The 124,792-nt window shown below is 40.3% G+C and overlaps 4 protein-coding genes, 2 non-coding genes and 2 pseudogenes across 24 annotated transcripts; 4 read left to right on the top strand and 4 right to left on the bottom strand.

The window, feature by feature from the left end:
- Positions 1-3,194: 3,194 nt before the first annotated feature.
- On the bottom strand, positions 3,195-3,343 carry LOC116764867. The gene has a single exon (XR_004353070.1). It is a non-coding gene; the product is annotated as a small nucleolar RNA SNORA57 (small nucleolar RNA).
- Positions 3,344-12,486: 9,143 nt separating this feature from the next.
- LOC116764715 lies at positions 12,487-32,923 on the bottom strand (annotated as a pseudogene).
- On the top strand, positions 28,681-34,436 carry FAM136A (family with sequence similarity 136 member A). Its single transcript, XM_032653547.1, has 3 exons — positions 28,681-28,835; positions 29,759-29,899; positions 32,933-34,436. Exons 1-3 carry the CDS (start codon positions 28,749-28,751, stop codon positions 33,119-33,121), a joined length of 417 nt encoding a protein of 138 aa, XP_032509438.1. The 5' UTR covers positions 28,681-28,748; the 3' UTR covers positions 33,122-34,436.
- A 1,483-nt stretch (positions 34,437-35,919) lies between these two features.
- SNRPG (small nuclear ribonucleoprotein polypeptide G) lies at positions 35,920-45,106 on the top strand. 2 transcript variants are annotated; one of them, XM_032653592.1, is made up of 4 exons: positions 35,920-36,036; positions 39,200-39,222; positions 40,115-40,239; positions 44,916-45,106. In XM_032653592.1, exons 1-4 carry the CDS (start codon positions 36,005-36,007, stop codon positions 44,964-44,966), a joined length of 231 nt encoding a protein of 76 aa, XP_032509483.1. In that variant the 5' UTR covers positions 35,920-36,004; the 3' UTR covers positions 44,967-45,106. The 2 variants fall into 2 exon arrangements, with proteins under 2 accessions (XP_032509483.1, XP_032509484.1); XM_032653593.1 differs by lacking the exon at positions 39,200-39,222 and having other exon boundaries at positions 35,933-36,036.
- Positions 45,107-45,963: 857 nt separating this feature from the next.
- On the bottom strand, positions 45,964-68,614 carry PCYOX1 (prenylcysteine oxidase 1). 2 transcript variants are annotated; one of them, XM_032652745.1, is made up of 6 exons: positions 68,423-68,614; positions 67,117-67,323; positions 65,914-66,088; positions 50,305-50,516; positions 49,800-49,952; positions 45,964-49,281 (listed from the first exon to the last, which is right to left on the bottom strand). In XM_032652745.1, exons 1-6 carry the CDS (start codon positions 68,592-68,594, stop codon positions 48,620-48,622), a joined length of 1,581 nt encoding a protein of 526 aa, XP_032508636.1. In that variant the 5' UTR covers positions 68,595-68,614; the 3' UTR covers positions 45,964-48,619. The 2 variants fall into 2 exon arrangements, with proteins under 2 accessions (XP_032508636.1, XP_032508637.1); XM_032652746.1 differs by having other exon boundaries at positions 68,531-68,611.
- Positions 68,615-82,804: 14,190 nt separating this feature from the next.
- On the bottom strand, positions 82,805-83,968 carry LOC116764027 (annotated as a pseudogene).
- A 1,976-nt stretch (positions 83,969-85,944) lies between these two features.
- TRNAG-CCC lies at positions 85,945-86,015 on the top strand. Its single transcript has one exon. It is a non-coding gene; the product is annotated as a tRNA-Gly (tRNA).
- A 233-nt stretch (positions 86,016-86,248) lies between these two features.
- Positions 86,249-121,516, top strand: TIA1 (TIA1 cytotoxic granule associated RNA binding protein). 17 transcript variants are annotated; one of them, XM_032652124.1, is made up of 13 exons: positions 86,249-86,576; positions 94,392-94,488; positions 97,961-98,059; positions 98,704-98,758; positions 98,929-98,961; positions 100,102-100,189; positions 103,381-103,456; positions 108,638-108,746; positions 109,135-109,230; positions 109,342-109,426; positions 109,892-110,015; positions 111,648-111,793; positions 112,731-121,516. In XM_032652124.1, exons 1-13 carry the CDS (start codon positions 86,551-86,553, stop codon positions 112,855-112,857), a joined length of 1,161 nt encoding a protein of 386 aa, XP_032508015.1. In that variant the 5' UTR covers positions 86,249-86,550; the 3' UTR covers positions 112,858-121,516. The 17 variants fall into 17 exon arrangements, 14 of the variants coding, with proteins under 14 accessions (XP_032508015.1, XP_032508022.1, XP_032508016.1 ...); XM_032652131.1 differs by adding an exon at positions 102,601-102,666 and having other exon boundaries at positions 98,929-100,189; XR_004352688.1 differs by having other exon boundaries at positions 86,295-86,576; positions 108,638-108,879; positions 111,651-111,793.
- Positions 121,517-124,792: the final 3,276 nt, after the last annotated feature.

Raw genomic sequence — 124,792 nt, 5'->3', positions numbered from 1 at the left:
GAAGATAGAGGCAAGAGTTGGCATGTTGCAGCCATAAGCCAAGGAATGCTTAGGATTGCCGGCAGCTAGCAGAAGCTAGGAGAGAGGCATGGAACAGATTCTTCCTCGGGGGTTCCAGAGGGAACCAACCCTGTCATGATGTTTTTTGATTTCTAGCCTCTCCATAAGAGAATTAATTTCTTTGTGTTAAGCCAAAAAATAAAATAGAGTCAACAGTGATTGATGATGGTGATGGTTGTACAATTATTCAAACATACTAAAAAATATCAAATTGTATACTTCAGATTGGGTGAATTGTTTGGTATGTGAATTATATCTCAATAATGCTGGGGTTTTTGTTTGTTTGTTTTGTTGTTGTTGTTTTGTCCTCACCACACAGTATGCAGAACTTCCCCAACCAGGGATCGAACCCATACCCCCTGCATTGGAAGCACAGTCTTAACCACTGGACCACCGGGAACTCAAAAGCTGTTATTTTTTTAAAATTTTGTCCTATAGAGAATGGACTTGAGGACATGGGGAGAGGGAAGGGTAAGCTGGGATGAAGTGAAAGAGTGGCATGGACTTATATATACTACCAAATGTAAAATAGATAGCTAGTGGGAAGCAGCCGCGTAGCAAAGGGAGATCAGCTCGGTGCTTTGTGTCCACCTAGAGGGGTGGGATAGGGAGGGTGGGAGGGAGATGCAAGAGGGAGGAGATATGGGAACATATGTATATGTATAGCTGATTCACTTTGTTATAAAGCAGAAACTAATACACCATTGTAAAGCAATTATACTCCAATAAAGATGTTTAAAAAAAAATGTGTCCTGACCTGCCAGCGGCCTTGTTTCCTCCCCCTTTTAGCACCAGCTTCAGAGGCTTCTGTACACGCTCCTCATAGAGGCATTTCCCCTACTTGTGCTTCTTGCTCACATTGATCCCACTCCTGGGGCCCCTACCACACTCGCCCCACCAGTTCCAGGCAGAGAGAGAGAGATTAAAAACAAAACAAAAACCGTAGCATGGACCTACTGAAGGACATTTAGATTGTTTCCACTTTTCACCTCAGCAAAGGAACCACAGTGGCCATTCTTACTCACATTGAATTGTGCACTAGTGTGAGAGTTTCTCTAGGGGATAAGCGAGAGTGGAATTCTTGAGTCATAAGGTATATATTCAACTCCCCTAGACATTGACAAATTATTCTTCAAAACAGTTGAAACAATTTACTTCCTACCAGCATTCCCATTTACCAGCTCCTCACCAACCCTTGACATACCAGACTTGAATGTTTTTCAGCATGATTATTATAAAATGCTGTTTTAGTGGGCATTTCTCTGACTACCAGTGAAGTTCAGCATCTGTCCGTTCGTTTATGAATATTCAGGTTCTTTCTCTACTAATCACCCATTCCTATCCAAACAACAATTTTTACTGGGTTATTTGTCTCTTATTTCTTGACGTGTATTCTGGGTACTAATTATTTGTCAGTTATATATATGGCAGATATCTTTGCTCTGTCTACAGCTTGTCTTTTTGAAACTGTGCACCTCAGATTGGGACTTGAACCCATGTGCCAGGACTCAAACCCAACCTAAACCCATGCAGCTGGGACTCAAACCCAGACAAAACCAGCAGTCTTCCAACTGAGATCACACACCTGGTTTCAGGACTTAATGAAGCTCAGGTTCTTGATGTCTCATCACAGAAACAATTCAGTGAGACACAAAGTGATAGGTAAGAAGTGGCTTTATTTAGAGAGAAACACACTCCACAAACAGAGTGTGGGCCACCTCAGAAGGCGAGAGTGGCCTTGGGAGAAACACACTCCACAGGCAGAGTGTGGGCCATCTCAGAAGGTGAGAAGACCACCAGGGTATGGGGTTGTCAGTTTTTATAGGAGTGGGTAATTTCATAGGCTAATGAGTGGGAGGAGTATTCCAGCTATTTTAGTAAGGGGCGGGGATTTCCAGGAACTGGGCCACCGCCCACTTTTTGATGCTTCTGGTTGGTCTTGGAACTGTCATGGCGCCTGTGAGTGTGTCATTTAGCTTGCTGATGTGAGTGTATACTGAGGCTCAAGGTCTAGTAGAAGTTGACTTGTCTGCCATGTTGGACCCATTTGGTTCTAATCAGTTTCTGTCATGTCCTCGGGCTATGTCATTCTTTCAAAGGTTGTGCCTTTGGTTATGATGTGTTTTAGTATTTGCAGTGTTTTAATTTTAATGTTGTCAAATTTTCCTTTATAGTTCATGGGAGTTTTTTGTTTTATTTGAGAAATCTATCTCTACCCCTAAAAATACTCTTCCTTTTCAACTTTTATGCTTTTCTTCCACATTTGGGCTTTAATCCGTGTGATATTTATTTTGTGTGTGATGTGAGGTAGGGATTTATTTTTATATTCTCCATAGAGAGCCACTGGTTCCAGAACATTTATTGAATAGTTCATTATTCCCTATACTCCGTAGCACTTCTGCCATTAAATTCAAGTTCCTCTGCCATTAAATTCAAGCTCCCATATACATTGGATACCTCAGAAATTCATCCCTTAAAATTCAGTTTTAAGTTCTACATGTTATGATGTCTTTTTTTCTTTTGGCCATGCCACGCAGCTTGTGGGATCTTAGCTCTCCAACCAGGGATCAAGCCCAGCCCCTCAGCAGTGAAAGCACTGAATCTTCACACTGGACTCCCAGGGAATTCCCTATGATGTCTTAATAACTTAAAGAAGAATATCTTCACCACATTCTTCTTCAAAATTGTCTTAGCAATTCTTGATCCTTTACACTTTATTTTCTTTTATCCTTTACACTTTAATATTAGTTTTGTCAAATTCCATGAAAATCCTTCTCAAAGTTTGACTTTGTCAGGGAGGAAAACACTTTTCTGTACCTTTCTAGGTTATTCTGGCTGGTCTAAGAATTAAATTGACATGAGACAGATTAACAGGAGATAATCCCATAAACGTTTAATAACATGTATACATGGAAGAAACCCAGAAAAACTGAATAACAAGCCAAAATGGCTGAAACTCTCACTTTAAATGCCATCTTCAGTCAAAGACAAAAGAGAATATTGAAGGTAGTGGTTTGGGACTTCAAAGGGGAGGAAGACAGTTGACATGGAGATGGAAAAGCAAATATTTGGTAAATAAATATTGCTGGGCCATGCAGAGACAATGGGACACAGAGTGGATTTTTTTTTTCCCCCTGTGTCCCAGCGCTTGAGGATAGAACCCGCGGAATGGAAGCCGCCGGTACCGAAGACATGACCCGGAGGGGGCCGAAGCCCTTTCCCTCTACCTCCGTACATTACTCGGACCGAGACCGCATGCCCAATCCCCGCCAAGAAAAGGAGGGTTACCGAGTGGAATTTTAACAAAGAGACTTTGCTAGGCTCCTCCCTGTCTACACACCTAATTCACTCTATAGTTATCTACGGTGATAACGTCTTTCCTGGAACACATCCTCTATCTACATTCTTTTAGGCAGTTAGGAGGAAGGTCAAAGCTTTTTCCTGAATCTTTTGGAAGATTCGAAATCTTCCAAATCTTTCAATTCTTTCGAATCTTTCCAGTTCGAAATAGTCTGCATGCCAAAGAGACATTTTGGGGTAGCAAGTATGGCTCCCCTACAACTTGAATTACATTCGTTTATAATTTTTTTATTTGGGAACTGGCATGGCCAGTTTCTAACAAAAGGGAGAGCCAGTGGCCATGCTAAGGAGTGAGTGGGCAAGGCTCAGACCTTCATCAACACCCTCTCCTCACTACCACACCCCACAAGCCTCCTCATAAAACACTGAATCTCCAGCAAAACCCTGCAATTGCAGTTTCAAGACAAGTTTCCTAAGTCTTCTCAACCCTCTTCCAACCAGATCACTGCCCCTATACCCTGTGGTATAAGAATTCTGGAGGAGAGAGCAGCGGGGCTGTGAGCAGTGGGTAAAAGTGTCACCAAATTGGTTAACCAGGGTTCCGAGCCTGGGCTGAGACCCCTTGTCTCAGTCAGGGAAGTTCTTTTTCCAGTCGGATTCGCAGCCAATAACGAAACCAATGACTGGACTAGCACAAGCTTTATTCAATGGCCAAAGAACGGAGAATTGGGAACCTAGTTCACAAATCAACTTCTCAACCCAATTTGGGTGGAGACACCAAATATATCGAAGGGTCAAGGTAAAAGGGAGAGATTTGGAAAGACTGAGAGGAATGAATATTCATGGGTTATCCGAGAACAGGGGTGTGGTTTGGTCCTGGAACTAACGCAGCTCTCCTTTTCAGTCCTTGTATGAGCTTTTCCAGTTGTTGTCATGGCAATCGTCAACTGTCATGGCACCGGTGGCTGTGTCATTTAGCATGCTAATGTATTACAATGAGCGTATAATGAGGCTCAAGGTCCAGCTGAAGTCGAATCTTCTGCCACCTTGGGTCTAATTGGTTCTAACCAGTTCTTGGTTTCTTTTGCTCTTTGCAGCTCCCTCCTGAAACTTAGATAAGAGTAATTGATTTCTTTTTTTTTTTTTTTTTTTTTGGCTGTGCTAGGTCTTCGTTGCAGCATGTGGGCTTCTTAGGGGCAGTATGCAGGCTTCTTAGTTGTAGCATGTGGACTCCTTAGTTGCAGCATATGAACTCTTAGTTGTAGCATGCATGTGGGGTCTAGTTCCACGATCAGGGATCGAAGCCAGGCCCCCTGCATTGGGAGCAGGGAGTCTTACCCACCGGACCACCAGGGAAGTCCCCAAGAGTAACTGGTTTTTTTTTTTTTTTCGAGAGAGGGGCTGGGGTATGACTCTGGGGCAACAGCCTTGATAACAAAATAACAGGTCCCAGGCATTGTCCTATTCTGATTCTTGTTCTAAAGGCACTTGGGCCCTCCAAACAGTCTACAAAACCTATTTATCACCTTTTCATTCCAGAGCATACCGCTGGGCTTCTTGAGCATTTTAGGGCCTCTGGGGGGAATGAAGGGGCTGCATGATTGCTTACAAAACCTTATTCTACCCTCACAACCCCAGGGCCAGGAAGGGCCTCAGGGAAGCAACCCCTGAAAGGCCCAGTGGGACTCCTCAAGCTGGGCAAGACTTTTATAAAACTAGGACCAGGGCACAAAGGACTCAAAGGAAGTGTGAGTTGAAAAGAGAGGGTTCGCCCAGCAGTCAGCTAGTTGAGGAGAGTGAGATAAAGAGATCAATTACAGTGAACGAGGGCAGGATTAAGGCAAAGCAACAATCCTGCACTGTACCACAGGCGAGCAATCTGGGGAGCTGTTACTATCTCTAGACCTAGAGGGGACAAACTGGGAAAGGTCACTGTAACCCAGAGAGACCCACAGCTATGAAAGAGAACTATTCAACAGAGCATGGCCTTCAGTAGAGAGAGGCAGCCACTGCCAACCTATGGCCCAGGCAGTCCCACTGAGCATTTAGCACCCTGCTTCTTAAAGCAGAGGCCCATTGATTGGGGTAAGCAAAGCAGAAATCACTAAGTGGTCCTCTATTTCATGCCCCTATCCCTTGGCCCTAGGGTTGGCTGGGTCCTTCTTACACACAGGGAAATCTACAGGCTTATATTCATTGGCCCACAAACCTATTTCAGCTGTTTGCCCTGAGTAAGGCAAGGAAGAGCTGAGCTGTGTCTGAGCTTGGTGTTCCTAGATCAGATAAGAGAGGCCACCAAAATCTGCCCCCCACACACACACACACACACCACATGTACACATATAGTAATAGCTATAAAGTATTCTACAGTCGTTACTTATTTTATTATCAAGGATGCTCTCAGTAAGTAAATTGGTCTTCAAACTACTGAGAGAAGACTTTGAAGTTCCTGAAAGCAACCTGGAGAGTGAGGAGTGAGGAGAAAAAAAAAAAAAAGGAGGAAAATCAAGGAAAGAGGAGACTATAAAAGTCTTGAGACTAGGGTCCGGTCTCTGAGCTCCAGGACGGACTTGGAACAAGCACAACCCTCTTTTCCTCACAGCCATGCTCTTTTCGTGTTTAGATGAAGCAAGGAAAACGTTAGAACCTGCAAATGGGGATACTTTCTATTTCACATATTGTTAGAAGAATAAAGTAATTTCAATGAAAATACTTGATACAGAGTAGATCCTAAATATGTGTGAGTTAAAACTAAACAGTCTTTTCATTCCTCTCTAGAGGGCTGGTGAGTTCTTCTCAAGCCACTTACCCTTCCTCACTGCTCACTCTGGAAACAGAAGCAACTTGAACTAGCTCAGCCGACCACCCCTTCTCCCTGAACCTCGACCTCTTCCCTGTTTCATCAGTTGCACTCTCTCTCAGAAGGAATGGCCACCTTCCAAGGCTAAGTCCTCCATCTGGACCTTGGACCCCACTCCTCTCTGGGCCAGGATATACCAATTACTCCTCTTTAGCCTGGTTTCTCTTCCTCTGTCTCCTTCCCCTGCCTATACACCTGCTTAGTCTTAGTCAAGAATTTTTTTTTTTTTCGGTACGCGGGCCTCTCACTGCTGTGGCCTCCCCTGTTGCAGAGCACAGGCTCCGGCCGCGCAGGCTCAGGTGGCCATGGCTCACGGGCCCAGCCGCTCCGCGGCATGTGGGATCTTCCCAGACCGGGGCACGAACCCGTGTACCCTGCATCGGCAGGCGGACTCCCAACCACTGCGCCACCAGGGAAGCCCGTGTGTCTGTTTTATATGTATATATAAATTATATTACCTAATTTTCTGTATATTATTATGTTTTTGCATCTTAAAAAACCTTTCCTGCTGAGCAGAGACTGCTATCTCCCATTTCTTAGAGATAGCAAAGGATCTAGCCAGGACACAAACTAAGCGATCCAGAGCCAGGTCACATCTACTTTACCTGACCTGGAAGCAATATTCCTATGCCTTAATCATCCCAGGGTCAGGTATCCCCAAAACTGTCCCCCCAACCCTGAGTAAGAGCAGATTTAGATTGATAAACAACTAAGGGCTCCCTGGCGCTCACCTCTGGACAAATGGGACCTGTGAGTGTGACAGCTTGCTCCAGCGACTAGGACTCACCCCTAAAGCCCAGTGAAACTATTCAAACTGGCCAGTCCTAAACTGCTCACCCTGTCTTGCTTTGTTGTTTCCACAGAAACCCCAAGAAAATCCATGGACTGAGGGCTCCCCTCATTCCTGCTTCCTGGCCACCAGGGTGTCTCTCCCCATAGTCCTGTGTGACGTGCTGTGCCTCCTGTCTCTAGGACCCATGAGTGCAATAAACTTTGTTTTCCTGAGCCCCTCCTCTGTCTCCTCTTGTGGCTTCACCTGACTAACCTTCTTGTAAAAGAATACAAAACAGCGTTTGTGTGTGTGTCTCTGCGCCTCTCTATGTCTAAGTATGTGTGTGTTTCTGTGTGTGTGCGTGAGCCTGTCTGTCTGTCTACCTGTCTGCGTGTGTCCAGGTGGCCTTGGAAGGAGTCCTTAGATAAGGTGTTCCTTGATAAGTTCTGGGAGCAATCCCTATCCATTCAGCCTCCTTGCTTCAAGCCTCCTTGTACCTGAGTGTTTTGCCCTCACACACACTGTGCACCCAGGTGTACACACACTTTGCTTTGATTGGTAGATCCCTAAGTTCCTACTGGATGGGGCCTCCAAACGTTTTTTCTTCTTTCATTCCCTGAATTATATCCAAATGAGTACAGATTCCCTGATGTAAAAGGAAATCTAAAGATCCTACAATCTAGTGCTTTCTTAAGAAATTTGACAATAACTTTTTTTTAAATCATCTTCCATTGATAGAATGTGAGTTGGGCCACTTGGATTCAACTAAGCAGCCCAAACGGTCTCATAGGGGAGTTAAATGCTACACAAAATGATCCCAAGTATATTCATATGTTGGAGTGAAAATATTTTGAAAAATTAAATCATTTTTATTGCAGGACGAACATAAAGCACAAACTATGACAAAATTGTACCATAATTACAAGACAAGAGGCCTAGCATGGACCAGTGATCATCAAGTAGATGGTGGGTCTGGACCCCACCATCATCACTGGTAATCACTGCCCATCCGTGCAGCACGCCCTCTACCTCGTGTGCCTAGGCCTGGCTCACCACCCCTTAAAGATAGTTTATTACACAATAATAATTACAATATATGTGTTTCTATTTTACTACATGTTTTTAAATATATTTAAGAAAAAATACAGTCTGCATTATTTTGAGAGTTTGGTTGGTTTTAGGATTTTTAGAATCACCTCACAGAAGAGAAATTTAGAAACATTGATCTAACCTCATTTTCAATTTGGTAAACTGAGTCCAAGAAGAGGAAATGACCTGACCAAGATGGTAGGGGTTTTGTTTCAGAATCTCAGGAGGAAAAAAAGACTTGGAGAAGATTCACAGGCATGCTAAGTACCTACTGGTCTCTGACCTTGAGGAGATTCTGGGGCCCACGAGGACTGGCAGGCTGCTGGGAGTCATGGGAGAGTCAGAAGAACTGGAGCTATTGCTGGAATTTTCAACATGTTAAGTATTTAAAACAGAGATCTGAACTCAGGAGGACTGTGGGAGCAGGGAGGAGGTCAGTGACCTGCCACCTCTTAGGCTGTAACCTGGCCCAGGGCTGGGCAACCTGCTTGTGGTAAAGGTCTCCACATGGGGCAGAAGCTCAGACCTGAGGACCTCAACTGTCAGCCCAGGGAGGTTTTGGGTTCAGGGCTCTCTTCTTTCTCATGATGTTCACATTTATAAGAGTTGTACATGGTTCTTAAAGAAAATTTGGCAAAATACTGAAATGTAGAAAGAAAAACACAATTTCACCTATTTCTACCTTCAAAACAACTCTGCAAATGTGTTAATATATCTCAAATTGTTATAAAACTTGTAAGTCTGGGGAAATTTTCTTTATTATCATAGTTATTCCATCAAATATGTTTTGTGGTCCTAAAAGTCACAGTGAGGGCAGGCACTATTGCACTTAGGAACCAAAGTGGTTATTAGGGATCCTGGCATATACCAGGCGTCACTTCTCTCCCCAGTACGTGAGTGGTCTCTAAGCAACAAAAAATACAAGGCAGGACCTGTCCCATTGACAGGTCCCATTAAGCTCTGGTCACAAATCTCTCCTTAAGAGGAGAAGCTACTCCAATATCTGTCCTTAATATTTTCTGTTCCACTTCATTGATGTACTCAGAAGAATAGAAGCAAAAACTCAGCCAAAAGCATCCCTGATAATAAAATAACAATTGTACGACACTTTGTAGATCTTAACATGTTTGCGTGTGGCGGCGGTGGGGGGAATATGTATACATACACACACACACACACACACACACACACACACATATATGGAGAGGTTAACAACAGATCTCCATGATTAACTACTGTAAACAAGTTTCCAGGATGCCTTTCTAACAGAAGTAGTTTGCATACTCTGCCAGTCCCATCAGAACAGAAGTCAAAGCTCCAGTATGCACCATCTGTCTTCTGTTCCCCATTCACCTGCACACATCAGCTCACCTGCTTTCCCAAAGCTACAAGCAGAGGAAAGATAATTCTGTTAACCCTTAGAGTGATTTACACGGGCAGGACAGCAGGAGACATGAGTAGGAGAGAGCTGAAGGAGGTGAGAAGAAAAAAAATCTCGTTACAGTAATCAGATTTTTGGTACCAAAGGTAGAGTGACTTAGGGCATCTTTGGCAAGGAGGCACTGAGCGAGGATGGGCCACGTCCTCGAGAATCAGAATAGCATTCTGTGAACCAAGTGGGAAGGAATGCATCGCTCAGGAAGCCAGGTGAGGAGAGGCTGTCATTAAGGCAATCTGGGCAGAGCTGTGATTACAGATGAAATGAAGATGGAAACCCAGTCCACAGCACCAGCTCCCTGCCATGTGCCAGAGCTTTCCCAGGCTGCCTTTTTGTCCACCTAGTATATCTGAGCAGTGACGTGGCCTTAAGGCTTTGTGGGGAAAGCACCTGATAGTAAAAAATAATAATAATTTAAAAGTGTTGCTGTTGAGTGAGCTGCAGTATTACATGAGCTGAGCAATCCTCACTCTCTCGCTCATTAATTATGATGGAATGTTCCAACTTGAAAACATTTTTATATAACAAAGGGAGATATATTTACTGGAGAAAACATAGAAATTCCATGTAACCATTCAGAAGAAAATTATAATCATTTGTAATCTTATCGCCCACACATAACAAACCTTAACATTTTATCATGTAACTCTCCAAACTTTCCTCTATGCATATATACATGTTCCTTATGAATATAAAATCTTTTGCACAGAATCTTTTGTTACTTGACTCTCAAGTAATTCAATCAATCAAATACACATGTTTCCACATCAATAAAAACCACTCTCACAGCATCATTCTTTATGTCTTCAGGATACTCCATGATATAGTACATTCATTAGTTATTTAATCAATTTTCTATGGTTACACGTTTAGTTGCTTCCAAATATGGAATATTATAAATGCTGTGCTAAACATCCTTGTTCACATATCCTTCCAAACATGTCTGATTATTTCCCTAGGTTCTTCCTTTTAGGCAAATTGTTGGGTCAAGAAATTTTCATGTATTTATGATTTTTTTAATATATATTGCCAAATGGCCTTCCTTGTCTTACAGATAAGTTGTACCATTTACAACCACCACCATTGTATAAATGTTCCTCTCATCTTCACCTGCAACTGGTTTTATTCTGCTACCTCACAAGATGAACAGTGGTATAAAGAATAGTGATTTGTTTTCTTCTTGATTTCTTAAATTTCTAGTGAAGCTTAATATTATTTCACATGTTCATTAGTTTCCTAGGGCTACTGTCACAAAGTATGACAAACTGGGTGGATTAAAACCACAGAAATGTACTCTCACAGTTCTAGAGACTGGAAGCCCAAAGTCAAGGTGTTGGTAGCCATGGTGCTGCCCCCTCTGAAGGTTCTAGGGGCTGATCTCTTCCAGGCCTCTCTCCCAGCTTCTGGTAGCCTTAAAGGTTCCTTGGTTTGTAGATGGTTGCCTTCTCCCTGTGTCTCTTCACATGACCTTCCCTCCGTGCATGTCTGTCTCTGTGTCCAAATTTCTCCTTTTTATAAGGATACCAGTCATATTGAATTAGGACCCACCCTAATGACCTGTGTCAGCTTGATTACTTCTGTAAAGATCCTATTTCCAGATAAGGTCGAATTCCAAGGTGCTAGGGGTTGGGACTTCAACATATCTTTTTGGGGAGACACAATTCAAATCATAACATGTGTACTAGCCATGCGTATTTCTTTTTCTTGTGATGAATTGTTCACTTTTCTATTAAGTGGTTTGTCTTTTTCTTTGATTGGTAGGAGCACTTTATATTATCTATCACAGGGGTCCCCAACCCCCTGTCCGCGGCCTGTTAGGAACCCGGCCCCACAGCAGGTGGTGAGCGGTGGGTGAGAAAGGGAAGCTTCATATAATGCTCCCCATTGCTCGCATTACTGCCTGAACCTTCCCCACCCCTACCCCTACAACCACCCCCGTCCGTGGAAAGATTGTCTTCCACGAAACTTGTCCCTGTGCCAAAAAGGTTGGGGACCACTGATCTATCACATAGGTTCCTAATGTTTTCCTAGGTTATAGGAAACAAGAGTTTAAACTTTTTTATGTATTCATCTTTTTCTATTTCTTGTTTTTATATCCATATGAGGAAGCATTCTACCTCAAGGTTATAAAAATAATTTGCCTGTGTTTCTTCTAGTACTTTTTGGTTTTATTTTTAAAATTTAAATCTGGGGTTTTTTTTGTTTTGTTTTGGCTGCTTTGGGTCTTCGTTGCTGCACGCGGGCTTTCTCTACTTGCGGCGAGTGGGGGCTACTCTTCGTTGCGGTGCGCAGTTCTCACTGCGGTGGCTTCTCTTGTTGCAGAGAACAGGCTCTATGTGCACAGGCTCAGTAGTTGTGGCTCCCAGGCTCAGTAGTTGTGGTACATAGGCTTAGATGCTCTGCGTCATGTGGGGTCTTCCCGGACCAGGGATCGAACCTGCAACCCCGGCATCAGCAGGCAGATTCTTATCCACTGCGCCACTAGGGAAGCCCTTAAATCTGGAGTTTATTTTGTGATCTACGTCATTTTTTTCCCCACATGGCTAGTCAATTGTTCCAATATGTTTATTGAATGACTCCTCTTTTTCCCCAGTGATTTGAAGCCATCTTATCTTTTATTAAATTTATATATATATACTTGGATCTATTCCTGAACTCTTTATTTTGTTAAATTTTTCTGTCTGTCTTTAATAATATATTTATTAAGTTATTATTACTTAAGTTATAACTTTATAGTTTTAAATAACTGTACTATAACTTTGTATAAAGTTATAACTTTATAATACATTTAATATTTAAGGTAAATATTCTCATCATACTCAAAGAGAACTTTCTATCCTTAATTTACTAGGCAATCTTATTAAAAACTATTTTTATCAAATGCCTTTGTAATAAATATATCCCTAGATAATGATATCATTTTTCTCATTGGTTCATTATTCAGCAAATACCTTTTGAACACCTGCTATGTGACAGGACTGTGCTGTGTGCTGGATACATGGTAAGCGAAACACACATGGTCCCTGCCCCCATGAAGCTTACTTAGAGTCTAGTAGAGAACACAGATATTAATCAAATAATCATATAATGAATGTAAAAGTACAACCACAGCAGGTGCGAGGAAGAAAAGTCTTACAATACTCAATGTGTGATCCATGGACCAGCAGCAAGGGCTTTACCTAGGAGCTTGTTAGAAACACAGAATCTCCAGTCCTTCCACGCCTCCCCAGTCAGAATCTGTATTTTAACAGAATCTCAAACCCTACAGTTTGAAAAGCGCAGGAGTAAGGGGGATTTGACAGATTAGCGAGGTAGGAAAGATTTCTTGCAGAAGCAATGAGTTAACTTAGATCTGAGAGGCATTAAATAAGTCTAAAAGGGAGGGAAGAATGATGTGAGTGGAGGGAACAGCATGTGCAAATGTGATGTGATAGACGTGTGGTGCATATGAAGAATGAAACAGGCCAGTGGGGCTGGAACACAGCACTCCAGGGAGGGGCGGGGTGGGGGGCGGGATGAGCCTGTAGAGAGAGGAGCGGACCTTGTGTACTGAGGAGTTTCTGTCTTCACATTAAACGTGTTAGGAAGCTATGGCTGATTTTAGTTATCTTTATTGGACTAGCTGTGGTGTGTATATTATTGTCGTTTTGTTTTTAATAACAATGTGTTGAATTTGTATGTCTATTTATGTTAGTGGCTATTTTTGAAAACTCTATCCAGCAACCCCTCCCCCACCCCTTTTCTGGTGAGAGACCCTGCAGCCTTGACCACCAGGGACACATGTGTGAAGCTAAGCCCATCCTAGGGCCTCAGTCACCTCATGACGGCAACTGGACCAGGGTTTACTTGGTACCCAAACCAAGCCAATCAGAGCTCCTTCCCAGGATTTTTCTTATAAGAGCTAGGAGGTCTGCCTCCCTTTCTTTTCTGGTCACATCTGGAAGGATATAACCCTCCCACGTTCTCCTCCATGCAGCAAATAAAATGGAGCCAGCATACAGAGAGATGCAGAAGCAAGAAACAGAAAGCGCTTGGACTTCTCGGGAGTCCTTAGATTCAGGTGAAGCCAGCTGTGTCTCTGTTCTTTCTTTGATTTGATGACATAAACTGAGAAATTCCTTTGTTAACTTCAGCTGAGTTGGGCTCATTAAACATGGCATTAAACATTTCCTCAAAGGTCTAAAAGAACTTTGGTATGTTTTTATCTTGGATCCAGTTTCACTGGTATTAATATTGCAATCCCTGAATTTGTTTTTGTTTGCCTTCACCAGGAGGCCTTTTTATTTGTAGCCTTTCTGAGTTGCTTTGTTTTCGGGGCATCTCTTGACCATGGCTGCTCTTTGCTGCATGCACACCACCAGAAGGGCCTCACACCAGGAAGTGCTCCCGGTGAAAGGTGAATGTGGATCTCCAGGACTTTTGTTGACTTGTGTCCTGCCCTCAGTGCCCAGCTAAACTCACTCTGCCTCATTCACACAACTGCAGAATATATAAGCTCTCTAGCCATCTATTTTCATCACCACATCACTGAGGGTTTCCACACCCTGACTCTGTTTCTTTCAATTCCTCTTTCCCAAATTTTCCACTGTGCCCACCAGAACTCGTTTTGTGTAAAGTAAATCCCCCCATACTGTCAACCTCTCTACTGATGTTTCTTTCATCTTCTTACCTTAACTGAAACCTAGATTTTCCTCCAGTGTCCCTACTTCTAAAATACTTTTAACGTCTACAATCCCCCTCATTTTGTTTCAAAGCACTTTTTTTCCTCATTTCTTCTGCTTTCCTTTTATTTATGTACTCATGAGGCAGCTTCATTTTCATTTGTCTACTATCCTCTTATCTCATTGTTTTCATCCATTTCCTGGAAAACACATTTTCTTGACTTTCCCCTAAAGAACAGTGTAGATGATAATCTTCTCTTGTTTCCTGCCTTAAATCTTTTTCAAAGGTATTTTTCCTCCACTTACTCTGTTTTACAGTGTCTTTCATATGGAGATAAGGTATTGCACATGGATGACCACACAAGTATGGGATGTGTGTAGGAGGTGTGGCCTCAAATTTTTGGTCAAAAACTGCCATCCACACACATTCCACTGTGTCCATATTACTGAGAAGGAGTGTAGGAATTTAGGAAGGATTCTAGTGTAGCACGACAGGGTTTGGAAAAGGGTAGCACACATGAGAGTTGAGATGTCGTGGGGGAGAAAATGCCACCGAGCAGGGAAATCCAACTAGGATTAAATGAAAGAAACGTAAGCCCCTTACAATCCTCCGAGAAATTGGGGAAAGGATTTTAAGTTTCCCAACAGATGTGGATGAGGGGTCAAGACAATTTTATTTAAATCCTAAAGGACAGGTGATCCCAGCAGGGAGGAGGACTTTGCAGACGTTCAATGGCCATTAGTGACATTGCACACATTTATGTATCTTTGCCAAAGTGGTAAGAAACCACAGCGTCAGCCTCCAATGCAGGGTCTTTCTTCAGAAAATGCAAGAAACCTTAGTGTTTCCTCCTAAATCTCTGCCTAGTGAATTTGACCATCTCAGTTCAGGCGAGAGTCTGGCAACTTCTGGTTGCAGTGCATTTTTGATGCTCTGAAGTCTTCATACTCTCACCGAGCCATCATTTTCTTACCACAAGACTACCACTCCCCCACTCAGTTAGCAAGCCCACTATGTGCAGGGTTTTCCTAGGTTGCAATCTAGATTGAAAATAAGATGTGATTTCTGCCCCCCAGGTTCACAGTCAGGTAGCCATGTAAAGCTGAGTGGGATGAAGAGCCGGAAGAAATCATTCCGACAAGGGCTACAGAAATTCAGAGAAGTGGGAAAGTTTGTTGTGCGTGGGAGCATTCGAGGAAGTCCCACCTCTCTCTGGAGAGGTGGGACTTAGTCTGGGCTTCGGAGGACAGGTGGGATTGAATAGGAGGAGAGATGCTCCGTGTTGACTTGTGCCACTGTCTCCTGGGCATAGTCCCTTCTTTAGCCCGAGAGCCCCACTTCCAGAAGCAAAAGTTCAGGAGTCTCATTTGATTTCACCTAATGTTTAGCAAAACAAGGAAATTACTACCACTGTTGAACATCAAAGCATGGATAAAGCACCATCTCCTTTAAAAAGCTTGAACAAAGCCAATTAGGCTTTATTTTGCCATGCTCCTTTCTTCCAGGCAGTCTTCCCAGCCTCCTTCTTCACATCACACAAGCTGAGCAGAGAATGCTGCCACGGGCCCAGAAAACTCAACCACTCTCTTCTCCAGAGGGAAAAACTGACTTGGGGAAAGAGGCCTACCCTGCAGCTCCTTCTCTGCCCTGTCAGAATAGTTCTGAGAGACTGAACCTATCAATGGACTATTGCCAAGATTTTAATAAAGTAAAATTTAGAATCTAAAATGAATGGACAATTGTCAGACCTAAGAATAGGACTCTGACCCACAACCTGCCACAACCTGTCCAGGAAACCAGCCCCCTTATCATCAATAAACAGCCCAGGAAGCCAGCCTGCTAGAAGTCAGACTTGTGGAAAACCATATTGCTATCTCTAGTGACAATCGTGGAAGCTAAGCAATAACTTCTCTCACAATCAGCCCGAAATGAGCAGGACTTGATCAATTTCTAAGCCTTTGCTTTTCTCATTCAGTTGTTATTCATTTATTTCCACAGAAGGGATGACCACTCCACTTGATGTCCACAACCCCAGGTTACAGGGGGCCCAAGATGCCATCAGGATATGGCTACTCCAGTAGAGTAGTGATGCGAGACAAAAAAGGTATGAGAAATCTGTTGCTAAAATACACTCAAAGCACATGTACAGACAACCTGCCTGTATTCCAGGTTACTCTTTGAATACCTACTGGCCAGTTCCTTCTTTTTCCCTTTCCCACTGCACACCCCACATACACAGCCCACCCTTGTGTGGTCGTCCAGGTGTAATATCTTATCTCCCTCAAGTCTGCCTGTCAAACACATTTTAGCTTTTTTATCCCTGTGTAGAGTCTTGATCATGCCCCACACTTCATTCCAGAGAGGGATGCACAGTTCGGCTCTGGGTAGCTTGAGGTCCTCTCAGGCTAGCACAGGTGAGCCAAGGGCATTCTTCCCATCTCTTGCCCTTCCAGTTAATAATGTGCTCATCTGACCCCTTGCTAAGCAATTCTCTATGCTTCTAACAGGGAGGAGAGAAAGTCCTGCTGATTATCTTTCTCATTATTACCAACATGACTTCAGGTCGGGAGAATAAATGTATCCCACCTCTCTGGTATTCAGATGGGGCAAGTCTGCTGAGAGTTTAGCTGGAATCCGAGGGTACTGTCTGCCAGCCTTGGGTCCTTGGCCAGAAGCCACAGGCTGCAGCTGGAAGCCCCAAAGCCCAGCGGAGCTGCTGGTAAGATGACAGCTCCTCCCTTCCTTCTTTCAGCCTCTCCCACACACCTCAGCACTGACCTCCTGAATGGCAACCCCCCTTCCCACCGTCACTCTACTGCACCCCCTGAGTTATGTTGATGTAATGACACAAGTAAGCATGAGGATTTTGTTTTTAAAAGCTGAAGACAACCTTTCTTTCTTTTTTTTTTTTTTAACGTCTTTATTGGAGTATAATTGCTTTACAATGGTGTGTTAGTTTCTGCTTTATGACAAAGTGAATCAGCTATACATACACATATATCCCCATATCTCCTCCCTCTTGCATCTCCCTCCCACCCTCCCTATCCCACCCCTCTAGGTGGTCATAAAGCACCGAGCTGATCTCCTTGTGCTCTGCGGCTGCTTCCCACTAGCTATCTACCTTACGTTTGGTAGTGTATATGTGTCCACACAACCTTTCCATTTCTCCAGAATTCAGTGACTCACGGTGGTCCGGGGTCAGATGAAGAATGAGCTTCTTGTGCTTGCCCTGCCCTCCGACCTGAGATGCCTAGACTTTTTTGTGAGGTTCACTGACATTCTAATATCCCCAAGAGAAACTGTATCTAGCCTACTTGCATCACTCTTCTTGTTGAACTCAGGTATATTTTTAATATTTGCACTACATGGTGTTTACAGTAGCTAAAGCATTCAGTGTTTAGAGTAGATGAAGTCAATCTTTGGTAACTCCCTGAATTCTCTCTCACAACTTCTATCCCTGGTCTTCTTGGGAGCTTAGTGCCATCATTCTGCCCTCTAACTGCCCACTGTTGGCACCGCCTGTCTCCGCCCAGTACTGACAAGGCCTCAGAACGGATCTCTCCTCCACCCTTACTCTTCAAAATTTGGCTGCCAGGTATGTTTCCCAGTTAGCAAGAGACTCTTTGCCGCTTGGTAAAGGGTATCCCAGCGGGTAAAGTTGATGAGAACCATAGAGATGGTCTAATCCAATCCTGATCATTTTATAGATCAAGCAACTGAGTCCTAGAGAACGGAAGGCGTAAGACCGGCACAGACCCAAAGTTTTCAACCAAAGTTCCCTTCATTGTCATGAGAACCAGAGCTCGTTGGGTTAAGGACATGTGTGACCGGCCTCAGGTCTCCTCCTTCAGGCTATGCCGAACACTGCCCCACAACAGGTCTTCTTAGGGGGGCTCCTAGCACTTCTGCCCCCAAAGCCTGGCCCACAGCAGGCTCCACAAATGATCATTATTCTTGTTTTTGCTATGACAACCGCAGTAATGAGTGGGAGAGAGGGAAATACAACATGCCCAACAACAGTAATAATTATTTACCTCAGACCTCAAAGACACGAAACCATGGCCTGCTACCCCTGAGAGGTAGCAGTACTGTCCACAACTTTTAGAAAGGAGAAGGAAGGAAGAGAAGAGGGGAGTGCTCTGTCAGTGGATTAATCAAAAGATAGATTGTCAGAGATAAGTGGAGAATACAGAAGACATTGATGCTCGGCCCAAGATTGGATCTGTAGACCCATGTCTTCAACAGAACCTAGATCTGTGCCCTACACAACACCTCAACGCAGCGGTTTCCAAGCTCTTTTGACCATTACCCTGGTAAATAATATGATTTTTATCTTTACACCCATGCATATATGTACATAACAGAAATAAAAGTGTTCATAAAACAGTCCTGTTCACGGGGAGGGGGAAGGGTAAGCTGGAACGAAGTGAGAGAGTGGCATGGACATATATATACTAGCAAATATAAGATAGATAGCTAGTGGGAAGCAGCCGCATAGCACAGGGAGATCAGCTCAGTGCTTTGTGACCGCCTGGAGGGGTGGGATAGGGAGGGTGGGAGGGAGGGAGATGCAAGAGGGAGGAGATATGGGGATATATGTATATGTATAGCTGATTCACTTTGTTATAAAGCAGAAACTAACATACCATTGTAAAGCAATTATACTCCAATAAAGGTGTTAAAAAAATAATAAAATAAATTAAATAAAACAGTCCTGTGAACCCTTACCACGTGCCATGCATTTGGATATTTTCTCTTTCATTCTAAGTCTATTCTGTTTTGTTCTTTAAAGTGCTAGTTACAACCCCCTAAATGTATTTCACTACACACTGGTGAGTTATGACCCACAGGTTGAAAAATATATCTTCAGAGGGAAGATGAAAGAGCAGTCCTAAAGGAGAAGGGCTGGATGAGCCTCTTCTCCAAGAAAGAAGAAAGAAAAGCCGTTAGGGATAAAAATAGAAGAAAATGAGTATAGAGTCACGTTTGTAAGATTAAGGTATAGTAGCAGAAGTACACAGCATCACCTATATAGAATTTTTGCCCAAAATGTTTAACCTGAATCTAATCATGCAGGCACAATCAGACAAATCCTGCACATTCTACAAGACAACAAACCTGGAAGTCTTCAAAAATCTCATTGTCATAAAAAGCAAGAAAAGGTAAGAGACTGTTTTAGATCACAGGATACCGAAGAGACATGACACATGCAATATGTGATCCTTAATTGGATTCTGGTTGGAGAAAGGGAAAACAACAACAACCCAGCCACAAAGTACAGTATGAGGGCAATGAGGGAAATTTGAATGTGATCTCATGTTAGATGATACCATTGGGTCACGTCAAGTGTCTTAGGTGTGATAATGGCATCGTGTTATGTAAGACAAGGCCCTTGTTCTTGGAGGTACATCCTGAAGGATTTAAGGGGGAAAGAATTGTACCCTCTGAAATGTACTTCAAATGCTTCAAAAGACAGAATATGTGTAGAGAAAGAGAAAGCAATTGTAGAGGAATATTAACAATTAGTGAATCTAGGAGAAGGATATATAGGTAGGTGCTCATCAACCTATTCTTTCAACTTTATCTGTAAGTTTATAAGTTTTTGCTTTGACCTTTGAATATATTTATAATAACTACTTTACAGTCTTTGCTAAATCTAACGTTTTTTAGTATATGGACCGTATTTTTCTGGGGTGGGTTTTGGGTTTTTTTTGTTTTGCATGTCTGGTAATTCTTGAATACTGTGGATTATGATGGAATAGTATAGATGCTGTACTGTAGATGCTCTGGATTCTGTTTGAAAATGTTTTGGAAATAAAATTTTAGGGGGAAAGGGAAAGAAATAAAGACTTTAATAAAAGAAGTTAAATTCTAACATTGCAATGAATATTAAAATGGTGTTTCATAAACCTTTTCTGTGATTATTTTTTTAAATTGAGGTATAGTAGGTTTACAAAGTTTCAGGTGTACAGCAAAATGATTCAGTTTTATATATGTACATATGTACATGTATATATGTATATATATACACACACATATATATGTATACATATGTATATTCTTTTTCAGATTCTTTTCCATTATAATTTATTATAAGATATTGAACTTAGTTCCCTGTGCTATACAGTAGGTCCTCATTGTTTATCTATTTTATATATAGTAGTGTGTATATGATAATCCCATATTCCCAATTTATCCCTCCCCATTTCCCTTTTGATAACTGTAAGTTTGTTTTTCTATGTCTGTGAAAACATTTAGAAATATTTTCTAAATAAGTTCATTTGTATCATTTTTTTAGATTCCACATGTAAGTGATATCATATGATATTTGTCTTTGTCTGACTTACTTCACTTAGTATGATAATCTCTAGGTCCATCCATGTTGCTGCAAATAGCATTATTTCATTCTTTTTTATGACTGAGTAATATTCCATTGCATATATGTACCACATCTTTATCCATTCATCTGTCAATGGACATTTAGGTTGCTTCCATGTCTTGGCTATTGTAAACAGTGCTGCAATGAACATTGGGGTGCATGTATCTTTTTGAATTAGAGTTTTCGTCTTTCCTGGGTATATGCACAAGAGTGGGATTGCTGGATCATATGGTAACACTATTTTTAGTTTTTTAAGGACCCTTCATACTGTTCTCCATAGTGGCTGCACCAATTTACATTCCTAACAGGGTAGGAGGGTTCCCTTTTCTCCACACCCTCTCCAGAATTTATTATTTAGAGATATTTGGATGATGGCCATTCTGACCAGTGTGTGGTGGTACCTCATTGTAGCTTTGATTTGCATTTCTCTAATAATTAGTGATGTTGAGCATCTTTCCCTGTGCCTGTTGCCCATCTGTATGTCTTTTTTGGAGAAAAGTCTATTTAGATCTTCTGCCCATTTTCTGATTGGGTTGTTTGTTTTCTTGATATTGAGCTGTATAAACTGTTTATATATTTTGGAAATTAAGCCCTTGTCAGTCACATCATTTGCAAATATTTTCTCCCATTCTGTAGGTTGTCTTTTTGTTTCGTTTATGGTTTCCTTTGCTGTGCAAAAGCTTTTAAGTTTAATTAGGTCCCTTTTATTTATTTTTGCTTTTGTTTCCATTACTCTAGGAGATGGATCCAAAAAACTATTGCTGCAATTTATGTCAAAGAGTGTTCTGCCTATGTCCAGTTTTCCCGGTGCCACTTGTTAAAGAGCCTCTCTTTTCTCCATTGTATATTCTTGCTTCCTTTGTCATAGATTAATTGACCATAGGTGTGTGGGTTTATCTCTGGGCTTTCTATCCAGTTCTATTGATCTATATTTCTGTTTTTGTGCCAGTATCATACTGTTTTCATTACTGTGGCTTTGTAATACAGTGTCCCCTACATATGAACAAGTTCTGTTCCAATTTGTTCGTAAGTCCAACAAAGTTAGCCTAGGTACCCAACTAACACAATTGTCTATTTAGTACTGTACTATGATAGGTTTATAATACTTTTCACACAAATAATACATAAGAAACAAACACAAAAATAAAGAAAACATTTTTAATCTCACAGTACAGCACCTTGAAAAATACAGTAGTGCAGTACAACAGCTGGCACACAGGGGCTGGCATCGAGAGAACAGGAAAGAAGAGTTACTGACTGGTGGAGGGAGAGGGGGTGGGAGATGGTAGAGCTGAGGGATCGTCAGCAATAGGAGATGGAGGGCAAGGTGCAATTTCACTCATGCCTGACGTTGATGGCACAGGTTCTGGTTCCTTGCTGGACCAGATGCATGTTCGCATCTTTGAAAGTTCGCAACTGGAAGTTTCGTATGTAGGGGACTTACTGTGTAGTCTGAAGTCAGGGAGCGTGATTCCTCCAGCTTCATTCTTCTTTCTCAAAATTTTTTTTTGCTACTCCAGGTCTTTTGTGTTTCCATACAAATTTAAAATTTTTGTTCCAGTTCTATGAAAAATGCCATTGGTAATTTGATAGGAATTGCATCGAATCTGTAGATTGCCTTGGGTACTATGGTCATTTTAACAATATTGATTCTTCCAACCCAAGAAAACCATATATCTTTCCATCTGTTTGTGCGGTCTTCAATTTCTTTCATTAGCGTCTTACAGTTTTCTGAGTACACATTTTTTAAAAATAAATTTATTTCTTTCTTTATTTATTTTTGGCTGCGTTGGGTCTTTGTTGCTGTGCGCGGGCTTTCTCTAGTTGCAGCAAGCAGGGGCTACTCTTTGTTGCAGTGCGTGGGCTTCTCATTGCAGTGGCTTCTCTTGTTGCAGAGCACGGGATCTAGGCGTGCGGGCTCAGTAGTTGCGGCGCATGGGCTTAGCTGCTCCACGGCATGTGGAATCTTCCCGGACCAGGGCTCAAACCCGTGTCCCCTGCACTGGCAGGTGGATTCTTAACCCCTGCGCCACCAGGGGAGCCCCCGCATTTTGTAAAAGATGTAATAGCAGTGAATCCACACTTACTGCAGCTGTCACGCCACACCCCCACCACCCCTGGCAGATGGGACAGCTAATAAGCCCACTTTTACAATTTTAGACTAGAGAGGCCAATAGGAGTAGAATAAAATGTGTAGGTTTCGGAGTCTATCAGATCTTATTTGAGTCTCCTTTCCACTGTTTTAGCTGTGTGACCTTAGGCAATTTACTTGACTTTTAAACCTGCTTCCTGGACAATGTGGATTTTAACCTGAGCCCAGTGATCCCAGAAAACAGTGAAGTTTAAGATATCCTCACACCCTTTTTGTTCCAAAACAGCACACTGCAAGGAACCACCCTTCCCTATGAGACTTTTGTAAGATTTGCAGATGTCTTCCTTGTTTACTTATGACAGGACACACACGGCCTCCAAATTCCCATTCTTTGCTTTATAAACTGTTAGCTGAACTGTTTGTCCCTACTGATCAGTCAGAATAAGACGCTTGTTAACCAAACTTTTTGTTAAGCTTTTCTGATGTCTCCAGCTCCCTGAACTTTCATCCACCCTCAGCCTGAACCAGCATACAGCTCCCTTAAAGGATCCCTCCCAGAAATTAAGCTAGCCTCAGGGTAAAACAATCTCTGATCTACTATCTAATCTCACCATCCCTTCATCCCACTTTCTCACACCTGGTTCTTTCTAGCTTTGTTTTCTGCTCTGTAGAAGAAAAACCCTTTTTACCTAACTCTGGAGAGGTTTGCACATCTTTAAAGTAGTCCCCCTCCCCCATTACAATAATCATTTTGAAATAAGGTTTCTCCTTACTAAGTCTGGATTTGTTTTTTACTTGACACTCCTTTGTTGAATGAGGATAACAGTATGTTTGGCGCACAGTACGTGCTCAATAAATGGAAGCTGCTATTATTATTGCTGAAGATAACATCTCAAATGAGAAAGATGAGGCCCCACTCAGCTCCCAGCTTGGGTCCAGCTCCAGAGCCCACACTTCCCACCACTAAGGCTCAGGAGAGCATGGCCCAGACAATGGGGGAAGCCATGTTTGGACCCTGTCATTTCAAAAGTATATGGAAAACACTGGACTGAGTCAGAAAAATCTATTTCTACTCTTTTCTGACAGTCACCTACTGTGTGACCATGTGAAACCCCTTTGTCTTTTGAGGACCCAGTTTCATGAGAGCTTTGGTTTGGATCAAGAGTTTTCAAACTGTACCCCACAGCACCCTAGGGCTCCACAGAGAGGCCCTGGTATTCCACATGTTGTGTGAGAATTCTAATTTTTAAAATGTGTTTAAATACTTTCTCAGCTATTCTTCAAAAAAACACCTGCTCAAGTATATTCTATGTCCTATTTTAACCCACAAGACATGACAAGGGCATTATCTCGTGCTACCAGGTTAACTAGCTTTAGTCCGGGCTCAAGTTAAAGCTTTTCCTGACACCTCCCCTTAATGCAAGACCATCCTGAGTTTGAAAAAAGAGCTGTTGGAAAGGACCACCGTGTGTAACTACTATCTAGTAAAATCAAAGTTGCCTTGATTCTGTACAAGTAAAGCAAAACCAAAAGTCACACTGCATGCTGAGACTGCTATAAGGATGGAATATCATTCATAACCTTGAGCAAAACCACCTCATTGTTCTAAAGCTGTGCTGTCCAATAGAACTTTCTGCGATGATAGAAACACTCTATGCCTATATACTCTAGTCACATTTGCCTCGTGAACACTTGAACTGTGGCTAATGTGACCAAGAAGCTGAATTTTAAACATTTATTTTAATTTAAATTCAAATAACCACACGTGGCCAGTGGTTATCTAGATAGCCTATTTACAATAAACAAATCTTTGAGGGACTTCCCTGGTGGCACAGTGGCTAAGAATCCACCTACTAATGCAGGGGACATGGGTTCGATCCCTGGTCCTGGAAGATCCCACATGCTGCAGAGCAACTAAGCCCGTGCGCCACAACTACTGAGCCTGCACTCTAGAGCCTGCGAGCCACAGCTGCTGAGCCCACGTGCCACAACTACTGAAGCCTGTGTGCCTAGAGTCCGTGCTCCTCAACAAGAGAAGCCACCGCAATAAAAAGCCTGCACACCACAAAGAAGAGTATTCCTGAAGACAGGAATAAAAACACAGACCTACTAGAGAATGGACTTGAGGATATGGGGAGGGGGAAGGGTAAGCTGTGACAAAGCGAGAGAGAGGCATGGACATATATACACTACCAAACGTAAGGTAGATAGCTAGTGGGAAGCAACCACATAGCACAGGGAGATCAGCTCAGTGCTTTGTGACCGCCTGGAGGGGTGGGATAGGGAAGGTGGGAGGGAGGGAGATGCAAGAGGGAAGAGATATGGGAACATATGTATATGTGTAACTGATTCACTTTATTATAAAGCAGAAACTAACACACCAAAAAAAAAAAAGAGTGAAGTTTTTTGTTTTTTTTTTTAAAGAACACCTTCATGATCTTGGAGTTGAGAAAAAAATTTTAAAGACGACACAAAAGAAATTAACTATAAAGGGAAAAATTATAAATAAGACTAAATTCAAGTTAAGGACTTCTTCCAATTTTAAAGTGAAAAGGCAAGTCACCAAATAGGAGAAAATATTTATAACACCTATAACTGACAAAGATCCCATTACAAAAATATATAAATATATTCTACAAACCAAGAAGTAAAAGGCCACTCAATCGGAAGATGTGCAAAAGATTTAAACAGGGTCAACTGTAGTAGCCCAGGCAAATAATAATAATATTAATAATGATGGTGGCTTTATCTAGGGTGATAACAGTAGGCTAGAGAGATGTGAATAGATTCAAGAGATATTTACATGGTAGAATATTTATAATCATAAGACATTTGCTTTATTTTATGTTTAATTTTATATATATATATATATATATATATATAAAACTGTTCAATCAAAGCTTCAAATGTATTTTAATAAAAATTTCTGTGACTTCCCAAACGTTAAATTCCTCATTCTACAGAAGGTGGTATTCTTTGTGTGAGAGTTTTCTTTTCCTCAGCAGACTTCCTAACCTACCAAGGAATAGAATATCATGACTAGAAAGTGATAACATAAGAATTGTTTTTTGAATTATCAGTTTGATGCATAGAGGTTCATCTAGAGCTCTTTTTTTTTTTTTGCGGTACGCGGGCCTCTCACTGTTGTGGCCTCTCCCGTTGCGGAGCACAGGCTCCAGACACGCAGGCTCGGCGGCCATGGCTCACGGGCCCAGCCGCTCCGCGGCATGTGGGATCTTCCCGGACCGGGGCACAAACCCATGTCCCCTGCATCGGCAGGCGGACTCTCAACCACTGCGTCACCAGGGAAGCCTCCGGAGCTCTTTAACCTAGGTTGGCCAAAGGGCTTTCTGGCTGTCACCCATTGCTAACGTGAAGTTCAGTCAAGGTGACAGCAATGAGCAAATTTCACTTCCTCCTATCATCCCAAGGTCCCAGGGCCCCCTTTATCCCACCCATACCTGAATATAAGAAAGAGTCTTGGCCTATGTATTGCCACTGTTTTTCTCTGGCAGAGTGGCTAGGAGTATTTCGGACGCTGTTGGGCCACAACCAGGGTCTGAGAGCAGAGCCTCACGTGCAGGGGAGGTAGAAAGGGAATCAAGATTATACAACTGACCATCCAGGACCCTGAAGGGGCTCAGACTTGTTTCCAGTGAGTCAACCAAGGCTGGGCCACACAAGATCTCGAATCCTGAAACCTCGTTTCCTACTCCCAAAGCACCAGGAAAATAACACAAACAAGGTATCTGAGCTTCCTAAAATGAGATTAAACTGCTTCCACCATGTAGGTTTCCAAAGCCAAATGAAGTCAGGAATCATTTTTCATAAATATACTAAAGAACCATTCATTTCATATAAACAAACTAGTAAGGCTGCATTACTCAAGGACTTTTAAATTCATTTCAGTGTGATTAACTGGGCTCCTAAAAGTAGGACTTGTTGGAGAGATTCAATCTGACATTTTAGAAATAAGGGGGAAAGGTGAGACATTTCAGATTGTTCTATAACAAAGAAAGTAAGAACTCTCCATGGAATATGGAAACATAAGTATAAACATTGTCGGTCATAACAGAGATTTCCTACTTCACAGTTTGGAGTTAGCTTATGCAGGTTGGAAGTCTAGCTCCACCGATTCTAGCTTCTAAATATGCAACCTTTGGCAAATGGCTTCACCTCCCTAGACCTCAGTTTTCTGCCATAAGCAGGAGAAAAGTGGGTAATAAAGTTCTCACCTCATAGGATTGCTGTGGGTATTAAATGAGATAACCCATATAAAGAACTTAAAACAAACCCTGGCACATTCAGTAATAGCCGGGGTCATTCTAATTCCAGAGGCTGCTGGTAGCCGCCTCTAGACTGGCTTGAAGTGTAAACGATGTTTCAGATGCTGAACAGTGGTTTCCTGGAAGTTACCAGCCCCTGGGCTAGAGAAGGACCTTGAGGCTTGAAGTCTGGGGTGAGTCAAGCGGCCCACTGCCCTCAAACCAGAGTTCTGCTGCCATCTAGTGTCCGGTGGCAGCAAATGCCTAAATTCCAAAGTCAAGGTCCCTTTCCTTGTGTCCCTCACTCATTATTCTCCTTTTCTACTCCAGGTTCCAAGTCAGCAAAACCACTTGGCTTCCCCAAAGCTTCACGCTGTTTCACACTCTGTTTTGTTCAGGCAGCTCCCCGTGCCTGGTATGGCATTCTCTTCACCGTCTCGTGTGCCAGGCAAAAACACCCACTTGTCGTATCCTCTAAGGAAGCGTTCCTGAGACACTTGGACTGCTCACTTCCTTCTTGCCAGCCGCGGTCACCCCGTATTAGCACATCTCTTCCAACACTACCTGTCTGCCCCCTTCACCCTCACCAAGGCTCCCCTGTGGACCCTCGTCCCTACCACAGTGCCTTGTGCCTAGCACGCACCAGCTACAGTTGTCCCTTGGTATCCGCGGGGGGTTGGTTACAGGACCCACTAAAAGTCCTGACACCGACACTCAAGTATCATAGTCGGCCCTCCATATCTGCGGATGCGGAACCCAGGGATACCGAGGGACGACTGCATGTGTTTAATCAATGAATACATAGGACAGTAAAGTTGAAGGTGGGGTTGGGCATTCCTGATAGAACTGCCAGGAGCTCAGAAACAGCCCACTGTTACTGGCGTATACATGCTTCATTGTCGATTGAATATCTGTAGCCCCTGCGTTGCTCCTTTGAGGTTAATAATTTCTCATTAGAAATAAATTCATAAACATACGTCTACCAACAATCCAACAGTTCCACTTCTAGATATTTACCCAAGAGAAATGGACATCTATGTCTACAAAAGACTTGCTCAAGGATGTTCATAGTCACCACTTTATTCAGAATAGCTAATAACTGGGAAAGACCCAAATGTCCATCAACAGAGGAATGGAAAAACAAATTGCTGTATGTCCATTCAATGGAATACTATTCAGCAGCAAAAAGGAACTGAAGATAAGGCTCAATCTCAAAAGCGTTATGTTAGGTGAAGAAGCCAAACCCCCCAAAAAAGTACATAGGAATGATTTATAAATTCTAGAAAGGGAACGTGTAATCTGTCGTGATAGAAAGCGGATCAGTGGTTGCCTGGGGTCTGGAGTGGGAAGATAGGGAGGGAATGGGCGGGGATTGACTGGGAAAGGGCAAGGTTTGTTAAAACACATCAAGGTGTTTACATCTAAGATCTGCGCACTTATCTTTTATGTTAATTATATTAAATATTTTTTCACTTTTTTTCAGCAGAGATTGGCACAACATTGTAAATACTTCAATTTTAAAAAATAAATACATAAGAAGGACGGAGGGAGGTAGAGGGGAAAATGCAGTCTCGGCGCTTACACTGCCGGCGGAGGTGGGCGAACCAGGTGAAGGAGGCCTAGAGGTGGGCGGGGACTCCGGGTGGGGAGGCCAGGGAGCGCGGGCAGAAGCTAGCCGCCGTACGTGCAGTTGCTCATCTCGGACGCTAGGCGGCGGCGTGGACCCGGAAAGGGCTCACCGCGGTGACCCGGGAAGAGACGGCGAGGGGGCGGGCTCGTGCCCGGGAGTCCATGTGGGCGCCGGCGCGGCAAGGAGCTGCGCCGTGTCGCCATGGCGGAGCTGCAGCAGCTCCGGGTGCAGGAGGCGGTGGACTCTATGGTGAAGAGTCTGGAGAGAGAGAACATCCGGAAGATGCAGGTAGCGGGTCGGGGGCCGAGCCGGGAGGAGCCAAGGCGGTCCGGGATTCCTGGCCCCTTCCCGCAGCCGTCGCACGATCCCCAGTGCCACTGCCTCCCTCCCCGCAGACCCGGGTCGGGGTGTCCCTGGGGTCGTCGCGGCGTCCTCTAAAGCTCGGCTCACCCTCAGACAGAACTTCTGGAGCTTCGGCTGAGCGGATGAAATCTGTGCTCCCTCGCCATGCGCAATGCCGTCTGCCCCCAAGGCCAGGCCGGGGGAGGGGGTGTCCCCGGGGCAGGGTTAAGAAGCCCTGGTGTAAGACGTTCAGCCTCCCCGACCTTCCCCACTTGCGCGGCCCCTTCTGCAGGTGATCAGCCAGAGGCCCGGAAAGAGCACAGCCAGGGTGAAAGACCGGAAAGGGGACTGCGCTCGGCCTCCTCAATGGCCAGGTCATGCCCGGTTCTGTTGCACCGAACCTGGCACCACACAGCGCTGGCTTATGTGCTGTTCCGCTTTCATCTCCTAAATGTTTTGTGGCTGCTGGTTCTGCTTCCCTAACCGGATTGTGGGTTTCCCTTGTAAAGGTGCCCCTGGAGTCAGTGGACCAGTTGCTCCCTGGTGGAATGTAGGTTACTAGATTGCTGACCTCTGGACCGTGTGGTTTAGGCACCAGGTTTTCAGAGCTTGGCTTCATCTGACCCTCCACCACCTTCCCTCTCCACCCAGCCTTCGATTCAACAAGTGCCAATGAGCTAGCGGCAAGGAGGCTGTGAAACACTACGCTAGGCACCGAGGATAATGTTCCTCTTCGTGGTTTTAAGGTCCTGGTGTCTATTCTAAGGAGAGGTGCGGGTATGATGCTTCTCCTAGCCTCTGTTGCACTCCGTGGTCATCTCTGTCCCGGAGGCTTTACTACCTAACCTCCCTCTGCCCTCCCCACACAGGGCCTCATGTTCCGGTGCAGCGCCGGCTGTTGTGAGGACAGCCAGGCGTCCATGCAGCAAGTGCACCAGTGCATTGAGCGCTGCCATGCACCTCTGGCTCAAGCCCAGGCCCTGGTGACCAGCGAGTTGGAGAAGTTCCAGGTGAGGGATTCCAAACAGATGACCCTAGCCCTTGATGTTGCTCTTTTGCAGATGACATTTGTTCAAAACTCTTAGCTTTAGTGTCTTGGTTCTGTGTTAACATTTGTGACAGTCCTATGGCCAACTACTCTTTACACAGTTTCAAATTTTGGAAAAAGTCCAGGAGCTTGAGTGCTGTAAAAATTTCCCATAGAAACAATGTAAAAGGGAGTTAACCAAGGGAGTTCATGACCAAGAGCCTTATGTTTTTTTCCCCCATAAATATCAAATACATATGTATACTGTATAGTATAAAGCTTTCTAAAACATATTAATTCATTCTTACAACAGCAGAATCCCCAGGAAAGTGGAATGGGCCAGTCTTTAAAGCGTACAGATTAGAACAAGATCCTGCCGTCATTTTGTGGATATTCCCACCCAGGATGGTCCTACTTGCTACACCCAGGGGGCAGCTCCTGTGTCACTAAAAAGCAGCCATTTATGTGAAGAATTATTATTGTTGACTCACCAATGCCTGACTCACAAGCCTCTTTGAGGTCACTAAGAGCCTCCCTACAGTGTCCCTCTCTGGAGCAAAGGGTATCCACAACTTCCTTTTACTCCCTTCCTCTGGATATACTTTCCTGGAACTTGGGGAAGCAGGGCCCACCTCTGAACCAGTTTTCATAGCCTGGGATTCTGTTCAAATGGAAAAATTCTATCTAATGTGGTACATTTTTACATTCTACATAAAATTCTTCAAAATTACTGACACTCTAAAAGAATAACTTCTCCAAGATCATGGAACTTCAGGGGGTTTCTTTGTGTTTGACACCTTATTTTATAGATAGGGTCTTTCAAAATTTGCTTCTTGAATTACTGTACAACTTTCTTCTTCCATTCACTTTTTTTTTCTATCGTAATTGAGATTTTATTGGTTGTTTTGAGGATCAATACACAGACATTTCAATTTGTACACAATTCTCAACATACGTACCAAAAACCTAAAAAATCATGTAGTTGTGATTCTTTTCTGAACAGTTATTCCAGTGACTTTCCAGCTTAAAATTTGGGGGCAAATTTTCCTTCACAGGATATCAAGTACCAATATCTTCAAATATTGATATGCTGTTACATCGTAAGTCCCACTAATTCACAATTTAATATCACATACACTACATACTCAAATTGTCAATCGTTGACAACACATTAACAGTTACTAGAAGAACTGGGCTACCACGACCAAAGATGTTACAGAGTGCACAAAATTCTGCCCAGGAGAGCCAAGATCAAGGGGTGAGTGGTTTGCTTTAGGAAACAATTCTACCAAAAACAACGTGGGAAGAGAAGTAATTTAAAGTGTTTAAGACATTAAATGCACAAGTGACTCCAAACTGCCATTTGGTATGCTTTGTATTATAGGATAGAAAAACTACCCTCCATCTGTGGAATGTTAAACTGACACCCAAGGCAATCAAAGCCTCCCATATTCAATATCCCACTATTTCCTGGTTGTACCAAAAAATAAATAACCAGCAAATGATTTCACCTCTGAAAAAAAAGCATTTACACTTAAAAAATGGGATGAGGTGGGATTCCTTCCTTTTTAAAAATGTTTCTAGAGCTACTAAAAAACCTGCATTTACAAAAGAGTTGATAAAAATATTCCTCTGGATTGTACAAGAAGGGAAACAGGGACCCCTGATAGGACCAGGTGTGTGATATTAATCAGACTTGGTTTCTTTCTCTCCTGCTTCATCAGAAGCTGGGCTCTCCTCATTTTTAGTTTCTCCATTTTCTGCAGGTAAGTCTTCTTTAGCCTCTTGGTGAGCCACTTCAGCCTGTTTTCCCTTTCTCCCCTTTTCCCTTTTGTTTGCACTTTTTTGTCGGAAGATTTATCCTTTCCTGCCGCCTTTTTTGGCTTCGTTTCCACTTTTGCAGGAGCCGGTTTAGCTGACTACCTCGCCGATCTCCTCTTGGGCTCCTCCTTCGCCGCCCCCTCGGCGGAGCTGACCTTCCTCTTAGGCATCGTCGCGGCGGGGCTCCGAGAGCCTTCTCGAAGCTGGGCTGCCTGGCCGCTGCCGCTTCTCCCTCCGCCCGAGCTGCTGGGACCCCTTCCATTCACTTTTCACTCCTCCAATCAGACTGACTTTTCCACTGTGCCAGAACCACTCTTGCCACTCCCTTCCATGGGAGTGGTCATTTCTCATTCTTCATCTTACTCAACCTACCTGCATCATTGACACAGTGGATTACTCTCCCCCTCCTTAAAAATTTGTACTCAGTTGGCCACCAGGATAGGATGACTCACTCTCCTGGTTTTCCACCTCTCTCCCTCTCTCCTTTCTTGTTCTCATTTACTGTTTTTTTCCCTCTCCAACCTCTGAAGAGCACTGGAGTGCCAGGGCTGTCCTTGGATCTTTTTTCTTTTCAATCTAGTTCTCTAGTCTCATAGCAAATATCATCTATATGCTGACAACACCTACATTCATATATTTAGACCAGCTTTACTCCTGATCTCCAGATTCATGTATCCAACTGTTTCCCCCAACATCTCCACTTATTTATTTTGTTTGTCTCTCTCCCCTCACTGGAGTATCAGTTCAATGAAGGCAAGAATTTTATCTGTTTTACTCATTGCTGTATTCCCCAACATTAGAAGAGTCCCTAGCACATAGTAGATGCTCAATAAATATTCGTTGAATTGAGTACTTTTCTGTAGCAAGTACAGACCTTATAAAATCAAGGTGTTTGAAAGTCTATAGTTGATAACATTAGCCTCTAGTTCCTTCTCACCTCCTGGAAGGGGCTTCTGTACAATTTATTCTATTATTCACCTGCTTTCTAGTGATGCTTTCCCTGGGCCCTCGTGGTGCCACCCTCTGTTTCAATCAGGACAATCCTGGTTAATTGCACGATAGTGTCACTTTAATTGATCAAGATAACCCACGTAATATGTAGAAAAATACGTAGCACAGAGCCTGGCACGTGACAAGCATTTGGCAAATAAAGGCCAGCCTTTCAGTTCCTCTACCCTTTTCCCTCTTGCCGCAGGACCGCCTGGCCCGGTGCACTATGCATTGCAACGACAAAGCCAAAGATTCAATTGATGCGGGGAGTAAAGAGCTTCAGGTGAAGCGGCAGCTGGAGAGTTGCGTGACCACGTGTGTGGATGACCACATGAACCTCATCCCAACCATGACCAAGAAGATGAAGGAGTCTCTCTCATCCATTGGGAAATAGATGTCTGCTATTGGCCATCGGGGCTGAAGGCAGGAGTCCATTTAAAAAGAAATGGGGATTTGGGTTTTCTAAGGAAAGTTTATGAATGAGGAAATTAAGGATGGCAGCAAGTTTAAGGCCTATGTCACTTGCCTCTGGACACTGGTTCCTTTGTGTTTGAAACCTAGAAAGTGAAAAACCTGGTGCTAAAATTGGGGTCAGAGATAGCACAGGAGAGTTTTTATGAGCCTGAATTTCACGTGGCAAGTGCTTATCCTGGCAACAGGGAGTCTCCCTTGTACCAAACCACAGCCCTCCAAGGTACCAGATTCTCTTAGTACACAGATACCAACAGGCTGGCAGGTTCATCTGACCTGCTTATGAGCTGGTGGAGTGTGAGGAGAGGTGTTTCTGTTTGTTGCCAACCTCCTGTTTACCAGAAGGATCACTACAACGTTTCCCACAAACTGGAAATAAAACAAAATCCATGAGGTCACTAATTTAGAAGGGGAAAGGGGGCTTCTAGGGATTTGTTTTGCGTGGTTTTGTTTTATATACAAGGGCATGAAGCTACTTTAAGATGTAGAGTTGGGAGAGGTAGTTTCGATAAAAACTTTGAAAGGGTCCTTGCGGATATTCATTTCTGGCCGTCAGGATGTGGATGAGCATTTCTTAAAATTCTCACACATGACATCTTTCAGCCTGGAGACCCTGCAAAAATATAAGAAGCGCTATCACACTGGTAGGGGAAGCAGACCTTCCCTCTGACTGGCAGCCATGATGAGCCCTGAGGCTGTCAGCAGCAGAGTCAGCCGAGTGACAAGACAATCTTGCAGTGACACTCACCCTTGAAGGGAAAGGGGATTTTGATTGTGCTATATGCTAGTATTCAAGAATGAACAGTGAAAGAGGAATTGTTAGCTGCTTAATTAGAGTTATGAAGTACTGGCTTTGGAAAAATCTGGTTTTCATAAAACAAAATAGAATGAAAGCCTACACCCAGTATTGCTTACTTTGCCCCCTGTGATAACAGAGCTCTGTTGAAACAATCCCTTGGCAACACGAAGGTCAAAGGAGAAAAAGTAAGCAACTCGGGCAAGCTGTGACTCCTTTAGAGCAAAAACCGAGACAGCCCTCCGTTACCAAATACTACTTTTGCGACATGCGTTGTTCTTGCCCCAGTTCTGGCACCTTATTGTTTTATTAAGGACCTTGTGTTTTTACCAACTTATTACTTGAAATGATAATATAGCCTGTCTGTTTGCTGTTTCAAGACTGTGATATATTTTCCTAGTGGTTTGGTTTTAAAAATACATAAGACTTAATTTTTCTTCCACTATTGTGTTTCTTTCCTTATATCTGGCCAGTGAATATATAACTTTGTCAGGATGCTTCTCTTTGTAATGTGTGAAATAAATTTAAGAGGTCCAGGGGAGTGAAAATTAGCTATATGTTATGGTTCGGATGCTTGAACTTTGAGGGCATGCTAGGGCACTACAAACTGAAGTCTGTTAATGTAAAAAGACAGAAACTATAAGGCTGAAAAAGAAATTCAATATCCACATCAGGTCTCTAGCTTCAACTAAACACAACAAAAAATGGAAAAGACAGGCAGTTATGACCCCTGTAGAGAAAATGCAATGCCTGGGATTTTGAGTACCAAGAGAGTACAAAATAGATGATGAGTTTAAGTCTTTACTATCACTGGTATTTAAATAGAGTCATTCCTGAACATGAGGAATGAACTGAATCTTGTAGAACCATCCCCTACTTAAAATCACTAATGCTTTTCTATTTTGGCCTAAGTCTTCTATAATCCCAATTGTATCTGATTCGTAAATGTAGATGCACTTATTTTGGATAACTTAAATAGGCAGAGACCACTGTTTACACCTACACTCTTGACTTGAAAATCAATACCTCGTATTAGAGATCATTTGTGTTCGTATTAGAGATCATTTGTGTGCTGCACTCACGTTTTATACAGAGAGACAATGTACGTTAAGTGGGGTTTTGGAGGCATTGTTAACAAGCATTGCAGGCCCGACCATAGGGAATACACTTCTGGGCTCTAGATTCAAAGTCTTGGAAATTGAGGCCCAATCACCCTCTTATGGTGCAGAGGTCACTCACTAACTGAGCTGTTACCAGAACCCTAGACTTAGCATGACATTCTCCTGTGGGAGTATAGGCAAACCTCTGAGATACTGCAGGTTCTGTTGGAGACCACCACAGTGAAGCAAATGTCTCAATAAAGCAAGTCACACATGAATTATTTGGTATGATCACAGATCACCATAATAAATGCGATGAAAAAGTTTGAAATACTGTAAGAATTACCAAAATGACACAGAGACACCAAGTGAACAAATGCTGTTGGAAAAAGAAAAAATGGCACCAAGAGATTTGTTAGACTCAGGGTTGCCACAAACCTTCCTTCTGTTTAAAACAAAAACAAAAACGCTCGATCTGCAAAGCACAACAAAGGGCAGCGCAATACATGGACATATCCCCACACATGCAAAGAAATATTAGGGGCCCACTCCTCTAGAGCTTATTTTCATTTGGTACATATGAATAAGATACATGTTGCAACCCACAAAGACACGGCATGAACCAGGTTCCTTCCGAAGCTAGAGGCGCACCCCGATTTTACAGACGGGAAAGAACGGGGCTCCCGAAGGTCCCATCCCTCCGTCGCTGGCGGCGCAACCGGAAGCTTGGGACTGATCGACACTCTCAGGCCTTCCCTAAGTATCGCGAGGTGAAACGGGAAAGCGGCCGACAATCAATTGGCTAACGGGATGAGTGACGTCAGACGCAAAGCGCCGGGCCTACTGCTGGAGTGAGAGGGACGACACGAGTTCTGTTTGGAGGCGTCTTTGAGCTCCTCGAGTAGACATCATGAGCAAAGCTCACCCTCCCGAGTTGAAGAAGTAAGTATGTGTGAAGGCCGTGCCCAAATGGCAGCTTATTTGTGTGCCTAGGGTTCCTTAGGTCCTCCGCCATTCCCGAGAGTGCGCCTGGCGTGCGTCTTCTGGTCCGTGGCCGACGAGATGCGGGCCGGTGTCCCGCGCTTCGGGGCCTAAGACCCGGTCAGACGTAGCATTTCGGCCCGGTTGGCAAGGTTACCGGAGGCAGCAAGGCGCCTCCGCCCGCCGAGTTGCATCCCAGGCCCGAGCTCCAGGCCCCGTCTCCCGCACGCTCTCGCTCGTTACTTGAACATCTCGAGTGCTACCCTTTGTTGAACATCTTGAGTAGCATCATGTTGTAGATAAGGTGGCTGGAGAGTAATTCTGTAAGGAACTAAGGAGATGGGTGGAATGGAAGTGTTTGATAGTATATGAGGAATCAAAAGCCGCCTTAATCTTAGAGTGTGTTTGTAGTTGTTTCTTTGAGCTTTAACTTAGAAATCACATTCCTTTTTCTTGTTCTCTTGTTCTTAGGTTAAACTTGAGTGTCGTGTAATATCTTGCTCTGTTAACAGAGCTGTGTGAGAATATTCATTTTTTTCTAATTAGAGAAGGCTAGGTTGTTTGGGGGGCAGGGGTGGGGTTTGAACCCAGTAAAGTCAACTCAAAGTAGGATATTCCTACTTTAGATAAGGCCCATTTTAAAGTTTTAGCGTCCTCAAACACTCTTGGTTGAACTTAGCGTGGGCCATGTTTCCTAAGTAACTTCTCTGTTTTGTTTAGTTGGATAGCACAAAGGATGGAAAATGGGTCCAAGGATCAGTTTGTGAGGCAGCCAGCCATCTGGTCTGCCATGTGTACAGTTCATTTATTATCAGCCCCATAAAGAAGTCAGGCTTAAGGAAAAGTTCATATTTAATGATTTTACACTTAAATGCACATTTGTATTGAAGCCATCTTTTGTGCAAAAACTCGTGTGTATTTTAGTTGGATCTGTTATAAATTTAAGACAATTATTAAATAAGCCTAACGTTAAGAAAAAAAATTATTGCTGTGAAAATACTTATCCAATTATCCTTTTATTGGTGAGCTGGTAAAATCTTATGTGTCCTCTGGCTTCATCAGGAACTGGTGAAATGGTAATTATTTTTTAACAGAAGGACCATTCTCTATTTGTAAGGTTTCCTTTTTGATTCTTAAGACATTATTTGAGAATTTAAGAGGATGAAACTAGTTTTAATACCTTTCTCTTCTTATCTCTAGATTTCATGAATTGTGAAATCCTGGCAGGTCTGCCTCCAAAATGACTTAATTTTTTTCTTCCTTTAATTTCTCACAAATAACCATCTTTTACACTTTTATACCATCCTCCTGGTTTAGCATAACTCAGTGGTTCTTAACTGAGGGGATGGGAGTCTGGTTCTATCAGCATCTAGTAGGAAGAGGCCAGGGTTGCTGCTAAAACTTTCTACAATGCACTGGATATCATGCAACAACAGAATTATCGGGCCCCAGATTTCAGTGTGCTGAGGTTGAGATACCCTGGCCTAACCAAATTCTTAGTCCTGCTCTTAAAAGTCAATGCCAGGAACTTCCGTGGTGGCGCAGTGGTTAAGAATCCACCTGCCAATGCAGAGGACACAGGTTCGAGCCCTCGCCCGGGAAGATCCCACATGTCCGGGGCAACTAAGCCTATGTGCCACAACTGCTGAAGCCCACGTGCCTAGAGCTTGTGCTCCACAACAAGAGAAGCCACTGCAATGAGAAGCCCCTGCACCGCAACGAAGAGTAGGCCCCACTCACCCCAACTAGAGAGAGAGCCCGCTCACAGCAACAAAGACCCAATACAGCCAAAAATAATTAATTAATTAAAAAAAAAAAATAAAGTCAATGCCAGAGTAGTCTTTTTTTTTTTTTCTCTTCCAGTTTTTTTGAGATATAATTGACATACAGCACTGTGTAAGTTTAAGGTGTATAGCATAATGATTTGGCTTACACGTGCCACAATAGTCTTGCCATTGGCTGGTTCTGCTGCAATAACTTATTGCTGTATACATAACAAAGTCCAGGTTTCTTGACCCAGCATTCAAGCTCCTCCATCAGAAATCCAGGCACCAGATATTACACACACTAACATTTGAGTGCTGTGTTCTCTAGCCAAACCGAACCATTTGATTTTGCTCAAACTTTTTCACTGCTGTGACTTTGGAAATTTTACTTAACCTTTCTGAGCCTCAGTTCCCCATCTGTTAAACGCTGATACTTATTATTAATTTGTGTGTATGTAATTTATAAAAGCCATCATAGGATTAAATAAGCTCATGTGTGTTATATTTGTTTTATGTAACATATCCTATTAAAATAGATTATTTTCTATATCATACTATATCTTTTTATTTGTAAAAACCTATCTTACACCTTCTGTCAGCCCCTTTCTCTTATTTATCTTTGAATTCTCCCATGATTTATATTAAAATTAAATGAAATTTCATATTTTTTAGCCTATAACTGGAAGAGGTAAAAACTGGTTTGACTACATGTCTTCATATTCTCATACTACCCTGCTGAGATGGACTTTTCTTGTTTAATTCAGATTATTTAAAACTTCAAAATATGCATTTATTTTGCTAAAGCGTAATTATGTGTTGAAGACTATCCTGAACACTTAAGATTGATGTTTAATATTAAATAAAACAACACTACGTATTGTCTCAAATATAAAATATAATAAAATACCTATTGGATTGGGTATAGTTTGATTACCTTCTGGTTTCCTCACAACTTTGTTTGGTTTTGGAAATAACTAAAAATATAACCAAATCTTTGTTTTTCTGTTATGGTTGTAAAATCCTGTCATTGAAAGTTAGGTCAGTATTGAACAACAAGAATGGTTTGTAATTCACATCAGTATAAAGATGCAATTTAATGTACATTAATATATTGTAAATCCATTCCATTTTTGTTTATCTTCCCTTCCCAAATCACATTGCTTGGTTAGAATGAGTACTAACTGAGGTAGCCCATCACTCTCTCATCCTTTACCACAGTACAGTTTTTACTCTTTTAAATTTCATTATTCCTATTATGTATATTTTAACAGATATCCTGACTATACCTACTTTTGTGCTTACTTGTGCTTAAATTTTTTTAATTAGTTACATAATCTTTACCCCTTTTGCTTTTTCAGATTTATGGACAAGAAGTTATCATGTAAGTCTTTTTGGTTTTTTATTTTTGGGCCTTATTTTTAATATTAAATTCCTTTTTACATGTACCTTGGTGGTATATAATGTTTGAAGGAGCAACATTATAAAAATTCAAAGCACACAGAACCTCTAATTCATATCCATTAATTAAGCAGGTTTATCAAAATTCTAACTAGACAGTTTTATTTACTTAATTTCTGATACTTAGGAAGTTTCACAGTACTTCAGACTCTTCATTATTTCATATAAGCCCTCTCTCACTTTGATAAAATTAACAGTATTTTCTATTTTATATTTGAAAACTTAACTTTTTTCCTTTAAACAAAGGACAGACAAGGACTAAAATCTAACCTGTACAGTACTCGAAGTATATAGGGGTTAAGACCACGGCTTTAGGGGTGAGCAGCCTTCAGTTTGAATTCCAGCTGTACCCCACAGTAACTGTATAATCTTGAACCAGTTATTTAAAAATGCTATACTTCAGTTCCTTCATAAAAAGTCAGGATAATTCTACTTCATAGGATTCTTATAAGTTTAAATGTGGAAGTAAATGTAAAATGTTTAGCCCAGTGCTTGGCATATAGTAAAGATAGTAGATTATACATCTCAAATACCTGGGTTTTATCTTACCTAGTTTTTTTAATTTATTTGGTTGCTCTGGGTCTTTAGTTGTGGCGGACGGGCTCCTTAGTTGCTGCAAGTGAACTCTTAGTTGTGGCATGCACGTGGGATCTGGTTTCCTGACCACGGATCAAACCTGGGCCCCCTACATTGGGAGCGCAGAGTCTTAACCACTATGCCACCAGGGAAATCCCGATCTCACCTAATTTTTAATGAATAGTTTAGTTGATAATTAATGGTCAATTTTATTAAAATGTCTTTTTCCCTTTACACAGTGAAATTAAATGGTGGCAGACATGTCCAAGGAATATTGAGGGGATTTGATCCCTTTATGAATCTTGTGATAGATGAATGTGTGGAGATGGCAACTAGTGGGCAACAGAACAATATTGGAATGGTGGTAAGTAAAGACACAAGATTTCTCTTAAGATTTCATTTTTCTTTTGGAATAAGCATTAACGTCCCTTCTATCAAACTCTTGGGTTAGACTGAAGTTAGGCAAATTTCAGGCAAGATTAGACATTCCATCTCCCTTTTAGTTTAATTTAATGACAGTTATTCAATTGTGATAATATCCCAGTTACCTGTAGGTTAGATCCAAATCTTACACAGAACCCACTGAGGTCCTTAGACTTGAAATGGCTGTTAGAAATCATTTTTGAGCTTTATTCTATAATAGAGACACATACTTGTTCTTTCACTAGAACAGTAGTTCTCAATCTTAGTTGTATTTTAGAATCAAATTAGTCTGGGATGCAGCCTAGAGTTTTTTAAAGTTCCCCAGATGAAATGGTACAGATGAACTTATTTGCAAAGCAGAAATAGAGACAAAGATGTAGAGAACAAATTTATGATTACGGGGGCCGGCAGGCAGGGGTGATTTGGGAGATTGGGATTGACATAAAAAAAAGCACTGTGTGTAAAATAGATAACTAATGAGAACCTACTGTATAGCACAGGGAACTCAATACCTGTAATGGCCTCTATGGGAAAAGAATCTAAAAAGAGTGGATATATGTATATGTATAACAGATTCACTTTGCTGTACAGCAGAAACTAACACAACATTGTAAACCAACTATACTCCAATAAAAAAAATTTTTTTTAAAGTTCCCCAGGTGATTCTAATGTAAGGCAAAGATTAACCAGTGATTGAGAGCATTTACAATCAGTCATTGAGGAGTTTTTTTAAAAGCAAGCAAACAAAAATTATGCCTAGAGTCCACCTCAGAGCAATTGAAACTGTATCTCTAAGGGTGCTGCTCTCTTTTTTTGTTAAAAGATATTGTGTAATTTTAACATGTAGTGAGGATTACTGCTTATCAGACTTCAACATGCCATGAATTCCCAGAAAATCTTGTTAAAACGCAGATCCTAATTCAATAGGTATGGGATGGAACCTGAGATTTTGCATTTCTAACAAGTGCCCATTTGATGCAGATCTGCCAGGTCACAGATCACACTTTTGGGATTTAATTGTATATATAATTAACCTAGATTTTCTGGTTTATCACACTCAAAAAGTAGTCAAGGTAAAAGTTGCAAGGGATACAATGACAGCCATTCACATGGAAGAAAACAGGAGGAAAACAGATGATGACTTCTTAATCATAGGAGCAAATGTTTCTGCAGTCAGTAGGCCATAGTGGTATGACTACTGAAGAAGAGTTGTTGATGTTTGTCAACAAGACCCAGACTTTGAATTCCACTCTGCCCAACACAGGACAGTATACCCAGTAAGTGTTAAGTCTGAGTTACCTGGGCAAGGTGAATCAAAACAGACAACTTAGCTTTAGCAAATCATTGAGCATGTAGACCTCTAAGAGGTGGTAAGAGTTCCTAATCATTAGCCATGATTTTGCCTCACTTTTTAAAGTTTGAGCAGTAAAAGGGTATAATTTTTTAATCACCCTTTCCAAGGCTTGTGTTATTGCTTATTTCAAGTGTATTTCCATTACTGCATTTTGAAAAGCAAATCAGTAGTCAGGGTTAGAGAAACAACTTGGAATCTCTAGCTATGAGACTCCCCGCCCACCCCCACACGTTTCATGTAAACCTGCCTTCTTTCCAGGTACAGTCTCCTTGAGCTTCTGTTAAAAATGAATAAAAGTATGGGCAAATCATTAGCAGCAGTTTCTTATAAAACAGCTTTAAAATACCCCAAGATTTCCCCCTAGCCATTCCTTTTAAAGATTAGGAAATCTTCATTCTAATAGAGGGTAGATTAGGATTTTGGTTCATATCTGAACAAATTTGCTAAAAAAGGATTCAAGAAGGAATTGACATCTAAAGTTCTTAACTTGGGAAGATAACTTTTTAGAGAATGTGTGGCACTTCTCAAAATTTTTATCAGAGAAGGAATTGAGCTTAGATCATGGATCTTTCTCATAATTTTCTCCCTAAATTTTGATGGGCTTAATTTTCTTTACACGGAAATTGGTTAAAAGCAGTGTCCTCCCAAGTCATTCAAATAATGAGCACCTACTTACCGTGTTAGACAGTCTGCTCCTCCACCTATGATGGGGGTTGTGTGACTAAAAATTAAAGTCTTGTATTAGTAGGTGCTAATTCTTGTGGCTGAGTTCACTTTGAAAATGAAATAATGATAATATATCAATTGTCTTTAAAAAAAAGTCTAAAGAAAATGGAAGGATGGCTTTTCTAAGGAAAAGAGGGGAAACCAGTTACAGTTTTGTTTTTTCACAAGTTGTTTGGCTAAGGAGACAGTTACGTTGGCGTCATTATTCCCTTGTCCAATCAGTGACCCATTGAGGCCGTTGAAATTACTTAATAGTATTAAATTAAGAATAGTGTTAAGAATGTGTGTATTCTGAAGGGGGTGGGGTAATGTGTTTGGGGAATCTGTCAGGTGGATAATTACATAACAATGTCTCGACTAGCCTCTTATCTTTTGAGACATCCCCAGAGTAGTCAGTAGCATCAACTCTGTCTTATTTCCTAAAGATTCTGCTCCACTCCAAGGTTCCCCTAAGAATGTAGTAAAAATTGTGTCTTTTTTTGATGCTACATATTTCAGGTGATCAGGCTTTGTGCTTCTGTAGCTCCATATTATGTTTGTATTCTTTATTAGGCAGTTGTGCCCTTGTAGGAGACTTTAAAAGCCTGAGCAACACTTTGCCAAAACTTAGTATTGAAGCCCAACAAAGGAGCAATATGGAATTGGGGTTCCAGTTTGATTTGGAGAATGGGGCCTCGAGCACAGTGGGGAAAGAGGTAGAGCACTGCACAACAGAGGTGTTCACGACAAACCTTAACTGTGTACTATGTGAGAAGGCAAAGAAGTGTGTGATACCGTTTTAGAAAATGTTGATGAAAGTAGTGGTTTTGTTTTTTAATGATGGCAAAAAGGAAAAGCCCACAGATCTGAAAATCTTAGTTACCTGAAATAACTTCTCTCCACCACCCTCCACGTCTAGGGAAAGTGTCAGAAAGGGACAAATTTAGGAGGGAGCTAGGAAAGAAGCCTACTTGTTTTTCATGCTTTTGTCAGTGAGATGTGGTGTTCATCATCTGTTGCACATAAGCCAGCAGTTTAAAACTCTTGAGAACTAGGTAATCATGTTGTTTAGCTTTCTTCTTTTCCTAACTTGTAAGAAGAGTAAGAGTCTGTAGTTTCCTTCAATCCCCATTGTCATTTTCAGGGCCTTGTTCTCTTTAATGCAGCTCTTTAATTCTTTGCCACCTTCTCATCATACTCATTGCTGTTTGTCTCTGCCAGGCTCCAGGACACTTGCCCACCTGTCACGTTCCTTTCCAGTCTGTCAGCTGCGGTAATCACGTGGAGGTTCATTTGTTTACTTAACAGTACTTACTGAACCTTTTGTGTGTCTGCCACAGCTTAGGCACTGGGGATGGTGCACCAAGCAAAGTCCCTGCCTCATAGAAATGACACTGGAGTGAGGAAGATAGTAAATAATAGTGTATGTAGTAAATAAAGCAAGTAGAATGAGAGGAGAAAAGAACAAGTTACAGCTATTTTTACACCACCTGCCTACAAGCAGAGCTCCACTTTGATCTTACTCAGAATGCCTCTATTTCTGATAAATCGTTCCACATCCCTCATCCCACTCCTGTCCTTTTCACCTATCCAGCTCTACTTGAACGGATCTGTGATTGCATTGCCTACAGTCCACCAGGCGCTCCTTATTTTCATAGTCCCCTTCCAGTTTGACTTATTTTTCTATCCCTCTTTACCAGCCATTACCAGCCATTTCACCTATGCTGTCATGAGTATCCTGGCTTATCTTTTATAGAATGGCTACTATATCAGGCACTGTGCCCCTGGGGCCTTTTCTTTATAACTTTTCTTCCTGCCTCTAAGTCTCCCCCACCCCCATTCTCTTATATAAGCTTTTGCCAAAACATTCCCCCAGCTCTGAAACTGTCACTGGTTCATTGTTGGTTTCATGATGCTTTCCAAACACTTTTAAGATTGGTGTTTGAGGCCTTTTAAGATTAGGTGCGAACTGTCTTTGTTTACCACTTCCTTCCATAACCGTTTACTTTATTCAGATTAGATTTTTCCTTATCCCCTTACACTTTTTCATCTCAGTTCTGTCTAGAATTTCCTATCTTCCTGTCAAAATTGTACCCAATTTTCAAGACCCAGCTAAAACGTCATCTTCAGAAATCCTACTTTTTCCAACTTTCATCCTGGTTTGTTCCCTCAATGATCTTATACCCCTAAACTGATTGATGTATTCTACTGTACCTATTTTTCCCACTAACTTATGGATCCCTTAGGGGCAGGGATGGGCATGTTCATTTGAGTCCTGCAGTTTAAGTGAAATGGGTCATTGGAGACTGGTCTCAAAAAGGTACTTGTTAGCCTTCAATCTAGATGTGCATCTCATTATGAAGGGCTTAGTGGCTTCATGTCATTATTAAAAGACTGGAATTATTTTGTGTTCCTGTGACCAGGAAAAAAGCCTCACAAACTGACATTTAATAACCGAAAAACCATTAATGATTTGATGAAATCAAATCACTTTAATCATCATTGATATGTCTGTTAAATGAACTGTGTTCTTTTCAAATTCATTTTATCTTTCTTAGGTAATACGAGGCAATAGTATCATCATGTTAGAAGCTTTGGAACGAGTATGAACGATGGCTGTCTTCACCAAAGAAATCAACTGCTTCCACATGTCCCCTCTCCACATTTCACTACGGTGAAAACTGGGTCGTGTACATTTTCTCACTGAACTGTTTTGTTAAATAAACTTCTGTAATAGTCAAAAATGCTTTCTCAGCTGTTCTGAACATTGCTCTTATTCTGATTTTTTTCTATCATGACCTGTTCCTGGTTGTGACTGATTTGTTCACGGGTGTTGTTTTTTGTTTTTTCTGTTTTTTGGCCATGCTGGGTCTTCGTAGTTGCGTGCAGGCTTTCTCTAGTTGCAGTGAGCGGGGGCCATTCTTTGTTGCGGTGCACGGGCTTCTCATTATGGTGGCTTCTCTCGTTGCAGAGCACAGGCTCTTAGACGCTCGGGCTTCAGCAGTTGTGGCGCACGGGCTTAGCTCTACAGCATGTGAGATCTTCCTGGACCAGGGATCAAACCCCCATCCCCTGCATTAGCAGGCGGATACTCATCCACTAGAAGTCCCTGAGGTTTTTAATGCATTAAAATACAAGAATCTTATTAAATATGAAACATTGGCAATGATGCCCATTTTCTGTATCTTTTACCACTGAACAGAGATAAAGAAGCTGCAAGCCTGAGTGGGTTTCTTCTGAAACATTAACTGGAATTTTCAAAGTTCTTGCCATAACTTTGACAAACTCTGACTTTTTCACATACGTTTACATACCAAGTACGGTTTTGCTCCAACAACACAGGTTTGAATTGTGCAGGCCCACTTCTATACAGATTATTTCCAAAATAATTTTGGATTATTAGTAAATAATTTACTAATACTACAGTGCTACGCCATCCATGGTGGTTTGAATCCACGGATTCTGAACTGGATGGAGGAACCACATGTGCAGAGGGCTGACTGTTAAGTTACACGCAGATCTTTGGCTGCTTGGGGGTCGGCGTCCCTACCCCCCACATTGTTGAAGGGTCAACCATATAGTACAGCAGAAGTAAAACACAGGAAGTCATGATATCATGGTTTTATTTTGAACATACGTGGGAAATTTTTTTGAATACAAGAGTAGAAATACAATTCCAGAGAAAAACATTCCAGTGCACTGTGGTTCTTTGTGGAGAAGATAGTGGTAACACTGCCCACGATATATTCACCTAGTTCATAAATTTTATGGTTCACAAACTCAAATGAGAGATATTTTACAGATGGTTGTATCATAAACCTAACTTTAAGAAACCTGTCAAGCAAATGCTTATTTTTGTGATCTGGTAAAAAGCCTACAAATCATGAATTGCTTTAAAACTGGAGAGTGGGGTGTACACTGAGTATGTGAGGTACTTGTAAAGTATAATAAAACGGGTGGCTTATGTGTATGTAAAGTGGTATTTCCTATTTATGGGAAATGTTTACAGCAAAAGAATAGCGAGAGGGATCAAACTAACGAAGGCCAGTACATTTTTATTTTTCCATTCTCTTTTTAATGCTTCACTAATGTCAACAAGCTTGTGTTTTTTGCAGCCACGTAGAGCTGAATTGTTGAACTGGTTTTCTAAGTGTGGTTCCTAGACCAGTAGCATCACCTAGGAACATAACAGAAATGCAGTCTTTTGTATACCACGCCAAACCTACTGAAACAAATTCTGGGGTGAGGCCCAGCAATGTTTTAACAAGGCTTCCAGGTGATCCCGATGCACGCTCAAGTTGGAGAACCACTGGAGCAGAACTTGGCCTTCATTCAGCCCCTGCATAATTTTTACCAGTCTCTTCTGTAAAAAGATGATTTGAGCGGCCTCCTGGAATAATAGGCCCTGATAGGGTTTTCTTCCAATTTAAAAAAAAAAGTTTTTTTAATGCTGTAATTGCATTAATACTAATATGCTTGACATACGGATAACCTGTTTTGCTCTTTGAGGAAACAACTTCAGATGCCTTGTTGGAAAACAGAGTTGGGTTTGATATAACAGCAACCTTTTAAATTGTTGTCCGAAGCACAAATATGTCCTATCGCAAAACAAGTCTATAAGTGATAGAAATTAAATTACCTCACTAGTATTCACCCACTTTTAGCATATACATAATAGTATTACACTCTCTACATAACTCTCTTCATTAAAACCACAAAAGGAAAAACTGAATGTCTCAACATACTTATTAAGAATAAAAATAGTAAAAAGCTGACCCTTTGACAAACTATAAATTTAATTCCTGCCTCTACATCAAATATATCTTGGCAGTTTTATCAGCATATTATTCACAATTGTAATAGAGAAGAAATTGTTTTAAGAATCAGTGTTCTCTTTTTTGCTATAATCTGGAGGGCTTTTTTTTTTTAAAAAAACAATACATGTTAACTTGGTTGCAGTTACTTTTAGAATTCACAAGCTTTTACTTGTCCTGTCCTCCCAGTGACTATAAGGACAGTCACTCATGATCTTTGTACAGATGGAGAACTGGTTCTCAAGTTTGGCTACATATTAGAATCATTCAGGAAGCACTCCTACAGGTGATTCCAATGTACAGCTGAGGCTCAGAACCAGGGCCTCAGAAGATTTCAGCAACCAATTTCTCAACCAAAATGCTACAGTACCTTTAGAAGCGTTTAACAGTTTGAACATACACTGGATCTGATCAAGCAAGGTGTCTTACCGAATAGCCTCCTCTAGTGCCAACTGCTCTGGAGTAATCTAAGTTGCCTCTGCTGTGAGACTGTCACTGCATCTTACTATCAAGATTACTAGAGTTCTCAATGAGAGAAATCATTCTTTGCAACATGGACCCGCTTTGATAATGGATTGGGTTTCTTGGGACTCGTAAGGCACTAAAAACCCTTGGGAAACATAAACCACCACCATCAGTGAATCTCAACCCAGGATGCACGTTAGGAACTTTCAAAAGCTACAAAAAGCTGAGGTCCTGTCCTCAATCAACTAAATCAGAATCTGTTGTGGAGCTCCATCACTATTTTTAAAAGCTCCTCAGGTGAGGGTTTGATAATAGAAGGCCAGTTTCTTAAATCAGTAGCCTGCACTTCTCATTTTACTTAAGATTTTTGTATGACATCTTAAATTTATACTAAACTAAGACTTCTGATTTTCACCCCTAATGAAATAGAGACAGAAGCAATGAAAAGAACATTCTGAAAGTCAAGGCTTCAAGCATGGGCATATGTACTTTGAAAAATATAAATTACTAAAGCCAGGCATAAGATACCAGCTCCCATAGTAGTTGTATCTGACTGAAGATCACATCCAGCTGCGAAGCACAAATGAACTAGTCCCAAACTAAAAGACAGGTCTTCCTCAAGTGCTCTGCTTAAAATGCTTTAAGGTTTGGTTCAAAATTCAGGGCCCCACCCCAGACCTCTTAAATCAGAGGAGCTAGAGAATCCGTACGTTTAACAAACTCCAGATGATTCTTATGATCAGAGAAGTTTGGGAAACACTGCTGATGGATATTAAAGAAAATAAATTTTGGAGATGCAATAGTTATGCCTTCATGCTTAATTAGAACCTTGTATATATCTCATGATTCACTGGGATTACTTTTGTTAAACAATGATAACAGCAAAATATCTGTTTCAAAATCGTCTCTGCTCAGACTGTGTTCTTTTTTGCAGTGATGATTCCATTTGGAACCAGGACGGAAAAAAAAGAAATAGTGGTATTTCATAGTTCAGTTTTAAGTTTCTCATATAAGTCCTCTTGGTCAATCATGTGTGTGTGCCCGTTCCAGCGGTGATAGGCGAGGAGAGCAGCATTGTAGCCTGCAACAGCACTCATTTCCATGGCACTTGCTGCAACCTCCATGCCGTTGAGGTAATAAAGTCGATCGTGGAGTATGATGGAAGGGCATTTCTCTGGAGGCATATAATGAGGGTATGCAAGCCATGACCGCTTCACAGCGTAATCATAGGACACAAAGAGCTTTAAAATTTGTTCTTTAGTAAGAGGTTCTGCTGAAAAGATCTTCCAAACGTGTGACCTGTCTGCTTTTGGTTGAGGATTATTATTACTTTCTTCTACAGAAGACACAAACCCAATGCTGTTAATGAACAAATCTGGATTATCAGTGGTTAAGACTGTACTGAGATCAAACTCATCTAAAGCTCTAGAGGTAAAGACAGTTGAATTCAACTGCCCCTTAATTAAAGTTGTCACTAAAGGTTCGTAGTATTGATGGAATTCCTCAATTGGAGGATCAAAGTTGAGAAAAGTTATATTGGACATTTTTCGATTCAACGGAGTGGCCACCAGGACGATGTCATAGAAGGCTGAATGGGTCTCAGATCCGGTTTGGTAGACCGCTTCATACACCTTTGTGGGATTTCCTAGAGGAAATAGGGAAGCATACATTTTTTTAATGTTTCTAACATACTATATTTTATACCTTCTAAAAATAATTCTATACCTTCTTAATAGTTTCTCTATAATTCTAAGGAATTAAACAAGTTTTATCCCTTAAGATAATTATCCCTTGCATTTGTATTACAATGAGGCCAATTTTCTACTTGGAATGGAAATAAAATCTTGTCAATAAGTACAAAATATGAAATTTTTACTTTTGAGGATGAAATTGTTTTTTAAATCCAAAGAGTCATACTGCTGTACTTGAGCACATCTGTGAATATTTCTACATGATATACAACACCTCCAATTTAAAATTCCATCATTTGGTACTTCCCTGGCTGTCCAGTGCAGGGGGCGCAGGTTCGATCCCTGGTCGGGAAACTAAAATTCCGTTCCATCATTTGGAACTGAGTGAGAGATGGAGAAAGAGGTTTTTCTCCCCGAGCAGTTATTTTCTGCAGGGAAAATTAGGAACAGTAAAATAGAAGTTCAAGTTTACCTGTCTGCTTGGTCCTTGTTTTCTCCTCTATGGACATTACTGAGCCAGATATAAGATTGCTTTTGGAAGCCTGAAGGAGCCGTGAGCAAACAAGTTTATTGCCACCTTTTACTGCCCAAAGGCCAGGATCAGTACAGGACATTGACACTGCCCCTGTCAGCGGTAGGAAGAAAATGTCTTTTAATTCTGACTCTGTAAGAGGCCCTCTACACACTCTCCCTTCCCAATTAGCTAAGCCCTGCTCCAAATGTCTTTAGACATTGCCAAGTGGCTCTGGGAGCAAAATCTCCCCCAGATGAGAAGCATTCAACTAATAAAAGCTAAAGACTCTGTTCCCATAGAAATGCACATTTACATATACACAGTTTTGCCAACATTTTTATTGTGTCTGAGGTTTCACAAAGAAAGGCAGTCTTCTCCAAAACATGGCCTAAAGGAGCCACCATAGCATCAGGTAAACCACTCTGTAAACTAATGTCCATAACTATTGCAAGCCCTGACTTACCTACAAAGCCATTGATGTTCATGGTTTGGCCATAATTGACCCTCATGACAGGAGTAATAATTTCATCGAGGAACTTCTCAGAAAAGCCTGCTTTCTGCAAGGTTTCAATAAGTGATCGGTTAAATAATCCAAGGTAGTCGTCCCCTCCTAGGGAATGTAGTAACTTTTCTACGCTACTGAAGGCATAGTCATGAGATTGGTAGCGGTAGATCCTTTTGAACAGAAAAGAAATGGCCATTAAACACCAAACAAGACAGGGGGAAGGGTACACATAAAAAAGGAAAATAGCATTCTAAGACTCAAAGTGACTTTCATGTGTCCTTCTGATGAGTCCCTACCTATCCTGTGAGATGCACCTCAGTCACCATCTGTCCCAGGTATCCCAGAGGTTCTTGGCCTCCCTCTCCCTCCGCCTCCTCTGGGGGAAGTCCACTGTCCTTTATATACACTCTTCTGCATTAATATGGTCACTGGGAGCACCTTTCAAGAAGTAGGTATGTCTTATTCATCTTATCTTGAGCACACTTAGACATGTCTAAAGTTAAACTTTACCTTTCCACTAGACTTGATCCTCTCTCCTCCCACAACCAAAAATAACAAGTTACTCCCAACATCCTACATGTCATTCTCAGTTCATTTAGTTTCAAATTTAAACATTTCACTTCTCCTCTCTGCTTCTCCCACCTAAGAAGGAAACCTTATCAATCTTTCTAACATCTCTTCTGTTACTTCATTCTCATCTCCCTGATCTTAAGTGAGGATTTATATTCAAACTACTAAAATGAATAACTGATCTACCTGCCTCTAGTTTCTCTTCTTTGAAACATTTATGAATCTCCCAGATGTCCTAAAATACCCTTATTTTGTCATCCATCCATTTACTCAAAAAACATCTTGCGTATTACTGTTACTTACTAAAGTTCTGACATTAAAAAAAAAATCATCAAGTCTAACTAACTCCTTTGCTCAATTGCAGATAAAGAAGCAAAGTAGAAGTTAAAAAACTTGTCTAAAAGTCACATGGCAAGTAGAAGGCTCAAGAACCACTATCCCCCTCTGCCTTCAACCACATACATACACACACACACACACACACACACACACACACACACAATCTTCCACTTGAATACAGCTGACCCATTCATTCACTGCTCTCAAATATGCTCTGAGTATTGCTCCCAAACACTGCACTGCCTCTTCCCTCCATCTGGAATACACTTCCCATCCCTAATCATACAACTAGCTACACTTTCCTTCAGAGCCTGAATCCCAAACCCTTTGCAAAGTCTTACCCAACTTCCCAGCCCACAGTGATGTCATCACCTCCAAAAGTCCCATAAAACTTAGCACTCATGCTCAGCACTTAGAAACTACTTCGACTTATTTAATTTTTAGGAACTATCACCTGACATTCTCTGCACTTTAGAGACTTGAAAAAATGTTCACATAAATTAGTTCATGCAATAATTCAATACATATTTTTTCAGGGTGCAAGTGATACCAAAATGAGGAAGACATGGTTTCTTTCTCTCAAGGAACTTACAGTTAGGAACAGGTACTCAGGTATATGCACAGATAAGTGTATGAAGCAAAGGAAGAAATAAGTGCCAAGGAAAGATCTCTACCAGTGATCATAGAAGAGTTTTTACATCAAATTTCTTCTCTCAAAATAATCTGTAATTTTTTTAAAGAGCAGAGATAATGTCATATCCATTTCAACATTACCTACTGTCTAACGGTGTAGTATACAAAATGTTGAATATATTTTTGTGGAAAAATTCTCTGTGCCAAAACTGAGAAATTAAGATAATTCCTTCCAGCCCATACTGTTTGGCTTGTAGTCCCTAGGAAGTTGGAAAAAGTAAGATGAGAACACTGAGCTCTTCAGAAAAATAATACACTGAATACCTCATAAAATGAAGAGCAATCTTTTGTAATGGTCAGCATGACAAAATAGTAGCCAATTAAATAACTTAAGTATGATGTTATAAAAAAATTATTCCCTGTCCCACCGGAGCCCCAACCCCACTCAAACAAGCCTCCTAAGTAAAGGCCTCATAGAGGGTGACATGAGACAATATATACCGTATAAACACTGAGCACTGTAACTGCTTTACAATACTAGTTGCATTACAGCGGTCCCCAACTTTTTCGGCACCAGGGACCAGTGCCATGGAAGACAATTTTTCCACGGACGGGGCGGGGGTGATGGTTCAGGCGGTAATGCGAGCGATGGGGAGCGGCGGATGACGCTTCGCTCGCTTGCCCAGCCCACCCCCACCCCCCCAACCCCGTCCCCGCTCACCTCCTGCTGTTTGGTCCGGTTCCTAACAGGTCCGAGGCCCAGGGGTTAGAGACCCCTGCATTAGAATGCCTATTTACGGGCTTCCCTGGTGGTGCAGTGGTTGAGAATCCGCCTGCCAATGCAGGCGACACGGGTTCCAGCCCTCATCTGGGAAGATCCCACATGCCGCGGAGCAACTAAGTCCCTGCGCCACAACTACTGAAGCCTGCGCACCTACAGCCTGTGCTCCGCAACAAGAGAAGCCACCGCAATGAGAAGCCTGCGCACCGCAACGAAGAGTAGCCCCCACTCGCCGCAACTAGAGAAAAGCCCGCACACAGCAACGAAGACCCAACACGGCCAAAAATAAATGAAATAAATAAATTAAAGAAAAAAAGAATGCCTATTTACTAAAAAGTGAGACGTAACTAGTAGTTTCTGCTAATCAGATTGCTTACACAAACTTCTTTTCTTTTTAAACTACATTTGTATACCCCCTACCCATTTATTCACTCATTCATTCATTTAATCATTCAACAAATATTTATGGAGCATCAACTTTGAGTCAGACACTGTTCTAGGTGCTAAGGATGCAGAAGTCAGTACAACACAGAAAAAAGTCCCTGCTCTAATGGAGCTTTTGTTCCAAATGGGGAAACAGGCAATAAAATAAAGAAATGCAAGCAAATTATATGACAGTTTAGAGGATGATAATTATCAAGGAGAAAAGTAAATCAAAAATAAGATTGGAGGGCTTCCCTGGTGGCACAGTGGTTAAGAATCCACCTACCAATGCATGGGACACAGGTTCGAGCCCTGGTCTGGGAAGATCCCACATGCCACGGAGCGACTAAGCCCATGCGCCACAACTACTGAAGCCCACGTGCCTAGAGCCCGTGCGCCTCAACAAGAGACGCCACCACGATGAGAAGCCCACGCACCACAACGAAGAGTAGCCGCCCCCACCACCTCAACTAGAGAAAGTCCACATGCAGAAACAAACACCCGATGCAGCCAAAAATAAATTAAATTAAAAATTAAAACTAAAAAAAAATATAGATTGGAAATGCTTGGAGCTGACAGGGTTGCAACTCTAAATAAGATGATACAAAAAAATAAGTAGTCAAGGAAAGCCTCACTGAGAAGGTGATCCGTCAGCAAACACCCGAAGGAGGTGAGGATACAATCCTTGCAGGGACGGGAGTGGGGGGAAATATTTCAGACAGAGGTATGAGCAGTGCAAAGGCCTTAGGACAGCAGCATGCCTGGTATTGCAGCTGAAGCAGAGAGATCCAGGAGAACAGGTAGAGGCACAGACAGAAAAAAGTAGGGAAGGTGGGATGAAGCACTTCTACAATAATTGAGTAAGGACCTTAAAAAATCTGCCCCTACATAAAAGCAATGAGAACACTGACAAATATTGTCAACATCAACTTTTTCAAAACTCTGGAAATAAACAAAATCCCAGGAGAATTTATTCAAGAAAAATGGTTGAATGTCTGTAAGAACAAGTGAGCCTTGTGGTATTTTAACTTCCCCTATTCCCATTCCCCTCTTGCTAGCAACAAGGTAGCCTTCAAAATCAGCAGCCCTGCAACTACAATCCCTGTGAAACCAGCAAGCTGGCAGCCACAGGAGGGAATAAGATAGGCTTGGAGCATCCCAAAATTCCCATTCCCAGAGAAGTGCCACTTTTGCCCTATCTGGCAACTCACTCAAAAGCTCCATCCTCAGGGATTGTCCTTTTGTTTTTTTAAATACAATTTTTAAAGGATATACTCCATTTACAGTTATTACACAATATTGGCTATATTCCCCAAGTTGCACAATACATCCTGTAGCCTATCTTACACCCAATAGTTTGTACCTCCCAGCCCCCACCCCTGTATTCCCCCCTGCCACTGGTAACCATTAGTTTGTTCTCTATATCTGTGAGTCTGTTTCTTTTTGTTATTTTCACTAGTTTGTTGTATTTTTTAGATTAGGGCTTGTCTTTTTTGACCTGATTCAGAGCTCGCTCTGTATAAACAGCCCATCCTGAGTGCATCTGTCAAAAACATCAGTGGCAATTTAACATCAGCTGCCTGAGGCTGTGATACCAATTGGAGCTAATAAGAGGCTTAACAAAAGATTTTTTTTTTAAATATTGGGGAATGAAAAACCCCAATTCATTCCTGGGGACCTAGAAGCTCATGTCCATGTACAAGGCTGTCACATGCCCAGGAAAGACCTGAGAAGGCCCTAACCTGTCACCTCTGGCTGACCTTGAGGCTTTGAGCAAGCCAGAAGTAAAGGCTAAAGTAGAGTTGTAAACCACCCTCCAGAGCACTGCAAACATATCCCAACACACACACTTGAGTAGCCATACATGGCAAAGAATACAGACTTCACAGAATCAGTCCCAGAAAGTCACTAAACAAACAAACAACAACAACAACAAACCTGGGGTGAGGGAAATTGTGATTTCCAGAGCTGCCATTTAATATTATTTTAAATGTCCAGTTTTCAACAAAAATCACGAGATACTCAGAGAAACATGAAAGTATGGCCCATACATGGGGTGGGGTTGCGGGGAGGAAGGAGTCAACAGAAACTTTCCCGGAGAAAACCCAGACATTGGACCTACCAGACAAAGACTAGTAGGCCTCGCTACACGGCACATGGGATCTTAGTGCGCCAACCAGGGACCGAACCCACGCCCCCTGCATTGGAAGCACAGAGTCTTAACCACTGGACCACCAGGAAAGTCCCATAGACAAAGACTTTAAATCAGATATTATAAATATGTTCAAAGAACTAAAGGAATCCATATCTAAAGAACTAGAACAAGTATGAAAACAATGTTGATTAGAACAAATAGACTGTTAATAAAGCAATTATAGAAAAAAATTTTAAATTCTGGAGTTGGAAAGTATAGTCTGAAATTAAAATTCCCTAGAGGGGCTCAACAGCAGATTTGAAACAGCAGAAGAATCAGTGAATTTAAAGGTAAGGTCAGTTGAGGGCTTCCCCGGTGGCACAGTGGTTGAGGGTCCGCCTGCTGATGCAGGGGACATGGGTTCGTGCCACGCACGGTCTGGGAAGACCCCACATGCCGTGGAGCGGCTGGGCCCATGAGTCATGGCCGCTGAGCCTGCACGTCCGGAGCCTGTGCTCTGCGACGGGAGAGGCCACAACAGTGAGAGGCCCGCGTATCACACACACACACAAAAAAGATAAGGTCAGCTGAGATTATACAATCAGGGACAGAAAGAATCAAGAGTTAAGAAAATGATCAGAGCCTCGGAGCCTGTGAGATAACAAAAAGCATACCAAGATACACATAATGGAATCCTAGAAGGAGAGGAGAAAAAAGAAATGGACAAAAAATTTATGAAGAAATAATGGTCAAAAATTTCCCAAATTTGATGGAGGACATTAATCTATACATCCAGGGAGCTCAACAAATCTAAAAAGGATAAACTCAAAAAAATCTACACCTAAACACATAATGGTTAAACTGTGGATAAATAAAGAGAAAATCTTGAAAGCAGCAAGAGAAAAGCAACTCATCCAGCAAAAATGATCCTCGGTAAGATTAGGAGCTGACATCTCTTCAGAAGCCATGATGTCCAGAAGACAGTGGGATGACATATTGAAAATGCTGGGGGAAAAGAAGACTATCAACCAAGAGTTCTATATCCAGCAAATCTATCCTTCAAAAATAAAGAGAAATTAATATAATCCCAGGTAAACAAAAACAGATAATTTAACACTAGCAAACCTTCCCTACAAGAAATACTAAAAGTTGCCCTTCCGGCTGAGATAGCACCAGACAGAAACTCAAATCCACATGAAGAATGGGTAAAGGTAATTAAATAGGTAAATATAAAAGACAGTATAGGGGCTTCCCTGGTGGCGCAGTGGTTGAGAGTCCGCCTGCCGATGCAGCGGACATGGGTTTGTGCCCCGGTCCGGGAGGATCCCACATGCCGCGGAGCGGCTGGGCCGGTGAGCCACGGCCGCTGAGCCTGCGCATCCGGAGCCTGTGCTCCGCAGCGGGAGAGACCACAACAGTGGGAGGCCCGCGTACCGCAAAAAAAAAAAAAAGACAGTATAAAGATATACAGTTTACCCTTAAACAACACAGATTTGAACTGTATGGGTCCACTTATACACAAATTTTTTCTAATAAATATACAGTTGGCACTCCGTTTCCACAAATGCAGAACTCACAGATACAGAGGGCCAACTGTAAGAGATCTGAGCATCTGCAGGTTTTGGTATCTGTGGGGTGGTCCTGCACCCAATCCCCCATGCATACCAAGGGACCACTGTATATGCTTGAAATTCTTTCCCCTTATCTGACTTTTTTAAAACTGCATAAAGCAATAATCATAAAACTAATAAGCTTATAGAACATAAAGACATAATTTGTATGACAATAGCACATAGTATGGTGAGGTAACAAAGCTATATTGGAGTAAAGTTTTTGTGTACTTTTGAAGTTAAGTTGGTATTAATTCAATTAACATTGTTTTAAGCAATTAACATTATTTTAAGTTAAGATAGTAACTGTAATCCCCAGGGAAACTACTAACACAATAACAAAAATATGTATTCTGAAAGAAACAGCAAGAGAATTAAAATGGTACACTCTCTAAAACAAAAGAAGGCAGCACCTAGAGGATGAATAAATTCTGGAGATCTAATGCACAGCATAATGATGATAGCCAACAATACTATTTTATATACTTCCAAGTTTCTAAGAGACTAGGTCTTAAATGTTCTTGCCGCATAAAAGAAATAATAATTATGTGATATGACAGAGGTGTTTAGCTATGGTGGTAATCATAATGTAATACATATTATAAATGTATCAAATCAACATGTTGTACACCTTAAACTTACACAATGTCATATGTCAATTATATCTCAATATTTTTTAAAGGCACTATGCTAACAATGAACAATACGAAAAGGAAATGAAGAAAACAATCCGTTACAATAGCATCAAAAAGAATAAAATATTTAGGAGTAAACTTAACCAATGAGACAAAAAGACTTGTACACTGAAAACTACAAAACACTGCTGAAAGACATTAAAGACATCCTGTGTTCATGGATTGGAAGACTTGAAATTGTTAAAATGTCCATATTACCTAAAGTGATCTACACATTCAGTGCAATCCCTATCAAAATCCCAGTGACATTTTTTTTTTTTTTTGCAGAACTGGAAAAAATTCCTAAAATTCACATGGAATTTCAAAAGATCCCAAATAGCCAAAACAGTATGAAGAAAGAAAAACAAAGCTGGAGGTCTCACACTTCCTAATTTCAAAGCATAATACAAAGCTACTGTAATCAAAACAGTTTAGTGCCAGCATAAAAACAGACATACAGATCACTGGAACAAAACAGAGAATCCAGAAATAAATTCTTATGTACATCATCAAATGTTCATCAAAGGTGCCCAGGCTACACAATGGGGTAAAGAATAGTATCTCCAACAAATGGGGCTGGGAAACTGGATATCCACGTGCAAAAAAAAGAAACTGGACCCTTACCTTAGATGATATACAAAAATTAATTCCAAATGGATTAAAGACAAAAACATGAGACCTGAAACTATAGAACTCCTGGAAGAAAACATAGGGAGAAAGCTTCATGACATTGGATTTGGCAATGACTACCTGGATATGGCAACAAAAGCACAGGCAACGAAAGCAAAAAGATAAATGGGACTACATCAAACTTAAAACCATCTGTGCAGTGAAAGAAACAATCAACAGAGTGAACAGGCAACCTACAAAATGGGAGAAAATATTTGCAAACCATGTATCTGATAAGGGTTTAACATCTAGAATATATAAAGAACTCTTACAACTCAGCAACAACAACAAAAATCCAATTAAAAAATGGGCAAACAATTTAAATAGATATTTCTCCAAAGAAGACATACAAATGGCCAACAAGCATAGAAGATGCTCAAGAGGGACTTCCCTGGTGGCAGAGTGGTTAGGAATCCGCCTGCCAATGCAAAGGACACGGGTTTGAGCCCTGGTCTGGGAGGATTCCACATGCCGCGGAGGAACTGCACCCATGCACCACAACTACTGAGCCTGCGCTCTAGAGCCCACAAGCCACAACTACTGAGCCCGCCTGCCACAACTACTGAAGCCCACGTGCCTAGAGCCCATGCTCCGCAACCACAATGAGAAGTCTGCACACTGCAACAAAGAGTAGCCCCTGCACGCAGCAATGAAGACCCAACACAGCCAAAAATAAATAAATTTACAAAAAAAAAAAAAAACAAAGATGCTCAACACCACTAATCATTAGAGAAATGCAAATCAAAACCACAAAGAGATTATCATCTCACACCCATTAGGATGGCCACTATCTAAAAAACAGAAAATAACAAGTGCTGACAAGGGTGTAGAGAAATTAGAACCCTTGTGCATTGTTGAAGGGAACATGAAATGGTGCAGCTACTATGGAAAACAGTATGGTGTTTCCTCAAAAAATTAAAAGTAGAATTACCAAAAGATACAGCAATCTCACTTCTAGGTATATATCCAAAAAAACTGAAAGCAGGATCAAAGAGATAATTGAACACCCACGTTTACTGCAGCATTATTCACAGTAGCCAAGGGGTGGAAGCAACCCAAATATCCATCAAAAGATAAATGGGTTAAAAAAAACGACAGGAGTAATGGAGAAACAGAGGAACAAAAATGATATAAGACAAATAGAGGGACTTCCCCAGCAGTCCAGTGGTTAAAACTCCGCCTTCCAATGCAGGGGGCACAGGTTCAATCCCTGGTGGGGAACTAAGATCCCACATGCCATGTGGTGCAGCCAAAAAGAAAAAAGACATATAAAAAGCAAATATCAACAGTAATTAAAAATAAATGGACTATACTCTCCAATCACAACACAGAGATTGGCAGACTGGACTTAAAAAAAAATAATAATAATCCAACTTATCTTGTCTACAAGAAATACACTTTAGATTCAAAGACACAAATAGGTTGTAAGTAAAAAGGTGGGAAAAGATATACCATGCAAACAGTAATGAAAAGAGAGCAGGAGTGGCTACACTAATATCAGAGAAAATAGACTTAAGACAAAAATTGTTACTAGACACAAAGGAGGACATTTTATAATGATAAAAGGGTTACTCCATCAGGAAGACATAACAATTATAGACATATATGTACTTAACAGAGCTCCAAAACACATGAAGCAACACTGACAGAACTGAAGGGAGAGACAGACAGTTCAACAATAATAGCCGGATACTCCAATATCCCACTCTCAACAATGGGTGAACGAGTACGCAGAATACCAACTGTGTATTAGTTCACTAGGGCTGCCGTTACAAAGTATCCCAGGCTGGCTGGCTTAAACAACAGAAATTTATTTCCAACAGGTTTGGAGGCTCCAAGTCCAAGATCACGGTGTTGGCAGGTTTGGTTTCTTCTGAGGCCTGTCTCCTTGGCTTGCAGATGGCCACCTTCTTGCTGTGTCCTCACATGGTCTTTCCTCTGTCTGTGCACATCCCTGGTGCCTCTTCTGTGTGTTCTAATCTACTCTTCTTACAAGGACAACAGTCAAATTGGATAGGGCCCAGCCTAACGGTTTCATTTTAACTTAATTACTTCATTACAACCCTATCTGCAAATACAGTCACATTCTGAAGTACAGGAGGTTACGACTTTACCATATAAGTTTGGGGGTGGGGAGGACACACAACTCTGCCCATAACAAACAGGAAATTTAAAAATGATGAATGGGATTATCTACATCCTATCAGGTCTTCCAAGCCATGGCACAGATTTTGGCTGTAACTCTGCATGAAAGAGCCACTGAAAGTTTCTCAGCAGAGGAGTAATGTGATGACTCTTAGATTTTTAGAAAACTACTTTGGCTGCTATGCTGAAAACGGATTGTGATGGCACAAGGGCAAAAGCTGGGAGATGAGTTAAGAGGTGAATTAGTTTCCTATTTCTGCAGTAACAAATTATCACAAACTCAGTGGCTTAAAACAATACAAACTTATTATCTTATGGTTCTGCAGGTTAGAAATCCAAAGTCAATCTCACTGGGCTAAAGTCAAGGTGTCAGCAAGGCTGGTTCCTTCTAGAAGCTCTGAGGGAAGAAACCATTTTCTTGCCTTTTTCAGTTTCTATAAGCCACCTTGGCTCATGGCCCCTCCATGCATCACTCCAACTTCTTTCTTCCATCATCACATCTAATACTCATTCTGATTCTCCTGCCTCCCTCTTATAAAAACTCTTGTGATTACATTGGGCCCACCTAAATAATTAAGAATTATCTCCCCTTTTCAAGATCCTTAATCTTATCTACAAAGTCCCTTTCACCACGTAAGGTAACACATTCACAGGTTCCAGGGATTAGAATGTAGACATCTTGCAGAGGGAGGCAGGCATTATTCAGCCCACCACATGAGGCTATCCCAACAATCCAGACAGGACTTCCCTGGTGGTCTAGCGGTTAACACTCTGTGCTTACAATGCTGGGGATACGGGTTTGATCCTTCATTGGGGAACTAAGATCCCACATGCCACCAGACAAGAGATAATGGTGGTTTGGATCAAAGCGGTAGCACTGATGGTGGTGAGAAGTGGTGAAATTCTGAATATATTTTAAAGACTGATAGGATTCAAGATAGACTGGATTTGGGAAATGAGAAAACGAAAAGAATAAAAAATGACTTGTTAGGTGTAACTTTTTTCCTTTGAGGAATAAAAAAGCGTGTTTATAAAGCCTTTCACTATGAGTCCTATCAGTCTCAGATCAAGAAGTGTTAAGGATCTAACATATCCCCAGAAATGCACTAAGTGCTAGAGACAAGAACGAGCTTGAACCCAGCCTATAAGCCAAGACATCTCAACGGGAAGCCATTCTGTGGACCACAGGATTCAATTCAACAAATACGTGACTGAATATCCGTGACACTCTGGCTACTATGCATACTACAGAACAACACAAGCGTGTGTGTGGTGTGCACCATACAATACTTAAGAGATGTTCGAAAAGAGAGATGAATGGTGACTAGAGTATTAGGAAAGGGGTGAGATAAGACATGAATTCTGGAATAGAGAACGGCATCCAACCAGAAAAACTGCATAAATAAATGCTCAGAACTGGAAGTTGACTTGGCAAGTGTGGATATCAAGGGCACCAGGATCTCCACCCAAATACCTTCAACAGCAAAGAAAGATGCATACTCCCAGGGGTGTGGGGCGTTGCCTACCACAGGCTTGAACCCTCTCTCAAGTATCATGGCTTACTACTGTTACATGGGCTTTTGCTCACACTGTGCCCACTCTGAAATAGAAGCACAAAGATGACAATGCACCTCCCCAAAGCTGGTCAACAAATCTCCCCAAAATGTCTACAGATGATCACACAAGCCACTTTAAAAAGGAGCCAACTGGATCTGTCGTATATATCCAAAAAAGTGAGACTTATAGGCAAGATTCACTTGAGGTGAACACACCAATGCCCAGATGCCTACTACAAACCAATGAAATAAAAATTGTCTAGGAAAAAAAAAAAAAAAAAAATTGTCTAGGAGTAGAGCACAGCATTCTTTTTTTTTTTAATTTATTTTTTGCTGTGTTCAGTCTTCATTGCTATGCGAGGGCTTTCTCTAGTTGTGGCGAGCGGGTGCTACTCTTTATGGCAGTGCACGAGCTTCTCATTGTGGTGGCTTCTCTTGTTGTGGAGCACAGGCTCTAGGCGCGCAGGCTTCAGTAGTTGCAGCACACGGGCTCAGCAGTTGCGGCACACAGGCCCTAGAGCCTGCGGGCTTCAGCATTTGCGGTGCACGGGCGCAGCAGTTGTGGCCCGCGGGCTCTAGAGCGCAGGCTCAGTGGTTGTGGCACACGGGCTTAGTTGCTCCGCAGCATGTGGGATCTTCCCGGACCAGGGACTGAACCTGTGTCCCCTGCATTGGCAGATTCTTAACCACTCTGCCACCAGGGAAGTCCCACATCATTCTTATTTTTAAAACATCTCCATGTTGGGAATTCCCTGGTGGTCCAGTGGTTAGGACTCCACACTTCCACTGACGGGGGCCAGGTTGCATCCCTAGTTGGGAACTAAGATCCTGCAAGCTACGCAGCATGGCCAAAGAAAAAAGAGATCCCATGTGAATATAATGCACAGCCAGGATTAATAACTACTACTTTACTGAAATGTTGGGGATTTCACTGTTCCAGATTCCTCTTTGGCAACCTCTGTGGCTCCCAATCCTGGTTTCTGTAACATGAGTGATTATTACAAATATTTAATAACTGGTACAACATTAAACAGAAAGTAGACTGACTACAGCACTGGAACTGAGTCAAGACTCCCTGCTGGAGCAGTGGAGGAAACTCCCAGGGAAGAGAAAACATGCAGCTAGTAGCTATTTCACAAGTCCGGCAGAATTTCACTACTTTAGCAACTGGCACATGCTGGCTCAATACCTGCCCTTTCTCCAACTGTCTCATAGGGTATGACAAAATTATCAAAATAAGATCTGCATGTTCTTGATTTATTGAAAGAAACAGTAATGTATGATGGATGGCCTTTTAAACAACATAAAGGTCAGTGCTCTATAATCAAGTATCAAAGATACACTGGAGGGGGGCAGTAATTCCATAAAGTTTGGGAATTGTTTTCTAAAATCAAAAATAGTATAATCTACAGGGAACTATATTCAATATCCTGTGATAAACCATAATGGAAAAGAATATGAAAAAGAATGTATATATATGTATAACTGAATCACTTCACTGTACAGCAGAAATTAACACATTGTAAATCAACTATACTTCAATAAAATAAACTTTTTAAAAATAGTATAATTTATGTATCCCCTCACTGGGTCTTTTTCACAGTTCTGTAATACCCTGAATTCACTTGAAAAGTGATTCTTAATTTCTCAAAGGGCAATTCTCTACATGTCAAGAAAACTGATACACACAGGCAAGGCTGTATCTGATGCCATGTGAACTTGATTTTCCTGCTGAGGATGCAGCAATATGCCCCCTTTCTTTAAAAAGTGACTGGCTGTAGGGCTTCCCTGGTGGCGCAGTGGTTGAGAGTCTACCTGCCGATGCAGGGGACATGGGTTCATGCCCCGGTCCAGGAAGATCCCACATGCCGCGGAGCGGCTGGGCCCGTGAGCCATGGCCGCTGAGCCTGCGCGTCCGGAGCCTGTGCTCCACAACAGGAGAGGCCACAACAGTGAGAGGCCCGCGTACCACAAAAAAAAAAAAAAAAAAGTGACTGGCTGTAATGCAGGGGACAAGGGGTCAATCCCTGGTCCGGGAAGATCCCACATGCTGCAGAACAACTAAACCCATGCACCACAACTACTGAGCCTGCGCTCTAGGGCCCGCATGCCACAACTACTGAACCTGCATGCTGCAACTACTGAAGCCCGCGTGCCTAGAACCTGTGCTCTGCAACAAGAGAAGCCACCACAATGAGAAACCCGCGCACTGCAAGGAAGAGTAGCCCCCGCTCACCGCCACTAGAGAAAGTCCACACGCAGCAACGAAGACCCAACATAGCCAAAAAATTAAAAATTAAAAAAAAAAGTGACTGGCTGTCTCTATACAAATTCTATATATTTTCCTAGTAAACTGCTTGTCTCTCTACTAGAATATGTATTCTTTGAGGGCAGGGACAGGCTCTGGGTTCTGCATCTTTAGAACCTAGAATACTGCCTGGCACATAATAAGTACTCAATATTTGGTGAATGAACAAAGGAATGAATGACTACTTTAAAACAACCTGCATTATAGCTGAACTTAACGTACTCGCTGGAAAGGAGTTCAAGAAATTGACCTCAGAATGATGTTTAGAAAGAAAGAAATCCCTAACTACTGTAAGTTACAGAAACTAGAGTACATTTATCCTATTCACCTCTTACATTTGTGCTGGGCAATACTTGGTCATATGACATGTAATTTTACCTTTTTTTTTTTTTTTGACAGATTTAATTTTATTTATTTTTTTTGGCTGCATAGCGTCTTCATTGCTGCATGCAGGCTCTCTCTAGTTGTGGCGAGTGGGGGCTACTCTTTATTGCGGTGCGCAGGCTTCTCCTTGCAATGGCTTCTCTTGTTGCGGAGCATGGGCTCTAGGCACGTGGGCTTCAGCAGTTGCAGCATGCAGGCTCAGTAGTTGTGGCACGCAGGCCCTAGAGAACATGGGTTTTGGTAGTTGCAGCGCACAGGCTCTAGGGCACATGGGCTCAGTAGTAGTGGCTCGCAGGCTCTAGAGCACAGACTCAGCAGTTGTGGCGCGCAGGCTTAGTTGCTCCGCAGCATGTGGGATCTTCCCCGACCAGGGATCGATCCTGGGTCCCCTGCGTCGGCAGGAGGATTCTCATCCACTGCACCACCAGGAGAAGTCCCTAATTTTACCTTTTTAACAATTATTTTATTCCGTTGGCACAGGCACAGTAATGAAACATTATTAGCATTTACAAGCTGAGTTTCTCCAGGACCTAAAACTGTAAACCGGCATAAAAATTAGCACATGCCAATGACCTTAAAAAAAAAAATAGGTTGTATCTTTCAAAGGTAGACTGGTTATCTTATGTTATTTTTCCTACTTACCAAAGCAATGCATATTCATACACAAAGAAATTTTTGAAAATACAGAAAAACATAGAGAAGGAAAAGAGGCACCTGTATTCTCACTACACAAGACAGTGTGGGAATTTAATATCCTAATTTAAATTCCTGGGTCTCAGAACTGATATTTCAGGCTGCTGGCTGACTGAAACATCACGTCACAGTTAAATAAAGCTCATTTAAGTTTTCTGATCCTTTCTACAAGCTCTTGTACACATCAGCTCATTCATCTACACACAACACTAAAACAGTTCCGAGATTAAGAGAGAGGACTCTGGAGCCAGACTGCCTGGGTAAGAACTCCAGCTCCACCAGTTACTAGGCAGGTGGACTTGCACACCTGAAACCTCTCTAAGCGTCCACCTTTCACACCTGTGAAAAGAATCTAATAACAGTACTTACCTCAGAGAGCTGTCACAAGACTTCAAGGAGTTAATATTTGTAGAGCATTTTAAAGTGTCTGGTAACATTAAATAAGCATTTGCAAAATATGTTTTCAGAAGCAAAAATAAACTACCCTTTCAGCTTCGAAGTGGATAAATGGTCTGCGTATTGTATACAAAACATTTTGCCTAACGATCTTAAAAACAGGCTGCAGTTAGGTAGAGAACTGTTCCAAGAAACTATAATTCCTACAGATCATCTAATAAGGCTTAGGTTAAATGGAAGAGAAGAAATTACCTCATAAACTTGTCTAATATATCCTCTACCCACATGTGCATTCGGAGGGACTGAAATCCATAGTGCCAAATTAGTTTAATCATGTTTATTATAAACCAGCTGCTCTCCTCATATACCAGAGTCTCTCCGTTATACACCCCCACTAGGCCACTAGGGCTCTGAACAGCAGAGAGACCTGTAAAAACAAAGAAAGGTAGCTAAGTCAGTGGTTTCTGTACTGCTCAAATGAGAGAAGATAATCTGAAGCTATCGGGGACGTTCTGAAGTGAGTGAATCCGGGCTTCCCCCAGTTCACAGGAGACATGTTAAAGGAGCTCTATCTTTAGAACAGTGGGTGATACACTAGACACCACACTTTGCAAAAGCGGATTCCCTGAAAGATGGGTTGGATGATCATGCAGATATATCAAAATGAGACTGGCTATAGTTAGTCTAAAAAGACTAAAAAGTCAAAAGAAAAAAAACCAAAGGATGAGCTGAATTCAACTTAAAAACAGAAATGTCAGACATGACTCTTGGCAGCATAAATGTCTCCTGGCATACACTCGCCCTCACGGAGGAAAGAGGCCCAGGAGGCGTCCACCGGAGATGTGGCAAGCAGCTAAGGAAAAGAAGTCAGCCCCATTCCTGTGCAAATCCTATTTTGCATAACTGGATTATTTCTGATAACTGGAAGAAGGCCAAAATTACACAATATTCCCTGAGGAAATAGCCTGCAGAGGCTGGCCACGCTTCCCCCACAACTGTCCAGTGCCTCTGCTGGTAGGCAAGCAGTCCGATGTCCCAAGTTCTAGGCACATGTTTGCACCTACAGCTGTGTGAGTGACCTTAAGCCAGACACCTCAAGTCTCTGGGCCTCATTTCCCCAGCTGTAAAATGAGCACGCTAGGGTTTCTGCTAACTCAAACCATTCTTTGATTCTTTAACACGAACCCAGAGGTTTGAGAACCCACAGCAGCAACCATCCCCACCCTGTGCCCCATGGCTGTAATTCCAGATAACTGAAGATACAGATAACTAGTGTCCCATTACAGCAGAGCAGCTCCTGAGGCAGTACCAATTGCTAGCAGGAAAGTGAGGAAAGCAGTTTTACCAGCTTCACTGTAAAAGATGATTAACAAGGCAGGAAAGTTTCACTTCCCTATCTGACAACAACATCCATGCATATTGAAGTCTGCTTGGCTCTAAGACCAAATTACATACCCAGGTCCTTGACAAAACGCTTCATGTGCAGATTTAGAGGATGGATGACGGAACCTCCTGACTCATATTCTTGTCCCTGCATAGTCACGGTGGCCAGACGGCCCCCCACCTCTCCTTTTTCAAACACGTCAATCTTCACATCGTTCCCAAATTTCTGCCGCAGATAATAGGCTGCTGAAGTGCCACCAATGCCAGCTCCAATAATCGCTATGGGGGGAAAAAAAGGAACAGGTTTTTTTCCCTCTTACCAGCTTTGTAGGTTTGCTTTGTTTTTGAAAGGCCGTAAATCAACAACAGACGTTGCTGAAGCCTGTTATCAACAATTTAGGGAAGCCTGGGGAGGGGGTGGCAAGTGACAGCTGCAGTGAATATAGAATTATGAATCTGGCCAGACACTGCCCCCAGACAAAAGTAGTAGTTACACTTTTTTTTTTTTTTTTTTTTGCCAGATGGCCCAAGATTCTCACAGTTCGTTGCGGAAGAACCAAGTGGACCGCCGCACACCCTTCTTTGTGCCCAATGCAAAGGAACAGAGGAGGCGGGGCCTTTCCAGGACGCATTTCAAATAAAGTGGCCGCCATTTTTGCCTTGATTTGTTCCGTCTCGTTAATGTAAACAGGTTAATGATTCCAAAGGACACGGCTTAAAGGGGAATAAAAAAAAAAAAACATAATAAACAGGGGGAAAACAACCAAAACGACTCAAACTAAAAGAGTGACTGTTTCGGCTGTGTAGTCGTCCTAGGCAGAGAACTTGTGCAAGCCAGGGGACTGTGCCAGCCGGCCGACTTCAGCAAAGCGGACGGGGGAAGGGCGCCCCAGCCCCTCACTGGAAGCAGACGCGGCCAGCGCGGTCAGCTTATCTGCGCTGCTTGGTGTGCTGTGCCCGCGTGCGCCTCTCATCTGCAGAGCGGAATTGGCCCGTCGCTCCCGGACCAGCCAGAAGACCGATCTCCCAACAAGTGCAGCAAGGGAAGGCCGCGGGAGGGGCCTCAGCCTCCCCGGAGCCCAAGGCCTCCGACTCAGGGGCTGCAGGGAGGCCTGGCGCCCGCCCGCCAACCCGGGTCGCCCCCCTCCACGGCCCATTGCTCAAGTGGGCAAGTCTCCACGCCCGGGAAAGAGCGGTCCCTGGGGCACGTAAAGCAGTCCTAAGGTGCGAACCGGGAAGAGCTCCACTTGCGCAAGGAGCTCGTTCTGCGCAGCCCGGCGGGAGTCGCGGGTGCCCGGCCTGGAGCATCAGGCAGCGGCCGCCCGGCGTGGGGCGCGCTCCCACCGCCCCCGCCGCGCGCCGCCTCCTTCTCGCCTACCGATATTCTCCGGCGGGGCCCGTGGCTCGGCGCTCCCAGGGAACCCCCAGCTGCACAGCAGCAACAACCCCAGCCACAGCCCCACGGTCGAGCAAGCGAGCCGCCCACCGGTGCGCTCCATGACTCTCGAAGCGCTGTTGTCGGACTGGAAAGCCCAGCTGTCCGCCCGCATTTGAGTCTGCGCTCTCTGCCCGCCCCGCCCCCTGGCTGGCCTCGCCCCTCCAAGCCCCGCCCAGGTCCACCCCCAACCTATCCCGCTCTGCCGCACAGGCCCTTGACACCCCACGGCCGCCCTTGACACCCCAGGGCCACCCTTCCCTCGAAGAGCTGCCAACCCGGTCCTCTCGGTCCCCTAAGCCCGCCCTGCCCCTCCGAAGCCCACGCTGCTTCAGGGAGAGACCAAAGGCCCCAGAGGCGGCTCACTCCAGCTTTTAATTTTTTCAGTCATGCCGCCTTCTGTCCCTTCAGTCGCTCTCGCTCAAACAATGCACACAGCTAATCGCTGCCAGAAACAGACCAGGGGTGCAACACACACTTTACTGAGTGATCACTATGTTCGGGACTGTTGGGTACAGGATGAATGGGTAAATGGTACTAGGTAGAAGGAAAAATGGGGGAGACCAGGGATGGGGTGGTCCAAAGTGAAGGGAGTGGAAAAATAGTGACAAACATGAATGAAAGTAGTGTACTTACCTCATATGCTGGAACATTATGCAAGCATTAAAAAGATTTGTAACATCAGTATCTATTGTCCTAGTATTGTTAGGTGAGAAAATCTGCTGACTGAGTGATGGGTATTATATGATCCTGTTTCTGTAATTAAAATACCGCCCCACCCAGTCAAAAAAAAAAGGAAAAGAAAAAACTAGTACATGAACATGAAGAACAGTATGGATGGAAGGAAAACAAGTTGGATAAAAAGAAAGGTTAGGGACTTCCCTGTGGATAAGACTCCAAGCTCCCAATGCAGGGGTCCTGGGTTTGATCCCTGGTCAGGGAACTAGATCCCACATGCATGCCACAACTAAGACCCAGGGCAACCAAATAAATAAATAAATAAAATTATGGTTTAAAAAAAGGATAAGCTTGGAGAAAGGAAGCAGAAAATCCACTACAAAAAAGGACTCATTTATTGGACAAATATTTATTGAGTTCCTTCCAAGTGGCATGCAGTGTTCCAGGAACTTGAGAAAAATCAGTAGAAAATATTGATTTTTTAAAATATTGATTCTAATGACACAGACATTCTAGTGGAGGGAGACAGATGACAATTAGAGTAAACAAGTAAATCATGTAGGGTGGGGAAAGAGGAAAGGGGAATGGCTTGCAATTTTAAATAGGATGGTCAGATCAAGCCTCATTGAGCAGGATGGCATTTGAGCAAAAGTTTGCAGTAAGTGAGAGAGTGGACCAGGTGAATATCTAGGGAAAGAGCTTTCTAGGCAAGGAAAATGCCTGGCATGTTTGTGGAACAGCCAGTAGAGCACAGTAAGAAAGGGGGAAATGGAGGTGTTAATGGAACAAGATGCAAGTCACACAAGAAATAAACACTTCCATGTAAGAACATAAAAATAGGGACTTTGCTGGTGGTACAGCAGTTAAGAATCCGCCTGCCAATGCAGGGAACACAGATTCAAGCCCTGGTCTAGGAAGATCCCACATGCCACAGAGCAGCTAAGCCCGCGAGCCACAACTACTGAGCCTGTGTGCCACAACTACTGAATCCCACGTACCTAGAGCCCAAGCTCCACAACAAGAGAAGCCACCGCAATGAGAAGCCCACGCACTGCAATGAAAAAAAAGAAATAAAGTCTTTTAAAAAAAAACAGAAAGAACATAAAAATATGAAGATTAAGTCTCCTTTTTCTACAAGTTACAAAGAAAGTACTAAATTATGTGTTTTTTACTTTTCTTTTTCCAGACTACATTATGCCCACAACACCTAAGTACATTAAGCCTAAAAGCCCTTCAATAAATATATGTTGGTTGATTAGAATTTACCATGTCAGTGAAATTCACACACCTGTCCTAAGTGGAAACTTTCATTTCTGCTTCTAAAACATTAGGAAAGATTCTGCTGAAAGGACCCTTGATGAACAGACAGTAAAAAAGACTTGCAAAGTGGAGGTGGATTGAAGGCTTTCTCATTCTGCACTCTTAACTTTTCAAAAGAATAGTGTCACTAAAACTCAAAAAGATTTTTTTTAAGTCATTGGTGGAAAATGTTACCATGTATATAAAGTGTAATAATAAAGTAATATAAGAAATATTTCTTCAAAGAAGTGTTCAAGGAAGCAGTCTCCTTAAGAACCTAGACACTAAGATCCTCTCCTTGACCAAACTCTAGCCAGGTTCTTCTGAGACCTTTTCTCAACAGGGCCTCAGCTTTAGCATATAAAGACTAACATAGTTTACAACAGCTCAAAGCCACATCCTTGGAATGAGCCCAACTTCCCTTAAAGTGCCTATCTGAAAACACTCAAGGCTGCCAAAAAAATTTAGTGTTAGTTCCAGCTAACAAATGAAGATAGAGTCCCTATCTTCTAGTCTTTGTGGAAGGACTGGAGACTAAATTTGATAAGCAGCAGTTAACGAAAGCAGAGGGATTTCACTTGCCTAACAGCTGCTTCTCAATTTTTGTAATCTTTCATTTCCCTGACTTTACTGGTCCCCTACTCATCTCCCCACCCCCATTCTCTCATTCTCCTTTTAAAACATGAGATCACCTATGTACAAATCGAAGTTGATTTGAACATTTCCCTATTGCAACAGTATATCATTGATTAAAACTTAAATGTTGACAGGCGTCCAGCTTTGTATTCACACTGGACTTTTCCCCAGTGAAATACTTAATTACTGATAAAAGTTAAAATTTAACAAGTGTATGGCTTTTTTTGTCTATGACAACACTGAAATCAATAATTCTGCTATGTCTCCAGGTTTTTTTTCTTCATTGGAACTACCTTAAGAAATTCATTTGCATATGCTGTTACTTCCAAACATCTCATTTCTTTCTTATTCTAAATAGTGTAAATGATATTTATTCTGTCCTAGGCAAGATAGGAAATTTAGAGGTAATATGAGAAAAGATAAACATATTTGATTACATAAAACATAAACATTTTCAGATGGCAAGAGATAAAAGTTTAAAAAAACAATGAATATTTGCCACTAAAATGACAGACAGGATGGTGGTTTATATCACAAACATACAAAGAACTCTACAAATGGATAAGACGAGGTAAACAACTCAATATAAATACATACAAAATACATAATTAGGTAAATCACAAAAGAGAAAGCAAGTGCCATTGGTCAAAAAGACAAGATGAAGAAATTCTCAACTCCAGTAGTAGTTTAAATGAATGTAACTGCAAACAAGGAGATACCAGTTTTCATCAATCATATTGGGGGAAACTAATAAGAATAATAACATCTTAATGCAGAAAAAGAGGTGGAGTAGACATAGATCTCAGGTACTGACTTTGTTGGTGGGGGGTGTGAATGACTAAAACCTTTTAAAAACAATTATTTATTAAGATACATAAAAAGATAATATTGGGTTGGCCAAAAAGTTCATTTGCGTTTTTCCATAAGATGGTATGGAAAAAAACTGAATGAACTTTTTGGCCGACCCAATATTTAATTTATAAATCCCATGTTTGGAAATCTACAGAGATAAAATAATTAGTCATAAAGGTATATGTACCAGGATGCTTACTGCAACATTGTTTGTAGTGGTGGGGAGGGGGAACAGGTGTAAAATACTAGAAGACATAAGGGAGACATTCACTGGAACACAAAAATATTGGGGAATTAAACACCAATATCACATCAATGGACAGATCTCCAGACAGAAAATCAATATAGAAACACTGTTCTTAAACAACACAGTAAACTGGTTTGACTTAATAGATATATAAAGAAAATTGCATTCAAAACAGCAGAATACGCATTCTTTTCAAGTACACCAGGAACATTCTCCAGGATAGATCACATAATAGTCCACAAAATAAGTCTCAGTAAAGTTTAAAAGATTGAAATCATGTCAAACATCTTTTCCAACCACAACACTATGAGACTAGAAATCAACTACAAGAAACAAAAAAGTGCAAAAAACACAGTACAAACATGTGGAGGCTAAACAATATGCTACTGAACAACCAATGGGTCACTGAAGAAATCAAAGAGGAAATCAAGAAATACCTGAAGACAAATTAGAAAACAAAAAGGCAATGACCCAAAAGATATGGGACCCAGCAAAAGCCGTTGTAAGAGGGTAAGCCACATTACCCCCTGGTAACTGTAAGTTTGTTTTCTGCATCTGTGACTCTATTTCTGTTTCGTAGATAAGTTCATTTGTACCCTTTTCTTAGATTCCACATATAAGTGATATCATATGATATTTGTCTTTCTCTGACTTACTTCACTCAGTATGACAATCTCTAGGTCCATCCATGTTGCTGCAAATGGCATTATTCCATTCTTTTTTATGGCTGAGTAATATTCCATTGTATATATGTACCATATCTTCTTCATTCATTCCTCTGTTGATGGATGTTTAGCTTGGAAGCATCTTAAGTGCCCATCAATAGATGAATGGATAGAGAGGTATATAAATATACATACATATAGATATATATATTTACTATATATAATGAATATATAAAATAAATATATATAGAAAAAATATATAGAAAGAAATATATTAGATATATATAAAATTATATATTAGATATTCCTTCCTATATATTATGTAGCAAGGAATATATTATACATAATATATATAAAGGAATATTACTGAGCCAGAAAAAAAGAATGTAATCATGACATTTGTGACATCATGGATGGACCCAGAGGGTATTATGCTAACTGAAATAAATCAGACAGTGAAAGATAAACACTGTGCGATTTCACATATATGTGGAATCTAAAAAACAAAACAAATGAACACACATAACAAAACAGAATCATAGTTACAGAGAATGAACAGGTAATTGTCAGAGGAGAGAAGGTCATGGGAAGGAGTGAAATAGGTGAGGGAGATTAAAAGGTACAAAAACAAACAAAAAATAGGTGAAACCTGAATGTATGTCAATGAATGCCATTTATCACTTATTCAATTTGCCACTGAAAAAATTGTGGCATATTCTGTGGACTCTTTGCTGCTTTTAAAATAACAATTAATTAGATCCATATTAGTTGAACTGGAGGATATCTATGATGCAAGTTTAAGCGAGAAAAGAAAGTTGCAAGTAATACCCATGGTGTAACCACATTTTTAAAAATAACAAAACCCCAAAGTACTTACAGACATGTGCATCTGTATGCATGCAAAGTGAGATGTGGAAGCTTACAAACTAATGGGGGGAGGATAAGGTGATTATTAATCATTTCCTTATTTATCTACATTGTTTCACTTGTGGCAGTGAGCATGTGTTACTTTTCTAAAAATAAAATAAGGTCCTTTAAGAAAAAGTAAAAAAATAAGAGGAATCTCCCAAGGAAGAACATAGAAAATGGACCAGTGTGGCTAACGGGGGCCAAAAATAAAATGGGACAGGCAGTCATGACAGACCTGGGGTTCAGTCACATACTCTGTGTTCGTAGAAAAACCACGAACAAAAACTTTAAAGACTTTTATTCTGCTAAGGGTCCTACGTAGAAAAGCCCCAATCAAGAAGCTCCAATGACAGCCAATCATTGATCATGATGGGAGGACTTGTAGTCAGTCTGCAAGGGCCATCCAATCCCCTTACAAGTCTCCCAGCTATGGCTTCTGAGGGTTTCACTTTTAAAAATCCCTCACCCCTTTCCCCCACTGAGAACACAATTTCAGTTTCAGCTGAGGGCTGTGTATCCCCAGTTTGCAAACCTTGTGAACAATAAAGCTGTCTTTTTGCTTCAAGATAACCCTGATTCTTTTCTGGGTGTTATTTCTAATTTAGGACAACACAGTTGTAACTTTAATACTTTATTAAAGTTTTTAATAAAGCTTTAAAAAATATATATAATATATAATAAAATAATAAAGTTTTAACAAAATTTTCAAAGCTTAAAAAATACTTCTGCTGTATCCATTGGAAGGAATTTTATTTGGAACAAAATAAAGGAATGAAGTATTTTCTTTTAATTTTGGTTGCGTTGGGTCTTCGATGTTGCACGCGGGCTTTTTTAGTTGCATCGAGAGAGGGCTACTCTTCGTTGGGTGAGCAGGCTTCTCATTGCAGTGGCTTCCCTTGTTCCGGAGCACGGGCTCTAGGCGTGCGGGCTTCAGTAGTTGTGGCTCGCGGGCTCTAGAGCACAGGCTCAGAAGTTGTGGCTCATGGGCTCAGTAGTTGTGGCACACGGGCTTAGTTGCTCCGCGGTATGTGGGATCTTCCTGGACCAGGGCTCGAATCCGTGTACCCTGCATTGGCAGGCGGATTCTTAACCACTGCGCCACCAGGGAAGCCGAGGAATGAAGTATTGATACATGCTATAACATAGATGAACCATAAAAGCATAATGCTAAGTGAAATAAGCCTGTCACAAAGAACTGCATATTTTATGTTTCTGTTTATACTGATGAAATAATATTATTTTTAAGGCAGGACAAGAAAAATTTTAAACATAAAATTCTCTCTCTGCCTGTTTGGGCTACTACCCTTGTTGCACTGTACATCTGTATGATATATTAACCAGCTCTCTTTAGCAGATGTAGGAATGCCTGCTCAACCATAAAAACAATTTTTTCCTGGTGCCAGCAAGGTAGCTTCTTAGGATATAACATTTACTTTTTAATCTTGTAAGGGGTCACCAATTACCCACTTCTTGCCTTATACAAGGAGATCTGAACTATGTAGACTGTCAATACATCATTTGATATATAACCTTTTGTCTCCAAAATGTATATAACTGTGCTTTAACTTCTAATGGGCAAAACAGTCCTCAGAGCTTTCTGAAAGACTGTCTTCTATTGACTCGAATAAAATTATTTCCTTCTTAGATTGACTACTAATAATTTTTCATAGACATTTGCATAGCATAGCCAGCAGGATATCAGAGATACCCATCAGAGGACACCTGGAGACTACCTGAACTGGTTGTTGTTCAGTACCAGCTCAGGTCCTTTGAGTTCCACTGGCTTCTCAGTACTTTTCAGGTGTTCCTGTAAGTTCTCCAGATCTTATTGTTTTAGGTGATGGTCCTACAAATTTTATTCAAGCTGATTTTACTTAAGACTTGGAGTCTTAAAGAGCACTGGTACATTTCTTAGGGACTTAGGGGGATCTGGGTGGGAGGCTCAGGGAAACCCAGATAGGTGGCCAGGTTTTTGTTAAATTTGGCTTAATTGAAAAACAAGTAGATATATGGTCTGAACAAACGGCTAGTGAAATGAGAGGCTGAATTATTCCACTCCGAAGAAAAGGGACATTTGCTCCCTCTGGCCACAAGGTGTCCTCAGGCAACTGAGAACTTAGTGGAAATGTCTGAGGATTAATCCTTGTGACATGGAGCAGTCTCACAGGAAATCCCAGTACTATTAAGTCATTTCTGCTCTTCCTGAGACACATGATGTAAAGACTGATCATCTAGTGCTCTGAGCACCCAAAGCAGTTTTAGACTATCAGAGGGAAGAACAGAGACATGTAAAAGAGTCAAACCAGTCCAAGGTTAACTCTCTGAGGAGCTAGACTCAGAAGCAGCACACATTCGATACACCACACTGTTCTCAGAAAGTTGTTGAATTAGGCTACCAAATTAATAATGGGAAATTGTTCCTCAAAGGCCAAGCAGCTCCCTGACAGACAGGCACCTATGGGAACCCCAGCTGGGCTTATGTATTACACTTACGGAACTGATACCTGCAAGAGCTTACTTAGTTGGGAACTGTGGAAAGTCACGCCCTGAAAATGACCAAGATGGGTCTCTTTCTGACATTCCCAAACTGGCTTTGCATATGCAGTTATATAATGCCAGCTTGATAAACATCTTTTCAGAATTCAGACCCTAAGGGAACAAGATCTTCTAGGAGGGACTTGCTTTTCTCTCCCTATGCCTTGAGATGTAAGTGTTCTACCAGGACTCTCAGGAACTCTTACCTTACTCTTATCTAAACCATCTCCAATTCCTGAGACCGAGAGGAAAAAAGGTGGAAAAGAGGCTTTTTTAAACTCATGCAGATAAACTTAACTTACTCCAATTGTTATTTACAAACTAGTGAGTTTATATTGTAATACCTGATTCATGACTAGACTTGAAAATGAAGCTATGAGATCTTTGGTTGTGTCTGTCTATACGTGTGTATGTTATAGATACGATATATCTTTACGTTCGGATGGCTTTACCAAAATTAAATGCCAATTAATGTAAATTAGCTCTATTTAATTGGCTTAAATAAAACTAAGCTCTTATGTAAATACTCAGAAATATAAAAGAAACTAACCCAAATGAATTTCAGTTTCACTGGAAAATATTCAATGTTAAATTAATATTTGGTATCAAAATTAGTTTAAATTTTTTGGTTTAACTGATACAGATGTGTCTGTGGAACCATCAACATTAAGTACTAGGTTTACTAGAAGTCAAATAAGATCTTACAATCTCTGTTAAAAAATTTGTCAGCAAGAAAAGAACTTGATTTGATGAGGCCAAGTTTCATTGTCAATTGCAAATTAGATCTTTAACCATACCTTTTAAAGTCTTTTTGTTTTTTTGCGGTGCGCGGGCCTCTCACTGTTGTGGCCTCTCCCGTTGCGGAGCACAGGCTCCGGACGCGCAGGCCCAGCAGCCATGGCCCACGGGCCCAGCCGCTCCGCGGCATGTAGGATCTTCCCGGACCGGGGCACGAACCCGCGTCTCCTGCATCGGCAGGCGGACTCTCAACCACTGTGCCACCAGGGAAGCCCTGAAGTCTTTTTACCATTTACGGACAGCTATTGTTGTACTCCGATGCTTTTGAAAAAAAATGCTTCATCTTCAAGAATATTCATAGAAAGAAACTTTTGACAAGTACAGGTTTCTGATATCTTTCAAATCATACCACAAATCTGGGTAAGAAATTAAAGAGTTCTAATGGAAAACCAAATGGCTTCATAAACTGTTAACAGATGATCAAGATCAACAAGGATTAGCTACATAGGACTGAGTGAACTGATGAATATGGTTATAATTTTTATGGCTTTTTGTCTGAAATATTTTTGGCTTTTAATCTTTGTTTTCCAGTTTTAAGGAAATCTTTCCTCTTAAGCTAATAATGACTTACAGCAACTGGGTAAGTTGTACATTTTTAAGCAGAATTGAAATATTTATCCTTTCTCTCAACTTAATTACTTCAGAATTTGGAAACTCTTAGTAAATATTCTTATTTTTAGGCAATATAGTTATTTGTATAAGTTCAATAAGAATCTGTTCTCCTTATAACAGGACATAATTGGAAACATTGGTTATATTAACATGGCTTTGACTGGAATGTTGTATTACAGAATATGATAGAATCAGATATGACCAAATAACTTTAAAGAACTAAGGTGAACTTTACGGAGCTATAAAGCCCCTTGGAAAACAACCTGGTACCCTGCTTTCAGTGTTCTCAGCAGCCTTACCAGGTAAATAAAGAAGTCCACCTGCTGGCTGGTGCAGGAATCTCAAGATATTTTGGGGACCTTGAGAAGAAAGGAATTCACCCAAATCTATAGATACCACAGGCAGAATCTGATAGCAAGCCCTTGATGTGGCTTGCCCACCCTTGACAGGCCTTTTAAAAGTTTAACCTGAGATTCCTTATGAAAACTTCCAGCAAAGCCAATTTAAAGAGCCTACATAATCAATTACACTTATGTAAATAATTAAGATAAGTTTATTGAAGCCAGGCTTATTTTGCAAACAAATTAGTCTTTTTTTTCTTTCTTTTTCTTTTTTTTTTACAAATTAGTCTTAATTTGGCTATATTTGGTGGAAATGAGGATAATTTTAGAGAGAAAAATTACTTGTGGATATTCAATTCTAGCATTGTTCGTGTCTTTGGGGTTTTATATTTACTACCTAGGACTCATTTCCTGAAGGGCTCCTCATTACTATGTTATATTATTGTAAAGTTTAATTAACTTTTTAAAGGACATTCTAAGTTTCTTTCTGAAGCTGATCCCAGTAGTCTGTCTTTGGGCAAAGATCAGTTGTCCCATGACCTGCAACCAGGCAGGTTATGCATATTGGGAAAGACATTATTTAAAGGGCCATCTCCAACCTAGATAGAAAGACCCTTACCAGGTACACTTGACTAGCTCATACACAGTAAAACTAAAGGAAATTGACTTTTGGATCCTTATTTCCCACTTTAGAAGGGTCCTGCACTGGGCTGGTCTATAGAGAAGACTGCTGACCTTAACTCACTTTAAAACAGTGCTCAAATAGAAGAGAAACTACACCCACACTAGGACAAGAAGACAATGACATCAGAAGTAGACAGCTATCTTGAGATGCTGGACCTGACTTATATGATTATTTATAGTGTTTTATTGATTTCGTGGACTTTTGCATATATCAATTTTTTCTATCATGGGCACAAAACCTAAGTAGGGTTTAAAATTAATTCAATTGTTGGCTTTACAGTGAGTAATCTACGACAGATTCTTCCGGGTGTACCTTGGTGGATTTCTTCTCTCCAAGGCTCTAACTGGATGGTCCTTAGAAATTTTATTTTAGAAGGAAGATACGCTAGGACTGTGCCAGCTACCACTGATATCACTAAGTGAGACCCTCTTATTCAGCCAATGAATGACATTTGTTCAGAACCTGACTATAAATACTCCTTTTCACTAGATATTAAATATATTACTTAGGGCTTCCCTGATGACCCAGTGGCTGGGGGTCCACCTGCCAATGCAGAGGACACGAGGTCGATCCCTGGTCCGGGAAGATCCCACGTGCCGCGGAGCAGCTAAGCCCGTGCACCACAACTACTGAGCCCGCGTGCCACAACTACTGAGGCCTGGGCGCCTGGAGCCTATGCTCCGCAGCGGGAGAGGCCACCACAATGAGAAGCCCGCATACCGCAAAGAAGAGTAGCCCCCGCTCGCCGCAACTAGAGAAAGCCCGTGCGCAGCAACGAAGACCCAATGCAGCCAAAAATATAATAAAAATAATTAATTTTAAAAAGAGATAATGGATATAAATAAATATATGTATATATATTACTTAGCTCCTACCAGGATCCAATGGACTTACTGAACAATTTTATGGCCTTGCCTCTCCCCAGGTTGGTTAGGAAGATGCACGATTGGTTTTACTCACGCGCAAGGTCACCTAGAGGCAGCCTTTGAAACTGTTCCTGCCAATCTGCCTTTAATGTGAACACACTAAGATCAGTCAGTCTTGCATTGGTATGATCGTTTGGTCACAATATTTATTCCTTCACTTGGAATAGAAGTTGTCATTATTCACAGAGACTTTAACAAAATTCACCCAGCAAGCCTTAAATGATAGTAACCAAGCCATTAGCTTGCTCAATTCAGAAGTTTCCATGATGAGAAAAGAGGTCCTATAAAATCACATGGCTTGGGCCTCCCTGGTGGCGCAGTGGTTGGGAGTCCGCCTGCCGATGCAGGGGACACGGGTTCGTGCCCCTGGTCCGGGAAGATCCCACATGCCGTGGAGCGGCTGGGCCCGTTGGCCATGGCTGCTGGGCCTGTGCATCCGGAGCCTGTGCTCTGTGGTGGGAGAGGCCACAACAGTGAGGGGCCCGCGTACCGCCAAAAAAAAATAAAATAAAACATCACATGGCACTAGATATTTTAACTGCTTCCCAAGAGTCTTCTAATATAACCCATATTGTGACACATATGAAAACGCAAATTTCCACTCTAAATGATCTTCTTCCCAGTTTAGGAGAAATACTAGGAAAAAGGTTTGGTTCGGGGTGGGGGGGGTCCTGCTTTAAATCTTTACTAATGGCATTCTTACTCCTGTTGGTAATTTTGATGACAGTTTGTATAACTTACAAAGTGATGGTTTCTTGCATTTCGTGCTATGTGTCACCAACTTCTACTAAAATAATAATATCTAAACTGATTGAAACTATTGATTACATCTATAGTTCTCTATAAAATAATGAACATGTGCAATGCACATGCAATGTAAAATTGACATAAGTCCTACTGGGCAACTTGGAATTCACTGTCAGTGCTTGACAGACATTATACCACTACAGTCCCCCTAAAAGGAAAGAAAGAACCAGGCTTTTAGAACTGGCAATGGAGGGACATGACAGACCCAGGGCAGGTAAGCAACCACAGGTGGCATCAAGGGACCAAATATTTGATCACCTAATGCTTTCTGTCAAAACATTAATGATCAAAAGAGGGAATTGATGAAATAAAACTATTTTTAAGGGAGGACAAAAAAAATTTAAACATAAAACTTTCTCTCTGCTCATTTGGGCCAATACTCCTTTTTAGTGTGCACTGTGCTTCTACAATTATACATAAACCAGATCTCCTTAAAAGACACAGGAATGCCTGCTTGATGGTAAAGAGCAATTCTTCCTGGCACCAGAAAGGTAATTCCTTAGGCTATAACATGAGGGATGAGACATAACATGAGGGATGAGGCAGCATTGAACATGGGGCTGTTTTATTTCTTTTCCTTCTCAACTAAAGAGGGTTTTCATTTCCAGCTCAAGTGTATTTTATTTTATTTTATTTATTGCTATTATTTTTTGGCTGCAGCACACAGCTTGCAGGATCTTAGTTCCCCGACCAGGGATTGAACACAGCCTGGGCAGTGAAAGTGCCGAGTCCTAACCACTGGACCGCCAGGGAATCCCCATATTCCTTTCTTAATCCTTAATCAAGATGACTCACTACTTGCCTTGTACATGCAGATCTGGACTATGTAAACTGTCAATACATCATTTGATGTATAACTCTTTGTCTTCAAAATGTATATAACTGTGTATTCTCTTTTATTTATTTATTTTTTAAGTACAAACATCCCAGCAACAGCACATAGTGAGCTGTTGCTAAGGGCATAGGTCTTTATTGGAGGAGGGGTACAGGCAGGGCATGAGGAAGGTTCCCCCATTCTAAGAGGATGAGAACAGTCCTGGCTGCCCCACAGTGGGTTGTGTGGTGGTGGGGGGGGTCTCTGGCCAGGCCACAGTCCACATGGGAAGACACCAATCAGTCACAAAGTCATGGGAATGCCACACAAGCCTGGCTGTGGGCCCAGGCACTACACAGGAGCCCAAGGCAGGTCCCCTGGGCTAAACTATACAGGATGTTAAACTATACAGGATGAGGCTGTACATGAGTTAATTACAAAAGAGCTATACTTACAAAAATCTGTACACACATTTGAAAAACTCACAAAATTGTCATCTATGTATCACAAGTTGCTAAATGAAAATAATTTAAAATGGAATAAAATTATACATTTCTTTTCTCAATTCTTTTCAAAAGGATTAATATTTTTAAAGCACATATACTACTTTCCTTAGCAAATTCCACAAAGAGACTGAGCAGCCCAGCCCTCCTTGAGCCCCAGAGGACTTGAGCTATGAATGGGCCTGGCCAGGGGACACTGCCCAGAGTCGGGGAAGGGGAGTCAAGCCCACAGTGCAGAGCAGAATGCTGAAACACAAAAAAGGAGGAAGTTGTCTCTGGCTACAACTCTGGCATTAAATTAAAGAGGCAAACAGGATGGAAACATGCAGCCCTGTCAGCCAGGTTGGGGCAGAGTAGGGGAACAGGCGGCCTTGAAGCCTGGCTCCAAGAAAGGTGGGAACCAGGCCTGGGCACGTACCTTGATGGGAGAAAGTTGTGTTTCAACCAGTTGGGTGTGCCTACTGGGCCTGGCAGGGAGCGCACGCATGAAAGAAACAGGGAAGGGCAGGTGGGCCACCTTGCCCACCGCCAGCTCATCCAGTAACTAAAGTGGATGTAGTACAAAAGTTGCAACCAAGTACTATGGACATGCTACCTGCTTGCCTTAAGGGTCATGTGGCAATGTTGGGCCAAAGGCAGGACCTTGTCCTTGTCCTGGGTGCCTGGGTCCTCAGCCACAGAAAGAGCCTCAGGTTTTCCCAATGTGTGTGGGTCAGAGGAGACAGAACACTCTCCCCTTACATGTTAGCCGAGAGCTCCTGGGTCCAGGTATCAAGGCTCAGAGTTTGTGCTTCTCTTTGTAGTCTGTGCCCCCTGTTGGCACCAGCAGGCTGAGAATGGACAGAGGAATATCTGGACCTCTCACCCCATGGCAGAGCACCCAGCCTGAGCTCCAGCTCAAAATATCACAACAGCCCTTCCACCCTGACAAGGTGTCCAAGAAAACCCACAGGGTGGCCTGCCGAATAGGATGCGATGCACAGTTCCACGGGGCAGAGGGGCATGGGTGGTGATGATCCTAGTGGAGCTCCGTGGCCCTCAGGTCTGCATCAGGCCTGGGAGGGCCGTAAATGATCACCGAGGCAATGTGGTTGTTCTGTATGACCTCAAAGACCATCCACTGAAGACCAAAGCAGAATGTGGAGCCAAATGGGTTGGTGTTGTCTGGGGAGCAGGACCTGTGCAGAGCAACAGGCCTCTCCACAGGATGGCCCAGAGCTCTTGGATGTTGTCCCCCTTGCTGTAGGCCATGCACGTTTCTGTCTGACCATCTGTGTTTTCTCTCCTTACAGTTAGTGGATTCTTGAACTCACAGTGGTGATAAATGTTAAACTTATAATGTCCAGGGTAATTGGCGTATAGGACAAAGTTCTTCACTTTGAGTGTATTCGCGTCAAAGAGGATGTCCACTCCAAGAGTGAAGTAGTTAAAAAAGTAGTCATTGCACTTGGATGGAACTTGCTTATCAGAAGGAGAATAAATCTTCATTTTGTCTTCTGACTTGTAGAAGACCTTGTGTGGAGAGGTAAGCATGCTAAGAACATCTTGGCAGGAACTGCCAAAATACACTAAGAATTCAAATACCCACATCTTGGCATCTGTTAATACGCTGGGTCCGCAACCTGCGGCAAGTAGTCGAAGTCATAAACCTGAGGGTCCAGTTCCATCTCAAAGAACATCTATACTCTCAGCACACACATTGCCCAGGAAACAGCTCAGGGCATCATGGGAACCTTGGCATCCTGTAGGCTGTTTCCACTGTAGATGTGCATTCGTTTCACAATTGCTTCGTGGGTTGTCTGGAGAGAAGCCAGACCATGGGCAAAACTGGGTTCGCACTTGGGAGCCTCGGTCCATGAATCTAGCTGAAAAGAGAAAGACAGTCCTCTGAAGCTGAGGTGGAAGAGCTGCTCAGTGGAGTTGTACACTCCAGGATGGGTCGCGTCGAAAGACTGGTCAATCTGCTCAATGGTGGGAGCTATGGCTTGAGAATTGAAATGCATACCACAATATTTTAACTTTACTTTAGTCAAGTCATATATTTCGATCACCTTAAGTCTCTGATAGTTTGATCCCATCCTGAGCCAGGTTAAAGATGAGGTGATGGCTTAGAGGAGACCAGTGCACATTCCCATTGCTCGTTTCCCAGAGAACACTGAGGCACCACCTCCACACCCAGCATTGGTTTGGTTCGCTGATCCCGCGGCCTCCCTGCCGCAGCGCAGACAGACCGGAGCTCACCTGACTGGCAGCAGCCTCGGGAGGCCCTGTGCATTAACTTCTAATGGGTAGAAAAGTCCTCAGAGCTTTCTGAAAGATTGTCTCCCGGGCTATAATCCTCAGGTTGGCTCAAATAAAATTCTCTATTGCTTTCTTAGATTGACTATTAATCAAATTTTTCGTGGACAATATAATGTCCAGAATAGACAAATCTATAGAGACAGAAGATTAGTGGGTTGTGGCAGGGGGTGGAATGGGGAATAGGAAGTGTCTTCTAATTGGTAAGGGTTTCATTTTTCGGCAGTGAATGTTCTAACATTGATTATAGAGATGGTTGCACATCTCTATGATTACACTCAAAAAAAAAAAGCACTGGGGCTTCCCTGGTGGCGCAGTGGTAGAGAGTCTGCCTGCCGATGTAGGGGTCACGGGTTCGTGCCCCGGTTCGGGAAGATCCCACATGCCCCGGAGCGGCTGGGCCCGTGAGCCATGGCCGCTGAGCCTGCAGCGTCTGGAGCCTGTGCTCTGGAACGGGAGAGGCCACAACAGTGAACTGAAAAAACAAAACAAAAACACTGAACTGTGCATTCTATCTTTATACATTTTTTTCCTTTATACATTTTTTTCCTTTTTTTTTTTTCTTTTTGGCTGCCAGCTTGGGGGATTTCAATTCCGCGACCAGGGGTTGACCCCAGGCTGTGGTAATGAAAGCCCGAAATCCTAACCATTAGGCAACCAGGGAACTCCCAAACTGTACATTTTAAATGGAAGAAATGTATGTTATGTGAATTACATCTCAAAACGTTGTTTAAAAATACTATCCACTATTAACATTTGTCTTATTCATCCCCAAAAGACTAATATTTGATATCTTTGAATAAAATCCCAAGAATGTGCACCAGATTCTAAAAACAATTCTAAAAATGGTTATCCAAAAGTATCGAAGTCTAAAGGAACTAGTCCAAACAAAACACCACATTTTGGGGCATGTACATTTCCCAATGTTTAAAAACTTTTACATAACTTATAAAATGCAATGCACAACACATAATGAGTATACTGAAGTACATCTCAGAGCCCTAATTTTTCTGCTTCCCTGGAAGAGGGCTGAAATTTGTATATATTCTGAGTCAGTTGGTTTTAGAATTCTTGGGACCTATTTGCATTAAATAACTATTTCTTAAATATTTTTCAGTATACATTGAATATACCAAGGACATTCAAATATAAAGAAAAATTCCGCTAAGATCTAGAAATACATTCCAGGCTCTCAAAAATTTGGTTAATACCAAGAAGACATTCTTTTTTTTTTTTTAACATCTTTATTGGAGTATAATTGCTTTACAATGGTGTGTACTTTCTGCTTTATAATAAAGTGAATCAGCTATACATATACATATATCCCCATATCTCTTCCCTCTTGCTTCTCCCTCCCTCCCGCCCTCCCCATCCCACCCCTCTAGGTGGTCACAAAAAAGCACCGAGCTGATCTCCCTGTGCTATTCGGCTGCTTCCCACTAGCTATCGGTTTTACATTTGGTAGTGTATATATGAAGAAGACAAATTCTTAATGAAACTTTTTGTTTTTTGGCCGCGCTGTGTGGCTTGCGGGTTTTATTTCCCTGATCAGGGATGAAACCCAAGCCCCCTGCAGTGGAAGCGCCGAGTCCCGCCACTGCACCTCCAGGGAAGTCCCTTGAAACTCTTTTAAGCTAAAAATAAAAACTTTTTTAATGAGATTTTTTCCGTACAGAAAAAGCAGGAACATCCATTCAACTGTATCGGAATGAGAGAAAAGAAATCATTTCTTACATGAAAAGTAACAGATTATATGGACTCTCAATAAACTTTTATTTTAAATAAATAAACAAATCTTCCGGGAATACACGTTTGCTTGTACGTCAATCTAAAGCATTTCAGCAAGGCTAAACGCTACGAGCGCCGCTGGTGTAGTGGTATCATGCAAGATTCCCATTCTTGCGACCCGGGTTCGATTCCCGGGCGGCGCATCTAACTTTTGTCCTTGCCTTAAATAATTTTTATAATCTTTTTTCTTCTGGAAACACAATTTTTCATTTCCATGAAGATTTATATTTCACTATAAATTACTGTTGACACATTCGAATCTGGAGTGGAATTCAAAAAAGTTTCCTCAAGTCATGAACTAGTTAACCTTTACGCCTGCGCAGTCTGAGACATCCCCGCGCGTCGCTGGAAGAGCGGCTGCGCAACGAGTGAATATAAGGACTGAGGTGCAGCCTGGCGGCCAGGAGGTTGAAAGTGCAAGATTCTTCTGCGCCTGCGCGGCCCGGGTCACTTCGCTGGCCGCTTCAAGGCTCCCGGCTCGCCGCCATCTTGTGTTGGGGCTTCATTGTTCGCGCTGGGCCGGGTGGTTTAGTGTAATTGCCGCCGAAGCAGGGGGCGGAGTAACCTCCTGTCGGCCGAGAAACCCAGCTATTTCACAGACAGAGCAGCTCAAAAGATTTGTGAGGTAGTGAAGGGTAGAGAGCTGGACCCGGAGGCGCCGCCGCGACAGCAGCAGCCATGGAGGACGAAATGCCTAAGACTCTGTGAGTCTGGGGCAGCGATGAGGGGGGCGGGATGGTGTTGGTCCCGGAGCGAAGCTTCGGCTCTGCGCCGCTCCCCAGCCTATTGTTCCCCGCGGACGCCGCGTTATCTCCCTAGCGCTCACTGGGATGCCTAGGGACCGAGACCCGGGCTGTGAGGGGACGAGATGGACGGAGACGGGGCTCAGCCCTCTAAATTAGTCCCTGCCGCGTAACTACCCCACAGCGTCGCGTTTGGCTTCGTCCCGGGCGCTCTGTGGTCTTAGGCGTGGAGAAAAGATTTTCATTCAAACCTGTTTTTAGAACTCGGCTAGCCTTTTTGTTCTACGCTTTTCTTCTCTCCCCCCATCCCCCTCCCCCGCGTCTCGATTAACCTCTTTTGATTTTTACAGCCGTCTCCCTTTCATTTTACTTTGATTTTCTCTAGAAACTCTTCCTTTCATTGTCTTTCGTTGATAAGAATTTTTGTCTTGAAAATGCTTATACTGGTTTTCAGGGACTTAAACTTTATTCTCGCAGTTGCCAACTGGAAAAAAGCCAAATGTTTTTTCTTGAACTTCTCTGTGGCTTTCCTTCCGTGGCACCCCCTCCCCTGATCAAAAAGCCCCAAATTGGACCCCTTAAGGATCTTGAAACTGCTTTTTAAAAATGGAACTCTCCCCCGGAGGTATATATCAACTGAGGGGAAGTGAATATAATGCATTTTTATCGTCGCTTGCTACTTTTCTGATTGACATGTCGTTGAAGCAGCGGGGAGTTTTAAATGAAGCAACAATTGATAAGTACCTTAACATATTTAGTCACCTCTGAGAATTTTTAGACTTAGCGTTAAGTGATCTTAGTTTGGGATCTTTTCTTTGTCGTGTTGCTCTCCCCGCCCCCTCTCCTTTGTTTTTTTCGAAATATTATCCGCTGAGGTGATCCTGCCTTTGTTGCTTTTCTCGAAAAGAAGAAAAAGCCCGATGAGTTTTTGACGTAGCTTTTTTGTTTTTATTCTTAGAATACTGGCAGTTTGAGAACTCAAGGCAATAAAAATACGCTCAGGTTTCTTTTTGCAACTCTCTGGATATCACAGTTGTTATGAAGTACAACGTAATCAATTATTTTTTTCGCCAACAAAATAGTTTACGTTTTGTAATCTATATGAGAAATATAGTTACACTTGTTTTCTTAATGAATAGGTAAACTTTTTTGATAGTTTGTCTCATAATCTGTTAGTTACATTATGTGTCTTTTTAATAGGATGCAGCAATTAACCCATGACTTTTGTCTTTTGAAAGATTATATCTGTAGATGAATACTCCCTAAAACATCATTAGCCCCATAGAGTTTATGGAAACCTTTTTTCCCTCTTGCCTCTTCGCTAGAAGTATGATAGCCAGCAGCATATTGGATTAAGAACGGCTCATCTTTTATAATGTCTTTAAGATTCTTATTTTGAAGTTTTTAATTTCAGAAACTGCCAAAAATAATCTGAGAATTTAACCTATTTAGTACGTTGATTTGGGAATATCAAATAATGAAGACAACTTAAGCTTTCCTAGGCCAGTCTACAAAAGCAAGCAGTACTAGCTTGGGGACAGGGGACCAACCATTGCAGGAGAATTAATGAAGTTTTATTTTTTATTTAATTTATTATTTATTTATTGAATACTTATCGTTTGCCATGTGTTCTCTGTTAAGTGCTTTATGAGCTTGTGTAATCCTCATCAGAATTCTGCAGTAAATGGGTCCATTTTACAGCTGAGGAAAAGCTAAGCTTAGAATTAAAGTAACTCATCCCAAGTCATATACCCTTTTGTTCATCATCCTGCAACTCTACTGTCCTCAACTCTTGACACTTACATTTATGACTAATTTTGCCTTGTATGCTTTACTAGAACACCCCATCCAAGAATCTTTTCCCCAAAGTAGTCCATGCTTTAACATTTCCTATTATCCCCTCCCTCGCTTCTGCCTTTCTCAACCAAAACTCCCATTCTTCCAGTCAGACCAGTCTTGATTAAATATGAGTAGGTGCTCATCCCTGATTTTGCCCAGCAATGTTTTTTATTTTTAATATAAAATGTTTGTTTGAATAACCTTGGGAGTCAGAGGCTTTTAATATGTTCTTAGCAATGTCTGGTCCATGGTAAGTGATCAATAAATTTGTTTTAAAAACTGGTACAGTTTCAAGCAGTGAATCAAGATTTTACTCATTCTTGAGGGTAAGATACAGTCTGAATTTCAGTATTGCCTGTGTACCTGAATGGCTCAGAGGAAGTGCCTTCCTTTGCCACAAATGAGTGTTCAGCAGTGCCTTGTTAGAGACTGTTCAATTTCTTGTCAGCAGTACTCTGGAAATGTACAGTTGACCCTTGGGCAATGCAAGGGTTAGGAGCTCCAGCCCTCAAGCAGTCAAAAATCCAGGTATAACTTTTACAGTCAGACCTCAGCTTCTGTGGATTCAACCAACTGTGGATCATGTAGTACATATTTAGTGAAAAAATTCCATGTGTATAAGTGGATCCACACAGTTCAAACACATGTTGTTCAAGGGTCAACCGTATTGTGAGAAGTGGTTTGATTCTGGAAATGTTTTGAAAACAGAGCTGTGGGAATTGCCAGTGGTTTGGATGTTGAATGTGAGAGTGAAGTCAGCAATAACTTTAATTTGCAAACGTGTAATTATCAGCCATCTAGAATGTTAGTTTGTTGTAAAATATAATTTAAAACGAGAACTGTCCTGAGAGCATGGATATCTTATTAATAAGTCTTCTGGGCATAGTGTTAGGTACTTTTGTTCAGACTGGTTTATGTACAGTTGGCCCTCTGTATCCACTGAAGTGGAACCCTCAGATATGGTGGGCCAGTTGTAAGAAACCTGAGCATCCATGGGTTTTGGTAACCATGGGAGGGGCAGGTCCAGGAAACAATCCCCTGGGAGTACCAAGAGATGGCTGGCTGCATATGGTCTGTTCTCCAAGTGAAGGAGGTGCTAGCTGATAAAATATGAGGGTTTCAGCTATCACGCAACAGAGTGTCCTTTGTGAAGACTAGACAGTTGTTAAATAATAGTAAGGTTATGATGCTGGTATATAGTATTTGTATTATGTACAACAAGCATTTACTGTCATACATAATTTCTTTTTTTAAATTGAATATAGTTGATGTACAATATTTTATAAGTTACAGGTGTACAGTATAGTGATTCACAATTCTTAAAGGTTATACTCCATTTATAGTTATTTTATAAATTATTGACTGTATTCCCTGTGACGTATAATATACTCTTGTCATAATTTTGTAATTAGTAGGAGACATATACCTTTCCCCCCTGAACTAGAGTGACTTAGGCAAAATGGGTTAATTCCCTAGCAAATTGCAAATGTTCAAAAGTAATTCTGAGAGAGTACAGTTATCTCTTTGACAAATATTTATAGAGCACTTAAATATTCCAGGCAGGGTTCTAGATAGTAGATATATAGTATGAATGAAAAAAAAATCTCTATTCTTATGAAATTTATCATTAGATTAAAACGTATTCATGTTTTTCACTCAGATTTTCAGAGGCCTCATATCAAGGTCTGCATTTTTATACGATTGTGGCTCATAACAAACCCAATACAGCATTCTGCCTTGTAAATTTTTCTTTGTCGCTTAAATTTTCTAGACCTGTACTAATCAAAATGAATATTTAAAATGTTTTGGATTCCAGTGTTATAACTGTTTGAACTTAATATCAGCTTTAAAAGTATATATTAAGTTGACATGAAATCCTATCCCAGAACGGTCAAGTTTTCACTAGCATTGATGACTTTTTCCATTGAATTTTCTCAGGAGGCTTTTTTTTTTTTAGATTTATTTATTTTTACTGTACACAGGATCTTTGTTGTAGCATGTAGATTTCTTAGTTGCGGATGCACGTGGCATATAGTTCCTCGACCAGGGATTGAACCTGGGGTGCCTGCACTGGGAGCATGGAGTCTTACCCACTGGACCACCAAGGAAGTCCCTCAGGAAGCTTTTTATTTTGAAAAATTTTAAACCTATGGAAAAGTAGCAAAAATAGTACGTTGTAGACTTTGATAACTTTCATGTGGCTTTACCAATTGCTAATAGTTAGCCAAATTTGCTGAACCATTTGAGAAGACATCATGACACTTAGGGGCTAAATACGTCTAAGAATAGGGGCATTCTCTTATGTAACGGCAATATAGTTTTCATATTAAGGAGGCTACATTGAGTCAGCATTGTTAACTAATACACAGTTTATACTCATATTTTATCCAGTTGCCCAAGGAGGGTGTTTACTTTCCAGTTCTGCACAAGATTGGTACATGATCTCAGAGGTGATATAATAAATATCAACATGGGATACTTCAGTCTATGCTGTTAACAAAAAGTTCATGGAACACATAGAAAGGGATATTTTAACGTTCTTGAATAAAAAGCATCTTGAAAAATTAAAACTACATACATGTAAGAAATTTACATTTTTGTTTAGTAGTCCAGTTGACATTGTGACAGGGAATTTGGCTTACAACTGCTCCAGTATCAATTTTTGTATCACTCAGAATTTTCTTAAATGCAAGCTGCAAAAAAATTCAGGCATAAAAGGAATTTGTTTAAAAAGATATTGGACGCTCCCAGAATTTGCATTAAGGTTATGGAACCTGGCTTAGAAAATGTTCAGGAAAGAGAGACAACTGTCAGGCCTACAATCCTAATCAAGCCACAGATCATCCCAGAAAGGATACTACTGCCACACCGACTGAGGACCTGATACTACAGCTTCCACTTTCACTGGGCATGGGACTCTGCAGCTGTTTGCCACCAAAGTGGATTCTCTTCAGTCTCTGCTGCTTTCACCCCTATCTTTGTCTTCTGTGTTCAGGACTGGTATCTGTAATTGAGCTAGCCCAGATCACATGCAAGGGAGACTGTATAACCATATTTAGCCTTTTCATCTTCTGAAGAGGAGTCAGGCTTTGCCACAGGGTGAGGATTTCTCTAAAAACAGGAAGATATTTGGCAGCCTAAAAGAAAAAAATCTGTTACACAGGTAACTTAAATCCATGCTGTTAAGAGGAAATCCTTTCACTTCAGAAACAGAATAGTATGTGACAAAGTATGGGACAACTAAAGAAACATTTTTATATAAAAATGGGAATGAACTACATGTATATATGTTACTTGTAGTTTATTGTATTGGTGTCAAAGGTTGAGAGCAAGTTGTTGTGTAACTTCCTCTGAAGAGACTTTCTCTAAACAGCTGTGTGTGGAGTTAATTGATAAAGCCTCCTGGAACATATAGTATACAGCAGGCCACATTAAATAAACAAATATAAAGGCAATACAGACCTTAGTGCTTTTTAAAGTATGTTTTATTATTATTAACTATCTTCAAACTACGTAAATCACTTAGAAAATATTTCTGAGAAAATCTTAAAGTTTTGCAAAGAGTAAATGATAGACTCCGGGTTCCCTAAATACTGTTCAGCTTGTCACTGGATTATCTACCTTTAGCAAAGCAGATGTTAGAATTAAATTTTCAGAAGAGCCATTTTTTTCATTTAGACATATGCAACCCTTAGGATTTCTTAGGATTTCTTATAGGCATGAGAGTCGGGTAAGAATAGATACAGAAGAGTTGCAGAGATAGTACAGAGTTCTCGTTTGACCTTCACCCAGCTTCCCTTAATGTTAATATCTTACTTATATAACCATGATATAATTATCACAACTAAGAAATTAACAATGGTACAGTACTGTTAACTACAAATTTTATTACCATTTCCCCATGCCACTAATGTCCTTTTTCTATTCCAGGATCTAATCCAAGATACCACATTGTGTTCAGTTGTCATGTCTCTATCCTGTAATATGTAAGGAGATTATCTTTCATTACTGTGGCACTTTTGAAGGGTACTGTTTCTCCACTGTACAATGACTACTGTTTTTCTCGACATACTCTGTCAGTTAGAATTGATTCACTAAGAGTAGCCGACCCTCAAGTAGAGGGAAATTAAGCTTCACTTCAGAGGGAGGTGTATCAAAGAATTCTTGTCAGTAGCGATTATTACTAAGGTGTTTTAATGGTGATTTCTCTCATTTGTTCTACATTTATTAATTAGAATTCTGTAAGGAAAAGCTCTTGCCCCCCCCACCTTAATCTAGAATTCAGTCAAGGATTATTCATTGTATTAGGTTGTCAGTGTCTTTTAAGTCCCTCTTAATCAAACACAGTCTTTTTTAGGACAATAATCTTTTGCAGATAATCAAATAAGTCGCCATATAATAATCAAAAAGTCGCCATAATACACATATATATATGTGTAATTTGTGTAATTGTTTTATATGCCCAATATCCTGTAAACTTAGATCTAAATTTAAGCTTAGCTAGATTCAATTAGATCTTTCTGATTTGAATGCTTCATAGATTGATATTATATAATTCATATTGTACATACAATGTCTCATTGTTTATCCATAAAATGATTTAAAGTTTGAACAGTGGGTCAAAGTGGCCAAAAGCTCTTATTTTTAAGGTGGGTTTTCCCTTTGCAGTTGTTAAGTGATCTTTGTGATAATTTAGGCACCCTGCAAATATCCATTTTCTTACCAACCTTTCACCTAATAGTTTTATATCCATTAATGGTTCATGCCTGAGTCAATTTTTCAGTCAGGCTTACACATTGCTAATTTAATGCTCTCTGTCTACATTTATTGACTAGCATTTTTCTATAAAGGAATTGTTCATTGTTCCTTAAGACTCAGCACTTCTCCCTTTGCCATTTTAACCTATACCTGTGCCGTCACAGTAAGCATTCAATATTCTGTTGAATGGGTAAATGGAAGGAAGGAATTGAATCCACACTTTCTGGCATGTATAGATGTTTATTTTGGGGGGGAGAGAGTCCATACCTTTCATCACATTCCCTGAAGGATTCTTAGCAGAAGAATGAGAAACTACAGTTGTTGGGAGACAACATTCTCTGATTCCAGAAGTAATAAACCTCTAACTCTAACATGTCTGGAGGTAATCTCATTTTAAAATCCCCTTTTGAAAATTAATTTATAAACCCTTTAAATAAGGATCATCCCCCTTCCCCCAGAAAAAGTAAGGATCATCCCAGTCATGTGGTCTTATAATACATTATTTACACTAATCAAGTTTGTTAGCCACCACTTCATATTATCTGTTAAAAGTCTCTCCTAGACTCTTTCTACTCCCTTTCTACTATCACTGATCAGTGGAAGGTTTCCCATTGAAAGGTTTCCGATTCTTTTGTGAGCATGTACATCACCTGATAAGTGATTTATCCATGATTTTTCAAAAATATGTTCACTGTGTAAGCCAAAGTATACCTAAATTGGACAGTTTTAGGGAAATCATGTGAATTAAAAATTGAAGAAAATTTAATGTTCTCAGTAATACTGTAGAAGTAGAAATAATTGCAAAGCTTTCCAGGATTGATTGTATAAAATGTTCTACATATTTAATGATTCATTTGAGAGATTTTAAGCATATCTTCCTAAGGTAAGCCTAGAAACTTAGAAACAAGCAACAGGTTTTATTTGTACAACCTTGAATAAAAACACACACACACTAGCTTCCCCTCTACTAACAGTGTCTCATTAATATATTTGCAAGTAACGTATCTTCCATATGTTTTGAAAGAGATTTTGAAGTTTTCACAAACTTTTAAAAAGTTCCCAAATAGTAGATCCCAAAGATCTACCTATTCCCCATATTCACTCTCCAGTAATCAACTTTAGGAACTGATGCAAAAGAAGCAAATTTAAAATGATGAATTGTTTTTCTTTGTGTTTCAGATATGTCGGTAACCTTTCCCGAGATGTGACAGAAGCTTTAATTCTCCAGCTCTTTAGCCAGATTGGACCTTGTAAAAACTGCAAAATGATTATGGATGTAAGGGTATTTCACTTAGTTAACTTTCTTTTTTTTCTTTTCCCTGAGGTTGTCCATGATACATTATTTAAATCCATTACTTCCAGGAACTCTTAAATTGCTTTATACAGTCTAAATTCATAGGGGTTTTAGTAAATTTGTAATGAATCCATTTTGGCCACGAAGTTTGTTTTAGTAAGTAAAGAAAGAAGAGAATGGTACTAATCATGTCTAAAGCAGGTGACAACTATATGTGGGCTCTTGTTTTAAAGTGTATTGAGGCATCAGAATTGTTTGTTTTATATGTGGTATCAGTTGATTGGCTAAACTAGAAATTCAGTTATTACAATTAAAATGGGAAATTGGGTAAAAAAAAATAATAGACTTTGATATTGTGAAAGTGTTTTTAACTTAATTTTAAAGGTCATGATTCAAGTTTTTCTTGTATTGTGGCAGTGCCCATCCATCAGACCTTAATGTATAGAAAAAACATAGAATTCACTCATCTAATTGGTATTAATCCTGAGTCATAATGTGTGTTAAAAGGCACCTTAAAATTCTTTTGATGAGAAAAACAGTGCTAAAGAGAAATCCTTTTATCCCTGGTCTCACCTACCTTTAAACTTCTGGTTTTCTTTTCTCCAGGAAAGAAAATCATATATGTGTCTATATCTACTACTTTCTCTTCTACTGTATTTCAATTTAACTTTTTTTTACTTGGTATTTTTAAAAATAATTATTTAGGGCTTCCCTGGTGGCGCAGTGGTTGAGAGTCCACCTGCCGATGCAGGGGACACGGGTTCGTGCCCCGGTCCGGGAAGATCCCACATGCCGTGGAGCGGCTGGGCCTGTGAGCCATGGCTGCTGAGCCTGCGCATCCGGAGGCTGTGCTCCGCAACGGGAGAGGCCACGACAGTGAGAGGCCCGCGTACCACAAAAAATAAAAAATAAAAAAAAAATAATTATTTAGCCAGTTGGCTTTGGTTTGCTGTCTCAGATTTTAAAATGTCAAACCTTTCTCCTGGGATTTCCCCAGTGGTCCAGTGGTTAAGACTCTGCCTTCCAATGCCGGTTCGATCCCTGGTCAGGGAATTAAGATCTCATCTGGCACGGGGTGCAGCCAAAAACTAAAAAGAAAAACTTTCTCCTAATGTGGTAGGGTCACCTACATATAATATAGATGGATTCAACAGATGTTTTTTGTCCTTTACACTCTTCTAAAGTGTTGGGTTTTTTGTTTTTTGGGGTTTTTTTGGCGGTACGCGGGCCTCTCACTGTTGTAGCCCCTCCCGTTGCGGAGCACAGGCTCTGGACGCGCAGGCTCAGCCGCCATGGCTCACGGGCTCAGCCGCCATGGCTCACGGGCCCAGCTGCTCTGGGGCATGTGGGATCCTCCCGGACCGGGGCACGAACCTGTGTCCCCTGCATCGGCAGGCGGACCCTCAACCACTGCGCCACCAGGGAAGCCCCTAAAGTGTTTTCTTATCACATTTAATATCTGTATGCCTTTGGATAAAGAAGAAAAGATTTCTGTACCCTTAGAGAAAGATAAGAGGGAGAGATAGGGGACTATGATGGAGAATTTAAAACCAGTCTTTCATCTGGGGCTCCTTCCTTATCTTAGTGATAGTATTTATAGAATGCCTACTGCCTGTTATTTTAATGCTGATGCCTTATCACAAATGCTCAATAGAAACATTACAAAGCAGCTGTTATTCCTTTTTTTTATTATTTTATTTATTTACTTTTGGCTGCTTTGGTTCTTTGTTGATGTGCGTGGCTTTCTCTAGTCAAGGCAAGTGGGGGCTACTCTTCATTGCGGTGCGCGGGCTTCTCATTGCGGTGGCTTCTCTTCTTGCGGAGCATGGGCTCTAGGCACACGGGCTTCAGTAGTTGTGGCTCACGGGCTCTAGAGCGCAGGCTCAGTAGTTGTGGCGCAGGGACTTAGTTACTCCGTGGCATGTGGGATCTTCCCGGACCAGGGCTGGAACCCGTGTCCCCTGCATTGGCAGGCAGATTCTTAACCACTGTGCCACCAGAGAAGCCCTTCCTATTTAATATACACAGAAATGGGGCAAAGCAAGGATGTAAACCCAGATTGATCTATTCTCTCCATAGGTCTGTAGGCTGCTATTCTCTCTGTGTCTGGGTCTTTCTAGATATTTGCCTGTTAAAGATCACTAGGCAAAATGTTAATGACTGCTGGACCTACAGAAAAGGCTAGCTAGGTTACCTCTGCCACTTTGTATAAATTTAGGATTTTCATCACTCAAAGGCTTAGGTTAACTATTCATTCTCCTCCTCCTTATCATTATTTTATTAATATTAAAGTCTAAATTCCAGTCTCTTCACACTGATGCACTGATGTTCATATTTAGGAATTTTATACTCCCTAGAGTATAAAGGCTGATAATGTATATGCTTAGAATTTTTTTTTAATCTAAAAAGTAGTTTGTTTGTTTGTTTTCTGGGTACAAATTAAGTAAAATGAACATTCTTATTTATTTGTTTGTCTTACTCTTAGGTGTAAGCCACTTTTCTAACCATATTCTGATGCCTGTCAACATTGATCTTGGTAATAGAATTCCCATTAAATATAACATTAGTTTGACTATACATTTTTAAAAACATTTTTATATTCTCTAATGTTTTTAAAGTAAAATAATGGATAGTTTCAATGTCATCAATTTTGTGGTTGCCTCCTTGCTCTAAAATTCTTTAAAATCATTGCCAGTGACTTTTTTTAACTGTTAATTGTGCTTGAAACAAAATGGCATATTTCTTTCTTCTGTTATCATTCTAGTCTTTTGAATTAGTTTCTTATTTTAACAGTTCTGCTTAGATTATGGAAAGAATTAAAAAGTCATTTGGTATTTTGTACTGATAGGTGTAAAATATTGGGTGTTTTTTCTGCTTCTTTAATTTATAAGAAAACATCCAGGCTTCACCTGTCATCAGACCTCAACTACTTGGAACACCAGTAGAAAAGAGGAGAGAGGTTTTTTTTTTCTTTTTTGGCCGCATCACGGCTTGTGGGATCTTAGTTCCCTGACCAGGGATTGAACCTGTGTCCCCTGCAGTGGAAGCGTGGAGTCCTAACCATTGGACTGCCAGGGAATTCCCGAGAATTTTTATTTTTAAAAGATTTCTAAGCAGGCAAAAATTTTGATGTCAGAAAGTCCACATTCTAAAACATATTCTAAAACTTTGCTTACCAGAGAACCTCTTCAGTTTTCAGAGCCTGTTTACTTACATTTTAGTAACAGGTTTAAGAAGGTTAATTAGAACACTTAGGCATTAATAAAAGATTAAATTATATATAGTAGTATAGTATAAGCTGTTGAAGAAGATAGCTTTCTATAAAAATAGTTCATTTTTTAGTGTTTACTGCCTTATCGAAACATTTACTTGCAGAAAAGACCCTTCGTTCTCCATGGCCTGTTACTGAGATGTATAAAACTTAAAATTGGCTTTTGTGTTTCTTCTTCAACAGACAGCTGGAAATGATCCATATTGTTTTGTGGAGTTTTATGAGCATCGTCATGCAGCTGCAGCACTAGCTGCTATGAATGGGCGGAAGATAATGGGTAAGGTAAGCTGTCATAATTAAAGAAGGTGACTTGCACTGAAGAATTCTAAGTTGTATACGGTTTTGTTTCCTTTTTAGAAGCATTGTATTCGCTTTACAGAAAATGATCACATTTAATATTAAGAAGCTGGGATAAAGCAAATTAGAGGGTATGTTTATGTTAGTGTTTTTCATGGTGCCTTGCACATGGTAAATACTAAGATATTTGTTGAATTATTCAAGCTTTGATGAAAGAGCTAAGAACATTGGATACTAATGGGGAAGAATAAAAGAAAAAAAATTTATTGGTACTTTAGAAAGGTTAGTTGAATGTTAACAAAGAAATATGTATGGTTAGGATTTGTTAACATTATTTGCGTAAGTGTACGTTAAAAAAATAAGTATTGAGGGCTTCCCTGGTGGCATAGTGGTAGAGAGTCCGCCTGCCGATGCAGGGGACACGGGTTCGTGCCCCAGTCCGGGAAGATCCCACATGCTGCGGAGCGGCTGGGCCCGTGAGCCATGGCTGCTGAGCCTGCACGTCCACAGCCTGTGTTTTTGAATGCTTCATCTCAAACGTATACGTATGTGTTCATAGATGCAAATCTTGTAATATCTGATTATTACCTTTATTTTTATGGAGTATAAATGTAGAAAAATTTTTTTAGGAAGTCAAAGTGAATTGGGCAACAACCCCCAGCAGTCAAAAGAAAGATACAAGCAGTAAGTATATTTTATACTCTTTGAACTTTTGTGTTTATTGTACATAGTAGTTTTATTGTAAAGCATATAAACATCATACATTTGCAGTAATGTTTTGATCGTTATCCTAAGATATGATTGAATGTGTTTGTGTTAATAAATTTAAGAACAAATCTAATCTTTGTCATCAGGTAGTACCGTTGTCAGCACACAGCGTTCACAAGGTAATTGTATCTTCTTAAACATAAAATGAAATCTCTTGAAAGGGTATTCACTAACCACCTGAAGTTTTTTTGTTTGATATTGGGGGGAGCGGGGAGGGAGGGGTCGTATTTCTATTTGTCTCTCTGGCAATATTTTTCCCCCTTTTTCCCACTGTTGACCAGTTGTGGTTTGTCCACTACTTTGGTGGTATTTTAAGTTCTCTGATCCCCATTGGTAGCAGCTGATGCCTTAGAAGTACTTTCACCACTGAAGGGCAAGATACCCTTTTTCCTTGAGGTCATGATCTGTGCTTCATACCAGATCTTCTGATTGCTTGAGTTGCTCCTGAAACTGTGTTTCCCAAATGGCAACCCAATATGTTGCTTAAGGCCTGCCAAATAGGGGTAACTTTTCTTTCCAAATATACTTTGTCAGAATTGATATATATGTACTTTTAAAGTGTTGATCCAACTATTTTGTATTTTTAAAGTGTTTCTTTTTTTTGAGCATTGTCTTTTTAAGAAAACTTCACGTATGGGAACATTTTTTCTCTCCAGTGCTTTTTTAATGGCTCTGATATAAAGTGAAGGGATTACTGTTTTCATTCTGTTGCCTTCAGTCTTAGTTCACTTGCACATGGATTCACATAAACTGAATGGTGTAATGTCTGGGCAACCAAAACTGTTGGCTTTTGAGAAAACTGTCAAATACTTTAACATCAAACTGTTGCAATGCAAGGTATTTCTTTGATTGTTCTTCACAAAATATGGTTAAACCAAGTATATCACATAGGTAAACTGAATAAATGTAAATAAGTACTATTAGAATGGTAATGAAGTCATAAATATATATATATATTTTTGCAAAACTTATTATTATTAGTTTATTTTCTTAGACCAGTATAATAATTGGCTATAAGTAGAACTATAACTGTCAGTTTCCCATTAGATATATCATAGTCCTTAGGAGAATCTGTCCTGTATTGTCACCTTGATTCATTATGTTTAAAACTGATAGGATTTGTCTAGGTATAGGATAGTGTTATACTTTACTATAATCCATAAATTATTTTAAGAATACTTTACTGAATAGATTTTAGCATTTTTTTAAATTCTAAAATTATATTTTTCTTTTCACTTCCCCTTCCTTCCCCTTATAAGATCATTTCCATGTCTTTGTTGGTGATCTCAGTCCAGAAATTACAACTGAAGATATAAAAGCTGCTTTTGCACCATTTGGAAGAATATCGTAAGTAACAGAAGATAAATTTAAAATGCTTTGTATTAGAAACAATCTTACATAGAAGTAATTTGAAAATCTATTGTGAATTTTGGACATTAATTTTAACACTTGAATGTGATGTATTAATATTCACTTGAATAAGTGTATTGTTTAGAGACTATTCAAGCAGTTAACAGCCAAAGATTATTTTCCCATTGATAAATCTTTGGTCTTCAATTATCTTAGAACTCTTTTTCAATTAGCATTAGCTTTTAAGAAACAAATGTGCTGTTGTGCATATTGTTTCTTATATGAGTGTCTTGCTAGCTTGGTCATAATCTTTAGTGAACTTGTGCTATGACTAAGGAATTTAGACCCTTTGGCACTTCTATGATACCATGCATTTTCTGTTAATATATTTTAACAAAAAGAAACCTTAACAATTCAACCCAAAACGCAGTTATTAAATGTTAATTCCCAGGCATCTATCCTTTTGTTGTTGTTGTTGCTATTAACAATAATAATCATGCCTTTTAGTGTTTTGTGAAGCACTGTCTTGCTTGCATTTGTTATTAATTGTATAGTTTAGGCCTTTTATAAAAAGGTCACTCAAGGAGTATTCATCATAAAAGAACTTTATATTTTGAAAAGCATGCCTGTAATAGAGTAAGAATAATAAGTTGATGATTGCACTTTCTTAGAAGTAATCGTTGAATTTAGAAAACAAAATTTTTAGAGTTTCTTGTTGCTTTATTATTGTTATTCCAGCTAGAAGAGTAGGAAAAAGGAAATGTTAGCTTTGGTTTGGTTTGATGAACAGACCAACAGCAGAGATGAGAAGGAGACTGGACAGTAAAAGCTGGTGGTATTGGTGTTGAATTTTGGAAGTTTTCGTTTGAAGAGTTTTAGTTCATTGGTAGGAGGATGAAAATGCATAGTGACCAAGGAGTGACCATAAGTAAGGGGCCAACTTTAAAGGCAGTCACACGATTAGGGTTTACAAGTAGACCCTTCTGTCAGGTGACATTTTTCTTTGTCTCTTAGAACTGACTTTAGGAAAATAAAGTTCTAATTTCTTGACTGTTCCTTTTAATCTGTTTTAGGGCTTTGATTATGGTTAGCTGGCTTTCAAATATCTAGATTGGAAAGGTCTTAACCTTTGGCCTCTCAAAGTTTCTGTAAATCTCTGTATGCAAAATTTTATCCTTGCTTTCATTTTGGTGTGGAGTATCTTTGTAAGTTTTATCCTATTTTCAGATTAGTCACAGGGCCATAAAAGATTAAAGAACTCTGATATAGATCTTTGCTGCTTCTTCCTTAGAGAATCCTTTCAGATATAAGTAAGCATTAAATATATTTCAAGGCTAACATTTCCTGAAACTTACCTTTAAAAAGAAAAGGCTTTTCTAACATTTTAACAGATTAAATGCTATTTTATTAAATGTTTCGATTTTGATTGCAGTAGCTTTTCTGAAAGCATGGGAATTTTAGTTTGGCATTAGATAAAGATTGTTTAACAATTGGTGAGTTTAAGTTAAATGACATTCAAATTTTAGTAATTTCATTACTTTTTAATCAAGGATCAATAATTTCTTTTTGTTAAATATGTTGGTATCATAATTATAGTCTAGATTTTCTTAGAGTCAACTATGATTACTGATGTATATATCATTTTTTCTTGGTAAGGCCTTTAAGTTTTGTAATTTTCAGTCGAGATAATGTCTAAGCTTTAGGCTACCCAAAGAGTTAGTGTTTCTAAATGTGAAGGAACCATTTTCAGTTGGTAGCATCATTTCCTGATTTTTTTCAATTAAAGGAGATAAGTTGATAAATATATATATTGAAAGGTTCTCATGATAGTCAGGTATTCCCCGTAGAGATCCTACAACAGTGCTTGATTTATAAAAGGTGTGTAGTAAATGTTGGCCTATTAAAATATTTAGTATATAAAATATAGTACTTTCTTTCCCTAATTTATATAGCTTAAACTTTTCCTGTTCCTTGAATTTAGGGTAGTCTAACAAATTTTGCTATAGAAATGAATCAGCTACAAATTAAATGCATGTGTACCATACAGATAATTTTAATAAGTATTTTTACATATTGAGAAGTGGCTTGCATTCCCCTTTCACCATCACCTCTTTGTCATTTTGACCCTAAACACTTAATAAATCACTCCTAAATTGATCAAAATATGCTTATGTATACTTTAATATAAAATTATATTGCATGGCTTTCTGACTTGGGTTTTTGTTGTAAAAGTGCCTGTTTTGTTCATGTGTCCTGAGAGAACAAGCATTGTGACATACCTGGCTAACTTAAAAGCAGATTGCCTGTGAAGCACAATTTGAGTCCAATTTTTTGAGGTATGGAGTTTTAGCTATCATGGCTGGGTTTTTTACTCAATCTCAAATAATAGGGCTCTGGTTATTTTGCAGAGTATCTCTGAAGAATGGACAGAATTGCCCTGGCTAACTACAAGCTACGGTTCACAGTGGATAAATGTTGGCGTGCTTTTTTACTTTCTGACTTTTTAAAATTTTGCTTTTATATCTTATAGTTTCCAATCAATCTTATATGATTGCTATTTTAGAATTTAGTGTAAAATCTTCTCTTATATAGTATAAAACTAAAGTGTGTGTCTAGTATTTTTCTTCAATGATTTAACATTTCTGAAAAGTCAAGTTCTCAAAATTTACCCATAGTCCGGAAGGGGGGTATGAACTGATCTGAGAAAATGAAAAAATTTAATTAATTTAGGGAATATACAACTTTTCCATTCTTTTAGTTTCCAGTTTTCTATTTTAATTTTTTAATGATTAGGTAGTAAGTATATAGTGTCAAATAGCAAATTATAAATTGCATGGTTAAAGAAAGCCATTCATTTAGTGTGCCTGTGAACCCTATAAGTTAAGTAAAATTCATGTGAATAGCTGCTTTTACCATGCTTAATATTTAAAAATTTAAAAACTTTTTGAAGTGGGAGGCAGTTTCTGTACAATGTATACATATATATTTAAGAAGTTATTGATTTGCATGTTTATAAAATTAAGCCTCATTTGCTAATACATGATAAATTTTATAGAATAAAAGGTGAATTTGCATTAAAGGTTCATTTTAATGAAGATGAAACATGAAAATGAGTTGTGTATGAAATTCTCACTTGATATCCAGAGGAGAGTTTGCAAACCTAAACTTCCGATTGTTTCTGATTTCAGAGATGCCCGAGTGGTAAAAGACATGGCAACAGGAAAGTCTAAGGGATATGGCTTTGTCTCCTTTTTCAACAAATGGGTGAGCTAAATAAATAAAAAGTGCATGTGTGGTGCTTTAAGAGTAAAGGATAAAAATATTCATTTTGTTTCGATTGTTAATCATTTTCCTCATCTGCCATTTGTTCATTTCACTGATAATTAATACCCTTACTAGAGGATATCTTTTTTCTCCTGTTTGGTCATTTAGTCAGCATTTATTTAGCACCTGATGCATGCAAACTACTGATAAAATGTTTTCAGAATATAGAAAGTAGAGTTGTTTAAATCATCAGCCAAAGTTAGATATTGACTATCTCATTTATATATTTAATTCATTATGTCCCTGTTTTATATTCCCATGGTAATTCAAACGTAGCTAGTGTGATAACTCAAGGTTCCAAACAATTAAATGCAGAGATAATCACATTTCTAAAAATATAGGGATGGATGGTAGGAGAATTTAATGCACTAATCTTGGAGTATACACTAAGGTTTCATTAACCTTAGATTTTATCGTATTGCCTCTATGTTACGACTGTTGTTTGCCAACGATTACTACAAAAATATTGTACTTTCTGTGTAAGAATGCCTTAGAATGAGCCATTAAAATTTTTGATAATATAAAATTATTTTAGAAAGGATTTTCTTACTTTAGTAAATAGAGTATTTGAAATAGATATCATTTCTTGATGACTTCAGGTCAAATTTATGAGCATCATTCTGAGTCTTTTAAAAATGCACCCATTAAAAAAAAAAAATACACCCGTTCGCAGTTATGCCAAATAGTGTCAAATTGTCTTGTTTTTTTCTAGTTCCTGTCTGCTTACATTGAAACTGTTTGGTTATTCCTCCCTATGAACTCTTACTATCCAGATACTTGCTATAGCAGCCAGCTTGCAACCATTTTGCCCCAAATCTACTTTTCAAATAAAAAAATCTGCCCTAAAAATGTTTACATGGCTTGTAAGTTAAGGCAAAAGAGGGTAGAATGCACTGTAATGGTATGTCCGCTGATTGCACAGTAACATCATATCTTGCAATCACTTTGTTTAAATGTATAGCTATCATCTTCCTCTCATGAAGTGAAAATGCCTTCTAAGAAGTAGGTTAGCCTAAGAGGTCAGGAAAAATCCGTATATTAGAAGAAAAGTTGCACATGGTAAAGCATATTGAGAGGTGAAGGGGTAAAAGCTCCGTCATGTATGTGTCCCATCTATCAAGTATAAGATGAGATAAGGAAATAAAAACTATGAGAATGTAGCTGGTTCTCAAAGCTTTACTGTTAATCACAGAATATTTAGGAAAGGTAGAAAAATACCTCATACAATGGATTGATAGCTACAATTAGTATGAGTTCCTGAAAGGATTGATAAATAGGATATTAGTGTCTTGTGCTACTTGGGGAAATAGGTTGAGGGCTTTGGGTTGACTAAGAGCTCATTTTTTCCATTTGAGGTTATGGAATATATACCCCTGCTATATGAAAGTCACTATTTAATGCATATTTAGTATGAAAGTTGGATAGCAAACGATGTCTGTGTGTGGCCTCTGGAATTAGCCAGAGATGGATTGTAATCCTGACAATCATCATATGATAGGTGTAACTTAGAGTAAGTGATTTAATGTGATCTTCCCAAATTTATATTTCACTTTCTGTACATTTGAGATATGTGATTGGCAGGCATTCTCAGTGCCACAGCACTGACTGAAATTACCCCTGGCTTCCTTGCCTCTTCCTGTGTTGTGTGTGCTAGGCAAACTCCAGTACTGGTTGAACATAGCTTCTCTGCTTACTCTGAAGTAATTGAGTATTGATAGAGAAAAACTGAATCAATGGTTTTGCTTCTAATTTAATGGTCACACATTAGATAAGTACATGTTACTGTCTTTGCAAACCTATGTTTCTCTAGTAAATATGATTTCCTGTTCTTCGATAACTATTTCATGCCCCCTCATTTCTCCTCGGATATTCCTCACTTTTCTCCATCACCACCCTGAGCTTCAGCTGAGAAAATAGAAGCTATCATACAGAAATTCCCTGAGCTTTCAACCACCAAACCTACATTAAATGCACTCACCTTCTCCCTCTTCCTCCTATTACAGTGGAGGAAAGGTCCTGTAAAAGACCAAATCACTTATGATTGGGGTCCCACCACTCCATCCTTTTTAAGGACTTTGATCACATGGTTATTCTGGGTTTTTTTTCCTGACTAAAGCTTTATTGAGATATAATTCACATACTATAAAATCCACTCACTTAAGGAATATAACTCATTGGTTTTTAGAATATTCACGATTATGCAGCTACCACCACAATTTTAGAATATTTTCATGACCCTGAAAAGAAACTACATACTCATTAGCAGTCACTAGCTTTTTTCTTCTACACCCTCCCCCCTCAGCCTTGAGCAACTATTAAATCTACCTTTTGTCTATATAGATTTCCCTGATCCAAACATTTTTTATAAATGGAATTGTATCATATGTGCTCTGCTTGTTCTTTTGTCCTATGTCATCAGTCTTTCCCTCTTCACTGAATCATTCCCATCAACCAAAAAAACATGTTCTGATGTCTCTTAATAAACTTAACCCCATATCCCTTCCTTATCTGTATCCCTATTTCTCTTAATAATTCAGACTCCAACTTCTCAAAAGAGTTGTTTGCACATTCTTCCACTTCTTTGTCTCCCACTCACAATACGCATACCCCCCACAGAAAAAATTTTCCCTCTTCTGTGAGCAAGTAATTGTATTTTTTTTCTAGGGCTGCTGTATCAAAGTAGCTGAATGACTTAAAACAACAAAAATGTATTCTTTCAAAGTTCTGAAGGATAGAAGTCCAAAATCAAGTTGTCATCATGGCCATGTTCCATCAGAAGACTGTGGAAGAATCCTTCTTTCCCTCTTCTTAGTTTCTGGTGGTGACTGGCAGTCTTGGTATCCTTGGCTTGTAGCTGCATCACTCCAGTCTCTGCCTTGGTCTCCACATGGCCTTCTTCCCTCTGTGTGTGTGTGTGTCCACATTAGCTTCTCCTCTTCTTACAACGGCCCTTCTTAAAGGGCCCACCCTAATTTGTATTGACCTCATCTTAACTAATACATCTGCAAAGACCCTATTTCCAAATAAGGTCACATTCACAGTTATGGGCAGGGTAGATAGGACTTCATATAAATTTAAGAGACACAGTTCAACCCACAACAGTAATTAAACATCGTATGGAGCTCAGACTTGTTAGTGTGGTAAGCAATATTTGTTTCTTTTTTAAGAATATGCATTTCCTTTTTATGTGTCTCAAGAACAGCTTTTAGTTTGCCTGTTCTTTTGTGCTAGTTTAAGCTGACATTTGACATATGCAAACCAAAGCTGAACCCCATCTACTTTTCACTGTACTCTTTTTTTTAATAAGTTTATTTTTTTGTTTATTTATTTTTGGCTGCGTTGGGTCTTCGTTGCAGTGCGCGGGCTTTTCGTTGCGGCGGCTTCTCTTGTTGCAGAGCATGGGCTGTAGGTGCGCGGGCTCAGTAGTTGTGGCTTGCAGGCTCTATGTGTGCAGGCTCTAGAGCGCAGCCTCAGTAGTTGTGGCATACAGGCTTAGTTGCTCTGTGGCATGTGGGATCTTCCCGGACCAGGGCTCGAACCCATGTCCCCTGCATTGGCAGGCAGATTCTTAACCACTACGCCACCAGGGGAGTCCCTTTCAGTCTGCTCTTTTTTTTTTTTTTTTTTTGCGGTACGCCGGCCTCTCACTGTTGTGGCCTCTCCCATTGCGGAGCACAGGCTCGGGACGCGCAGGCTCAGCAGCCATGGCTCACGGGGCCTAGCCGCTCCATGGCATGTGGGATCTTCCCGGACCGGGGCACGAACCCGTGTCCCCTGCATCGGCAGGCGGACTCTCAGCCACTGTGCCACCAGGGAAGCCCTTGACAATAGATTTTTGAGGGTTTCTTCCTTCATCACTGGCTATTCCTTCTTAGTCACCTTAGCTAGTGATCTCTCCTTTACCCAGATTTCAGATTTTGCTGTTTTTCAGGACTCTATCCCAGGATGCGTTCTTCTCTCTAGTCTTTCTTCATGACTCTGAATCTTATATCTCCAGCTCCGTTTACTTCACACTTACTAACAAATGGTCTTCATTTAGATGTCTTACAGATATCTCAAACTTAATGTGTCTTAAATCATCTTTGTTTCTTCCTCAAACTTGTTGCCCTCCTCCCTCCCAGGCTTCTCATTTCCATTAATGCTAGGACCATCCTCCCTACTGCCCAAGCAAAACCTAGGAATTATCTTTGATTCCTGCCCTTTGGCTTACTGTGCACATCCCTCCCCACCAATTCTCTTGACTCTTCCTTTAGATTACATCCACTGCTACTGCATTAGTCCTGGTCACTGACTGTTTTTTTAATTTGGATATTGCGTTAGTCTCATAAAGTGTCTTTTTCCTTTTACTATCTCCCCAAACTGTTCTCCTTCCAGTAAAACTAGTCATCTTTCACATGCTTCTTTAAGATGCGTACCAAACACTTTCCTGCCTTAACACACCTTGCAGTGCTTTTCCCTCTATCAGGAACACCCTGGTGTTTGGACTTTTCTAGCCCTTCTTCCTATTTCAGCTTAAATGTCATTTCAGAGACCTTCCCTAATCTAAAGTAGATTCCCATGCCTGTATCTCAGCATGGGATATTCTCTCTCTCAACCTTTTGTTTCTGTCATGGCATTTACCACAATCTGTAATTACTTTATTTGTCCCCCGCAAAAGAATGTAAGTTCTGTGGCAGCAGAGACCATGTCTACCTCATTGACCAACGTTTCCCTAGCACTTAACCTGCTGTCTAGGACATGATAGCTGTTCATTATTTACTTGTAAGATGAATGAGAAACCAAACACTGTCATTAAAAGCATGTTGGATTGTATAAAGTGCAGTTTTCATCCATAATAGTATGGGTTGTTCCATGAACTTTACAATGGCTACCTCAATAAGGGCTTTTGGGCTTGAGTCTTTCAGGTGATTAACATTCCCAAAGTCTGATATCCAAGTAAAAGAAAGACAGTTTAAAAGCACCATTGTGTTTTAGGAAAGCTGTCATATATTGTGTATTTCACAAAGCATTTCATTCAAAAAACATTTGTGAAAAGCAACCATGAGTTTTCTCTATTGCTAACAATTGTTTAACGTCAACTAATAGTGGCTTCTTTGTCATTTCTAATGTTGTGTGGAACAGGATGCTGAAAACGCCATTCAACAGATGGGTGGCCAGTGGCTTGGTGGAAGACAAATCAGAACTAACTGGGCAACCCGAAAGCCTCCAGCTCCAAAGAGTACATATGAGTGTAGGTGAATTGGAGAAGAAAAGGAAATGTGGAATTTTGGAGGAAAATACACTAGATTTTAAATGTTAGAGCTGTTCCCGGAGACTTATTGCAGAAATAGATGAGAAGCAAATCAAGACTACTGTTCAAAAATGTACTTAGTTTTCATTTTTGTAATTATAAATAATAAATTATATCTCTAATGTCAAGTCTCCTATTAAATAGAGAATATTGAGTAATTTTTAGACATTCTTGGGGGGAGGTTTAATCCTCAGTCAAATGTAATATGTATTAAATAGGCATTTTGATCAAGGTAAATATTACCATTACAGTAGTGTAGTTAATGTTGCTTTACTCTTTCTGAACATTTTATTTAATGAATTAAAAATATTAAATTTTTCCTCCCCAGCAAACACCAAACAGCTATCATATGATGAGGTCGTAAATCAGTCTAGTCCAAGCAACTGTACTGTGTATTGTGGAGGTGTCACTTCTGGGCTAACAGGTATGGGGGCTTTACCTATGTGGCATCTTGAGATTAATTTTTAAACTAAAAGGCTTGGTATTTGTAGGATTTTAATGCGGGTTTGTTTTTTGTTTTTTTTTTGTCTAACAGAACAACTAATGCGTCAGACTTTTTCGCCATTTGGACAAATAATGGAAATTCGAGTCTTTCCAGATAAAGGATATTCTTTTGTTCGGTAGGGGTGGTTTTTAAAAAAATGTTTCCCCCCAGATCATTTTTGAACATTTAACTTAGTGGTTTTCTTTAAAATTTACTTTGGTTATAAAGAAATAAAAATTTCTCTAGTGTTTATCATATTTGCCACTTATTTAATAGCTCCCTCCTTACAACACAAGGCAAATAAAACATTCTGTTAAAAGAAGTTTCCCCAGAACTATAAGATCTTTGAGGGGGGAAAAAAAAATGAAAATATGCCATTTTATTGATTCTTTTATATTAACTTCCTGTTATATTTCAGGCTTAGTTTGATTTTTAAAAATAGGTTTTATTCATAAGCACTTTAAACTATTTATTTTTAACATCTTTATTGGAGTATAATTGCTTTACAATGTTGTGTTAGTTTCTGCTGTATAACAAAGTGAATCAGCTATATGTATACTAAACAATTTATATTGGTAATTCTTAATATTATTTTCAATAGGTTCAATTCCCATGAAAGTGCAGCACATGCAATTGTTTCTGTTAATGGAACTACCATTGAAGGCCATGTTGTGAAATGCTACTGGGGCAAAGAAACTCTTGATGTGATAAATCCCGTGCAACAGGTGAGAAGGTTCTTGACTTTGCAGAGTAATTGCTGGGCTAATAGGTATTTTTAAATGAAATTGTTGATAATCGTCATTAATGCTTCTAGCTAAAATGATAGCATATAAGGGCTTTTCATGTATTATAGTTCCAGAGTAGTGGTTCATGGATGCAGGGGTGACATGATGAATGTGACCACCTCGATTGACTCATGCTCACACAGTGGATTTTAAAATGCTGCAACAAACTTAACAGGGTATTAAATTTTTTCTAATACTTAGTAGATTTATTCACATACTATTTGGAGGACTCACAAGCATGTTTTTTTAAAATTATTATTTATTTATTTATCTATCTGTCCATCCATCCATCCATTTTTGTTTGCATTGGGTCCTTGTTGCTGAGCGTGGGCTTTCTCTAGTTGCGGCGAGCGGGGGCTACTCTTCGTTGCATGCACGGGCTTCTCACTGCAGTGGCTTCTCTTGTTGCAGAGCATGGGCTCTAGGCACAGGGGCTTCAGTAGTTGTAGCACATGGGCTCAGTAGTTGTGGCTCACGGGCTCAGTAGTTGTGGCTCACAGGCTCTAGAGTGCAGGCTCACTAGTTGTGGCACATGGGCTTAGTTGATCCGCGGCATGTGGGATCTTTCCAGACCAGAGCTTGAACCTGTGTCCCCGGCATTGGCAGGCAGATTCTTAACCACTGCGCCACCAGGGAAGTCCTCACAAGCATGTTTGATTCAGTTGAAACAAAAGCTATGAATATATTTAGGACCTTGGCATTTTCTTCCAGATTTTGCTGCCTTTGTTTTTCCAGGCAGTTCTAGTGGTTCAAACTTGATCCCACAAACATTTCTATGAGGAAATGGAGCATCAAGATAGGAGTAAGAAAATCCTAAACTATATAACTTTCTTAAGTAAACTGAATATAGGAATAAATAGTCCTTATCTTCCCTATCTTCCCTAGCTAAAGGAAATGGTCATATGGATAATTTACAAAACACCTAAACATTATCCTGAGTTTAATAACCCTAACCCTAACCTACTGCCTTACAAAGAGTATGCCATTTAGAGCATCATTGTAGAGTTAAAGCAGTATAACCTCACTTTTTTTTATTAGCCGTGACTTTATAAACTTTTCTTTGTCCTTTAGTGTTTTCTTTTTAATATATATATAAATTTATTTATTTTATTTATTTATTTTTGGTTGTGTTGGGTCTTTGTTGCTGTGCACGGGGTTTCTCTAGTTGCCGCAAGTGGGGGCTACTCTTTTGAGGTGCGCGGGCTTCTCATTGCGGTGGCATCTCTTGTTGCAGAGCACGGGCTCTAGGCACGCAGGCTTCAGTAGTTGCAGCACACGGGCTCAGTAGTTGTGGCCTGCAGGCTCTAGAGCACAGGCTCAGTAGTTGTAGCGCCCAGGGCTTAGTTGCTCTGCATCATGTGGGATCCTCCCAGACCAGGGATCGAGCCTGTGTCCCCTGCATTGGCAGGCGGATTCTCAACCACTGCACCACCAGGGAAGCCCTGTCCTTTAGTTTTAATTGTAATTATGACCCTATGTGTTATGGCTATGTATTTGTGGTGTATTAGGACTGTATATGCCCCTATAACTTTAAATAATATTAAATTATCTGTTAAAATTTTTACTTAATAGCAGAATCAAATTGGATATCCACAAGCTTATGGCCAGTGGGGCCAGTGGTATGGGAATGCACAACAAATTGGCCAATATATGCCTAATGGTTGGCAAGTACCTGCATATGGAATGTATGGCCAGCCATGGAACCAGCAGGGATTTAAGTAAGCATACTTGTTCTTTTCCTTTATTGTTAGCCTTTGAAAATGTCAAGAACTTGGGAAGAGATTTTAAGTAATTAGTAGGTAATGTGCCTTCTTTCTAAAGCATAGCCTTTGAAAGACTTAGAGAGGTTTTTACTTTATAGTTTTAAGTGTATATCTAAAATTTTGCCTAGAAATGTGTTGTCTTGATTTATAACCAACGTTATGAGAATTTTGGTAATGCTTGGCAGTGAATCAACAAATATTTAAGTAAGGAAATAAGAACTTAATAGTTGGCTAGGCTTATTGGATACAGTTATTTTGATCCTAATTGCTTTATTCATTATGCTTTTTTTTTGTGCAAGAGGGTTTATTCATACATTGTTATATGAAAGCTTCTTTATACATCCTGAATTACAATTTTACTTAAATTTCTGAAAAACAAACTGGAAATTAAAACGCTTTGCCATTTTTATTAAAAAGAATCTTGTAATGTTGAGAAAATTTATGAGTTTACATATACTAATAATTACCTTAATTTCTTCTTTGAGTAATATAAATGCAAGTCCGTATCATACCAGATGATCACGTTTCCTTCAGGTAGTGGCTTGTTCAACATATGTCAAACTCCAGATGGACAGTTTTCTGAGATTAGAGATGAGTTTTTCTGAGTTCAAGGGAATAAATGTTTATAGATAAAGGATATTTTCTTAGCTATAATTAAACTAACAGAATTAAACTGTACAAATTAAAGCTACAAGGATGCTTGTTTTTAAAAGAAAAAAGCTTTTGCCTTTGCTTTCTCTGGCATAACAGTTATTCTTATATTTGGGCTTAAGAAAAAGGATATTTCCCACATATGTGTTATTTATTCTTGGCATTATTTATTCTTGGCATTACATTTTATTTTAACCAGTGGATTTCCCCTCCCCTCTGCTTCTTTCACGTTCTGCACCAGTCAGACACAGTCTTCTGCACCGTGGATGGGACCAAATTATGGAGTGCAGCCGCCTCCAGGACAGAATGGCAGCATGATGCCTAATCAGCCTGCAGGGTATCGAGTCGCAGGGTATGAAACCCAGTGAAAAAGGACTCCAGAATCTAAAGCCAGTGGCTTAAGGCTACAGGGAGTGTAGTAAAGCCGTTGTTTACTTAAAGATTTATCAAATCAGTCAGTGCAAATGTCAGATACAATGTATTTATTTAAAAGATTCATTTTTTAATCATGAAATTACTTACCATCCGCATTGTTTTAAAAAGAAACAATATGCTGGATGTCTGCCAATTTTTGCCTTCATTACCTTTTTTGATAAAGTTTCTCAAATCCTTGTTTCAAATACAAATGCAGGGATTGCTGCCACTTTTTTAAAATTGAGGCAGAAAATTGCACAATGTTGAACTTTTTTCCACTGAAGTAGTGTGCAGTTCTAGTTTGCATTCCTGATATGATTTAAAACATGTAATATAAAGATGTAAAAAAAAGAAAAAAGGAAAACCAAAACTGTGCAGAGTCTAGAAGTTCTTTGTAATCTTCAGCTTATGCACAAATTCTATTTTAGGTTTTTTTGAAATAGGCATTGTTTGAGCTGTCCCATCTCCACTGTTTTCCCTTTGGGGTTTTTTAATATAAGTTATTAGTTTACATCATTTTTGTATCTACATTTTTTTCACAAATTTGTCTTGCCTTATTAAAGTTCTATGAAATATACTTAAATGGAAAAAAATGATCTTTAGATTGAAAACTTTTCTCAGATGGATTGATAATTGCATTCATCTTGTGTTTTATATGAGAAGGTGCCTCAAGAATTCCCTGTTGAATTTGTTTAAAAGGGTTTTTATCTTCTGTGATAAACTTTGCTGTGTACCAGGAAATATAAAAACAAAAACTTGTTACTAAAGAAAATCTCTGAAATGTGATAAGTTCTTATGAACCCATGTTAATTTCATGTGTCAACTTCTACATTTACATGTATCATTTCATTATGTAAAATGTTTTAGCAATTTAATATTTTGCACAGTTAGCAAACTTTGTATGTCATTTCCTCCTTAAAGGCATCATGCAGAGTTGACAGGAGATTTATAAGGTTTTGTTTGCATGTGAATATCAAATACACACTTTGGTAGTCTTTGAATACAAAGTCATCTGCTCTTGTTTTTCAAGAACTTTGAGACACAAAGTTGTATGTAAAGAAATATATTAATTTGCCATATCCTAGTTATATTTACTCAAAAAGAGTAAATCAACTTGATTTTAATATGTACAAATGATAGCTGTGAAACTGTAGAATATCCTTATGTCAGGCTTGGGGTTTCTTGTGAACTCCAAAATTAGCCTGAATGACCAGCCGGGCAAAGCATTTTTTAAATGTTCAGAGGCCAAAAGATAAACAAACAAAAAACCATGAAATCCTACCTCCTTAAACAGCCTTCAAAGAGGAGAATCCTCAGTGCAATCATTACTTTGATTCTTTTGGTACCTGTTTTCCTGGAGTTCCCAATTTTATTATTTTGGGGTGGCTCCGAGCATTAAGAGGTTTAATCTTTGATGGCATTGTTCTAGTTTTGAAATTTCTAGTATATTTCAGTCTCTTAGAAGAATTGTGGGAGATTTTGTTTTGTTTTGTTTTCAGCGAAAGTCACAAACTCTCCTCTTCTTTGACTCACAAAGGGGAAGGGTCCCCAGTATACATATTTGGATGCTTGGTTGTTTTTAAGACCAGAGAGCTCCTGGTATTTTATTTAGGAACAGAAAAGGCCCATGGAATCCTAAGAGTTTCCTGGCCTGTATCCTCCAGGTAGGAGCAGATGACTCTAAGCTGGTCTCTAAGCCAATGCTCCTGTAAACCAGAGCCCAGGAAAGACAGCTCATAAATGTATAATTCTCTGGAGCTCAATTCTATGCAGTTGTACTGATGTTTCATCAAGTCACTGTGTATTTTCTAAGTGTTGATACATTAAAAGTTGCTTTATGGAAGATGAGTAAATTTTTTAAACACTTGGAAATTTTATTTCCTTGTTAATTAACCTTCTACAGATCAGGGCATGCAACCAAAAGCAGCTTAAATACTCAAAAAAAATAACAGGATGCTGTTTTTAGATTCTTCTGGTTTATGTTCCTATTTTAGGACCCTAACTTTTCTCTTATGCAAAAGTATTTTATGTCCTATACATCTGTGGATTGCAGGGTAAATTATTTGGGCATAAATAATCCAAGCAAAAGTATAGTTTTTCTTTCATCTTGACTATCTCAAGAAATAACACTTTTTATTAGCCAATATTTTCTTATTGCACAATTCTAAAATGTACATTGACTACTTTTTGAGAAGAAAGTAGCATTACTCAAAGGCTTATTACTACTGAACAAATTTGCAATTCAGGAACATTGCTAACTTTGCTTTAAATCTTACTCGCAGTGTTAAATCATTTTAAAAATTTACAGTCTAAAAATCATACTGGTATTAGTATCAGGTAAGGAAATTAAAGTTTTTTAAATGGATTCATTCTCTGCAATATGCATTCAGATTTTACTTTAAAATACATCTGGTACTGTAAAGAACCTAAAGTGGTTCACACTTAATGGGTCATTAATCCAGTATTCTTTGCCCTGACTGTTTGGATATTAAAGTTCCTTTATGTTTTCTATAACCTTTGGGATCTTCTTGCAGTGATTATTGTGTGTGAGAGATTTTTTTTTCTTTTTGGTCTAGTCATATTGTTATATTCACTCTGGTATTTGTTAGATTTCTTTTTAATCTTATTTCAGAAACCATGGTTTGCATTGGGTTAATTTGATACCACAAAGAATTGCTGTAGATTTAACTCACTATGAAATCAGGATCTCATTTTCCTTGTTAATATTCTCTCCCTGTTGAAAATGAGATTCACATTCTAGTTTTATTCTTCTCCTGTTTTGTTCCTGTGCTTACTCAGCTTCCTTTTGTATGTGTTAGAGTTCTGTTACTTTTGAGAAGGCGGTTGATAAGGACTAGTTTGCATACACAAAGAGAGTTAAGTTTACCAAGAGCTACAGGGTGCTCTTGAGGTTACAGTTGAAATGGAAAAATAAAATGTGCTTGTAGGAAATAAAGAACAAACCCTTTGAACTAAAGAGTGATGATTTCTAAAAACAAAACCTTTTTGTAGGGGGTTGTTACGTTTTTTCCAGTCACTGCATTTGACTATTTAGAACTTGAAGAACAACAAATTTTAATTTAAGAGCCTTGATAAAATGTATGTGAATGTTTCTGAGTTGAATAGGACTTTACACTGTGGTCTCTAAAGTTGAAGGCTGAAGTTATTCTGATAGTAATTCACCTAAAAAAGGGAAAAGTAGATTTCTGACTCAGGGTTAATAAGCTCGGGCGAGAGGCTGTGCAGAAAATAGTTATTAAGCAGTTTTATATACTAGATAAATGAGATCCCTAGCTCCTTATTTGTGTTCAGATCTAGAAAACCAACAGCCACACTTAAACACACCAGGCAAGATTTGGAGGCTCCTACTGTGGAAAAACTAAGCAACTCTTGAGTGAAAAGACAGATGCTGACATTTGAGGGTCCCCGCCAAAAAGTAACTGGCCAAGAGTCCCCTTACAGTGGAGCGTACCAATCAGTAAGCCCTGCCCACGTACACAGACCTTCCAAACAGGTTTTTAGTGCTTCACTTCTAAATAAAGACAGCCAAAGATCACCAGAAATTGAGAAAAAGCTTGATTGTAAAAGGTAGAGCTAAATAAAAGCAACTCTCAAGAATCAGAAAACTTCAACAACTATCATATCCTCAAATTAGATACTGTACTCAAGAAATTAGAACAGGATACTAATAAAATGTCACAACAAGAAATTAGAATATGAATAAATTCAGTGAGAATATTAAAAGAGATGTTCTATAACAAATCAAAAGTGTAGGGGAAAAAATAAATATGGATCAATTCAGGAGGTTTAATATTAAATCAATAGGAGTTCCAGGAAGAAAACAGAAAATAGAGGATTGAGTAGAATTTATTAAATAAAGGAAAATTTCCCTGATGAAATTTTGAGTTTCAAGATTTAAAAAAAGCTAATGTTGAATTTGCACAATAAATATAAAAGACCCATATGAAGCCATACCACTATGAAATTTTAGGATGCCAGACCTATAAAGAGAATATTCAGAAATTTACCAGGTAGAAAAAGGATCAAGGAAAATACTCAACGGCAACATTGGAACCTAGTGATCAATGGGGTGCTGTCTTCAAAAGTTTGAATGAATTATGTCTTGGGTGACAATAGAATAAAGACATTTTTAGACATGCAAGTTCTCAAAAGATTTTCTTCCTGTTCACTGATTCTCAGTTACTGGATAAACTCCATCAAAATAAGAGTAAATCAAAGAAAAAATATGATGTAGCGTCTAGAAACAGGATCAAACACGAGTGAGATAATGGGAAGTCCCAGGATTGCAGCTGTGAAGCGACCTGGCAGCCAATCCAGACTGATGGTCAGAGGGCTAGACTTAAGGTTATCTGAGACGCCAGCCTGTGTATTGTGAGATGTTTTATGGAACTATGGAGCCTGTGAAAAGACTAAATACTGGAAGAAAAGCAAATGGAAAGAGACAGTTGTCAGGGAAAGCATTCTATAAGAAAGGAAACATTCCCTGAGCCAAGTACATGCATCAAGATAATATTTCATGTTTTCCTGAATTATATTCACAAATATTTGTATCAATACTATTCCACTGCTTTGGTTTTCTTTGGCAATTCTAATTGTGTGTTGGATTTCCTCTGCCTGACGTGGTTTCTATCATTTGTTCTTAACTATTTTTACCTTTTTGTTGGCGTTTTTAATTTCTAATCTCCGTTCCTTAATATGCTTCCTCTGGTATCCAGACTCACTTGTGTTCCTTTTAAAGTAATCTTCATTTCTGAAAAAAATTTTTTTTTCTGTTTTCTAAATTCCACCAATTTTTTGTTTGCCTTCAGGGATGTCTCTTCCCTGAATTCTTGTTTTTCTTAGCTGCATTTACTTCATTAGATTTTTAAAATTCATATTGGAATGTCTATATTATTTTCAACTGCTTTGTGGGAACATTTTTCCTGTGAGTCTTCTCCAGGGAAACTCTAGGTAAGTTTTGCCGTCTTATTTTTAATTACAGTATCTTGATACAAATGCTGTGCTTATTCCTATTTGTTCATATTTGAAACAGTTGGTTTTTCCTAGACCAAGTACCAGCAGGAGGATGAAGGGGAAAGACCTTGTCGAGGTTTCTCACCTCCCCCTGTGGCTACAATGAATTGTCTCCTTAAAAGTGTAGCCATGGGTCTTCTCTGGGATGTGATCTTGTTCAGAAGTTCTGTGCCAGCTCTGAGCTCCCTTGGTTCCTTCATCTGCTACATTAAGGGACCTAACTCATGTCTTCAATGAGATCCCCTAACTTGCTTTCTGAAAGACATCACCTTTGGACCCCTTAGGCACTTCACACACCTTCCCTCCCTGCCTCTCCCACACTCATATGCTTGTTCAGTCCTCCCCACAGCAGGCTCCTGCCAGGGTTTGGCTCTCTTCTCAGAGTGAATATTTGCGAGTGATTTCTGAGGTCTGCCACTACCAGCCCCCTCCTCACTCCCTGTCCTTCCCCCATGGCACTCAGTTGGCCTCCCATCCAGTACCACACTTCCACTCAATGTGGAATGTATAAGTTTTCTTTGCATCCCTGGTTTCACTTAAGATAACTGTTCGTGGGAGTCAGTTGGTCATGTTTTCCTTGTCGCTCCCTGTGGTTTCCAGAAGTGGAAAGATCCAGAACCAGGCTGCTAACATTTCTACCAGAATCAGAAGACCAAAGGAATCTTTTAACAGATGTAAATCTGATCATGACACTCCCCTGCTTGAAAGTCTTTGTTTCAAATTGTATTTAGCAGTAATGTAACATCTTTAAGGTGGCCCGCAGAGCCTTCTACAAATGCAATCTGTGCTTACCCAACTTCACAGCAAGCCATGCTCCAGTCTCCCATAAGCCCTTCCACTCCACACTCATCTTTCACTTTCCTGAATAAGTAAACACTTTATATCAGTTAAGGTCCAGTCAAGGAGACAGAAGCCAACACTAAAATTTGAAAAGGGAAATTTTAATGTGAATAGTTGTTAAATAATAAAAAGTGGTCAACTACTAAAAGGGATCCAGAAATTGCAGGTGCAAAAAAAAGCAGCTACTATTTATGGACAGGGGGGACAATGCAGAAACTAAGGGTTTAGGAGAGCACTGAGTTTCTCACCTCTTCAAAGTGGGCTTGATTATCATAGGAACGTGCCACCTGCTGAACAAACATGCCAGAGGGCGTGGGCCAGAGCTGGTCGTTAGAAGCTGCCTGCCAGCGGCCAGAGGTGGGTGGGCTGGAGATAATCTTTAGAAATGGTCCACCATGTGGGGGAGCTATAGGGTTGCCAGAATTAGCAAGTGAAAGCACAATCGCAAATATTGCAAGAAACACTAAAAGTCATTTGTTGTTTAACTGAAATCCAAGTTTAACTGGGTGTCCTGTATTTTATCCGTCAGTCCTCGACAGTGGTGCAGCCAAAGCTGCCGTGGAAGCAGCTGCAGGTAAGTAAAGTGTGGCCTGAGGGTGCAGCCGGGGCAGGTCCAGAGAACCACTGACGCCAGCGCCACTGGGTCTTCTGTACACTGATCCATTGGCTTGCACACTGAATAAAAAGAACCAGAACCCATAAGGAATGTGCCTTCCTGTCACCATCACCTTGCCATGTTCCCCCAGTGCCCTCTATTGACAAAGCCTAACGTTGAGCCAACTGGCAAAGAAGAAATGTTTCACAAAGCAAGGCCAAGAAGAGTGGACTGGGGACCGAGACTCCCATTGCAGAGCCCTGCCATGTGAATGCCTTTTGTCTGCTCTTGTCTTCAACTCTCCACTTAAATGTCCCTTCCTCTAAAATGCCTTCCTTTCTTTACCCACAATCTAAATCAGTAGCCTCTCAAGCCATCTTATGTTTACTTTTCCTTTATAGCATTTGTCATCATTTTAAATTATGTATTCGTGCGATTATATCGTTAAAACCTGTGTTGCCCACTAAAAGCTGGTGACTTTTCTTCAGTGCGGTATATACCCAGTAGATAGTAAATCAATCAATTTATCTCAATCTTGTTTTAACCAAATGGATTTCTACCATGTGCTGATAGTACTACCAGCTAGAGTACTGGGTATGAGGTGATAAGAGCTAAAACTAAAGGACCAAACCAGGGCCAATTCTTTATGCAATGCCAAGTAATTTGAACTTTTTTTATCTTAAAGGTCCTAGGGAGCCATTGATCTAATTTGTTTCTAGTCAAGATGTCTTCCAGGTTCCTGGCATGAGCAATTAGATGGATGGTTGGGACTAGTTACTGGGGTAGGAAAAGGAAGAAGCGCAGTTTGCGAGGGTGAGTAAGGATAGATGCTAGTTACAGGGCAGAAGATGAAAGCTAATGAGGTCTGCCTTTCAAAATGTGGTGCTTGGACATGTGTGACATTCAGGTAGAAATAGCCAGTAGGTAATGATATGGAATTTGGAAGGGAGATCCAGGCTGAAATAGAGATGGGAGTCATCAGCATTTAGGTGGTAGTTCAACCCATGGAGTGGCAATCACCCAGAGAGACACTAGAGTGAGAAGAGGACTGAGGACAGAACTCTTAGGTCTATCAGTATTGAAGGGGACAAAGACAGAAGCTTGCAAAGGAGAATGACGAAGAGCTGCCAGACAGGTGGGAGAAATACTGAAGGCCCATGATGCAGAAATCAAGGAGGAAAACATTCAAGGAGTAGTGAAGAGTCAAATTTGGCAGAGGGGAAAAATACAAGCTGTGAAAAAAAGTCCACTGGATTTAGCAATGAGGAAGTAATTGGTGACTTTAAAAATGAGCATTTTGGGCTTCCCTGGTGGCACAGTGGTTGGGAGTCCGCCTGCCGATGCAGGGGACACGGGTTCATGCCCCGGTCTGGGAAGATCCCACATGCCCCGGAGCGGCTGGGCCCATGAGCCATGGCCGCTGAGCCTGCGCGTCTGGAGCCTGTGCTCCGCAACGGGAGAGGCAATAACGGTGAAAGGCCCGCGTACCGCAAAAAAAAAAAAAAAAAATAGAGCATTTTCAGTGAAGTAGTAGGAGCAAAATGTGGACTGTTAAGGAGTGGGAGGTGGGGATAGTTAACTAGTGCAGCCTCTGCCTTCCCGCTTAAGTGGGCTATAGACGGAAGGAGAGAGGAAAGAGGAGATGGGTTTAAGAAAGCAATAATTTTTAAAAATCTCAATACAATAAACTGAATAAATCACAAAGATAAGTAAATGACCACCAAAAAAACAACCCCACTCTTTATTCGGAAATACACAACAAAAAACATTCACCTCCGTTTTATGTAGAAAATCGGAACAACAGTTAAATGCGTTTGTGTGCATGTTTGTACTGTTTCTCTAGGATACTCAGAATTGAATGATGGATTAAAGAATGTAAATTGCAAAAACTGTATGATATATATTGTCAAATTATATTGGTACTTTATAACGTACAGCTCTTTATAATGGTACAGTTATAATGGTACAGCTCTTAAAAGCTGTACCTTTTTACACTCCAACCAATAATGTCCGAAAGCACTCGTTTGCCCCCCTACTTTTACCAGTGCTGGTTGTTATTAAGCCTTTATTTTTGCCCATCTGATGCATGTAAAATGATCTCTTTTATTTCCCTGATTGCAAGTAAAGTTAGTGATTTGTTCCCATGATAGTTGGCTGTTTGTGTTTCTTTTCTGTGACCTGTCTGTATCCTTTGTCCATTTGACCTCCAAGGACTTTAAGACATTATAATAATCACATGTTGAATATGTGATAACTGTATATCATATGTCTTTAGAAGCAAAAGATGCAGTAAAAATATGAGCAAGAAGTGACTATTGAATGATTAGGCAGAATTTTTAAAGAAACTAATAGAACCTCTAGAAATTAAAAACACAAAAGCTAAAATTAAAAATTCAATGGACTGGCAAAACCAAATTAGATACAGCTGAAGACATCTGTGAATTGGAACAGTACAACACACACTGTTGTGAGTGTCTGCACAACAGTGCAGAGACAAAGAGGTAGAAAATATGAAGAGAGCATGGAGAATAGAATGGGAAATCTAAAATATATTTAAACTGGAGTTCCATAAAGAGAGAAAACAATTTGGGATGGGAAATATTCGAAGAGATAGGGCTGAGAATTTTCCCGAATTATTGAAGGGTAGGAATTCTCAGACAAGATCCACAATGAATCCCAAGGAAGATAAATAAAATGAAGTCCATGCTTACATATATAGTCAAATTGCAGATTATCAAAGACAGAGAGATTTTAAAAGCAGCAGAGAGGGGGAGAAAAAAGACTACTACAATGATATGACAATTAGATTGACATCAAATGTTTCAACAGCAAGACGATAGGCCAGAATTCAGAGGGATATCTTCAATGTGCTGAAAGAAACAACCAACCTAAAGCAATCATACAAGAATGAGGATGAAATAGAAAAAGAAAAGCCAAGAGAATTTGCCAACAATAAATCCAATACTAAATGAACTTCTAAAGCATATATTTCAGGGAGAAAAAAATCCCCAAACAAACGTCTGAGCTGCAAAAAGAAATGGTAAGCAAAGAAATTTATACATATGTAGTTTAATCTAAAGCAACAATAATAATGCCTTCTTCTAAGGGAGAACTAAAATAAAATACTGGATAATAATAATATATATGACAGGAGGTGGTTAAAGTGTTCTAAGATCACTGTATTTTTTTCAGGAGAATAGCAGAAAAATGTATTAGCTTTGGCCTTGAGTTAAAATGTAAAGGATCGTCACTAAAATAATAAAAATAGAGCATATAACTTCCAAAAAGAGGAGGTAACAAAAGAAATCCAAAAGAAGGCAAAAAAAGAAAAGAAACAGAGAAAGCCAGACAAACCAATCTTAGATGGTAGAAATAAAATTAGATGGTAGAAATAATTCCAAATGGATTAACAAGCATAATAAATGTACTAAGCTAATAAAAGAGATTGTCTAATTGGATTTTTAAAATCTAGATGCACTGCTTAGAAGCAACATCTAAAACAAAAGTATGCAGAAAGATATATACCAGGAAACCCTAAATGAAGCTGATGTAGCCAAATTAATAGCAAAGAAAATATATACACATCTGTTCTCAAGCACACATGGAATACTTAAGAAAATATTGGTTTTAAAAGGTCACAGGAGGGAAGTTGAAGTTGAAGAGTAATTATTGCCAATTGGCAAAAGTCAAAGAACTGTGAATAATTGTTCTAATGTGCCAATACCACACAAATTCTTTTTATTGGAAATGCCTTTAAATATCAGAAGCTATTATGCATCTATTAAAAAATAAAGCAGAGTTTCTATGAGATCAAAAAAAGTAGCTTATCATGTTTTCTGACCATAAAGAAGTTAGGTTAGAAATCAATTACGAAAACGCATGTATAAATAACTTATGAGTCAAAGAAGATGCCATAGTGAAAATTTTAAATTATTTAAAATTTAAAGAAAATTAAAATATTGTATATCAAAATTTGTGGAATGCAAATAAAATGGCCCTTTGAAAGTAATGTATACCCTTAAATGCTTATATTAGAAAAGAAAGGTTAGAAATTAATGGACAGGGACTTCCCTGGTGGTCCAGTGGTTAAGAATCCTCCTTCCAATGCAGGGGATGTGGGTTTGATCCCTGGTTGGGGAACTAAGATCCCACATGCCACGGGGCAACTGAGCCCACACACCACAAACTACAGAACCCGCACACTCTGGAGCCTGTGCGCCACTAGAGAGCCTGCGTGCTGCAACTGAGACCCGACGCAGACAAAAATAAACTTTAAAAAAATAGTCTATATATATTTTAAAAAAAAACAATGAGAGAATTAAGTGACTGGGTAAAAAATATTAACATACTGAAAATTAACATACCATAATGAACCATAACTTAAGAATATTGTGCAATTCTGAGAATCCTATTTATGAGAAGAGGGCTCAGAAAGGGCTTCGATGATGGCAATGTTTCTTCAAAGACCCTTCTTTGAAGAAGGAATGGAAGAACCCTGAGTGTCTGGCTTGGAAGAAAGAAACCTCTTTTAGAATGGGGTTGCTTGATAGCTTCCTTTCTGACTGGAACAGATAATGTGTCTCAGCAGAAAACCCACAGACCTCTTAGGACACATTTGGGCAATTCCACTGAAAAAAATTTAAACACTCTTTACAACAGGGTCTCTCAATTGTGGCACTACTGACATTTTGGTCCAGATAATTCTTTGTTGTAAGGGCTGTCCTGTGCATTGCAGGATCTTCCATGGCATCTACTAGATGTGTAGCAGTGCTCCCAGTTGAGAACAACTGCTTTAGATAATCACTTGGTACTAATACAATCATAAACACAACCAGGCATTGAAACCCCACAGTATTATTAGGTGATCATCTAGATGATACAGGATATACTGATGATCATTTAAAACCTTATAATTGAAATGGAAAGACAAAATTGGAAAAATTTCCTTGAAAAAAATGTGCCCTTCTCCCCATACCTCCAGTTTAAGAAACAACATAGCAAACCTTAATCATGAAAGGGACCACTTCTCTTATTAACAGTTGAGAAGACTACGGTTCTACCAGCTAAAGAATGTCACTCACCTTCTGGCTCAACAAGGATTAAGTCATTAGCCACTGCAGTCACTGACCTTCAACACACCCTGAAAGGAGTTCAGGGTGGAGATCAGAAATGGGGCACTCCATGCTCTGGGAAAACTGGCAGAACAGGACTTCATATAGATATTTTCGGGAGATTTTATGAACCCAGTTTCTTGCATCTTCCCATACTTAGAAAAACACTGAAATCATTATCTGTGCCTTGTGACCAGCAGCAATCTTCTACCAAGCTGTGTGCTCGATTGCACATACCCCTTCTCCAAAATCACAGATGTACTAACCTCGCCCCATACCTCTTCAGATCACTTCCTCAAAGCTATCTGA

The sequence above is a fragment of the Phocoena sinus genome, chromosome 13, assembly GCF_008692025.1.
Source record: "Phocoena sinus isolate mPhoSin1 chromosome 13, mPhoSin1.pri, whole genome shotgun sequence".
Classification (NCBI taxonomy): Eukaryota; Metazoa; Chordata; class Mammalia; order Artiodactyla; family Phocoenidae; genus Phocoena; species Phocoena sinus.
The sequence above is the reverse complement of the archived record's forward strand: the minus strand, read 5'-3'. Positions and strand labels throughout refer to the sequence as shown.

Excerpts from the sequence above, each read along its gene's own strand:
- TIA1 (XM_032652124.1), top strand. The coding sequence starts at position 86,551 with ATGGAGGACGAAATGCCTAAGACTCT. Across the intron at positions 98,759-98,928 it reads TCAAAAGAAAGATACAAGCA|GTAGTACCGTTGTCAGCACA; the intron begins GTAAGTATATTT and ends CTTTGTCATCAG. Across the intron at positions 108,747-109,134 it reads TCCAAAGAGTACATATGAGT|CAAACACCAAACAGCTATCA; the intron begins GTAGGTGAATTG and ends TTTCCTCCCCAG.
- SNRPG (XM_032653592.1), top strand. The coding sequence starts at position 36,005 with ATGAGCAAAGCTCACCCTCCCGAGTTGAAGAA. Across the intron at positions 36,037-39,199 it reads CACCCTCCCGAGTTGAAGAA|ATTTATGGACAAGAAGTTAT; the intron begins GTAAGTATGTGT and ends TTGCTTTTTCAG. Across the intron at positions 39,223-40,114 it reads TATGGACAAGAAGTTATCAT|TGAAATTAAATGGTGGCAGA; the intron begins GTAAGTCTTTTT and ends CCCTTTACACAG.
- PCYOX1 (XM_032652745.1), bottom strand. The coding sequence starts at position 68,594 with ATGCGGGCGGACAGCTGGGCTTTCCAGTCCGACAACAGCGCTTCGAGA. Across the intron at positions 50,517-65,913 it reads ATATTAGACAAGTTTATGAG|GATCTACCGCTACCAATCTC; the intron begins GTAATTTCTTCT and ends TCTGTTCAAAAG. Across the intron at positions 49,282-49,799 it reads AACAAGGACCAAGCAGACAG|GAAATCCCACAAAGGTGTAT; the intron begins GTAAACTTGAAC and ends TATTTCCTCTAG.
- FAM136A (XM_032653547.1), top strand. The coding sequence starts at position 28,749 with ATGGCGGAGCTGCAGCAGCTCCGGGTGCAGGAGGCGGTGGACTCTATG. Across the intron at positions 28,836-29,758 it reads AGAACATCCGGAAGATGCAG|GGCCTCATGTTCCGGTGCAG; the intron begins GTAGCGGGTCGG and ends CTCCCCACACAG. Across the intron at positions 29,900-32,932 it reads GCGAGTTGGAGAAGTTCCAG|GACCGCCTGGCCCGGTGCAC; the intron begins GTGAGGGATTCC and ends CTCTTGCCGCAG.